The sequence below is a fragment of the Eubalaena glacialis genome, chromosome 2 (genome assembly GCF_028564815.1).
Source record: "Eubalaena glacialis isolate mEubGla1 chromosome 2, mEubGla1.1.hap2.+ XY, whole genome shotgun sequence".
Lineage (NCBI taxonomy): Eukaryota > Metazoa > Chordata > Mammalia > Artiodactyla > Balaenidae > Eubalaena > Eubalaena glacialis.
In genome coordinates this window covers 140,448,188-140,592,366 of record NC_083717.1, presented here as the reverse complement: position 1 = coordinate 140,592,366, position 144,179 = coordinate 140,448,188, and positions in this window count along the sequence as shown.

Here is a 144,179-nt window from a genome sequence, read left to right as displayed (position 1 = left end):
AACCCATATGATCATACCTTGTGTAAATGGTGTATCCTCTGATTTCTGATTACTTGAAAATAGTACCCAATTGGATTTAAAACACAAAATAAATAAATGTGAACATCTAAAAATTTTCTATGCTATTACTATCATTTTAATTCTGAGGCCTATTTCTTATTTATGCCTTAGTCTTTGAGAAAGCTAAGGTTGGCTGTTAAATAGTTCTTCTAATTAGTATGAATGATTCTATCATTTAAAATCCTTGTCCTGCCTTTGATAAGATCAAAATTAGAGTGAATAATATGCCTTGGTTAAGCATTAGCATGCAAACCATGTAGCTTGAAAAGATGTGTTTAGGCTCTGAGAATAAAGCAGAAGCCAGCACGTTCTGACAGCTGTGAAAGACACAAAAAATATTAATGGTGGCAGTCAGAGAGTCAGACAGAGAATAGCAATGCACAGGTGCATTTTCCCTAGTGTGCGTGTTTCTTCTTTAGTATTCCTGATAAGTTTCCAATACCTTCATCTTTACACAGGAGTTAGAAAACAGTTCAGACTTATTAGTGTGGCTGAGCAATAGCCTAGGACAGCTAAAAGAACAATGCCTAAATGTGTATGTATATCTGTAATAAAGTAGTCTTCTATGACAATGCTTTAAATATCACTATAATGCCATTTTTCTTTTCCAATAAAGTCATCATCATAAAAGTTTTATGGTTCTTTTAACATCTTATCTGAGTGGAGTGAAAAATTACATTAATTGCAGACTTTTTTATGTGCCACGTTGGCCACTATCTTTAAATACAAGTTTCCAGTATCTATCTCTCAACATTTTGATTTTAAAGGTTAAAGTGTCACTTATTGTTTAGGATAATTATGTGAAAAAACTAAGTCAATATAGAAACTCATCACTTCAAATTAGCAAAAAATACAGAAATGGGAAGCGTGAATTCTCATTTGAATATGTCTGAGCACATGATCACACTGAATCCCTCTGCACACTCCACAAAACCCCCAAACAAACCGAAATAGATATTCTGAGTACTTTGTTCTCACAGTTATCAGGAGATATGATTCAATGTGCACAAGGCAGCTTCCTAGTGATATTGTATATCTCTCAAGTTCACTGTCAATGAGCAATGTGAAACATTTGGGTCTAGTATCTATACAGATCTCCTCCTTATCCTCAAACTTCTAGTCAACTCAACTACTTGAAGAAAAATGATGAAAACAGTGTCATGCTGCCATAGACGCATTACTAGTAGAATTCTACCAAGTCATTGACGGAAATTTTCTTTTTACTACAAAATCCAGAATGAAAACTTGTATGTTAGTTTTTCTTTTAGGGGAAAATGTTCCTTCTCAAATCACCTTTTGTAATTAACAACCAAATGTCTTAGAATATGTACTGAAAGTGCCTATTTAGAATTTGTATTAAAATATATATGAGGCAGTGTATATATGTCCATGCCACTCTCTCACTTTGTCACATCTTACCCTTTCCCCTCCCCATATCCTCAAGTCCATTCTCTAATAGGTCTGTGTCTTTATTCCTGTCTTGCCACTAGGTTCTTCATGACCTTTTTTTTTTTCCCCTTAGATTCCATATATATGTGTTAGCATACTGTATTTGTTTTTCTCTTTCTGACTTACTTCACTCTGTATGACAGACTCTAACTCCATCCACCTCACTACAAATAACTCAATTTCATTTCTTTTTATGGCTGAGTAATATTCCATTGTATATATAGATAGCTAGTGGGAAGCAACCGCATAGCACAGGGAGATCAGCTCTGTGCTTTGGGACCACCTAGAGGGGTGGGATAGGGAGGGCAGGAGGGAGGGAGATGCAAGAGGGAAGAGATATGGGAACATATGTATATGTATAACTGATTTTTTTGTTATAAAGCAGAAACTAACACACCATTGTAAAGCAATTATACTCCAAGAAAGATGTTAAAAAATATATATATATGAGGCAGACTGAGCTTTAATTTTTAATTCTGTCTCTTTAAGACTGTTATATATTATTCAAAAGATCCCAGCGTGGGCCTGGTGGTATTCTAACAACAGCAAGGTGGCTGACATTGGTTGCTGTTATGATGGCATCATATGACACCTTTGGAGTCTATCATCTTGGGATGGGTATATTTTCTAACTTTGGAGAAAAGAACATATCTTCCTTGAAGACATATTCTTCCTTGCTTCTTCTTTGAAACTATCTCCCACCCTTCTACCCTGCCCCACATTTCTCATTCTCCAACCATTACGTTCCTGGAGTTCTTCTGAAATTTTCCCTTGTTTGCTTATGATGTGCTGATACAAGGTGATACAACTTCATCAAATTCCTAATTGCCAGTTGTGATGTGTCAAGTGAGACTTGAGATTGGTTATGTGATCAGTAATGACTGTATATACACATATGCACATACACACACATAATTTTAAAAATAACAAAGTTGTTCCCAATCTGTTTGAACTGATTTTGGGTATCAAGTTTCAAATGAGATGTTGTTGTGTATTATATAACAAACTGTATATTGGAATCCATATTGCCAAATTTTAAGCTCCATTCTTAGAAAAGCAGATATTAGCTCATAGACTGAAGATTTTTCTTCTGGGTAGACATTTTGATTATTATGTTTTTTTGAAATCTATACATCTTTTTAGTTGTTTACAATTTGAAATGGTATATACCATTATCACCTTATCTTCATGACATAGTCTTTTTTTTCTTTTTCATTCTGCTGTAGTGGAGTTCACCATAATAAGATTAATTATTTCTCTGATTTAAAACCACTATTGATGAACTCACATTCCCTACCCTGCTTCCCTGAACAATCAGACTTTGAGGAATTTCAGCACAGATTTATAAAGAATATTTTTACTGTATGGATTTGTCTGGAGTTTTGAGCAGTGTGTTGAACATTATAAATGTATATATGATGTGGAAAATGGATGTCAGCTCTTCTGTATTTTAAATTATTTTTACAATTAAAATTTGCTTCGCAACCTCACTGATTCCATGGTGACACGTTATGAAGACAGTATAAACAAATGGGTAGATTGTAATGAAGCCTTTTCATTTAAGACATATGGTGTGAGCTCAAGTACACACAGTGCAATTGCTGTAGCCAGAAAGGCCCCTCTGATAACACAGCAGGTGATTGATTTCCTGGGCTACTCAGGAGCCATGAGAATGAAATTTTTGTTTCTGCTTTGATTTTACCACAGCTGGATCTCATATCCTCATTAGTCCTTTATCCCGACAAATAAAATCAGTTCCATTCCCCAGTCCCGAACTGTCTCCCAGTACATAATGACCCTCACATTTTTGATAGGCCATAGAATCCACAGCTACTAGCCTGACTAAGGGAAACTGCCCCTGCAAGCATTCTCTTTCTTACCTTTTTTCATTTACAAAATTAGACCCATAACATGAATGCTTTATGGAGTCTTCAGGCACTTAACTTTGTTTCCTCATTCCTAAATGCAAGCCAATTCCACTCCTCCAGTTAGTCTTACAGTATTTTGGACATGTGGTTAAAGATAAGAACAAAATTAAAGGCAGTTTTACAGATAGTGTTTGGTTAAAATTATGTGTCTATAAGGGAGAAAAGGTTGGGTAGGAGAGAGAAGAGAAAACTAAAGGCTTATGGATATGAAGTGCATCTATACTAGTGAACACTGGGAAATATGTAGAAGGCTGTGATTTATCAATGGGAACATAATGCATAGAAATCCATCTGACCACGAGATATCCCTATACACCATGAGAACAGCTAAATAAAAAATGATAGTACCAAATGCTGGCGATAATGTGGAGAAAGTGGATCTCTCATATATTGCTGGTAGAAATGTAAAATGGTACACCCACTCTGGAAAATAATATGACAATTTTCTTATAAAGTAAATGTGCATTTATTATATGATCCAGAAATTGATCTTTTGGGCATTTTCCCCAAGGAAATGAAAACCTATGTTCACACAAAAACATATGGATGGGTGTTCATAGCAGTTTTCTTTGTAATAGCAAAAACTAGAAACCACCCAACTGTCCTTCAATGCTTGAATAATTAAACAAACTCTGGAACATCCGTACAATGGTATACTACTCAGCAGTAAAAGGAACAAACTATTGATACATGCAACAACCTGGGTGGATCTCATGAGTATTCTTCTTTTTTTTTTTTAAACATCTTTATTGGAGTATAATTTCTTTGCAATGGTGTGTTAGTTTCTGCTGTACAACAAGGTGAATCAGCTATACATATACATACATCCCCATATCTCCTCCCTCTTGCGCCTCCCTCCCACCTCCCTCTAGGTGGACACAAAGCACCGAGTTGATCTCCCTGTGCTATGTGGCTGCTTCCCACTAGCTATCTATTTTACATTTGGTAGTGTATATATGTCCATGCCACTCTCTCACTTCGTTCCAGCTTACCCTTCCCCCTCCCCGTGTCCTCAAGTCCATTCTCTATGTCTGCGTCTTTATTCCTGTCCTGCCCCTAGGTTCTTCAGAACCATTTTTTTTTTTAGATTCCATATATATGTGTTAGCATACGGTATTTGTTTTTCTCTTTCTGACTTACTTCACTCTGTATGATAGTCTCTAGGTCCAAGCTGAGTATTATTCTTAATGAAAAGATCTCAAAAGGTTATATACTGTATGATTACATTTATATAACCTTTGTTAAACAATAAAACTGTAGATATGGAAAACAGACTAGTGGTTGGCAGGGAACAGGGTCAGGATATGGATGGGGTACATGTGTGGTGTGAACATAAATGGGTAGTACGAAGGAGTTCTTTAGTGGTGATGGAACAGTTGTGTATCTTGATTGTGGTGGTAGTTTTACAAATCTATATGTGGGATAAAATTTCATAGAACTACAAAACACACACACATATAAACATGTGAATGTTAAAACTTGTAAAAATGGAATAAATTCTGTAGTCTATAGTCAGTAGTCTAGTTAACAATATTATTACCAATGCCAGTTTCCTGGTTTTGATATTATACTACAGTTGTATAAGATGTCACTATTGAGGAAAACTAGGTTAAGGGTACAAGAGACCCTATATACTAGTTTTACATCTTCCTGAGAGCTTATAATTATTTCAAAATAAAAAGTAAAAAAAAAAAAAACCTTCAAAACCAGTCCGTTTTTGTTTTAATGATGTACATCAAATGTCTCCTTGCCTCTATAGTGTAAATACTTACTGTGCTGGTCATTTATAATGCATCTTGTACTGTTTTGGAGGATTACATTCAGTAATTATATGAGAAAAAGACACTGGCTTGCAGTGCCGGATTGAGATGTTAAAAGTGTGTTGAACTGAAATACAGGCTAATCATCACACTGAAGCAACTCTCTTCAATGGGCTCTGTAAAACTGGATCTCGCATCTGTACCACATTTGATCAGTGGACAAAGTAGTAGGTACATGTACTCTCTTGTTCTAAGGGAAGACATGGGACATGGAATGTTGCTTTCTTAATGTGTAGAACATTGATAGTCTGTGCATAAAAAACAGAACAAGAGCTTCATTGCCAACCCACAATCGGGTCAAGAAATGTGCAATAAATACTGTAAAATTAAAGCTAGCCCAGAGAAACAAGCAGGTCCTTAATTACCATTGTCAAAGTAGTGTATTTTAGGGAGAAAAAAAGTGGATTATTCTGATGAAGAAGGATGAAATAGCAAGGTAAGCTTAGGCACATTCTGATAGGCATGAACAAATAGAAGCCAAATAACAAAATAAACAAAGATTCAGTGCTTCCCTTCCCTGTTTGTGTAGTAACCACCTTAACAAACTGGAACTCCCATCAGACAAGATATTGGATTCAATCAACAGTGGTTTCGTAATTATTTTGGCTCTGAGTACGTCTTGAGGGTTTTCAAATTGTTAAAAATCCAGTAATCCCCTCTGAAGGCTGCACACCTGAATACCCCCACCCTGCTTCTTTTTGCCTGAGTTCCATCAACTAAGACAGGTATTGGTTATGTATGATGAACTGTGGCTAATTTCTTCTTTTACAAGCAAATAAATAATTTTGCGGCTCATTAGGCTGATAGTTTCTCTGATTTGTTCGACCTTTGCTGTGCTTTTTTATCAGCTGGTTTTCTCAGACCTCATTTTCCCCTGTAAAGCTCCAGTAATCAAATGAATTGCTGAACCCGTCAATCTGATGCCATGACCTGTTAAAATGGGATTCATCAGAAGAATTTCATTATGTTTTTGTTAGAACAGTTGTCAGAAATCTTTCATTCCTGCTCTCTAGTCCCAAGGAGTGACTGATACACACATGAAAGAAGTGAAGCATTTATTAAGCGTTTTAAGTTGAGATGCCAGCTGAGTCAAAAGCTTCCTACGTATAGTATCCTCTGCAGAAAAGATTTTCCCAGAGCCATTTGTGGATGATTAAACTTAGGATCTCCTCTTCTTGAAAGATTAACCTAGGTGGGAGAGTACTCTCAGTTTAAATACCAAATGGAATGTGTTTTGGGTTGTAGCAAGTCCCCAAGGAGGATTTAAGTTGAAAGCGGAAGACAGCATTTGCAAAGAGGATTTTAGTGTGATTGCTGTTTGCCTTAAGAATAATCATTCTTTGAAGCAATTAACCTGCAAAATAGAATCATGGGGCTAAACCAGAGAAAAGGGGAATCTTTATTGAACCAGATGCAAATAGTTTTCAGGATGTTCTTTCCAAGGCTGAAAATAGTGACCAAGGTGGCCTTAACATTCCTCTCAGCTTGACTAAACTTTAGAAATCTTTTTCTTGACAATAGACCCTTGACCTCCCTTTTCTTAGAGCATTTACTTTAGAAAACTTGCTGTTGTAAATTCTTGCTTTGCCCCTTTGAAATGTAAATCTTCTACAACTCTAGAATGTTTTTCTCAACAACTTGGGAGCCAGTCTTTTGAAATATGATCAGCAAGAAAGATAGGGCCCCTGTGTCCCATTCTCTCTGAGAGGGTAGAAACCTAACTTCAATAAACATCAATTAGCAAATATCAATACAAATGCCTAATCACATTGACCAATCTCCACACTGATGTCCTCCAGGAGTTTTCCTTTAGCTCACTCCCACACTTAAAAATCCTCCTGTATTTTATTCAGTGAGTTGAGTTCATTCTCTCTCCCTATTGCGACAGTCTTGAATAAAAGTCTTCCTTGACTGTTTAATTGGTCTGGTGCAATTTTTCTTTTACGATATATCCCAGATAATTTTTTTGACTTTATTTGCAACCTCTACAAATCTGTTTGGGTATATTTTAAGAATGAAAAATTTGTGCATTCAGTTTACCTAGTTTTGACTCTGTCATTATTAGATCACTTTAAAAAGCCATAAATGTCATTTAGGAGTTAAGTCCCTATATCTATCTATCATCTATCTATCTATCTATCTTATCATCTATCTATCTATCTATCTATCTATCTATCTATCATCTATCTATCTACATATGCATATATATATATATATATATATAAAATGCTGCCAAGGGCAACTCTAGGCATAATTGTATAGTATACTCCTCTCCTTTCAGCATGTTTCTCTCTGGTTGCCAGATAACAGTGAACTCCCGTGGGGATGAGAGGTCCTTCTTCCAGAGCTGGGTCAACAAAACCAGTTGTTCCAGCAGCTTTTTCTGTCTTTGGCTTGATCTCCTGCTCCTACCTTCAATATTTGGTTGTATGTCTCATTTCTAATTTGGTTTTACCCTAAGAATGGCCTTGTGCATTTTGCAGAGAGCATCTGCTAGTAATAAGTGGAATCAGGAGCTATTGGCTCCTGGTTCAGAGACACAGCTTAATGCCCACAAAACTAAGGTAGTGTTATGGTCTGTTCTCTACTGTCAGTAAGTGTTAAGTTTTGTCTCAGAGAGCAGCAGTGGCTGCTCATCTTGGGGACCCAGCATCTTGGCTGATGATAACTAACTAGTTACATTTCTTTGGTGGGGATGACATTTTGGGTCAGTGAGCCAGGTTCAACAAGCCTTTAAATTATATTATGTAGTAAACCACATCTTCATTAAACTGGGCATGAGTATACACAGCCCTCAGTCACAAGGGTCAGGAGACACAAAGTCTCAGGTAAAAGATGATGGCTTTAAGCCACCTCAAGAGTTGATTGATAAAATGTGTTCTCAACAACCATCTTGGTTATAAGGTACTGTACCTTGGAGTTAGATTGGACTGGCTAGAGTCTTCTCAAATCCTGTTTCCTCTGCTCTTTTGTCTCTGCCAGTTACTGCCCCTGGCTATTTATTCCTGACTCTTTACCAGGCATCTGAAGGCTTCTGTTCTGATTCCTAGAAAATGATTGTGGTTTTACTCCTCACATCCACTCTTGCCTCCTAAATTAAGTTTGATATCTGCTGAAAATTTTGCAGAAATGACCTTACCATGCCTATTATTTTGGCCTCACCATCACTTGCCTTAGAAAACCCTGGAATTCAGCCACCTTCAAAGACAGAAATTTTAATTAAATTGTGAAGATTTTAAAGATGAAGCCCAGAATGAAGTCAGGAAAAAATAGCTTTTGATATTACACAATGACATCAAGATGTCAAATGATGCTTTGGTTGTGTTAATTGGGAAATGAATTGACATGTAGTAGGTATAACATGATATCTCAGACTTCACTGGGCTGTGACCACAAAATATGGTTACAGATTTACTCTTAATAACCACATTATGGTAGTTAGAACTCTTACTGATGAGTTGACCAATATTAGGCCCTCCTAATGCCCATTGTGAGACCCTCAGAGGCCTACAATCCAATTTGCCATTTGGGGAGGTCTTCCCATTGACAGTGCCTGTTATTTGAATGCCAACATCTATGTCCAGGATGGTATCTCTAAGAGCTTCCTGTCCTTGGCAAGCCAGAGAATCTCTGGATTTTCTGCTGAGGTGTCACACTTTGTTATCAGGGCTAGCAGTTCTCTCTTGAACAGTTCCCAATGTGAGTCCCTTGGCTATGATCTTAAGTCTCAGATGAAAAAAAAAGCTCCACCTGTTCCTGGTCTTTATTCTTTCCTCTTCCCCAACTGCCCTTTCTTGCCACACCTCCCCCTGACTCAACACCCCTGGTAAAGCAAATTCTTCTTTCTGCACCAACTGTAAAATAAAGCTCTTGGGGAAATACAATCAAAGAAAATATATGCCAGGAGGGACATGGAGCATGGGAGAAGAAAAGTTGGATATTGATGGCTTCAACAGCATCTGTGCACCACCTTGAGGCAAAAAGAGACTCAGTAAAATGTAAACCCTTACTCACTTTGAAGGCCTTTTCTTTCCCTTATTTTCAACTCACCTTTGTTGCCCTGTTTTCCCAGAGTAGACCTCTGCCAGGAGATAGATAGGCCAAAAACCACTGTGCAGCAGCTCTCAAACAGGTGAGTGTCAGGGAAAGGGACTGACCTGGTCTCAGGGTCTCTGCAGTGGGGAGCACAGTGTACCTGGAAGATCAGGCTGTTAGTGGACATCACTGACAGCACTTCTTCTGCTACCTCTGCCCCTGCAGAGAGAGGAGCTGATCAGTTGGGAAAAAGGCAAAACAAAGAAATTAAGGGGAGATAGCCTCATCCACAAGAGGGCAGACAGCAGAAGCAAGAAGAACTACAATCCTTCAGCCTGTGGAACAAAAACCACATTCACAGAAAGACAGACAAAATGAAAAGGCAGAGGACTATGTGCCAGATGAAGGAACAAGATAAAACCTCAGAAAAACAATTAAATGAAGTGGAGATAGGCAACCTTGCAGAAAAAGAATTCAGAATAATGATAGTGAAGATGATCCAGGACCTCAGAAAAAGAATGGAGGCAAAGATCAAGAAGACGCAAGAAATGTTTAACAAAGACATAGAAGAATTAAAGAACAAACACCTAGAAGAATTAAAGGACAAACAAACAAAGATGAGCAATAAAATAACTGAAATGAAAAATACTCTAGAAGGAATCAATAGCAGAATAACTGAGGCAGAAGAACGGATAAGTGACCTGGAAGACAGAATGGTGGAATTCACTGCCGTGGAACAGAATAAAGAAAAAAGAATGAAAAGAAATGAAGACAGCCTAAGGGACCTCTGGGACAACATTAAACGCATCAGCATTTGCATTATAGAGGTCCCAGAAGGAGAAGAGAGAGAGAAAGGACCTGAGAAGATATTTGAAGATATTATAGTCGAAAACTTCCCTAACATGGGAAAGGAAATAGCCACCCAAGTCCAGGAAACACAGAGAGTCCCAGGCAGGAGAAACACGCCAAGACACACAGTAATCAAACTGACAAAAATTAAAGACAAAGAAAAATTATAAAAAGCAACAAGGGAAAAACAATAAATAACATACAAGGGAACTCCCATAAGGTTAACAGCTGATTTCTCAGCAGAAACTCTACAAGCCAGAAGGGAGTGGCATGATATATTTAAAGTGATGAAAGGGAAGAAACTACAACCAAGATTACTCTTCCCAGCAAGGATCTCATTCATATTCAACAGAGAAATCAAAAGCTTTGCAGACAAGCAAAAGCTAAGAGAATTCAGCACCACCAAACCAGCTCTACAACAAATGCTAAAGGAACTTCTCTAAGTGGGAAACACGAGAAGAAAAGGACTTACAAAAACAAACCCAAAACAATTAAGAAAATGATAATAGGAACATACATATAGATAATTACCATTAAATGTTCCAACCAAAAGACACAGGCTTGCTGAATGGATACAAAAACAAGACCCATATATGTGCTGTCTACAAGAGACCCACTTCAGACCTAGGGACACATACAGACTGAAAGTGAGGGGATGGAAAAAGATATTCCATGGAAATGGGAATCAAAAGAAAGCGGGAGTAGCAATACTCATTCAGATAAAATAGACTTTATTTTATTATTATTTTTTTAAATAAGTTTATTTATTTTTGGCTGAGTTGGGTTTTCGTTGTTGCGTGCAGGCTTTCTCTTGCTATGGTGAGTGGGGGCTACTTCAGTTGTGGTGCACAGGCTTCTCACTGCAGTGGCTTCTCTCATTGTGGAGCATGGGTTCTAGGTATGCAGGCTTCAGTAGTTGTGGCTCACAGACTCTAGAGTGCAGGCTCAGTAGCTGTGGCACATGGGCTTACTTGCTCCATGGCATGTGGGATCTTCCTGGACCAGGTCTCGAACCCGTGTCCCCTGCATTGGCAGGTGGATTCTTAAGCACTGTGCCACGAGGGAAGACCCTAAAGTAGACTTTAAAATAAAGAATGTTACAAGAGACAAGGAAGGACACTACATAATGATCAAGGGATCAATCGAAGAAGAAAATATAACAATTATAAATATATATGCACCCAACTTAGGAGCACCTCAATACATAAGGCAAATGCTAACAGCTATAAAAGAGGAAATCGACAGTAGCACAATAATAGTGGGGGACTTTAACACCTCAGTTACACCAATAGACAGAAAATCCAGACAGAAAATTAATAAGGAAACACAGCTGTAAATGACACAATAGACCAGATAGATTTAATTGATATTTGTAGGACATTTCATCTGAAAACAGCAGATTACACTTTCTTCTCAAGTGCACATGGAACATTCTCCAGGATAAATCACATCTTGGGTCACAAATCAAGCCTCGGTAAATTTAAGAAAATTGTAGTCATATCAAGCATCTTTTCTGACAACAACGCTATGAGATTAGAAATAAATTACAGGGGGAAAAAAATAAAAAACACAAACACATGGAGGCTAAACAGTACATTGCTAAATAACCAAGAGATCACTGAAGAAATCAAAGAGGAAATCAAAAAATACCTAGAGACAAATGACAGTGAAAACACAATGATCCAAAACCTATGGGACACAGCAAAAGCAGTTCTAAGTGGGAAGTTTATAGCAATAAAATCCTACCTCAAGAGACAAGAAAAATCTCAAATAAACAATCTAAACCTACACCTAAAGGAAGTAAAGAAAGAAGAACAAACAAAACCCAAAGTTAGTAGAAGGAAAGAAATCATAAAGATCAGAGCAGAAATAAATGAAATAGAAACAAAGAAAATAATAGCAAAGATCAATAAAACTAAAAGCTGGTTCTTTGAGAAGATAAACAAAATTGATAAACCTTTAGCCAGACTCATCAAGAAAAAGAGGGAGTGGACTCAGATCAATAAAATTAGAAATGAAAATGCAGAAGCTACAATGGACACCATAGAAATACAAAGCATCATAAGAGACTACCACAAACAACTCTATGCCAATAAAATGGACAACCTGGAAGAAATGGACAAATTCTTAGAAAGGTATAACCTTCCAAGACTGAACCAGGAAGAAATAAAAAATATGAACACACCAATCACAAGTAATGAAATTGAAACTGTGATTAAAAATATTCCAACAAACAAAAGTCCAGACCAGATGGCTTCACAAGTGAATTCTATCAAACATTTAGAGAAGAGCTAACACCCATCCTTCTCAAACTCTTCCAAAAAATTGCAGAGGAAGGAACACTCCCAAACTCATTCTACGAGGCCACCATCCCTCAGATACCAAAACCAGACAAAGATACTACAAAAAAAAGAAAACTACAGACCAATATCACTGATGAATATAGATGCAAAAATCCTCAACAAAATACTAGCAAACAGAATCCAACAACACATTAAAAGGCTCATACACTATGATCAATGGGATTTATCCCAGGGATGCAAGGATTCTTCAATATACGCAAATCAATCAATGTGATACACCATATTAACAAATTGAAGAATAAAGACCATATGATCATCTCAATAGATGCAGAAAAAGCTTTCGACAAAATTCAACATCCATTTATGATAAAAACTCTCCAGAAAATGGGCATAGAGGCAACCTACCTCAACATACTAAAGGCCATATAAGACAAGCTCACAGCAAACATCATTCTCAATCATGAAAACCTGAAAGCATTTCCTGTAAGATCAGGAACAAGACAAGGATGTCCACTCTTGCCACTATTATTCAACATAGTTTTGGAAGTTTTAGCCATGGCAATCAGAAAAGAAAAAGAAATAAAAGGACTCCAAATTGGAAAAGAAGAAGTAAAACTGTCACTTTTTGCAGATGACATGATAATATACATAGATAATCTTAAAGATGTCACCAGAAAACTACTAGAGTTTATCAATGAATTTGGTAAAGTTGCAGGATACAAAATTAATGCACAGAAATCTCTTGCATTCCTATACACTAACAATGAAAGATCAGAAAGACAAATTAAAGAAACAATCCCATTCACCGTTGCAACAGAACGAATAAAATACCTAGGAATAAACCTACCTAAGGAGGTAAAAGACCTGTACTCAGAAAACTATAAGACACTGATGAGAGAAATCAAAGATGACACAAACAGATGGAGAGATATACCATGTTCTTGGATTGGAAGAATCAATATTGTGAAAATGACTATACTACCCAAAGCAATCTACAGATTCAATGCAATTCCTATCAAATTACCAGTGACATTTTTTACAGAACTAGAACAAAAAATCTTATAGTTTGTATGGAGACTCAAAAGACCCCGAATAGCCAAAGGAATCTTGAGGGAAAAAAATGGAGCTGGAGGAATCAGACTCCCTGACCTCAGACTATACTCCAAAGCTACAGTAATCAAGACAATATGGTACTGGCACAAAAACAGAAATATAGATTGATGGAACTGGACAGAAAGCCCAGAGATAAACTCATGCACCTATGGTCAACTAATCTATGACCAAGGAGGCAAGGATATACAATGGAGAAAAGACAGTCTCTTCAATAAGTGGTGTTGGGGAAACTGGACAGCTACATGTGAAAGAATGAAATTAGAACACTCCCTAACACCATATACAAAAATAAACTCCAAATGGATTAAAGACCTAAATGTAAGACTGGACACTATAAAACTCTTAGAGGAAAACATAGGAAGAACACTCTTTGACATAAATCACAGCAAGATCTTTTTTGACGCACCTCCTAGAGTAATGGAAATAAAAACAATAATAAATGGGACCTAATGAAACTTAAAAGCTTTTGCACAGCAAAGGAAACTATGAACAAGACAAAAAAAAACAACCCTCAGAATGGGAGAAAATATTTGCAAACGAATCAGCGGACAAAGGATTGATTTCCAAAATATATAAACAGCTCATGCAGCTCAATAATAATAAAAAAAAACCCAATCAAAAAATGGGCAGAAGACCTAAATAGACATTCCTCCAGAGAAGACATACAGATGGCCAAGAGGCACATGAAAAGCTGCTCAGCATCACTAATTATTAGAGAAATGCAAATCAAAACTACAGTGGGGTATCACCTCACACTGGTTAGAATGGGCATCATCAGAAAATCTACAAACAACAAATGCTGGAGAGGGTGTGGAGAAAAGGGAACCCTCTTGCACTGTTGGTGGGAATGTAAATTGATACAGCCACTATGGAGAACAGTATGGAGGTTCCTTAAAAAACTAAAAATAGAATTACCATATGACCTAGCAGTCCCACCACTGGGCATATACCCAGAGAAAACCATAATTCAAAAAGGCACATGCACCCCAATGTTCGTTGCAGCACTATTTACAATAGCCAGGTCATGGAAGCAACCTAAATGCCCATCAACAGATGAATGGATAAAGAAGATGTGGTATGTACATACAGTGGAATATTACTCAGCCATAAAAAAGGAATGGAATTGGCTCCTTTGTAGAGATGTGGATGGACCTAGAGACTGTCATACAGAGTGAAGTAAGTCAGAAAGAGAAAAACAAACATATATTAATGCATATATGTGGAATCTCTAAAAATGGTAGAGGTGAACCAGTTTGCAAGGCAGAAATAGAAACACAGATGTAGAGAACAAACATATGGACACCAAGGGGGGAAAGCAGGAGGGGGGATGGTGGTGGAGGTGATGGGATTAACTGGGAGATTAGGATTGACATATGTACACTAATGTGTATAAAACAGATAACTAATATGAACCTGCTGTATAAAAGAAAATACAATTCAAAAAAGAAAAAAAAAAATTAAGGGGAAGAAAACTAATACGGCCAGAGGACTTTGAATTATCTCTTTGAAGCAGGGGCCTCTCAAACCAAAATGAAGCTTTTTTTGTGTGTGTGTGTGTGTAGGGGATCTTAATTGATTTGAATTAGGGTTTTTTATTTGTTTGTTTGTTTTTCTTTTCTCCTGCTTATGAAGGGTGATTGCCTTGGAAGCTGTTTGTGGATCCCATTCTCACAGGGGCTGGTTGTTCATATAGCCAATCTGGTAACTCCAACCTGGATGAACTTTTTCCTTGGGGTTGAAATCTCAGGATTTTGACACCCAGTAATAATTGAGGTTGGGATGATTTGGAAAACCATCATCTTTCCCTATATTTTACAAGGTTGTCATAAATCATTCATAAGGTATGCAATTAAGAAAAATTCATACTGCATTTCAGAGAAGTTTAATTTGAAAACATTCTTTTTCTTTCATTGAAATTTCCCATTTTATACATTATAGTTGCAATTGTATTTTCATTTCTGAACTATATCCATGCCACCTACCAAATGTAATACATAAATGACTTCCAACATCACACAAAATTTAGAAAGCTCATAAAATGTTATTCTTATATTTTTAAACAAAAAATTAAGTTGTTATGCTAGAAATATTCTGTAAAAGGTATTTTAAAGAAAATTTATTAATATTGGTAGCAATGAATTACCCAATTATATGCTCAGTATTGTTTGTATTTTAGACTTGTGACAAATGAAAATGACTTTCTTAGATGAGAAAGTAAACTATGTTCTTTGGCTAACAAGATTGAAACTCATCTTGACTTTGAAGAACAAGCAAATCAGTTTGGTTTAATTGTAATTATGGATTATCTTTTTCCTTGTACTAATACCTAAATTATTTCACTATAAAATTTTCATAGAAGAGTTTCAGGAAAGGCGTGTATTTACAAATTATATGGGAGGCAATAGACCATAGTGATTTATAACACAGATTTTTACAGACCTCAGACCTGGCTTTGAAACCTGGCTCCACCACTTACTAACTGTGTGACACAGGTAGATTTTTTCATATTTATGAATCTCAGTTTTCTTATTTGTAAATAACATTGACTTCAATGGAGTTTTGTAAGGGGTGAGATTCTCTGTAAAGCACATACTAAGTACTTGTTAAATGGTAGTTATTGTTTTTATTATGACTATGCATCTCAAAATTAGGTCATCAAAGTGGGACTGAAAATTATCTTGTTAAAAGTAATGTAATATGCAAAATAAAATAGAGTAAAATATTAACAATTTGGAAATTTGAATAATTGAGAGGAAAGTAATTTTGATTCCATGAACAAACATTTATTGAGTCCTTACTGTGTTCCAGATGCTAAGCATCACAAACCTCCCTCTTGTCTTACTTAATTTTTTAAACCATTTACCTCCACTGGCTCCTTCCTTTTCACTTACAAAGTAGTGTTCAAATCTCTCCCATTGTTAGAAAAGAAGGAAAAGTAAAGAAAACCAAACACCTCTTTCTTGATCCTGCACCCTTCAACTCAACATCAAGTTCTCTATGCAAGAATCCTGAGAGTTATCCTAAATCCCAAATTCTTTATCATCTCCCACATCCAACTAATCAGGTCTAGAAATATCCTTTCAGTCCATCCCCTCTTCTCATCAGGAAGACACTGCCGTTGGGCATGCCATCATTATATAATTACCTAGCTATGGCAATAGTCTCCATTACAGGACTGCTAGAATGATCATTATAAATGCATATCTGATTCTCACTTTTCTTCTTAAAAATCTTTCAATTCTCTTATTGTAGGATAAGGCCCAAACTGTTGAATATTGTGTATAGGACTCTTTACAATTTGAGTCTAACCTACGAAGAGCTTCTTGATCTCTTTCCACTCCTTCCCCCTCATTGTCTTTGAGTTCTACCCTGCAGTCTATTGAACCTCTTACCATATCCAGAAAAGCCTGTTAAGGAGATTTGATCCGTCAAAAGTAACCTCCTCCTTGCTGGTTCTGTTTTGCATAAGAAATTCAGCTCTGCTTCAGTTTTACACACATATTTGCATTACTAATTTAATCAGTTAGCTGGCCACACATTCTTTATAATTGACATTTTAAAAAAAACTAGGAACACAGCCTGAAGGGGGCTAGTGTGCCACGGCTAGCCGGGAGGGCGTCTGGGAAAAGGTCTGGAACTGCTGAAGAGACAAGAGACTTTTTCTTGCCTCTTTGGTTCCTGGTGCGTGAGGAGAGGGGATTAAGAGCGCCGCTTAAATGAGCTCCAGAGATGGGTGTGAGCCGCGGCTATCAGCCCAGACCCCAGAGACGGGCAAGAGACGCTAAGGCTGCTGCTGCAGCCACCAAGAAGCCTGTGAGCAAGCACAGGTCACTCTCCACACCTCCCCTCCTGGGAGCCTGTGCAGCCCGCCTCTGCCAGGGTCCCGTGATCCAGGAACAACATCCCCGGGAGAACACACGGCGCGCCTCAGGCTGGTGCAACGTCATGATGGCCTCTGCTGCCGCAGGCTCGTCCCGCATCCGTACCCCTCCCTCCCCCTGGCCTGAGTGAGCCAGACCCCGGAATCAGCTGCTCCGTTAACCCTGTCCTGTCTGAGTGAAGAACAGACGCCCTCAGGCGACCTACATGAGGAGGCGGGTCCAAATCCAAAGCTGAACCCGGAAGCTGTGTGAACAAAGAAGAGAAAGGGAAATTTCTCCCAGCAGCCTCAGGAGCAGCTGATTAAATCTCCACAATCAACTTGATGTACCCTGCATCTGTGGAATACCTGAATAGAAAATGAATCATCCCAAATTGAGGAGGTGGACTTTGGGAGCAACGATATATATATATATTTTCCCCTTTTTCTCTTTTTCCATGTGGAGGACAGGCTCTTGGTGCTCCAGCCAGGCGGCAGGGCTGTGACACTGAGGTGGGAGAGCCAAGTTCAGGACACTGGTCCACAAGAGACCTCCCAGCTCCACATAATATCAAATGGTGAAAATGTCCCAGAGATCTCCATCTCAACGTGAAGACCCAGCTCCACTCAACGACCAGCAAGCTACAGTGCAGGACACCCTATACCAAACAACAAGCAAGACAGGAACACAGCCCCATCCATTAGCGGAGATGCTGCCTAAAATCATAATAAGGCCACAGACACCCCAAAACACACCACCAGACGTGGACCTGCCCACCAGAAAGACAAGATCCAACCTCATCCACCAGAACACAGGCACTAGTTCCCTCCACCAGGAAGCCTACACAACCCACTGAACCAACCTTAGCCACTGGGGACAGACACCAAAAACAACGGAAACTATGAACCGGCAGCCTGCAAAAAGGAGACCCCAAACACAGTAAGTTAAGCAAAATGAGAAGACAGAGAAACACACAGTAGATGAAGGAGCAAAGCAAAAACCCACCAGACCTAACAAATGAGGAGGAAATAGGCAGTCTACCTGAAAAAGAATTCAGAATAATGATAGTAAAGATGATCCAAAATCTTGTAAATAGAATGGAGAAAATAAAAGAAATGTTTAACAAGGACCTAGAAGAACTAAAGAGCCAACAAACAATTATGAACAACACAATAAATGAAATTAAAAATTCTGTAGAAGGGATCAATAGCAGAATAACTGAGGCAGAAGAACGGATAAGTGACCTGGAAGACAGAATGGTGGAAATAAGTACTGCAGAGCAGAATAAAGAAAAAAAGAATGAAAAGAATTGAGGACAGTCTCAGAGACCTCTGGGACAACATTAAACGCACCAACATTCATATTATAGGAGTCCTGGAAGAAGAAGAGAAAAAGAAAGGGACTGAGAAAATATTTGAAGAGATTATAGTTAAAAACTTCCCTAATATGGGAAAGGAAATAGTTAATCAAGTCCAGGAAGCACAGAGAGTCCCATACAGGATGAGTCCAAAGAGAAACACACCAAGACACATATTAATCAAACTATCAGAAATTAAATACAAAGAACAAATATTAAAAGCAGCAAGGGAAAAACAACAAGTAACACATAAGGGAATCCCCATAAGGTTAACAACTGATCTTTCAGCAGAAACTCTGCAAACCAGAAGGGAGTGGTAGGACATATTTAAAGTGATGAAGGCGAAAAACCTACAACCAAGATTACTCTACCCAGCAAGGATCTCATTCAGATATGAAGGAGAAATTAAAAGCTTAACAGACAAGCAAAAGCTAAGAGATTTCAGCACCACCAAACCAGCTTTACAACAAATGCTAAAGGAACTTCTCTAGGCAGGAAACACAAGAGAAGGAAAAGACCTACAATAATAAACCCAAAACAATTAAGAAAATGGTATTAGGAACATACATATCGATAATAACCTTGAATGTAAATGGATTAAATGCTCCAACCAAAAGACACAGACTGGCTGAATGGATACAAAAACAAGACCCGTATATATGCTGTCTACAAGAGACCCACTTCAGACCTAGGGACACATACAGACTGAAAGTGAGTGGATGGAAAAAAGATATTCCATGCAAATGGAAATCAAAAGAAAGCTGGAGTAGCAATTCTCATATCAGACAAAATAGACTTTAAAACAAAGACTATTACAAGAGACAGACAAGGACACTACATAATGATCAAGGGATCCATCCAAGAAGAAGATATAACAATTGTAATTATTTATGCACCCAACATAGGAGCACCTCAATACATAAGGAAAATACTAAGAGCCATAAAAGGGGAAATCGACAGTAACACAATCATACTAGGGGACTTTAGCACCCCACTTTCACCAATGGACAGATCATCCAAAATGAAAATAAATAAGGAAACACAAGCTTTAAATGATACATTAAACAACATGGACTTAATTGATATTTATAGGACATTCCATCCAAAAACAACAGAAAACATTTTCTTCTCAAGTGCTCATGGAACATTCTCCAGGATCATATCTTGGGTCACAAATCAAGCCTTGGTAAATTTAAGAAAATTGAAATCATATCAAGTATCTTTTCCGACCACAAGGCTATGAGACTTGATATCAATTACAGGAAAAGATCTGTAAAAAATACAAACACATGGAGGCTAAACAACAAACTACTTAATAACCAAGAGATCACTGAAGAAATCAAAGAGGAAATCAAAAAATACCTAGAAACAAATGACAATGAAAACACGATGACCCAAAACCTATGGGATGCAGCAAAAGCAGTTCTAAGTGGGAAGTTTATAGCAATACAATCCTACCTTAAGAAACAAGAAACATCTCAAATAAACAACCTAATCTTACACCTAAAGCAATTAGAGAAAGAAGAACAAAAAAAACCCAAAGTTAGCAGAAGGAAAGAAATCATAAAGATCAGATCAGAAATAAATGAAAAAGAAATGAAGGAAGTGATAGCAAAGATCAATAAAACTAAAAGCTGGTTTTTTGAGAAGATAAACAAAATTGATAAAGCATTAGCCAGACTCATCAAGAAAAAAAGGGAAAAGACTCAAATCAATAGAATTAGAAATAAAAAAGGAGAAGTAACAACTGACACTGCAGAAATACTAAAGGATCATGAGAGATTATTACAAGCAACTCTATGCCAATAAAATGGACAACCTGGAAGAAATGGACAAATTCTTAGAAATGCACAACCTGCCGAGACTGAACCAGGAAGAAATAGAAAATATGAACAGACCAGTCACAAGCACTGAAATTGAAACTGTGATTAAAAATCTTCCAACAAACAAAAGCCCAGGACCAGATGGCTTCACAGGCGAATTCTATCAAACATTTAGAGAAGAGCTAACACCTATCCTTCTCAAACTCTTCCAAAATATAGCTGAGGGAGGAACACTCCCAAACTCATTCTACGAGACCACCATCACCCTGATACCAAAACCAGACAAAGATGTCACAAAGAAAGAAAACTACAGGCCAATATCACTGATGAACATAGATGCAAAAATCCTCAACAAAATACTAGCAAACAGAATCCAACAGCACATTAAAAGGATCATACACCATGATCAAGTGGGGTTTATCCCAGGAATGCAAGGATTCTTCAATATATGCAAATCAATCAACGTGATACACCATAGTAACATAAACCATATGATCATCTCAATAGATGCAGAGAAAGCTTTCGACAAAATTCAACACCCATTTATGACAAAAACCCTGCAGAAAGTAGGCATAGAGGGAACTTTCCTCAACATAATAAAGGCGATATATGACAAACCCACAGCCAACATCGTCCTCAATGGTGAAAAACTGAAACCATTTCCACTAAGATCAGGAACAAGACAAGGTTGCCCACTCTCACCACTATTATTCAACATAGTTTTGGAAGTTTTAGCCACGGCAATTAGAGAAGAAAAAGAAATAAAAGGAATCCAAATTGGAAAAGAAGAAGTAAAGCTGTCACTGTTTGCAGATGACATGATACTATACATAGAGAACCCTAAAGATGCTACCAGAAAAATACTAGAGCTAATCAATGAATTTGGTAAAGTAGCAGCATACAAAATTAATGCACAGAAATCTCTTGCAATCCTATACACTAATGATGAAAAATCTGAAAGTGAAATTAAGAAAACACTCCTATTTACCATTGCAACAAAAAGAATAAAATACCTAGGAATAAACCTACCTAAGGAGACAAAAGACCTGTATGCAGAAAATTATGACACTGATGAAAGAAATTAAAGAAGATACAAATAGATGGAGAGATATACCATGTTCTTGGATTGGAAGAATCAATATTGTGAAAGTGACTATACTACCCAAAGCAATCTACAGAGTCAATGCAATCCCTATCAAACTACCACAGGCATTTTTCACAGAACTAGAACAAAAAATTTCACAATTTGTATGGAAACACAGGAGACCCCGAATAGCCAAAGCAATCTTGAGAAAGAAAAACGGAGCTGGAGGAATCAGGCTCCCTGACTTCAGACTATACTACAAAGCTACAGTAATCAAGACAGTATGGTACTGGCTCAAAAACAGAAATATAGATCAATGGAACAGGATAGAAAGCCCAGAGATAAACCCATGCACATATAGTCACCTTATCTTTGATAAAGGAGGCAAGAATATACAATGGAGAAAAGACTGCCTCTTCAATAAGTGGTGCTGGGAACACTGGACAGCTACATGTAAAAGAATGAAATTAGAACACTCCCTAACACCACACACAAAAATAAACTCAAAATGGATTAAAGACCTAAATGTAAGGCCAGACACCATCAAACTCTTAGAACAAAACATAGGCAGAACACTCTATGACATAAATCACAGCAAGATCCTTTTTGACCCACCTCCTAGAGAAATGGAAAGAAAAACAAAAATAAACAAATGGGACCTAATGAAACTTCAAAGCTTTTGCACAGCAAAGGAAACCATAAACAAGGCGAAAAGACAACCCTCAGAATGGGAGAAAATACTTGCAAATGAGGCAACTGACAAAGGATTAATCTCCAAAACATACAAGCAACTCATGCAGCTCAATATCAAAAAAACAAACAACCCAATCCAAAAATGGGCAGAAGACCTAAATAGACATTTCTCCAAAGAAGATATACAGATTGCCAACAAACACATAAAGGAATGCTCAACATCATTAATAACTAGAGAAATGCAAATCAAAACTACAATGAGATATCATCTCACACCAGTCAGAATGGCCATCATCAAAAAATCTACAAACAATAAATGATGGAGAGGGTGTGGAGAAAAGGGAACCCTCTTGCACTGCTGGTGGGAATGTAAATTGATACAGCCACTATGGAGAACAGTATGGAGGTTCCTTACAAAACTAAAAATAGAACTACCATACGACCCAGCAATCCCACTACTGGGCATATACCCTGAGAAAACAATAATTCAAAAAGAGTCATGTACCAAAATATTCATTGCAGCTCTATTTACAATAGCCAGGACATGGAAGCAACCTAAGTGTCCATCAGCAGATGAATGGATAAAGAAGATATGGCACATATACACAATGGAATATTACTCCGCCATAAAAAGGAATGAAACTGAGTTATTTGTAGTGAGGTGGCTGGACCTAGAGTCTGTCATACAGAGTGAAGTAAGTCAGAAAGAGAAAAACAAATACTGTATGCTAACACATATATATAGAATCTAAAAAAAAAAAAAAGAAAAAAAGAAAGAAAAAAATGGTCAGAAGAACCCATGGGCAAGACGGGAATAAAGATGCAGACCTACTAGAGAATGGACTTGAGGCTACGGGGAGGGGGAAGGGTAAGCTGGGACAAAGTGAGAGAGTGGCATGGACATATATACACTACCAAATGTAAAATAGATAGCTAGTGGGAAGCTGCTGCATAGCAGAGGGAGATCAGCTCAGTGCTTTGTGACCACCTAGAACAGTGGGATAGGGAGGGTGGGAGGGAGGGAGATGCAAGAGGGAAGAGATATCGGGACATATGTATATGTATAAGTGATTCACTTTGTTATAAAGCAGAAACTAACACACACACACACACACACACACACAAAGAAGAACTCTTACAAAGCACAATTGCTGTAAATTTTATTTAATAATGATCCCTCAGTACTTATAAGGAACAAATTTCCTGTTTTTTTACTGTAAAATAAATGTAAAATTTTAAACTTGAAAAAGCAAAAAAATAAAATAAAATAAAATAAAATAAAATAAAATAAAATAAAATAAAATAAAAAAATTTAAAGCATGAAACTTGGGGGTAGTACCCGTCACCTAATGCAGCATAGCCATGTATTTCCTCCAAGAAGGCAATGCCTTCCACAAAGAAATTTTGGTGATTGAAATTTTCTTCATCTTCTTACATAATTATTTTCTTTACCTATTTCTCTAAGAGTCTGTTGCATCATTGAGGGAAAAGCTGTATCTTATTCACGCTAAATTTCGTGGACCTAGTACATTGCTCAACAAAGATTTGCTGAATGAAACAATAAATGGATATGTGGATAAATGAATAAAAGAAAAGCCTTAGGAAATATAACAATGTTACATAATAATTCAAATTTAGAGTTTTTTTCTTTTTCTTTTTTTTTTTGTAGAGCTTCTTTTGAAATTTCTTACTTATCTCATCCCAATGACAAATTTACATGAGAAAAATAAATAACAGAAAGCAGTCAATAATTACAAAGTAAGTCTTACCGGTCTAGAGTTAGAAGCTTTGTTCATACCTCACTGACAATGGTGTAGTGAACATTCTTTGAATGATGAAGATTAAAGCAATGATGGCATACACTGTAAGTTCTTGATGTGACTGAAGTAAAATTCTCAGCTGACGTACTGTTGTTTCACCGGTTTTTATGGTTGACAAATATCTTGTATGTTTGTTATACTATTGTATTAGTAATAGAATTTCATTTTTTATTATGGGACATTAAATATAAAGAGAAAAAGCGAAACTGGGAGATCCCAATTTAAGTTTTTTCCTGGAAAAAAAGTCACATCTTGTTTTTATGTAACTACATTTCAACTCTAAAGTTTCAATTTACTAAGCTATTTCTCAGAATGCATGACAATAGAAGCAGGTTAACTGATGAGCAATGAAATGTAATTAGCATATGAGTTAAAAAATTTTTTTTCTAATAAAGCCCTGGACTAGATTTTGTTCTTTAACAGATATGTTTATCAGCCACATGCCAACTTTTAAAGTAATCTCAGATAAGTAATAAGCAGGACAATCCTAAAATAGTTTGTAATATTTTTTATTTTAATACTAGTTGGCTACTTTAAGAGAGATCAAAATAAAAATGGATTAAGAAAGATAGGAAATTTTTTCTATCTCTATCTCTATAAAAAGACTGAGTTGAAAAGTGGTCCAAGGTGTCAAGTTTGGCCTCTCAGGGACGTAGGCACCTTCTAACTCACTGCTCTATGATACAGGGTGTTAACTTTGTGTTACCAAACAGAACTTGGGTTTGTTTGCCAGATGCCCAGAAAAACCAATCCACTGACACCAGGGTGTGATGAAGGAAAGTACAACATTTATTTGCAGGGTGCCAAGCAAGGAGAATGGACAGCTAATGCTCAAAAGACTTGAACTCCCCAATGGGCAAAGGTTTTTTAAGGCAACATTAGGGGTGAGGGTCACAGGATGTGTGATCAGTGTGTAGACATTCTTCTGATTTGTTGGTGGTAAGATAACAGGGTGATGTTTTGGGAATCTTAATCATTAATCTTCTGGCTCCAACCAGTCTGGGGTCTATGTGTTCGTGGTCAGCAGTTTCTATCTGGTGGGGTCCTGGTTTCTGTAAAACACCTCAAGGATATGCATCCAATTTTTATTTATATGCTTTGAGAAGGAACTAGGAGTACTGACTCTGTTTTATCACTCAACTATTATTCAAGCTACTATTACTTTTCTTTCTTGACTACTTTTCCTTTGTTTCTGCATTTTCTCACTTCTCTAATCATTAACAACTTGAGTCAGCTTTTTGGAACTTGGGAAGGCCTAGGAGACTAAAGCTTTTTTTTGTTTGTTTGTTTTTTTGTTTTTTTTCTACAAAGAAGTGGGAGACACACAGGGGTCTGTCACCTGCAGGATCCTGCTCAATTTCACTCGGCTGCATGTTTTAAGTTGGCTTACTACCAACACATCTGAGTTCCAGTGCTCAGAAAGGGAAAAAGAAGTGGCCTAAGTGGCTCTCACATCACTTTAGGGCATCCTATTGGCTGCAACGGGTGCTGAGGAATATAGAACCCACATTTAGCTGCCAGATAGCTAGGGAATATAGGCTCTAGCTTGGAAGCAAAATGTCCACTTAATAATAAGAGAAAGAAAGGGGTAATTGATAGTGAAAGGCAATGAACAGTCTTTATCACAAACATGCAACCCCAAAGACGAAAAGATCTTCTGTAGATAAATAAATGCCTAGTTTGTACTTCCTTGGGGATAAATCAATGTTTAGAATTGAAGAAGTCAAGGAAGAATGCCAAAAAACCTGGAATTCCTTGCTGGCAGCAGTCAGTCAGATGAGGAGGATATATGCCTTTTATCCACTGTTGCATGTCTCAGTCTATTGTTCATATATAGTTCAATGATGCACAACATGGAAAAAAAATGAGAAGCAACAATAGCAATGTTTGGATTGTTAAATCTTGATTCTACACAGTACAAATCCTTTTCTTCAGAATGCTCAAATGGCAACATCAATGCCAAGATGAATTCTTCAGCAACTACAAACAATGCTTAAAAAACAGGAAATCAAACCTCTCTGGAAGTGTGCCTTGAAGATAAATTGTTACTGGTGAATTTAAGGTTCTTGCTTTGTCGCGAAAGAATTCAGAGACGAAGTGATAGGTAAGAAGTGGATTTATTTAGAGAGAAACGCACTCCACAGACAGAGTGTGGGCCATCTCAGAAAGCAAGAGGCAAGAGGCCTCAAAATGTGGCATGGTTAGTTTTTATGGACTGGGTAATTTCATAGGCTAATGAGTGGGAGGATTATTCCAATTTTGGGGAAGGAGTAGAGATTTCCAGGCATTGGGTCACTGCCCACTTTTTGGCCTTTTATGGTTGGCCTCAAAACTGTCATGGCGCTGGTGGGTATGTCATTTAGCATGCTGATGTATTACAATGAATATATAATGAGGCTCAAGGTCCACTGGAAGTCGAATCTTCCACCATCTTGGACCCAGTTGGTTCCAACCAGTCTTTGTCTTACACTATGGCTATATCATTCTTTTGAAGGCTGTGCCCTGCCCCCTTCCCACCTGTTTCAAAATGACCAGAGTTGTTTTGCATTACTCATTGTCCATTATAGTTACTTCCTAATAAAGTTTCATGTCTGTCCTGATTTCATTGTAATTGCTCCTTAGGAAGAGAAAACACTCCTGGGAAAATAAAATTCTTTCAAGTTCTCTAACAGGTTTCTGTTGATCTAGCTACCACTGACTTCAGATCAACCAGATTTCTTTGCTTGTTTGTCCAAATTCTCTATCACACATGATTAAAGCATAGCTTCTGACATTTCACATAGATCATTAGAAACACCTTTAGGCAATGGATGACATCAGAACAATTTGCATTAGAAATCCTATTATTCACTGAGATTAATTAACAGTGTGGTATTTAGGGAATTAGCATTACAATTCCTCTTGGTGCTAGTTGTAGTTTGTGTCCCCTGAAGGGATGACATTGAATGAAATCTAGCAAATCATTTCAAAATAAATAACTCTGTGAGAAGTAAATGTGCACTGAGCCAGTACCAGAAAATACTTAAAAAAATTGCTTGCAAAACTCCCTTGTTTGCATGTGTTAGATTTTGGGTAGCTTTGCTCTAATTATAAGTTTATAACCAACCTGAAAGTGAGAAAAGCTTAACAACTAGAGCTGAATATAAAAACATTTTTTTCCCAAACCCTGGACGGTTTGGAAAAAGGATTGGTTCTTTGAACTCCTGGGAATGTAGTTGATATCTTCAGCCTGGTTATGTCTCAATCTTGGTTTATGTCTGTGAAAATTAATAAACAGAAGCCTCATTTAAAATGGACTCAGGAGGCCAGAAGGGAGAGCGCTCATGCCCTATCACTCCACACCAATTGCAGACCCAACAGGAAGAGTGTATAGTTGCATCTCCAACAGAAAGAAAGTTACTACAGGCATACCTCATTTTATTGTGCTTCGCAGATATTGCTTTTTATTTTTTTTCTTTTTAAGATTGAAGATTTCTGGAAACCTTGCATTGAGCAAGTCTTCTGGAGCCATTTTTCCAATAGCATTATTTTAACATTAAGTTATATACATTGTTTTTTAGACATAGTGCTATTACACACTTAATAGACTATAGTGTAAACATAACTTTTATATGCACTGGGAAACCAAAAACTTCATGTGACTTGCTTTATTGTAGTATTCACTTTATTGTGGTGGTCTGGATCCGAATGCACAATAGCTCTGAGATATGCCAATACTTTACCACCCAGTAGGAGGAAGGAAGAATTTCTCCTTGCTCAGCAACAGCCCAGTCAATGAGAGACTGGCACAAGGCAGCCAATGAAAAGCCACTACACTTCAAACTCCCAGTTTTCTCTAGTGGACTCTGCTTATGGCAGCCCCTGTCAACTCCCTTTTCTTCTCTATAATAGAACCGTCCTCTCCTTTGTTCTTCAGTCTTGCCTGTGGTTCACCATAGCTTGCATGTCTTGAATTGCGATTCTTTGCTGTTCTCAAACTCATTTTGCTAGTAAAATAGGTCAAAATGTCTTTTGTCTCAGTATAATAATTAATAGTGCCATCTTTCACTCCCCCAAACTGTCCCTGGTTGAATGATAAATAATATAGTCCCTCTATAGTGAATTTGAAGTTAAAGACATTTCTCTTTTTTAAAAAGTATATGTTTTTAAACTGGTTCATCTGTACCATTTTTCTAGATTCCACATATATGCGTGAATATACGATATTTGTTTTTCTCTTTCTGAGTAACTTCACTCTGTATGACAGTCTCTAGGTCCATTCGCGTCTCTACAAATGACCCAATTTTGTTCCTTTTTATGGCTGAGTAATATTCCATTGTATATATGTAACACATCTTCTTTATCCATTCGTCCGTTGATGGACATTTAGGTTGCTTCCATGACCTGGCTATTGTAAATAGTGCTGCAATGAACATTGGGGTGCATGTGTCTTTTTGAATTATGGTTTTCTCTGGGTAACTCCCATATTAATATGAATAGTTTGGAACTTGGAATTGAGTCACTGTGTTTTGTACATGCAGATTCTCATTAAATATTTATTTAGTTGAAAGGCACCATTCTTCTGAAGTGAGCTTGTGGTTGACAAAGTATTTAACTTTTAAGCTATGCCTTCTCAAGAACTGTGAACGATCTGAGACTTAATCTTATTTGCAAGTGAACAAGTCAGCCTGCCACAGTTTCATGGATGCTGACTGTTGGGTTGTACCCCGCAGGCCTACAAGGCCTCTGCTTGCCCAGCTTCAAGACTGAAGAAAGAGCCTGGAGTCAGTGACAGAGACATCAATGGTTTAATGGATGGGGAGCTTACACATGTGAAGCAAAGTCCTGGAGCGACACCCCACAGTGTTCGGCAGACAGCAGGCAGGATGTGGCAGCAGGCTTTGCTCCCCAGGGGAAGGGGAGATTGCCAGTTATAGGGGGAATTATGCAGGTTGGCTCATTAGTTACCAGGGAAACCAGCAGAGGGGCACACCACTCACCACCCCTTTGATAAGAACAATCACTAGCTGAGGCAGGGGCAAGTAGGTAGGAAGATCAGTCATGTGAGTAGGGTATAGGTGAAGCAGGCACTGGTCAAGCAGGGGATGTACAGAGAGCAAGAGAACAGCCATCTTGAGTGGCCCGACCATGCAGTGAGCAAAGGCATGAGACTCCTGGATCAGAGAAAAGAACTAATGCTTACGATACAGCAGGCAGCATAATCTTCATCTTTATGTTGGTTCCTCTTACTCCTTAAATCCTGCGTGTACAATGTGGAGTCATCCAGGTGGATGATGATCATATTGTGGGTGTGCAACACAACTGAGGAACTTACAGAACTCCAATGTCTTTTTTTTTTTTAAGTTGAACTATAGTTGATTTACAATATTGTGTTAGTTTCAGATGTACAGCATAGTGAGAACTCCAGTCTTTCATAATGGGCTGCAAACCAAATTGCCTAGTCTTTACTTTGTAGAGAGACATTCTCTTTATTATACGGACAGCAAATAAATCTGCCCTCAGTTCCCAAGGAAGACACTATATCCGTTTTTCAAGGTTGTTTGCTATACAAACGTCCCTGAAAAGACAGTCTGGAACAAAAGCTGTCAGTGTCTCTGCTTGCAAGACATGCAGAAACATGAGAGACCCATGGAGAATTTTGTCCCAACATATCTTAACAATACAGATTTGGGTTTCTAAGCACAGATGTTATTTTATGTATAACATTAGCCATCTAATTGCTAAATCTTTGCTTTCTAATCAGCTGCAGTGACAAACTAAGGAGAAATTATTCTTATCTCTTGACTGTATTCCAGTCTTATTTTACAAAAAAAAAAAAAAAGAGGACATATTAAAAGCTTGTTAGATGAGATTATATCTGCTCTCATTTCTTATTATTTTATTATGTATCTACTGTTTAAAGTATTGCATAGATATCTAGAAAACATGGGTGCTATTTTTGAGTAATTTATGTAACCAAGAGGTAAAATAATAACCACCCCAGGCACTTATTAGCTATGGAGAAGTTTGCCTTGCTTGTAGATTGGAGAAGGAATGTTAAAGATGAATGTGATATTTTATGCCTGCAGAAGCCTCCAGCAGTAACCATTGCCCCATGAATATTTTGATTCAATGACTGAGGTTGCCAGATGTCTTTGAATCCTTCATTGCCTTATGCATTTTCCACTTTATCATGTTTCTTGGGAGCTTTGCATGCTTCATCTCCTTTCATTTCCTTAAAACCTATAAACTCCTGTTGATTCTGAATTCAAATAATCAAAGAGCCCAGATGCTGAATTTGTGTGTGTGTGTGTGTGTGGGGGGGTAAAGCTTATAGTATATTTTTATAAGAAAAAGAAAATAGAAATAGAAAGATAATACATAACAAAGTCCTAACAGGGCTTATTTCAAAAACATAACTTCCACAGCATGTTTCATGGTCAGTGCAGGTACAGTTTATCTTCTAATTCTAATGATAACACATACAACAACTATAACTGTAACAACTACTATTTACTGAAGGCAAATTATTTGCAAGTTACATGCCATGTGCTTTGTTATTCCTAATCCTCAGAACAGTCCTTCAGGGTAAGTGTTATTTCCAGTTCACAGATCAGAAATTGAGGTTCAGAGGTTAAATGTTACTTACCTTAGGTAACAACTCAAGGCCTTTTAGTATCCTGAAATTCTTTTGAATTATCAAAGACAGAGGTTATCATGATTAAGGTGGCTTTTGAAAATTGATAAACCCAAATTTGCTATGCCTTACTATTTCTGTTCCAAAATATTCAATTCATTTTCACATCCATTTTAGATAAAGGCATAAATTATGCATTCAAATTAGCTAAAATCTGAATATATGTATATGTATGTATGTGTTTTTCTCTAACTTTTTCTCACTATATATATATGTGTATGTATATATATATATATATATATATATATATATATATATATATATATACACACATATAAAAGATTTCATCAACAATTAATGACATGGATTTTTTTTTCTCCCTGGAAGCTTTCTTTGACATATTTTGTTCCTTATTTTCTTCCCTCTCTGTGATCACTTAAAGCTATATTTATCCCTCAACTATAGCACTTAACACATTGTCCTATAATCAGTTTTTTTAGGTGACTGCTGGGCTTTTATAAGACCCTGGAAGACAGGGACCATTTCCTATTTATCTTTGTATCTGTAGGGTCTAACCTAAGTGCCCGGAACTTCATTAGTAATAAACATTTGTTTTTGAATGAAAGAAAATGATCGGTTTACACTGCACACATTATAGGCACTGCTGGGGCCTTAATTTTTTCAATTAATTTATACAAAGGGCTGTTACAATTCACCAGTTTTACTTTAATAGCATTGAAGAGTCACTGTGAATCTTAAAATAACTAACATATTGTATAGAATTTGCTGACTAACCTAGAATATGAACCGTATTGTTTCTTCTCTGTAACCTATTTCTTTCCAGCCATGGCATAATACTAAAGAGTGTAAAACATAAGGCTGGAGGAAATTCGAGTGGTTATATAATATACTGCCTTATTAGGCAGCTCGAAACCTAAACCAGATTAGACACTATTCTCTTTTCAAACGCTGCCTGAAAAGACAGTTCGACAGCTTCACTTGGCACCATATTCTGAGATTTTGTGTCACTGAGAAAATGTTACTGAATACGTAATCTAGATCTTCCGATTTGGAATTTAAGCACTACAGTTTAGGCCAAATGTTCTATAGAAGTGTAGAAGCTCTTTAGAGCTTTTGTATTAATTAAGAAAGGCTAGTTCATGCTCATTCAGCAGAAACAACCCCTAGTTTCAGTGGCTTAAAACCACAAATGTTTATTTCTCACTCATAGTATATGTCCAACATGGGGCAGCTTTGGGGGGCTTTGCACTGCTTTGTCTGGAACCCAGCCTGAGGAGCAGCCACTATCAGGAACATTGCCATGGCAGAAGGTAAAGAAAGGTAGTGGCAAAGCAGGCACTAGCTCTTAAAACTCCCATATACAAGTAACACATGTCACTTTTCATCTTTTCTTGGCCAAAGCAAGTCATATGGAAGCATCTAACTTCACGTAGGCAGGAAAGTGCGATCAAAGCACATTCCTGGAATGAGAGAAAGTCAGAATATTTGTGAACAGTTCCCATGACTACTACAGCTTCTCATAATATTTTCTCCAGGACAGCATGAAATGAATTTTAGAACAAAATATTTTTGGCTGCTCAGGTACAATGACTAGTTTTAAGAACAAATATTTGTATAGCATATTTGATTTTTTTGGTCTTATTTGAGTATTCTAAGTCATTAAACAATATAGAGTAATATAATCACAGTGTTTCTACCTTCTCAACTTTACTGTTAAATTCTACTCCATTTCAGACATCCATGAGCGTAGAGCCTTAGTAAACTCATTGCTATCCAGAAATATGCCACCACCATGATTTCAAACACATGACCTTCCCATTAACTATAACCTTCTGTTATTCATTCATCAAGTACATATTGAGTGCCCAACACTAGGGGACGCAATGGTGAACAAAGTAGACTGCCCTCATGGAGATGTTTTGGTGTTCTAGTTTCCGTATAATGGATCTAAGTGCAGATCTCCTTTTATTTGTTCTATTGGGATTCACTGGACTTCTTGAATTTGTGGATTCATGCATTTTTATCATTTCTTTGCCATTATCTCTTCAAAAATGGACTGTTCCCTATTCTCTCTCTCTCCTTTTAGAACTTATAAAGACTTCTGTTAAACTTTTTCACTGTATCTTCCAGGTCTCTAAATCTTTTTCATATATTTGTTCTGTGTCTCTCCTGGCATCCTAGTAACTTTTTTCAGGTGTATTTTAAAGTTCACTAGTTATCTTTTCATCTTGTGTCTAATCTGTTGTTAAACCTATCCTCTGAGTTTTAAATTTCAGTTGTTATTGTTTTCACATCTAGACATTTTATTTGGTTCTGTAAAGTAGGCTTGCTTATTCTTTATAGTATCTTGTTCCTTGCTCATATTTTCAAGCTTATATATTAATTCTTTAAATCTAATGTATTAATAATCACTATTTTATATTCTGTATCTGTTAGTTCCAATATCTGAAATAATTGAAAGTCTGTTGATTCTCAGTATTGGTGACTGGTTTTCTTTACTGTTCAGTGATATTTGAATGTAAGTCACTCATTTTTCTTGGAATACTGGGAATTCTTTGGCTTGCATATCTGTTTGCACTAACAGTCCAAAACTACTTTATTTTTTATTTATTTATTTTTTTAAACATCTTTATTGAAGTATAATTTCTTTACAATGGTGTGTTAGTTTCTGCTTTATAACAAAGTGAATCAGTTATACATATACATATGTTCCCATATCTCTTCCCTCTTGCATCTCCCTCCCTCCCACCCTCCCTATCCCACCCCTCTAGGTGGTCACAAAGCACCGAGCTGATCTCCCTGTGCTATGCGGCTGCTTCCTACTAGCTATCTATTTTACATTTAGTAGTGTATATATGTCCATGACACTCTCTCACCCTGTCACATCTCACCCCTCCCCCTCCCCATATCCTCAAGTCCATTCTCTAGTAGGTCTGTGTCTTTATTCCCGTCTTGCCACTAGGTTCTTCATGACCTTTTTTTTTTTTCCCTTAGATTCCATATATATGTGTTAGCATACTGTATTTCTTTTTCTCTTTCTGACTTACTTCACTCTGTATGACAGACTCTAACTCCATCCACCTCATTACAAATACCTCCATTTCATTTCTTTTTATGGCTGAGTAATATTCCATTGTATATCTGTGCCACATCTTCTTTATCCATTCATCCGATGATGGACACCTAGGTTGCTTCCATGTCCTGGCTATTGTAAACAGAGCTGCAATGAATATTTTGGTAGATGACTCTTTCTGAATTATGGTTTTCTCAGGGTATATGCCCAGGAGTGGGATTGCTGGGTCGTATGGTAGTTTTATTTTTAGTTTTTTAAGGAACCTCCATACTGTTCTCCATAGTGGCTGTATCAGTTTACATTCCCACCAACAGTGCAAGAGTGTTCCCTTTTCTCCACACCCTCTTCAGCATTTATTGTTTCTAGATTTTTTGATGATGGCCATTCTTACCGGTGTGAGATGATACCTCATTGTAGTTTTGATTTGCATTTCTCTAATGATTAATGATGTTGAGCATTCTTTCATGTGTCTCTTGGCAATCTGTATCTCTTCTTTGGAGAAATGTCTATTTAGGTCTTCTGCCCATTTTTGGATTGGGTTGTTTGTTTTTTTGTTATTGAGCTGCATGAGCTGCTTGTAAATCTTGGAGATTAATCCTTTGTCAGTTGCTTCATTTGCAAATATTTTCTCCCATTCTGAGGGTTGTCTTTTGGTCTTGTTTATGGTTTCCTTTGCTGTGCAAAAGCTTTTAAGTTTCATTACGTCCCATTTGTTTATTTGTGTTTTTATTTCCATTTCTCTAGGAGGTGGGTCAAAAAGGATCTTGCTGTGATTTATGTCATAGAGTGTTCTGCCTATGTTTTCCTCTAAGAGTTTGATAGTGTCTGGCCTTACACTTAGGTCTTTAATCCATTTTGAGTTTATTTTTGTGTATGGTGTCAGGGAGTGTTCTAATTTCATACTTTTACATGTACCTGTCCAATTTTCCCAGCACCACTTATTGAAGAGGCTGTCTTTTCTCCACTGTATATGCTTGCCTCCTTTATCAAAGATAAGGTGACCATATGTGCGTGGGCTTATCTCTGGGCTTTCTATCCTGTTCCATTGATCTATATTTCTGTTTTTGTGCCAGTACCAAAGTGTCTTGATTACTGTAGCTTTGTAATATAGTCTGAAGTCAGGGAGCCTGATTCCTCCAGCTCCATTTTTCGTTCTCAAGATTGCTTTGGCTATTCGGGGTCTTTTGTGTTTCCATACAAATTGTGAAATTTTTTGTTCTAGTTCTGTGAAAAATGCCAGTGGTAGTTTGATAGGGATTGCATTGAATCTGTAGATTGCTTTGGGTAGCAGAGTCATTTTCACAATGTTGATTCTTCCAATCCAAGAACATGGTATATCTCTCCATCTATTTGTATCATCTTTAATTTCTTTCATCAGTGTCCTATAATTTTCTGCATACAGGTCTTTTGTCTCCTTAGGTAGGTTTATTCCTAGATATTTTATTCTTTTTGTTGCAATGGTAAACGGGAGTGTTTTCTTAATTTCACTTTCAGATTTTTCATCAATAGTATATAGGAATGCAAGAGATTTCTGTGCATTAATTTTGTATCCTGCTACTTTACCAAATTCATTGATTAGCTCTAGTAGTTTTCTGGTAGCATCTTTAGGATTCTTTATGTATAGTATCATGTCATCTGCAAACAGTGACAGCTTTACTTCTTCTTTTCCGATTTGGATTCCTTTTATTTCTTTTTCTTCTCTGATTGCTGTGGCTAACACTTCCAAAACTATGTTGAATAATAGTGGTGAGAGTGGGCAACCTTGTCTTGTTCCTGATCTTAGTGGAAATGGTTTCAGTTTTTCACCATTGAGGACAATGTTGGCTGTGGGTTTGTCATATATGGCCTTTATTATGTTGAGGAAAGTTCCCTCTATGCCTACTTTCTGCAGAGCTTTTATCATAAATGGGTGTTGAATTTTGTCGAAAGCTTTCTCTGCATCTATTGAGATGATCATATGGTTTTTCTCCTTCAATTTGTTAATATGATGTATCACGTTGATTGATTTGCGTATATTGAAGAATCCTTGCATTCCTGGAATAAACCCCACTTGATCATGGTGTATAATCCTTTTAATGTGCTGTTGGATTCTGTTTGCTAGTATTTTGTTGAGGATTTTTGCATCTATGTTCATCAGTGATACTGGCCTGTAGTTTTCTTTCTTTGTGACATCTTTGTCTGGTTTTGGTATCAGGGTGATGGTGGCCTCGTAAAATGAGTTGGGGAGTGTTCCTCCCTCTGCAATATTTTGGAAGAGTTTGAGAAGGATAGGTGTTAGCTCTTCTCTAAATGTTTGATAGAATTCGCCTGTGAAGCCATCTGGTCCTGGGCTTTTTGTGTTGGAAGATTTTTAATCACAGTTTCAATTTCAGTGCTTGTGATTGGTCTGTTCATATTTTCTATTTCTTCCTGGTTCAGTCTCGGCAGGTTGTGCATTTCTAAGAATCTGTCCATTTCTTCCAGGTTGTCCATTTTATTGGCATAGAGTTGCTTGTAGTAATCTCTCATGATCGTTTGTATTTCTGCAGTGTCAGTGGTTACTTCTCCTTTTTCATTTCTAATTCTATTGATTTGAGTCTTCTCCCTTTTTCTCTTGATGAGTCTGGCTAATGGTTTATCAATTTTGTTTATCTTCTCAAAGAACCAGCTTTTAGTTTCATTGATTTTTGCTATTGTTTCCTTCATTTCTTTTTCATTTATTTCTGATCTGATCTTTATGATTTCTTTCCTTCTGCTAGCTTTGGGGTTTTTTTGTTCTTCTTTCTCTAATTGCTTCAGGTGCAAGGTTAGGTTGTTTATTCGAGATGTTTCCTGTTTCTTGATGTAGGCTTGTATTGCTATAAACTTCCCTCTTAGAACTGCTTTTGCTGCATCCCATAGGTTTTGGGTCGTCGTGTCTCCATTGTCATTTGTTTCTAGGTATTTTTTGATTTCCCCTTTGATTTCTTCAGTGATCACTTCGTTATTTAGTAGTGTATTGTGTAGCCTCCATGTGTTTGTATTTTTTACAGATCTTTTCCTGTAATTGATATCTAGTCTCATAGCGTTGTGGTCGGAAAAGATACTTGATACGATTTCAATTTTTTTAAATTTACCAAGGCTTGATTTGTGACCCAAGATATGATCTATCCTGGAGAATGTTCCATGAGCACTTGAGAAAAATGTGTATTCTGTTGTTTTTGGGTGGAATGTCCTATAAATATCAATTAAGTCCATGTTGTTTAATGTATCATTTAAAGCTTGTGTTTCCTTATTTATTTTCATTTTGGATGATCTGTCCATTGGTGAAAGTGGGGTGTTAAAGTCCCCTACTATGATTGTGTTACTGTCGATTTCCCCTTTTATGGCTGTTAGTATTTGCCTTATGTATTGAGGTGCTCCTATGTTGGGTGCATAAATATTTACAATTGTTATACCTTCCTCTTGGATCGATCCCTTGATCATTATATAGTGTCCTTCTTTGTCTCTTGTAATAGTCTTTATTTTAAAGTCTATTTTGTCTGATATGAGAATTGCTACTGCAGCTTTCTTTTGATTTCCATTTGCATGGAATATCTTTTTCCATCCCCTCACTTTCAGTCTGTATGTGTCTCTAGGTCTGAAGTGGGTCTCTTGTAGACAGCATATATACAGGTCTTGTTTTTGTATCCATTCAGCCAGTCTGTGTCTTTTGGTGGGAGCATTTAATCCATTTACATTTAAGGTAATTATCGATATGTATTTTCCTATTCCCATTTTCTTAAATGTTTTGGGTTTGTTATTGTAGGTGTTTTCCTTCTCTTGTGTTTTTTGCCTAGAGAGGTTCCTTTAGCATTTGTTGTAAAGCTGGTTTGGTGGTGCTGAACTCTCTCAGCTTTTGCTTGTCTGTAAAGGTTTTAATTTCTCCATCAAATCTGAATGAGATCCTTGCTGGGTAGAGTAACCTTGGTTGTAGGTTTTTCTCCTTCATCACTTTAAGTATATCCTGCCACTCCCTTCTGGCTTGCAGAGTTTCTGCTGAAAGATCAGCTGTTAACCTTATGGGGATTCCCTTGTGTGTTATTTGTTGTTTTTCCCTTGCTGCTTTTGATATGTTTTCTTTATATTTAATTTTTGATAGTTTGATTAATATGTGTCTTGGTGTGTTTCTCCTTGGATTTATCCTGTATGGGACTCTCTGTGCTTCCAGGACTTGATTAACTATTTCCTTTCCCATATTAGGGAAGTTTTCAACTATAATCTCTTCAAATATTTTCTCAGTCCCTTTCTTTTTCTCTTCTTCTTCTGGGACCCCTATGATTTGAATGTTGGTGCGTTTAATGTTGTCCCAGAGGTCTCTGAGACTGTCCTCAGTTCTTTTCATTCTTTTTTCTTTATTCTGCTCTGCAGTAGTTATTTCCACTATTTTATCTTCCAGGTCACTTATCCGTTCTTCTGCCTCGGTTATTCTGCTATTGATCCCGTCTAGAGTATTTTTAATTTCATTTATTGTGTTTTTCATCATTGCTTGGTTCCTCTTTAGTTTTTCTACGTCCTTGTTAAATGTTTCTTGCATTTTGTCTATTCTATTTCCAAGATTTTGGATCATCTTTACTATCATTATTCTGAATTCTTTTTCAGGTAGACTGCCTATTTCCTCTTCATTTGTTAGGTCTGGTGTGTTTTGACCCTGCTCCTTCACCTGCTGTGTGTTTTTTTGTCTTCTCATTTTGCTTATCTTACTGTGTTTGGGGTCTCCTTTTCACAGGCTGCAGGTTCGTAGTTCCTGTTGTTTTTGGTATCTGTCCCCAGTGGCTAAGGTTGGTTCAGTGGGTTGTGTAGGCTTCCTGGTGGAGGGGCCTAGTGCCTGTGTTCTGGTGGATGAGGTTGGATCTTGTCCTTCTGGTGGGCACGTCCACGTCTGGTGGTGTGTTTTGGGGTGTCTGTGGCCTTATTATGATTTTAGGCAGCCTCTCTGTTAATGGATGGGGCTGTGTTCCTGTCTTGCTAGTTGTTTGGCATAGGGTGTCCAGCACTGTAGCTTGCTGGTCGTTGAGTGAAGCTGGGTCTTGATGTTGAGATGGAGATCTCTGAGAGATTTTTGCCGTTTGGTATTACGTGGAGCTGGGAGGTCTCTTGTGGACCAGTGTCCTGACGTTGGCTCTCCCACCTCAGAGGCACAGCCCTGATGCCTGGCTGGAGCACCAAGAGCCTTTCATCCACACGGCTCAGAATAAAAGGGAGAAAAAATAGAAAGAAAGAAAGAAAGAGGATAAAATAAAATAAAATAAAGCTATTATAATAAAAAATAAGAAAAAAATTATTAAGAAAAAATTTATTAAGAAAAAATTTTTTTAATTTTTTAAAATAAAAAATATGAAAAAACTTATTAAAAAAATTTTTTTAAATTTTTTAAAAATAGAAAATAAGGAAAAAATTATTAAGAAAACATTTATTTGGGAAAAAAAATTTTTTTTAAGTAAAAAAAAAAAAAAAACCGGACGGACCTAACCCTAGGACTAACGGTGAGAGCAAAGCTATACAGACAAAATCTCACCCAGAAGCATACACATATACACTCACAAAAAAAGGAAAAGGGGAAAAATTAATACATCCTGCTCCCAAAGTCCACCTCCTAAATTTGGGATGATTTGTTGTCTATTCAGGTATTCAACAGATGCAGGCACATCAAGTTGTTTGTGGAGCTTTAATCCGCTGCTTCTGAGGCTGCTGGGAGAGATTTCCCTTTCTCTTCTTTGTTCGTACAGCTCCCGGGGTTCAGCTTTGGATTTGGACCCGCCTCTGCATGTAGGTCGCCTGAGGGCGTCTGTTCCCCGCCCAGACAGAACGGGGTTAAAGGAGCAGCTGATTTGGGGGCTCTGGCTCAGTCAGGCTGGGGGGAGGGAGCGGTACAGAGGAGGCGGGGCGAGCCTGCGGCGGCAGAAGCTGGCGTGACGTTGCAGCAGCCTGAGGCGCGCCATGCGTTCTCCCGGGGAAGTTGTCCCCGGATCACGGGAGCCTGGCTGTGGCGGGCTGCACTGGCTCCCGGGAGGGGCGGTGTGGAGAGTGACCTGTGCTCGCACACAGGCTTTTTGGTGGCGGCAGCAGCAGCCTTAGCGTCTCATGCCCGTCTCTGGGGTCCGCGCTGATAACCGCGGCTCGCACCCACCTCTGGGGTCCGCGCTGATAGCCGCGGCTCGCGCCTGTCTCTGGAGTTCATTTAAGCGGCGCTCTGAATCCCCTCTCCTTGCGCGCCGCGAAACAAAGAGGTAAGAAAAAGTCTCTTGCCTCTTCGGCAGCTGCAGACTTTTTCTCGGGCTCCCTCCCGGCTAGCTGTGGTGCACCAGCCCCTTCAGGCTGTGTTCACGCCGCCAACCCCAGTCCTCTCCCTGCGATCCGACCGAAGCCTGAGCCTCAGCTCCCAGCCCCCGCCCACCCCGGCAGCTGAGCAGACAAGCCTCTCGGGCTGGTGAGTGCTGTTCGGCGCCGAGCCTCTGTGCGGGAATCTCTCCGCTTTGCCCTCCGCACCCCTGTGGCTGCGCTCTCCTCCGTGGCTCTGAAGCTTCCCCCCTCTGCCACCCGCAGTCTCTGCCCGCGAAGGGGCTTCCTAGTGTGTGGAAACCTTTCCTCCTTCACAGCTCCCTCCCACTGGTGCAGGTCCCGTCCCTATTCTTTTGTCTCTGTTATTTCTTTTTTCTCTTGCCCTACCCAAGTACGTGGGGATTTTCTTGCCTTTTGGGAGGTCTGACGTCTTCTGCCAGCGTTCAGTGGGTGTTCTGTAGGAGCAGTTCCACGTGTAGATGTATTTCTACTGTATCTGTGGGAAGGAAGGTGATCTCCGCGTCTTACTCTTCCGCCATCTTGCCTGTTGTCCCCAAAACTACTTTAAATTAAGCTTTTTGCTTAAGTTTTTTTCCCCTACAAATTGGCAAAAGTGATGAAAATAAGTTATTCTTAGTTTTATGTAGTAGTTTTGCTCTTTATACAGAATTGTGATAAACATGTCTTTTAATTTTGTATATAATGTTAACAAAATAATCTTAATTTTTGAAATCTCACAGAAACATGTATTTAAAAATTGACTCCAAATATTAAAACTGCAAAAATGACAATGTGTTCTATATATAGATTGTTTACAGCTTTATCTAAAGAAGAAAAAGAAAACCACATATACTTTGTTAAGGTATAAAGTTATCCAGAATAAAGTTTATCCAAAAATAAAATAAACTTTTATTTTATTTGAGAGAGAGAGGGAGAGAGCGAAAGAGAGCAAGAGAGAAAAGAGAGAGAGATCTTTTAAGGAAATGACTCAATTGATTGTGGGTGCTGGCAGATCTGAAATCAGCAGGCTGGAGATTCAGGTAAGAGTTGATGTTGCAATCTGGAGCCTGAATTCTACAGGGCAATTGACTGAAAACTCATGTAGGGTTTCTATGTTGTAGTCTTGTGGAAAATTCCTTCTTATTCAGGAAATCTCAGTCTTTGCTGTTAGACCTTCAACTGATTGGATGAGGCCCACTCATATTATGAAAAGTAATCTGTTTTACTCAGAGTCTACTGATTTAAATGTTAATGACATCTAAAAAGTACCTTCACAGCACCTGGTGTTAGACCAAACAACTGAGCACCATAGCCTAGTCAAGTTGACACATAAAATTAACCACCACAGGTGACCAGCATCTTGGAAGGTTGTTTGGCACTAGGTGGGTTTTCCCATACTCTGGAAGGTGTACCAATAGCTCTGCTTTACTGATTCTGTTTACTAGCTGGTTCTTTAAACTGAAACTTTCTCACTTTTCCTTCTAATACCTGCATGCAGTTTTTCCTAAAATGCAGAATCCTTCTGGGAGAGGTAGGTGTATCCAGTGATGAAGAGTACCTATGCTACCCCTACCATGCTGGATTGTGGAACCATGAGCCTGGGAGGGGTCATGCCAACCAGATTGCCTCCCTTTTAGTCTAACATGCAATCCCTTAGAGACATTGGAGTCCGCAGAATCATGGCAGAGAAAGAAGTGCTGGCCAGGAACTCCTACTCATAAAGAAGCCATCACTTTGAATCTACCTTCTGCTTAGGATGAACTCTCCATATTTTTCTATAGAGGCTGCAGATGACAATGTGGACTTAGGTATTAAGAAATAAGTCAAGCAGGAACAAAATCGTGCTAAATAATTTAGGCTCTTTTTGGCATGGTGAGGCATCCAACCTCATGCTCATTATCCCAGAATGCAACCTCTATGCTCCTGATTCTCAAGCTTCTTGAGTTGGCCAGGTGAACCTTACATGAGGAATTTTTCAGATGAATCTTCCATGTGGAAGTCTGTATCCTTGAGACCATTCTGTCAGTTCCCTCAACTGTTTTTCTTAAGTTATTGTTTCTGACACTTTCCTAAATAGGGGGAAGAGAAACAGAAATGGTATTTAATTTACATTTTAAAAAGAAGAGAAGCTATAACTATGTTTATCTCATTCAACTTCCTTGTTGGATGGCTCTATGATGGTACTTAGACAATATGTGGCTATTTGCCATGAGTGAAAACTTGACATAATAAAGCCATGTGTAGAAAGAGAGCTGTGCTCATGTTTGGGAAAGTGATGTCATCAAATAAAAAGATAAACCAAAAAAGGTAATTTTAAATCCATAAAAAATGTCAACTTCAATTGCAAAACTTTCATATAACCAAGTCCTTAAAATATATCATTATTCCTAATCCCATAGCTGCAAATATAATGTGCATATATGTACATAGAGTTGTTGAAAATTTAAGAATATAGGCATGAGGCTTTCTGCTCCATTCAGATAGTATGAATTTAGGCTGTAAACCTGCATGAAGGCCAGCTGTGTTCACAAATAAATTTGAGATAAGTAGTTTTCTTTGCAAGTCTCAGTGGAGATTAGGGATTATTACTAATTTATCCTTAGATTGGAAGTGTTGTTCTTTAGGGTCCCAGCTTTATTGGCATAGGGTCTCCTATTAGATGCCTCATCTTAGGTTTTATTTCTCAGGCCCTTGATGTTGTGAAAAATGAAAAACTCAGGTTCACCTGGATTGGCAAATGGACTCGAGGCTAAAACCAGCTTCAGTGTTCTATTTTCCCCTCCGGGTTTCAGCTTTACTAAGTTTTTTGCTTGAGTATTCCTTATTTTCTTGCCATATTATAGATGCCATTAATAAGGTTTTAAAATAGTTTATCCAGCATTTTATATTTTCAGTGCAGTGTTGGTCAAGGTACTAAGTCCACCATATTGCAGCTGTATATATAGATTTTCAAAAATTGTAAAGAAATGTGTGAGTAAATCATCTCAGATTTGAACTTTACAGATAAAGCTATAAATATCAATATTGATCTCAATATATAAAATCCATGAAAAATTCTTGAAAATAATAAGAGCCAATGTTTATTATATTCCTCACCAATTGTGTCAGGCACTGATCTAAGCGTTTAAAATTTACTAAAACATTTAATCTTCATAATAACCTTGTGATGTATATGCTATTATTATCTCAGTTTTATAGATGAGACACTGAGGCACAGAGAGGTTATCTCTGTTTTCTTAAAATGTAATTCAAGTTATGTTATTAAGTGGTGGAATGAGGATGGAAATCTAGGCAGTCTGAATCCAGAGTCTGTAAACACTATACTATACTGCTTCACCCTTAGTTAAATATATACAAAAGTCCAATAAAAATGGCATGGCATGGGGTTAATAGTGATTTAGTGATTTTGAAGGAAGTGGGTGGGAGCTTGGGAGGGATCAGGAGCAGGAACATTAACTGGAGCTTTAAATTCCTTCATCTTATCTATAGGGCTGCTCACTTGCACTGAAAAGATTTAAATCATTGAGATGGAGTCCCCCAACCTCCTTCTTCTTCATCTAAATCTATTGGCATCTTTACTCTTCCTCTTGTTCTCTGCTCCTGACCCAAGAAGGAGTCTCCATCTTTCCTTTACAAGAGTGACTCTCTATCTGGGCTCTCTAGGACCAACTTTGTCAATATTTTCTTCCTTAATGTTTTCCCTCCTTCTTAACTAGCTTCTTTTTCTGCCTACCAAAAACCCTTCCATTAAACTTTTTGTCACTCAAATACCAAAGACTGTCTCTTTCCCTTCTTTGTTAAGTGTTTTGAATAATAATCATGGTATGCAGAATAATGACCTCCCCAAAGGTGTCCACGCCCTATTCCCTGTAACTTGTGAATATGTTACCTTACATGGCAAAAGGTATTTTATATATGTGATCGAATTAAGGCTCTTGAGATGGGGAAATCCTGGATTATCTGGATAGGCTCAGTGTAATCACAAGGATTCTTAAAAGATGGAAGAGAGAGGCAGAAGATAAGAGAGATCTGAAGATGGCAACTGCTGGTTTTGAAAATGGGTAAAGGGGCCATGGACTAAGGATACAGAATGCCTCTAGTAGCCAAGAAAGGCAAGGAAATCGATTCTTCCCTAGAGTCTCCAGAAAGAAAGCGTCCCTCCTGACTCCTTGATTTTAGCCCAGGAAGATTCCTTTTGGATTTCTGACCTCCAGAGCTGTAAGAGAATACATTTGTGTTGTTTACAGCCACTCAGTTGTACGAAGTTTTTACAGCAGCAATAGGAAAATAATACAAGAGTCTATGACTCTGTGCCCATATCTTCACCACCAGAAATCCTGCACTCAGCTTCCACCACTCTACCCAACGGGCTCTCTCAAAGGTTTCCATAATCTACCCATCAATCACTGCTGACTTCTTTGAGATTGGGTAGGCTTTTATCTGCCGAAAAAATTATCCAGTGTAACTTTGAACTTTGATATTTAAAATTATTATTCAATTTATTGAAGTTACAAGTGAAAAAAAACTCAACAAAAACAACAACAAATAAAACAAAAGTTCATCCTTTAGCTCTCAGGTTCAACTTACAAATCTTATTCTGTTTATAAGTTTAGCAATTTTTAGCTATCACTTTTCAAGGGGCCTTGGATTACTATTTAGGAACATTTACAAACATACTTAATTAAACTCACTTAAACATTTCAACCTTTATTTATGAATTTAATACATTTGATTTGTCTCATAAACACTATAATGATCTATTTTTATAACCAAAACCTTTCCAAGGCTCTTAATTCTTATACATCTGAAAAAAATCAGTAAACTTGTTAATATAGTGAAATTTAATTTCTCTTAATAGTAAGATGCCAACTAAAATCACCAGTCTAAACCAATTATTCAAGCACTACTTAAAAAAATCATATTGTACAATCTATAGGTACACAATTTTTATTTATCAATCATACCTTAATAAAGATGAAAAAGTAAAATAAATCAATTACTCAGTTGTACATTTTAAATTGGAATTATAAGTCTGAACTGTGATTTGAATAGACCAAATGTTCTTTAATGATACATGTATATAAAATACCAATGTGCAAAAAAAAATCTTACAATTAAGGTTTAAATCTTTTAAACACTTCTATACTTAATTTTAAACCTTTTTGGTATTAAAAAATGTTTACCCATTTAGGAAACAACTATGTTTTCCCAAACACTTTGAGAGATGCCTTTCTTTTCAACTGGTTGAAATGGCATAACAACAAAAGATTTTGGCTAGGACACCAAGTGCATTCTTGTTATTGATACTGATGGGATATATGACTGATTTATAGTCAATAATTGAGGTATTGAAACAAACCAACTTTTTCTACACTTAGACTTGTGAATCTGGAGTCAATTTTGGCTTTTTTTTTCATATTTTTTTCCATATTGGTACAATCACTTGCAAAATCCTTCATATTTGTCATATCTTTGACTTAGTGTTTCACAGTTGGTTTTCTACGAAAACTTACTTTAATAGCTGTTTCATTAAAAAAAATTCTCTGTTTAAAACACTTTGAGCAATGCCATTTTCTCTACCTCCCTCTGGGAGATTCTTATTCCACATTAAGCTGGTAAAATCTCTTAGAAATCCTATAGTGAAGATGCTTATCTTGGTTTAAGCTAGCATTTCCAAAATTAAGTGAACGAGAACCATTTTTTCCTCCTCACATCACTTACCACCCCACACAACTAGCAGTTTGGGAAATGCTACTCAAATCTGTCTGCTCCTTCCATTCTCATTATTCTCACTTTAGCTCAGGTCCTCATTATCTCCCACCTAGACTAGTCTACTTAGTCTTCTAAATAGAATCTCTGCTTCTTTTCATTCTCAATTTCAATCTATTGTTTAGATGCCGCCAGAGTGATCTTTGCACAACACATTTCTGAATGTGTCTCTCCTCTGCTCAGAAGCAGAGGAGTGGAAGGATTGGGGATCTGGAGACTTTGATTCGTATCCTGGCCTTGAAACTAACTAGCAATGTAATCTTGGAAAATTCATGTTATTTGTCTGGGCCTCTAGTTTTTTTTCAACTGAAAAATCAGCAAGCTGTTCTAGATGGCTCTTCAGTTCAACTATAAAATTGTATACTTCTAGAATAAAGCACAAATTCCTTCTTTTGCCTCAAATGAAATTACCTTGGCCTACTTTTTTCCAACTTAATTTTCCATTCTTTTCCTCTTGAAACTCCACAGTTCAACCCAACTAAACTGCTACTTATTGTCCTCTCTGTACATTATGCCACGTCGACACTTTTCCTTTTCCTTCATCTCCCTTATATCTTGGATTCCTTACATCTGCCTCTACGATTTATAGTCAACTTTTAAGATGCATCTCAATTACTCTTTCCTTCCGGAGAGTCATAACACTCTCACATCAGTTGGGATTTCTCTCAACTTTGATTTGCAACACCTTATACCTCCATTTTAGCTCCTATTTCTCTGCCTTGACTTATATTGATGTATATGTCCTGTTCACCCATTAAGCTGTAAACTAAATTAGTGATTATTATCTTATTCATAGGCACTAAACAGAAGTCTGCGACTACTATCTTATACATAACCTTTTGCATGCTCAATTTATAATGTTTAATTGAAAAGTAAATTTTGGACCATTAGAGATATGCTTGAGTAAAAGCTGAACCTCTAATGGAAATACTGATTTTCTATTTGGAAATAAGATATAATGTGAAGAAGATTTTAAAAACTTTTTGGGCATATATATATGTGTGTATATATATATATATATATATATACATATATATATTCATAAAACGAGATTTTATTGTCAACTATACATGAAAATATGTTTGAAAAATTACTTATCCAAACTTTTGGGACTTAGGTGTTTCTATTTCCTCTTGTCTGAGTGAATAGCCCTTCTGTAGAGGTTTATAGCTCTTTAATTTTGTCATAATGTTTTCTTTGAAAATAGTATTTTAAGTAAATAAATGTCCCTCTATTGATAGGAAAAAGAAAAGCTGGGATAATCTTGTCAATTTAGCTATTTTATTACTTCTCAATTTGTATTTGTCTGAGATCTGAGTCCTTCATTTGAACTTCATTTTGTTGGTGTTCCTTAAACATTGCATTCCAAGTCCCATAGTAGTCAAATTAAGCCAAAATAATTGTAATTCAGTACAATAGATCCTACATATTGCTTTTGTATTAACAAAACAAAGCAAAAAGCTTTAAGCAGCACTTTCTTATGTTTCTTGTATCTTATACATATGTATATACATTAGAAAAATGAAATCCTGCCATCTTAAATTTCTCCTCATAGATTAAACATGAATTTTTTTCCCAAGAGTCTTGGAATAGCTTCTTTAGGGGATGCTGCTGTGATTAGAGAAGGGAACAGTGTCATGCCCACCATTTGAATAAGGATGTAGTGAGGTCTATAACACTGAGCTAGTCAAAAGGGAAGCTTGAAATATACATCAAAGGGAATTTAATCTAGACAAAGCTAAAAATAAAAAGGTCCATTTCATGGAGAAGTGCTAATAAAAAAATTGCAGAGTGTGAAAAAGAGACATCATCTGGGAGAAACAGTCTGAAAAGGGAGGATATAATGTTAGCTGGTGACAAACACCATCATCCAAGATTTCGTATGTATCAAAGGACTAGTGTTCACACTGAAGTATGTGCTAATTTAATGGATTTTTTAGTTTAGCTCTTTTGGAAGCTGTCAGTATTCAGCAATGAATAGAGCTATGGAATCTAATTTTTAAGTGAGAACAACCATGCTCATGATATTGATATCTCTGGAAGCATCCATCCAGTTTTATTTCTGAATGCATAATTTGCTTTATAGAGTTATGGTTAGTGTTTCTTTAAGGTTAGCTATCTTGGTTGGTTGAAATCTACTACTCATGTGGCCGAAGTCAAGGTCATCAGTTCCATCCTCTCAAATGCCTGTTATATTATACAGAATAAATCTCTATTATGGGGCTACAGACAATGCTAGAATTCCAGGTGGCCATCTCATACATACTTGCCACTGATCAAAAGTGAGTGGCTAAGAGAAAACCTATGATTCCTGTTTGAAAAAACAGCTCAAAATGCAAGTCACACTGGTGGCTGCTCAGTATCTTCATTTTCATATACAAAATAATAACACATGTCTTAATGTGAAAGGCATTTCAAATCATAATACAGAGAGTCAGCTAATGGTGCATGGGGCATACATGATTTATTCAAGTAAAAAGTTTTTCTATAATTATAATATTTATTACTAGATGCTGTGTTTCTAGCACAATGTTCAGGAAGAGCCCTTTTATGTTTATTTGGGAAAATATGTATCCAGTATTTCTGAAAATAGAAGATACTTAGCAAGATAGAGAAAGGACTATTTTTGTCTTTTGGACTTGCATATTAATTTTGTTTAAACAGTTGCTCACCAGTGAGTTGAGCAAATGATCTTTGACAAGTGAATATGTTGTGCACCTTTAGAGGGTTTTTCTCTGCAGGACATTTAATGAATTTTCTATGTGTTTTGTACTATAGGGATCTCTGACTTTGGATATATTTAGCTAAATTACAATTTGACAAAAGAAAGGTGACTTTCATTGCAATTCCAACTGAGTTTGGGTTGGATCTGGGATCTCTCCATACCTTCTATTTCAAAATTCTTGGAAGGGTTGTTTGGAAGTACAACTATAGCTAAGAACATCCCTTGTAAAATGCATGCCATACAACTTAGAATTAAGTCTGGCAAAATAATAATAAATGTTAATATACCAAATGTCCCAGTATCAAGGCTAAAAATCTTTATCATTATGTAAGCTTCTTTTATTTATAATACAAAGGAAATTGATGTTCATGATTACACCTATGAGGCATTCCAAGATATGAAGAAGGTACTGAATTAATAAAAGTTAAATTATATTTGATGAAGTTTTGGAGTTAGTATATTTGACTGTATTCTCTTTGACAATTGATTATTCATGTGTGGTATATGAAGTGACTTTCAATTTCCCAGAACAGAGTCTATAAAACTTCTGAACAGACTGAGCTCACAAAATATATTTGTATACCAATTTGTTTGGAACTAGGAAAATATGTTTCTATGGAAACAATGTTATATTGTTTATACAGAAAATTTATTGTGTATCTATTATGTGCCAGGCCATACAGGGATAAAGAAAGATGACTAATACTTCTTCAAAGACCTTAAAACAGTGGGTGAGTGTGATAGAGGTAAATGTAGAGTGCTTTGGGGACACAGACAATGGATATATAAATCATTCCAGGGGCCAGGAAAGGCTTTCCTTGGAGGGCAATGCGTGAGTAGTTTTAAAGAACAAATAAATATTAGTATATTGGCCGTTTGAGGAAGAAGGAGGGTAACCCAAGAAGAGGGGACAGTATATGTGAAATCATGGTGGCATGAAACAATAGGATATATTCAGGTAACTACTAGTGGTTTGAAGGAGCCAGAGCTTGGGACTGATGGGGAGAACAGGGCAGCAAATTGGATGTATCACTTTGAAGCTATGGGAAGCTTTTGATGTCTCATTAACAGGGAAATGAAATCATTAAGTTAATGGTTTTTAAAGACTGCTCTGGTAGCTCTGTGGAGGGTCACTGGAAAGAGTGTCACAAGATACAGGAAAGCCAGGCAATAGTAAAATGCAGGTGTCCAGAGGTGAAGTGAAGGGGCCAGAACTACGCAGTCTTATAATTACCCTCATCAAAAAAGCCTTTGGCTTCTGCCTGCATCCCATTCACTATAGAGGGTCAGATTAATCTCTTTGAACTGGTTGGGAAATAGTTACCATACTGCTCTCCATTTCCATACTATTTCACTATCTCACCTGAGTCCTGCAGAGTGATCTCCTTTCTCTTTCCTTCAGCCCGCCAAACCACTGAAGCTTAAGAAAGCAGATTCCCATGTGAATAAGGGGTGAGAAGGTGGGCATGGAATTGAGGAGGTCGTTAGCAACTTGTGCCATATTTCTGCTGGGCTTTGCTGGGACCATTCTGATATAACAGATCCATAGGATTTATTGGATTGATTGGATGCTTGGGGAATTAGAGAAAGGGAAAATTTTAGGATAATTCTCATGTCCAGTTCAGGTAACAAGAGGTGTTATTTATTAAGATAAGCTTCACAGGAGGCTTTATAAAATGTGAGGGAAAGAAGATAAGTATAGTTCTGAGTATTTGGGACATCCAGGGGTGAAGACAGTTTTCCTGTAGTAGGGCTCAGGAGAAATGTGGCTGGAAGTGTAGACAGGGGAGTCATCTTCATATTGGATCTCACTGAAAATGTACTTCATATCAACTCAGAAGACTGCTTAAGGTAACTTGGGAGATGGAGTAAGGAGATACAAGAAACTCTGAAATTTAAGAGGGCAAGTTGAGGGAGAGGCTTTTTGGAAGTGGATTCCTTTATTTAAACCAGAAAGATCCTTTATCAACCCTATTCCAAATATCTAAAACATGTTGCCTTCAAGGGAAGGAATGAAGTTTCCTTCAAAAACATAAGACAGTCTTGCCTTCCTGGTAGAAGTGAGTATACAACCACAATGATGAGCTTACTCAGAGCTTACATATGGTTTATAAATCGCAAAGTAGAGTTAAAACACAAGAAAAAGGTCATGAATATGATATAATAAATATGTATAGTCTCTTCAAGTATCATGTTTGTTCCATGAGCAATAGTCAGAGCAATTTCAGCTAAATTGTAGATAAATATGGAAAAAGAAACAGCCAGGGACTTCCCTGGTGGTCCAGTGGTTAAGGCTTCGTGCTCCCAATGCAGGGGGCACGGGTTCGATCCCTGGTTGGGGAATTAAAATCCCGCATGCCTCATGGCGGGGGAGAGAAAAAAAAAAAAAAGCAAAAAACAAACAAAAAACCCCCCCAAAAAACAAAAACGAAAAAACAGAAAACAGCCAAAGTTTAGAGAATTCAACAGAAAAAATTCACTTTCTTAAATATTTTATTCTAACAGTCACAGGATGGCATGAAATATTCTGAAGTCAGCAATTCTGAAGAAGATTTTCTTCCTGTCAATTACAGCAGAACAAAGTAATGTATAATGAAAAGAAACCAAGGGTAACAAAGTTTTTCTTTCCGAGAGTGCTGTTTGTGAAAATTGTCCTTAGTCCTTTTCCATTTGTTAAACATATTTTTTGTAAGTAAACAAAATTGAATGGCTATACTTAGCAGGGAAATTTGACCCTTACATGAACCAAGAAGTACAATACTTAGTAAGGTGAGAGTCAACTCATAGCTCTGTTGCTACACCTGGCCTTTCAAAAATTCCTCAGTTTTAGGCATCTGCAACACAAGGCGAATTTTAATTGGGAAAAATATCTTCTACGAATTTTTGGTGAAATGCAGTATTATAGAGTATTTGCCCATTTTCACACATTTTAATATTCATGCTTAAAGTTTAGGGTTCTGTTGGATGGACAAACACTATTTACTAAATCACTTTCACAGAAGGCTAATCATTCATAATTAATAGATAAACTTCATTGAATGGCCAATAAAATTGATAACGTCTTTTTATCACTGCCTCCCATGATTGTAGGTGTGTATGACTGAATCTTGTCCCATACAGTCGAACAATAGGATTCAGTACCTTATACTGCAATTGCTTGGCATATAATATTCTCTTTGGGAAGCTGACATCTTCCCTTCAAGACATATGACCAGCTCAGGAAAACACTGCTGACATTAGGCTCTATTCTGCTTATGTTACACAAAACTGCAGGATTTCAAACATGGCATTGCTCCAGAAATATATGCTATTTTTCTTAGACAGCACAAAGTAATACAATAAAAAAAGTCACATCTGGTGTTAGTTTTCATCTTATTTTTCAGTTCACACCTTCATCGTCATGACGTCAACTTTTCAGGTTGTAGCCATAGATCCATGGGTCAGATGAATTAAGGCATCAGAGTATAATAGTCCTTCCAGGATGGGTTTATGTTTCCAAGTTATTATTGTTTGACACTCAGAGCATATTCTCCTATTGAAAAACTATACTGTAAATGATAGTTTACATTCCAAGCCTATTTAACCTAAGATGCAACTGAAATTCTTAAAAATATTAATGAAATACAAGAAAACATTGTGACATTTTTTTCAGGATCTTAAAATATACGTAAACATAGAATATGTTAAAAGAATTTAGAGAATGCTTTTCTGACATTTTCAACATTAATAATTAAGGAGATGCGTAAAAAAAATATAAGGTGGTTTAAACTTTTTTCCAAATGGCAGTGCCTGTGGAAAAGCAGATTTGACTGAAAGGTAACAGAGTGAACAGAGATGTTTGGGGAAATTCTGAAAGAGACTTTTGGCATTTTAAAGGAATTTGGAGCTAAAAGGCACCGCATTTTTTCTGTGTATAGTTTAACTTCAATTTTCACTTTTCCTTCATAAAGTTATATCATTATCACTTCTTCCATGCATATGAACCATGACTAGATTAAAAACTGTTACTTTTTTTGTTTTTGGTGGGAGGAAGGGGGTTCATAAATGGAATAAATCCACAAGCCTTTAATTTAGAGACTAACATTTACTGTACTCTTAAAGCAAAATTTCTCTATTTAATTTGTTATATATTAAATTCATGGTCTCCCTTTTCCCAGGAGGTTGACTCTCACTGTCTCTCTTTATCTTCCAGCCCACTTTCCCATGCCTTCTCTTTCCTCCCTAGATCTGTTTCCCAGAAAGAACATAAAAGATTTATGATTCAAATTTCTTACACTAATTACCCACCTGCATTCTTTTTCTCTTCCCAATAGCTATGTCATACAGTATTTTAAATTTCTTACTTGTACTTTTAATTTTTCTGTAAACATAAATAACATTTCTTAACTCCTTATTTTGTAACTATTTATACTCTTCTCTTCAGCTCCCTTCCCTACTTTCATCTTCTAATTTCTATTGTCTCTTCTTTTACATTGTCAAGGACGATAACTGTGGCAAAAGCTGATAATTCTCACCCAATATCCATTCCTCCCCTCTGCATTAGTAATAAAATTTCTATTTTAGCTGGACACATAGCTGCCCAGAATAGAAACTACCTTTCCCAGTCTCCCTGTGATCAGGTGTGGCCATGTGGTTGGCCAATAGGATATAAGTAGAAGTGTCCAATGTGACTTCCAGGAAATGTCCCTAGAGGGAGAGGCCACATTTTCCTCCATGTTTTCCTCCTTCCTGCTGTTTGGAATGTGGATGTTATGTCTGATGCTTGAGTAGCCATTGTGTGTCCTGAGGTAGAAGCCCCATGTTGGTGGAAGAAGCATGGGTCTCTCCTGATGGCGCCATACCAGCCCTAGACTGCTTATTTATAGACTCTCTTCATATGAAAGGACAATAAACTTCTGTCATGTTGAAGACACCAATATTTTGAGTTTTTCTCACAGCTGAACCCATAACACTATAATAGTTATACTCTGTTTTGTAACCAAAATTAGGTCTTTTGTGATTAGTCCATAGGTTGATTTGAAAAGTTGAGAGCCATAAATAGTATTCACATAATTATAATTGGGTAAATATTGTTCAATACAAAGTCAAGAAGTTCTTTTTTTGGTGCATATCTGCAAAATTAACCTGTATTTTTTTGCCCCAATCTTACCCCCAACTTTTCCAAAATAGCATCTGTTTTGTTTAGTCTCCCTTTCTTTCATTCCTACTAGAGACCTCCCTCCCAGAGCCCTGTATCTTCCTGTCCCAGCTTTGGACTTGATGATTTCTAGACATACTGAACATCTGTCATACTAACCTTCCATTCAGTGCTTTCAGGAAAATCTATTAATAAGGCCAAGTGTGAAAATGACATCTGCCATTCTTCATTTAACAGGTTAGTTGTGGGGAAGAAGCTGGTATGGGAATCCCTTTTGGGTCTGTAAAATGCTTTTATGGGCAACCACCCCATTAATTTCCTTTGAACCTTATCTACCATTCCTATTTTTCTGATCATTTCTATTTTCTGGCACAGTGCCAGGCTAATACAATTCATAGATTCTCATTTTGACTCTTTCTATTTTAGATTCATGAACGCCTGTTTTTCTTTGTAGGTTTTTCTCTTTTACTCTTTGTATCTCTGAGGGTCAATATAATGAATCGGCCAAGTGCATGATCCCTAGAGTGAGATAGCCTGGGTGTTATCCCAGCTCCATTACTGATTGGGTGTATAATTTTAACAAATTAACAATTACTTTCCCTTTCTCTGAGCCTCAATTTCCTTATCTATAAAATTGGGATAATGATAGCACCTACTGCATAGGTTTGTTGTAGAAATAAGCGAGTTAATCCATGCTTAGTGTTTATTGCAGTGCCTGGAACATAGAAAACACTCAATGTTACTTATAGCTGATACTATTAACAGTAGCATTAGAGATGTGAATTGGCCAAGGTCACACATACAAGAGCCTGAGTTCAAACCCAACTTGGCTCCAGAGCCTGAGGTTTTAACGACCATGCTGTGCTGTTTCGTGTGGAACACATGGTTTGAATGTTTCTGTTGGGGAACCAGCTGCTGTCTAGAATAGTAGTTTGCAGTTATGCGTGTGTATGGTTTGTGAGAGGTGAGGGCATAATGTGAGACAGGGAGCAGAATAGCCTGGTCCCTTGAGGAGGCTTTTCTAAGTACATATATGCCTGGAACCCCTTCTGAGAAAGTCTGATAAACCCATGGGGGTGGGCTGCGGCAGGGATGTGTATTATGAATTAGCTCTCCTTGTGATCTGATGGCCCCTCTGGTTGAGAAAGCTGCTTTAGAAGAAGTTGCCACATTTTGCTGAAGTGGAATGAGTCTGCTAACAGAAATCCTAGGAAAACATCCAAGAAGGAAGTCAAATGAAAAGAAAGAAAAATGTTTGTAGGCTCAGTATGCCCTTTGGAAACATTCAAAACAAACAACATTTTTCTTTTTTTAAAAAAATTTTATTTATTTATTTATTTATGGCTGTGTTGGGTCTTCATTTCTGTGCGAGGGCTTTCTCTAGTTGCGGCAAGTGGGGGCCACTGTTCATCGCGGCGCGCGGGCCTCTCATTATCGCGGCCTCTCTTGTTGCGGAGCGCAGGCTCGGTAATTGTGGCTCACGGGCCCAGTCGCTCCGAGGCATGTGGGATCTTCCCAGACCAGGGCTCGAACCCGTGTCCCCTGCATTGGCAGGCAGATTCTCAACCACTGCGCCACCAGGGAAGCCCTTCTTTTTTTTTTTATACTTTCACTGCTGTGACTTATATTTGTACATGCAAAACATACTTCTGCTGCCACATCACTCTTTTTAAACAAAATTAAGCTAGTTTCTATTCAGCTAGTCTTTCCCTTTAATGAGAGCTTTAGTTATCTCTTAACAGTATCAAACCTATATATAATCCCCCAAATGCTTACTGCTATAAATTACCTTCAAATACATAATTCAACAACAACTAAACTAAAATAAAATAAAGATTGTTAAGGATTTTCCAGTACTTCAACAAGATATTGTCACATTGTTCTTTTATCCTAAACTGAAATCACTAAATCAATGCCATGTACTAAATATATAGATTTTAAGCAAAATCCTTCTTTTATTATAACATAAAGAGTTAAGATGCAAATAACTTAAAACATGATAGAAGTGAAAAAGTGAATGCATATTAAGTAGCTAAAACTTATATAGGACTTACTATATATAGGGGACTAAGTGCTTTACATGTATGAATTTATTTAACCCTTACAGCAACCCTGTGAAAGAGGCTCAATTATTATATGCCCACTTTTGCAGATGAGGAAATGGAAAAAGGTTTACATGCCCAAGTTGCATAGCTAATAAAGTGAGGGAGCTGGGATTTGAAGTCAGAAGTGTCTGGCTCCAGAACCTGTGAGCTTAACCATAGTGCCTTCCCTAAACCAAAGGAGAAAGGAGAATGGAAAAAGAAGTCTGTCACAAGTAACTAAGAGATATCATATGATGAGCATAAAATAAGTTGAACACTCCTTTATTATTTTTAATATATTTCTGTTTTTTAGAGGGTTATAACTATCTAAATTTCAGTTCTTTAAGTTATATAAGACAACTTAGCTCATCATGTCATTCTAGGACATCTCTTTCTCCCTGCCCTCCCTCTCCCCCAAGATCTATAAGGCTATGAGGTGTTCTACGTATGCACACAAATGCTTGTGTTCTCTTGGGCTAACCCACTGGTTCTCAAATTTTAGTTTATATTAGAATCACCTGAAGGGGTTCCAAGATGACAGTGTAGGAAGATCCTGAACTTACCTCCTCCCACGGACACACCAAATCTATAGCTATGTATGCATCATTTCCTTCTGGAGAAGATCTGAAAACTAGATGAACTGCTTCTCCATGACAAAGGATAAAAGGACCGCATCAGGTTGGGTAGGAAAGGCAGAAACACAGTCTCAGCAAAACCCTACCCCTGGCATGGCAACAGACAATAGAGAGGGATTTCACTAGTCCTGTGCTTCTCCCAGAGGACTGAGGGGTTGGTGCCCCACATCAGGCACCCTGGGATCTGCATTGGAGAGGTGAACCCTAAAACATCTGTTAGAAAACCAATGGGGCTAATGTCCAAGGGACTCGAAGTACTATAGGAAACTGAGCTTCCCCTTCTAAAGGGCTTGCATGCAGTCTCACTTGCTCTGGGACCAAGCAAAGAAAGAGAAGTTTGAAAAGTGCCTACTCTATGTAAAGGGTATTCACTTGCTAACCTAAAGTCATCTATGGAGGGTCAGTTGAAACTGTCCTTGGAGGCGGAGGTGCTGGTGGATGCCATTATTGCACTCTCCACCTTCTCTGGTAGCACAGGTGCACGGGCTTGGAGGTGGCACCCTCCTACTGCCTTGCTAAGACAGGCAGGGCTGAGCGGTCAGGGCACTATCCCACTGCCTTGCAGCACTACCCGACTCCCTGGCTGGGGCAGGCAAGTGTGAGTGGTTGCCTAGTTCTCCCACTCCCAGCCTATAGCTAGTGTGTGCACACAGGCAAGGCACTCTCCTGCTGCATTGCTGAAACCCGTGGGGTGCGCAGTCGAGATATTCTCCTGCTGCCAGCTCAGTTTCATTTATCATTTCTGTTGTCTTTCTAGTCTCAATTTCATTTATTTCTGCTCCAATCTTAACATTATTTCCTTCCATCTACTAACTTTGGGCTTAGTTTGTTCTTTTTTTCAGTTCCTTCTATTGTAAATTTATGTTGTTTATTTGCGATTTTTCTTTTTTTTTTAATGTAGGCATTTATTATTATAAACTCCCCTCTTAGAATTGTTTTTGTTGCATCCATATGTTTTGGTGTGTCGTGTTTCCATTTTCATTTGTATCAAGATATTTTTTGATTTCTCTTTTGATTTATTTTTCGACCCATTGATTGTTCAGGAATGTGTTGTTTAATTTCCATATATTTGTGAATTTTCCAGTTTTCTTCCTGCTTCTGCATAATTTCACAGAGTATGTGACAGACACATCTCATAAAGTTCACGTTTGTTTATTCATGAACATTTACTTCATCAGCAAATTCTTTAACACATGCTGAGTCCATAATATATTGTATTCATTATTTGCTCTAAATTTAAGATTTAACTTTGCAACATATATTTTTGGAATTTCTGCTCAAAATAAAATTTCTTGTATACGTCTCTCAAAATATTTTTAAAGCATTTTATGCTCTGATACATGGATTTGGAAGTTCTGCATAAAATTCTATTCTACTGACAAAAAGTCACAGAAAAAAATCTGCTAGTTGGTAGGGGCTAATTTTCATAGATATTTGAAATAATTACAGTTCTACATTTTAAAGAAACGTATTGCAACAGAAACCTTATTGTGTTTATCCTTCATAAATAAATTTCTTGGCTTTTTTTCTTGTGAAGATTTTTTCTTTAATTTGAAGATAAATTAAAATTCACAGCTTATCAGTTTGACAGAAGATTTAAAATAGAGGAATTTTAAAACAAACCTTTATATTTTGAAAAATGTAAGAAGTGCTTCTTTATTAATTTTCCACAGTTTGTTTTTCAATGGGGAAAAAAACCACATTTGATCTGCATCTGACTGACTGCAAGACAAAAGTCAAGTTGGTCTAATTTAAAGTGACTTGCTCTTATCATACGATGTCATCTCTTATTTTCAACAGAGATAGAAGAAATTGAGTGAGAAAATTGAAAAATCATTTTAATGCTCCCCAAAGAAATTGTAACATGGGCTGGAACATATGGGTAATTTGTGAGGAAAAGTCAGCTATGGAGTCTAATCATTTTCAATGTAATTTTTGTGGCTGAAGTGTTCTAAACCAAGAAAAGTTTTCCTTTTTTTGAAGACAAAACTCTGATCAGACCTCTTCAAACTTTGTTTCATTTGTAACTGGGGTATTGAACAAGCATGACTCATGAGATATGATAAAAATGCAACTCTACTTTTGCCCCCTGCTGCTCCTTTAAGATTTATTTAGTGGAATAATCTCTCCTTTTCTCTGGATGGAGGACTGATTCTGTGACTTTTTTGCTCATATCTAGGTAATAGACTATACTAAAGTCACTTTAGGTCAAAACCAATCTCAATTCAAACACTAGAATGTTCACTTCCCAACAATGATCAAAACATTAATGATGAATTTTCTCTTTCCCAACAGGGCCCATCAGATTGGAATGGTGAGGGCATTTTCCTCCTCACCTCATTAATATTTCTTCTCTTTTCCCAGCTTGCTAATTGTGTTTTGACCCTCCAGTGTTAGGCCCAGGAGGAGAGGGAGTTAAGGGGAAAGAGTACAGTTTTAAGTGGTTGGTGCAGTCAGTACCAGCTATAATTTTCAGGGCCTGGTGCAAAATGAAGTATAGGGTCCCTTGTTCAAAAAGCAGGAAAAAAGTGCCTTTAAAAGTTCTAAGAGATAAAGCTTTTTCCTTTCTTCCATAACCTCTCTTTTGACTTGTCATGGTGTTTTTATTTGCTATTTAATGTCATTCTAAGAAAAAAAGTTAAAAATAGCATGATTTTATTGTTCATCTTTATATTTTGCAATGCCAGTTTTCAAAGCAAATATAAGAGCATTTAACTTGTATACAAAATCCCTGAAATTACATACCTTGTATTTTGTAGCTGGAACATACACGTACAGAACAGTAGAAATGCTGCACATGACTAACTCAACTGTTTTTATCCCACATCTTGATCCATGTACATTTTACTAACACCTTCAACTTTGGGCTTACTAATAAGCAAGGGAGAAATGAAAGGAAAAGGAACTGTGAGTTGCACTGGCTTTCCCTTTCCTTCTATGTCATCACTTTAGCATAAGAGGTTAGTTAATTCAGAGAAATAAAATGAGTAAGAAAATTTGATTAGGGTTCTTTGGTCATTTGTATTTCTCAGAATGCCATTGCCTGCTCTTTGTGTTCGAAGCAAGTTCTGATTCACAGGCAAGACATCGCCTCTGGGCCCTGTCAGCAACCTCAGCTTCCTCAGTTGTAGACATCACTGTATACTCACTTTGAGTCTCACTGAACTACCACACATCGTGGGTTCACTGGAATTCAGTGCTCATGGGACATCATAAATGCTCTATGCAAATGAGGCAGCAAGAAATGACATGTTGGCTCCTTGGACTTATAAAACACTAGCTCAAAGACACAGTTATTAAGAATCTGAATATCCAGAGCATTAAATCAAGCATGGAGTCCTTCTGAGTGCAGGGTCCTATGTAACTGCACAGGTCATGCTCCATGAAACTGATCCTGAGTACAGTTGTCCTTCACACATAGTCTCTTGCTGTGGGAGTCCCATTGACCCTTCCAGGTAGTTGACTTAGGCAGGCTATCAGCTGACTCCTGTGAGGCCCACATCTGGTCTACATTCAATACTCACATATGATTTGACTGCAAATGCAGATACCTCTCATATGTAGCAACAACCCACCTTTGCTTTGCTACCAAAGCAGCTCTCCAAGTTTTCCTAGGGAGACAGCCAACCTTTGTGTCCTAAGCTGCTAGAAGTCAGATCTCCATCTCTCTAGGTGGTCTCATTGAAGCACCCTTCCCTCTAGGCTTGAGGTGAAGGGGCAGAAACCTCTTCATCCTTTCTTCTTAGTAATCCCACAGGTTAGCGCTCATAATACAGCATCCTCATCTTTCTCACAAAATCTTCTCCCCAACTCTACTTTTTCAAGTATTTTATATCTCCCTATGGGTACAAACCAGACTTTGATCTCATTTTTTGAATAATGTTTTGAAAATCTGCCTATGGTTTTTTTCTCAAAAATCACTTTGGTATCTGTTGTCTATCCTAACTCAGTGCCTCAGCTGAAACTCCCAAATTAAACGTTCTGTTCCATGTAAATTATCATACTGGGTAAAAAGCATGCCATGGGCACAGGTTTGGGTATGTTAAATGTTTGGTCATTTTGAGTTTCTTTGCGGTCATTTTGAATGCCTGTGAATTTCTTCCTGAGGACAATATGCCACTAAGCTTTCAATCTGTCTTGAAGCTCATAATATAGGGACACTGATGAAAAGCAAGCTCATTATATGCTGGTCTGAGGAATTCAAGCATTTTCTATATACATTGCTAATGCTTCACCTAAGACCAAACTATTTGTGGGGAAATAATACACTATAGGGAAAAAAGTGGAGTTCTAGTGTCAGAGAGATCTGGATCGGATTTCTGTTTTTTCTACTTTATACTTTATTACCTTGTAGAAGTTACTTAACATTCCTAAGCTGTAATTCCTTGTTTGTAAAATGGGAGAATAATACTAACTTTCTTGGGTTATTTGATGATATGATGTGTGTGAAAATTCCAGACATTCAACCAAAGTTACTTGCCCTGATGACCATTAGTAATTTGGTGGGGAGTTTTAAGTTTATTTGATGGAGAGGAAAAATTGTTATTTAAATAGCCACTGACAACAACCTCTTCTTATAGGAGTAATATATATTGCTTTTGGCTTAGCACAAATCTTTTCGATGGGACTATGGGAATATAGGCCTCAGGGTATGCACAAGAATTTGAAGAAATGTGAGGAGGAGAACTAAAGTGCTCTGTGTAATAGAGTAAGAAATTTAGAGTTTAACTCAACCATGACTTTAGTGTCACTTCTATCCCTATGTCCTACTCCACTTCTATCCCTATGTCCTAGGTAATGGTGAGTAATGTAAATTTTAGGAAGATGGAAGTGTGAACAGCATTTCATTCCAAAAGAAAAAAAAAGCCCATCAGATATATCTTTTATATGCAAAGTTGTTCTTCCCAGCCTCCATGCAGCCTCTAGCTCCTGGTTCCAGACTCTTCCCCCCTCCCAATATTCTTTATATCCCTTTTCTTAAGCAAAGCAATTTAGCTTTGCCCAAGTTTTTCTAATTTTGTGTCTTCATACTCTTCACCAAACTCTTTCATCAAGTATGTGAAAGACCATTACATTAAAAATTATGTGCTCAGCAGAAAAAAGGTTCTTTAACTTCTAGGATTCACTCACTCTCCTTAGAATTTGTAAATTGTGAATAGTAGTAGGCTTTTCATCGTTTTTTCTTTCTTGTCATAGGAGTTTCCAGGAATAGCTTAGACATAAGAGAAGGTGGCTTGGAAAGCGGTGTAAAAGTGCAAAGAACTTCAACTAGCCCAGATGGCACTTTGTGTAGCATCAGGCAGATGTGGCCCTGTTGCAAGACATGTGCTTCAGATTGTGGAGCAGAATATGAGCTGAATTGTAGTCCTCTACTCACCCCTTTAGACAAGCACTCTTGGGCAGGGAACAACCTGCACAACTAGATGTGCTGTCTCTGGAGAGGGAAGAACAAAGTAGCAAGTGGAACCTCTATGAAAGGTGACCTGTGAGAAGTTGCCAATGCTTAGGCAGCTGGAATAATTTTAAGGACATTGGCTAATGTTCAATTTTGAAGACATCTGCTGAGAGTCAGTATATAATTTCAGTTACCCTGGAGCCATCAGTAAAGCTGTCTATTAATAAAGTCTTGAGTTGGTGGTACTTTGAAGAGTAAAGGGATAGAGTCTGAGTTCAGCTGATCAAACAGTGACCCAAGGTAGAAATATGATTGGAAAGTAGAAACAGCTGTAATATGGGGGTGACTAAGGAGCAGTCTTCAGCCTAACCACCCTTTCATGAATATCCTGGAGAGGTGTGCTTTGATTACAGGGGATGGCCAATGCTTGGATTCTATTGCTATGAGTGGAATCCACAACTAGATCAAGGGAGGCAGAGTATAATGCTGAAGAGCATCAACTCAGCTCACTGGAGTCGTAACTCACTGTGGTGTGCCCAGTGCGGGGGATGACCCCCAATGAGCCCCACTTCCTGGTATTCACATCCTTGTGCAATCTCCTCTCCTAAAGTGTGGGCTGGATTTGATTACTAACTAATAGGAAATAGAATATGGCAAATTGGATGTGATGTCACTTCTGAGAGTACATTACAAAAAGACTTGGCTTCCATCTTGGGTACTCGCTTTTTATTTTCTCTTACTTGCTCTAAAGGAAGACAGCTAGCTGCCATGGTGTAAGCTGCTTTATGGAGAGGCCCACGTGACAAGAAACTGAGGGAGTTCTCTGGCCAATAAGCAGCAAAGAACTGAATCCTGCCAACAGTCGCATGAATGAGATTAGAAACGTATCCTTTCCCCATCAACCCTTCAGATGAAACCTCGGCCTTGGCAAACATCCTGACTACAGTCCATGAGAGAACTTGAGGCAGGAGCACCCAGCTTCACTTCTATTGGGTGGGCCAAAAAGTGCCTTTGGTTTTTTAAGTAAAAATAAAAGACACATTTTTCATTTTCACCAAGAACTTTATTGAACAACGTATTTACCCTTTTGTTCCACTACCTTCTGCCATTTTTCAGGCAACTTCATAATTCCATCTTCCCAAAATGTTTTAGCTTTTTTAGCAAAGAACTGTTCCAGGTGTCTTTTACAGTCTTCTAGGGAATTGAAATTTTTTCCATTAAGAGAATTCTGTAAAGACTGAAATAAATGGAAATCCAAAGGTGTAATGTCTGGTGAATATGGCAGATGAATCAGAACTTCCCAGCCAAGCTGTAACAGTTTTTGCCTGGTCATCAAAGAAACATGTGGTCTTGCATTATCCTGATGGAAGATTATGTGTTTTTTGTTGACTAATTCTGGATGCTTTTCGTCGAGTGCTGCTTTCAGTTGGTCTCATTGGGAGCAGTACTTGCTGAAATTAATCATTTGGTTTTCCAGAAGGAGCTCATAATAGAGGACTCCCTTCTAATCCCAACATCAATATACACAACATCACCTTCTTTGGATGAAGACCGGCCTTTGGTGTGGTTGGTGGTGGTTCATTTCGCTTGCCCCACGAAGTCTTCTGTTCCACATTATTGTACAGTATCCACTTTTCATTGCCCGTCATAATTTGTTTTAAAAACGGAACGTTTTCATTACGTTTCAGTAGAGAATCGCATGGGGAAAGGCGGTCAAGAAGGTTTTTTTCACTTAACTTATGTGGAACCCAAACATCAAAGCGATTAACATAACCAAGCTGGTGCAAATGATTTTCAATGCTTGATTTTGAGTACGTTGGCTATCACCCACCTGGTATAACGTTGATTGTTCTCAATTATTGTTTTGGTTTGATCGCTGTCAACTTCAAGTGGTCTACCCAACCGTGGAGCATCGTTCAGTGAGAAATCTACAGCACGAAGCTTCATGAACCACTTTTGACACGTTTGACCAGTCACAGCACCTTCTCCATAAACTGCACAAATCTTTTTGTGCATTTCAGTTGCGTTTTTATTTTTCTTGAAATAATAAAGCATAATATGCCAAAAATATTGCTTTTTTCCTTCCATCTTCAATATTAAAATGGCTACACAAAAATTCACCAATTTTGGTGTCTTTTTTAAATGCATGCTGATATGACAGCTGTCACATACAATCTGACAAAATTGTTTCAAACGACGTTAAAGACAACTAAGTGCTACAGAGCCATCTTACAGAAAAACCGAATGAACCTTTTGGCCCACATGATATATCAGTTATCTATTTTGGTCTAGCAAGCAACCTCAAAACTTAGTTTGAAAAAACAACATTTATTATCTTACAGTTTTTGTGGGTCTGGAATTTGGGAGCGGTTCACCTGGGTGGTTCTGGCCTGGGGTTTCTCATGAGGTTACAGAAAGATGCTATTTGGGGTTACTTTCACCTCAGGGATTGACTGGAGCTGGCAAGTTGATCGTGGTTAGGAGGCCTCAGTTCTTTGCCACATGGCCCTCTTCTTATGACTTCTGTGTGTTCTCACGGTATGGCGTCTGGCTTCCCCGAGAAAGAGTGATCCAAGAGAGCAAAGTGGAAGGTGAAATTGTTTTTACAACCCAGCATCAAAAGTCACACACCATTATGTTTTTGCCAAAATGATTGACCCCACAGACCATCCCCGATACAATGTGAGAGGGGACCACCTAGGAGTATGACTATCAGGAAGCAAGCTATTAGACCTTGGACTGGTTGCTCAGTGTTGCTAAACTTTAGTTTCCTTGGCTTTGAAATGAGGATATAATGGTAGCTGAGTTTTAGGGTTGTGAAGATTAAGTGTGATATTTCAGATATAAGCACTTAGTAACCACTACATGCAAATTCTCTTTCTCAGTCTAGTGTAGTTTAGTAAGTTTTCTAAAAAGGGTGTGTGTGTGTGTAAGTAGAAAATGATGGGCATTTCTAGTACAGCCATCTTCAGTTATAAGAGAACCTTATGTGTGTGCTCAATAAATGTTAGCTATTTTCATCATTATTATTACCAGTTATCAGGGTATTATTACTTATATTGCATAGCTGACCCATCTTAGCACAGTTTCAGAGGGATTCCACAGATGATTTGTTATATGATCATGATGCATCTGAAGTTCATTGAGAAGCTATCTAATGGCAGCTCTTGATTAAACCACATTTAACACATTATGACCTAATAAAATATTCTGGCTAGTGAGACTGCTTCATTACATGTCACAGAAATTAAAAGTGCAGCTTCTAATATAAGTGTGCTGTCCTTAATGTGCTGCCAGAGAGCTTTTTGCTGACAGAGTCAGCAGAATGCAGAATGTGCTTGATCTACAATATCTGTAGGTCAGTTTAGACATTGTGAATCTTGTTTAGATTGTAAAGAGGTGTATTATATTTGCTTTCAGTCTCACAAAGCTGGAGTACAGATTCTGCAGGAAAATGGGATTTAGTCTTAGGAATAATTTGGTTGTTAAGAGCAGCAATTCAATCAAGCTTGCTGAAGAGTAGGTGCATTTATTTTAAGTGTTCAGAAAAATCTCACAGAATGCAACTATTGGAAATAGCCATCTCCCATGAGACTGGAAATTCATCAGGTGATTTTTCCTTCTCTCTTGTCACATGGTCTCCGTCTCTCATTTTGGGGTCTGTGTGAAAGGCAACTTCTGGTATTCATGCCCTTATGTAATCTTCTCTCCTTGAGTGTGGGCTAAACTTATTGACCCACTTCTAAAGGTGGAAGTAGGGAGATGTTACTTTTGAGGTTAGATTAAAAAAGATCGTGACTTCAACCTTGGGTGTGTCTTTCTCTCTCTCAGAACTCTTACGCTGGGGAAAGCAAGGCGCCATGGTTTGAGTAGCCATATAGAGAGGCTCAGATGGTATGGAGGAGAACTGAGGTCCTCAGTCCAACAGCCTATGAGAAACTGAAGCCCTCAATCTGAAAGCCCTTGAGTAACTAAAGCCTGTCAATAGCCACAAGAACTTGCAAGTGGATATCTTATCCCCAGATGAATTGTTGAATCTTAAGATAGTTGCAGCCTTAGCTGACAGTTTGACTGTAACCTCATGAGACACTCTGAGTCAAAATTATGTAGCCAAACTGCTTCTGATTCCTGACCTCCTGAAACAGTGAGCTAATAAATATTTGTTGTTTTAAGCTGGTAATTTTTGGTGTAATATGTTATGCAGCAATAATGAATACAGATTTTGGTGTCTAGAAGTAGAGTGCTGCCATGATGAGAGCCTAAAATGTAGAAGTGGTTTTAGAACTAGGATTTGAGCAAAATGTTAGCAAAATTCTAAAGTTCCCAAAGAAACTGTTAATAGAGGCTTCTTGGTCTTTTATAAGACTGAGGGTGAGTGGTGGCAAAAACTGAAGAAAAGGGGAATCCTTGTTATGTAGTGGCAGAAAGCTTAGAAACCTCATTTCTTGTAGTAACATGAAACGTAGAAAATGTACTTTGTGAACTGAGTGATCGAGCTCAGGAGATTTCCAAGCAAAGGTGCTTGGAAGGTGGTATATGGTTTCTTCTTGCTGATTATAGTAAAATAGGAGAGGAATGAATTAAATTGAAGTAGGGATGTTAAGTATAAAAGAGCCAAGACTTCATAGTTTTGAAAATTCTGTTTTTCCAGATGGCAACTGGTACCAAAATTAAGAAATAGCTTTTGGTCAAAGATCAAATCTAGGGCACTGCCAGGAGAACAGAGGTCTAAAGAGGAAGCAAAGGACTGTCAAAACTTCTGTTAAAACCGAAGGTCATGCCCCAGGGTAATATTCAGTCATAAAAAGGACCCTTTAAAGAGATTAATGGTGTGTCTCACAGATCCTCTCAATGAAACAACAGTGCTTCTAGGAAGCTAAGATCATTGTGTTTCAGCTATCTTGAGGCAGGAGTTGGGCCTCAAGAGGAGGAGAGAGAGAGGAGCTGAGCCCTGCCAAGATAAGAGACCACATATTTCTCATTCTCGAGGTCAAGGACCTTCCCGATTATACATCGCAGAAAGGGCTCCTCGGAGGTCAAATGGAGGGGGCGTTACCCCATAGTAAGTGATGTCAGCCTATGCATAGGCCTCTTTGCTAGAATCCCTCTTGGCTAAGAAATGTGTGCACGCACAGGGGGAGGACCCTGAGATAAACCAAATACAGACTCAGAGCCAGGCAAAGAAAGACGATTGGCCAGAGGAAACCCAGAAGAAGTGCCCCATATAAGTGATTCAAACTACCACGAGGGTGTGACTTTCTCTCTGAATCTGCCCTTGTGAGTCTATTCACATGTACCTTTTTTCCTCCTAATAAACACTTTACTTGTTTCACTAACTTCTGTCTCTTTGTGGGAATTCATTTCTACAGAGCTGACAGGCCAGGGCCTTGTCACTGGTCACTGGTCTAATGGCTAGGATTCAGTGCTATCACTGCCACAGACTGACTTCAATCTGGCTGGGGAACCAAAATCCTGCTTCAAACCGCTGCAGGCCGAGGTCACCGGATATCAATCTCAGCCAAGGCTCAAGGGAGAGAAGAGCTTATTTCAAGATTTCTGAGTGTGGCTTTTGTCTAATGGAGTGAATCCCAAGATGATTCACGGGAGACCCACAAAGTTTTTAAGAGAGTTATATATGCAGAGTTATATATTGCCAGCTTGAACTCAGGGGGATAGAGACAGTATGGAAAAAGGGGAGGCTTTTGGACCCCAGGACTATACTGGAAGGAAGGAAACTGTGATAGCTGCTTGGCTGTAAAAACATGGTACATGTCACAACAAAAGGAAGGAAGACTCAGAGGGCAGAATAAACAACTGAGAATCAAGGAATATCCAACCTTTGCCCAGCTGGATTTCAGAACTACCATGGACCAGTGAATCCTTTGTATATTCCTTTTCTTCCCTTTTTGACAGGAATGTGTATAGCAGTTTTTCAATACCTGTCCTCATTGTATGTTGTGTGTGTATGGGGGGGGGGTGGCAGATAACTTGTCTCTTTAATTTTACAAGTCTGTTTATCAAGAGGTATTCAATTTGAGAAGTTGTATTTAAGGAACTACACCTGACAAGCTTCATCAGCACCTGGATCTAATTTAGATGACAGGATTCTAGACTTTGAACTCATACTATAATAGGATGAAACTTTCAATGCTTTGGGAGGGGATGCGGGAATTTTGCGTGTAAGAGAGATGTGAATCATTGGGAGCCATAGGTGTAGACTGCGGTAGGCACCTTCTAAGATGGCTCCCAATGATGTTTCCTCTTGGTATTCATGCTCTTGGGTAATGTCCTGCCAGTAGGGGCTGGACCTAGTGACTCACTTCCAATGATTATAATGTAGCCAAAGGGATGGGCTGTCACTTCTGAGATTAGATTTCAAAAAGACTTTGGCTTCCATCTTGGATATGTGTTCTCTCTCTTTTTCTTGGATCACTGGTATCAGGGGAAGCAAGCTGTCATGTAGTGAGCAGACCTATGAAGAGGTTCATGTGATGTTGCAAGGAACCAACCCCCTTAAGGGCTCACCCCAGGAGGAACTGAAGTCTGCCAACAACCATGTGAGTATGTTTAGAAGCAGATCCTTTGGCCCCAGTCTGGTCTTAAGATCCCTGCAGTCCCAGCTGGCAGCTTGACTATAGTACTATGAGAGACCCTGAACCAGAACCACCCAGCTAAACTGGTCCCAGATTCCTGACCCTCAGAAACTGTAAGGTGATAAATGTTTGTTGTTTGAAGGCACTGAGCTTTGGAGTAATTTGTTATGCAGCAATAGATAACTAAGACAGTCTGCTTTCTCTTTTTGGCTTCTCTGATGACTCATTGGTTTCACACAGGGTTGCTCTGCTTCCTGACCATAATTGACTGGATCAATCTCTGGGTTCCAATTTTAAATTTTTGGAGAGAGAATCTCATTCTTCCAGCTTGGGTCAGAGGTCCCGTCCTGGTTCTACTTCCTTTAGCCAGAAGTGGTGAAGCATTAAGTATGTAGAGCTGCCTTTTCCCGGTTGTTGGTGAGTTATGTTCTTATAAAGACAGTAGAGAGGGAATGATGGGCCTTTTTAGAATTGCTGCTTTGGAAAATGTTCCCCCAAGCTGTTTTGTATCTGGCAAACTGAGCTGGGTTATTCACAACGGTGAATCCAGGGGCTGTAACATATTCAGAAGATTCAGTCAAAGTGCCATAGGATGGTATTAACAGTGATACGTTTATTTTTTATTTATTTTTTTAATAGATCTTTATTGGAGTATAATTGCTTTACAATGGTGTGTTAGTTTCTGCTGTATAACAAAGTGAATCAGCCATATGCATACATATATCCCCATATGCCCCTCCCTCTTGAGCCTCCCTCCCACCCTCCCTAAAAAAAAAAAAAAAAGAAACAGTGATACTTTTAAATAGTTATACATACTAAATGGAAGTTAATGCTAGTTGCAACTCAGCAGTAATTAGTAAAGCCATTTCCTCAATATTTTCACTAAGGTAGTTGAGCAGACCATATTTTTCTCAAAGTATAAAATCACAGGTGATAACTGGAGCTGTCTAGTGAGCACATTGAGGGACTCCTTCAGGGAGATGTCCTCATTCATCAGGAATGATTCAGAAGTCTGTTAGGAAGGAATTGGCTCATACCAGTGTGATGGGGAAGGAAGACTATTATGTATGCCTAGGGGCACCAGGAGTTACAGTTAACATTTTATATTTCATTGGTGCCTTCTAGTTGCAAACTGCAGTGATTTTTTTTATAGAGTAGGTTGAACTCAGAATTGTATTACAGTAATAAAGGACTGTCTTGTTGAAAGCCTTTTTCCCTTTTCTATTTGATTAGTGTTACTCTACATAGCACAGTGATTTGAATGTTCTTGAGGAGATTGTAAATTGCACCCTAAAAAAGAAGAAACCCACCCATGTATATGTTTTAGCATCAGAAGAGTTAAGGTGAGAGAAGATTTGAATAAAATGTTTACAACAAATGTATCATGGTATCAAAATGGTTTTGAGTATGAATATGTGTTAGATAATATTCACCTATAATTGACTAGCTAGTTGTTTCTGTGATTTTGACACTGAAGCTTATACAGTGAGATTCAGGTACAGGTGAATTTGCATATCTGCCTCATGATCTCTGGGACATTGGGTCAGGCACCAGCAGTCCTAGTTCCTTAAGGGCTCCTAGGAATCTTTTGAGGTGACTGTGGGGACCTTGGACCTGAGAATTTGGCTCCCAGACACTAGATTTATGACTGTTTAATGCTGAAGGAGAAAAAAGAGGCTGCTTTAAATATTGGGAGTGTCCTGGGGGACAAAGGAGTCACTCTGAGGTTGGAGGCACCACCTGAATCAACTGTTGGCCCAGCTTCCTGGGGAACTTGGTTAAAGTTTTGGCACAGAGGGTTTTATAAAACTTAAAGAGTAAGACTATATTTTAGGCCCAAAGGAGCTGTAATCATGTAGATCAAAGATCATCAATGACTAGTTGAAAGAAAGCCATCTTTTCTGCTATTCACCTGAGGCAGAAGGTACAGTAAATTCCTGACAAGGCAGTTGCCATTAGCGGCTTCAAAAAAGAGTTGGTCAAGATAGCAGCGACCTGAGCATAGGATCACATGAAGGGGATGAGAGAAGGGACAAATTAGCTACACACATCCTTCTTACTGATTATGGTGGTGTGATCCAATTCTTTTCCAAAAAGCTGGGGGCCAGAGGGAAGGATGAATGGGTGAGTTAAATTAAAAAACAAAACAAAACAACAAAACACACACACACACACACAAACACACACACCAAAAAACTGGAACCACACACTCTAATCCAACAGTCATCCAATCCCTTGAACTTGTCCCCCTGGGGACTGACATAGTCTGGAGAAAGAAGAGTTAAACTTGCCCTGTGGAAAACTGTTCTTTTCCTTATCAGAAATAATAGATTCTCATTCAAACCACTAAGATACCCTGTTTTAAGATGTGTCAGCAAATGGAATTTTAATGCCATGTTGATGTCCAAGTTTGCAATATTGGTATGAAGCAATAACAGGGGCAGCCAAAACACGGCCTGTGCAGAGCAAGCAGCGTTGGATGTGCTAAGTCACCCACTTTTACATGACTGGGGCAGGCTGGCACTCACCACCCAATCAGTTAGCCTCTTTTAAGTTTCCTCTTGATGCATGACACATGGGCTCTGTCAATTTGTATCCAGTGAAAACAAAATTCTCATTCTTTCTCTTGACATTATTACAAAAAAATTCTAGAGAAAGAGTAGAGAGAAGGTAGAGTGCACAGTCCACATTTCTGTTCTCCAGATACCAACACACTGAAATGTGCTTATAAGTTAAGACTCAGTACTTAAGTCAGAAAGAGAAAGACAAATACCATACGATATAATTTATATGTGGAATCTAAAATATGACACAAATGAACTTATTTACAAAACAGAAACAGACTCACAGACATAGAAAAGAAACTTATGGTTACCAAAGGGGAAAGAGGGTGGGGGAGGGGTAAATTAGGAGTTTGGGATTAGCAGATACACACTACTATATATAAAATAGATAAACAATAAAGTCCTACTATATAGCACAGGGAACTATATTCAATATCCTATAATAAACCATAATGGAAAAGAATATGAAATACATAAATAACTGAATCACTTTGCTGTACACCAGAAGCTAACACAACATTGTAAATCGACTATACTTCAATATAAAAAAATACTCTGTACTTCCCATTGCATTATACAATAAAATGTGAAGGCAAGGCACCTTTGTTGAGACTAGAAAGGAAAAAAAAACACTCCAGCATAGTTCAGTTATAGCAGTGGAGCTTTAAAAAAAATTCTGATTATCCATAACAATTAATCCAGAATCCAAGCTTCAGTATTTATTAAAGCCCTCCAGGTGATTTCAATGTGAAGTCAAAGTTAAGATTACTGAATTACAGTCTCTTATTTGCAGCTCCTCCGAACTGCAAATATGGAGCTCAGAAATATGTATGTAAAGCCACCCCTACTAAGTCACATTTCTAACCCCTGAGATAAAATCATCCTGTATTTGTGACTAATAGTTTAGCCTGAGTCTGTCTATTTACAATCTCCCTATCTATCTATCTATCTATCTATCTATCTATCTATCTATCTATCTATCTATCTATCTATCTATCATCTATCTATCTACCGGGTGGGCCAAAAAGTGCCTTCAGTTTCTTAAGTAAAAATAAAAGACACATTTTTCATTTTCACCAAGAACTTTATTGAACAACATATTCACCTTTTTGTTCCACTACCATCTGCCATTTTTAATGCAACTTCATAATTCCATCTTCCCAAAATGTTTTAGCTTTTTGAGCAAAGAACTTTTCCATGTGCCTTTTACAGCCTTCCAGTGAATTGAAATTTTTTCCATTAAGAGAATTTTGTAAAGACTGAAATAAATGGAAATCCAAAGGTGTAATGTCTGGTGAATATGGCGGATGAATCAGAACTTCCCAGCCAAGCTGTAACAGTTTTTGCCTGGTCATCAAAGAAACATGTGGTCTTGCATTATCCTGATGGAAGATTATGTGTTTTCTGTTGACTAATTCTGGATGCTTTTCGTCGAGTGCTGCTTTCAGTTGGTCTCATTGGGAGCAGTACTTGCTGAAATTAATCATTTGGTTTTCCAGAAGGAGCTCATAATAGAGGACTGCCTTCTAATCCCAACATCAATACACACAACATCACTTTCTTTGGATGAAGACTGGCCTTTGGTGTGGTTGGTGGTGGTTCATTTCGCTTGCCCCACGATCTCTTCCATTCCACATTGTTGTACAGTATCCACTTTTCATCGCCTGTCACAATTTGTTTTAAAAACTGAACGTTTTCATTATGTTTCAGTAGAGAATTGCATGGGGAAATACGGTCAAGAAGGTTTTTTTCACTTAACTTATGTGGAACCCAAACATCAAAGCGATTAACATAACCAAGCTGGTGCAAATGATTTTCAGTGCTTGATTTTGAGTATGTCGGCTATCACCCGCCTGGTATAACGTTGACTGTTCTCAATTATTGTTTTGATTTGATCGCTGTCAACTTCAAGTGGTCTACCCGACTGTGGAGCACCGTCCAGCAAGAAATCTCCAGCACAAAACTTCATGAACCACTTTTGACACGTTTGACCAGTCACAGCACCTTCTCCATAAACTGCACAAATCTTTTTGTGCGTTTCAGTTGCATTTTTACTTTTCTTGAAATGATAAAGCATAATATGCCAAAAATGTTGCTTTTTTTCTTCCATCTTCAATATTAAAATGGCTACACAAAAATTCACCAATTTTGATGTCTTTTTAAAATGCATGCTGATATGACAGCTGTCACATACAATCTAACAAAATTGTTTCGAATGAAGTTAAAGACAACTAAGTGCTACTAGAGCCATCTTATGGAAAAAACTGAACGAACATTTTGGCCTACCCAATATCTATCTACCTGTCTATCATCTATCTATCTATCTATCTATCTATCTATCTATCTATCTATTATCTACCTGTGTATCTATCTACTTATCTATCCATCCATCTATCCTGGAATGGAAGGTTGTGGCTATTCCTTGGAGAATCTTAAATGAAAGGGTGATCCAAGTGTAAGTAACTTAATAGGCAATTAGTCATTAAAGATTTTTAGATAGCAAAGAAACATGATTGAACTTGCTTTAAAAATTATCTGGTAGCAGTATTAATAGTGGATTTCATGATGGGAGAGTAGACTGGGTCAGGCTAGAAAAATGGTTATTTTGCAATAGTAAGGTGAGAAGAAAGGAAGTCTTTAAGATTTTGATGATGAAAATGAATAGGAGACTAATAAGAGAGAAAGAACATTTAAAAAATAATGGTATTTGCTTGACTAAGAAATTAGAATGATCCAAGGAAAATCTGTCAGTATAAATATTGGGGAACCATTTGGGGCTCTCTTCTGTTGAACCCAAAGGTCCTTTTCAGGGCCAGGCTTATTTCCTCCATTCTCCTTTTCCTGCTTGTTGCACATTCAGGCCTTCTGCTTGGTTTTCCTTCTGTTTTCAAGCTGCCACTGCTCAACTCATTCCTTGGATTTTCCAAGACTGATTTTGGAGTGAGACACAGTCCTTTGTTCCTTACTGCATTGGAAAGCAAGCACCCAACTGGATACTTTTAATATTTTATTGCATATCACTTTGTGTAGTCTTTTTTACCAACAAGGACCTAGGACATCATTCTTTTCACTGTTTTCCACTCAGCCCAGTATCAACTTCCATATCAGTTATCTAGTGCCGCTGTAATGCTGTGGGACAACCATCCAGAACTCAGTGAGTAAAACAGTACATTTATTTAACTCATGCATTTTCAGGTGAACTGGGTGGTTCTTTTGGTAATTCATGTATTGACTGGTCATGATTGGGATCTCTCACGTATTTGAGTGTTGGACAGCTCATTATCTAGTCTAGAAAACCCTTTGCTGGGACAATTGAGGCTCTGTTTCATGTCTCATAGTTTAGCAGGCTAGCTTGGGCATGTTCTTGTGGCAAAGGCAGAGGAGTAAAAATCAAGTGGATATGTGTAAGTGCTTTTTCAAGCTTCTGCTTGCTGACATCCCAATGGCTATAGCAAGTCACTTGGTCAAGCCCAGAAACCAAAGGTGAGACAGAGTACCCTGCCCAGAGTGGAAGAGCACTACAAAGTTACAGGGCAAGGCAGGTGTGCAAGAATGGGTAGGAGGAGGAGAGTAACTAATGCAGTCAACCCTCCACATTCTTTTTTCTCATTCCCTCCATTACTTAATTGAGGGGTTTGCCTTCTCCCCCTGCTAATACTCAAGAGTCCTCATGGAAACAGCACAAGGGGAGATTCTGTTAAATCTTTTGCCTTTATTCTTAGGTTGATGTTTTAACTCAACTTTCTGATTCCTTAATAATAACAACAATAAATCTAATAATAGAAATAATATGATCAAATCTTTCTATGTAACAGACATCATTCAGATATCTTTACTGGCATTATGGCATTATTTAGTCCTCATAACGACTCTTTTAGGAATTGCTATCCCTATGTAACCTTTTGACATTTTGATGAATGAACTCTTTTATTGTATATTTTGAGAGCAGATATACCAAGGAATGAATATTTTAATAACTGAGATGTGGGAAATTAGCTTTATTGATAATACTGACTTTGTATGAACAACATGAGACTGTATTAATAGACTGCATTTATATAAAGCTGAAATAAGTAAGATACTCTTAGCTCTGCCCCAAACTACAACCCACCTCCTTCTCTCAACTACATGATTTACCTATTGAATTTACTTTTATTTTCTCATGTTGATAAAAATTTTTCTAACTTTATGATGATATACAGAACTTAACAGGTTGTATAAACAACATAGCAGAAAGAGAGAATTACAGTTAGAAAATTATGAAAAAATTTTCCTCCGTCATCTTGCAGGAAGCATACAAAGTGTAAAGGGTAAAGGTAAGTTTTATTCATTTGCAGAAGCATGTAATAAGTAAGCACAAGAAAATGATCAGTAGTATTCTAACACATTTCAGCTCAGAGCATCTATCAAAATAAGAAGTAAGATTAGATTAATGTAAAAAGGTTTTGTAACTGCAGTTTCCCAGATTTTCTTCTAGTATGGGATTGTATTGGGTCTTGATGAAATTTAGTTCAAATGCACAGTGAATACCAATAGAAGTTCTCTGAGAGTTACCCCAATGATGATGATATCATTAAGAGAGGCATAAGTGTGCCACTGAAATGAATATTCCAGATTATTAAATTTTATCACTTTAAAAACCAAATTAATTATTTTTATTTTAACCATTTTTTGAAGGAAACCTAACACAAATATGCCATTTATTTTTCTGCTTCTTGAACTGAGCATACTAAATATTTTATTCATTTTGAGATGACTAGGTCTCAGGTTACCATTATGAATAATTTTTGTTTTATATGTTAATACAGTGTTTCCCTCAGGGGCTAGTGAGTTATGTAGGTCTGTTTGATTAATTACCTTAGATTTTCTAATAAGTTCTGGTGATTCTCTTGCCTGTATTGTCTCTTTTTACTCTAGGCCATTTCAATTTGACAATTCCCTTTCCTTGATACTTTTAACCTATTTTTTTCTGTAAACCTTATTTCAGTACAAATCAGATAAGCATTCAGAATCAGTAGATTAAGTTGTATATTAAGTTATAATTCAGTAGCTTTTTGCTCAAGAGCCTGAGCCCCACACTTCTTCTGAAAATATGATAAATGTAATTTACTTGTTTATTTGAAATATGTTTTGAATGCAAATACAATATTGCATTGAATGTAAGATGTCAATTATAATACAGACCACTATTATATGGACTACTAAGAAAGAAAAAAATGTTGCATATTATAAGATGAATATCCAGCTTAGAGATGTTAAAATGTGTAAAACTATAAGTCTTGGAGGGGATGAAATGTGATACATGAGTGAAATAATGTTCTGGGTGATGGGGGTATATCTGTGATCAAAGCAGTTAATATCCCTACTCTAATGGAGTTTACATTCTAATGTGGAGGGAGCAAATAATTATGTCAGGTGATCATTAGTGCTCTGAAGGAGAAACAAAGGTAGGCAAGGGGAAGGAGAGTGGAAGTGTGGGTGTTCTTTTCATATAGATAGTCAGAGAATCAGAGAAAACAAAGAGTCAGAAAGTCAGAGAAAGTCTGATCAGGGATATTTGAGAAGAGATCAGAAGGAAGGGAAAGAGTGAGCCAGGAAGTGGGAGAAGATAACTACAGGGAGTGGGAAAAGTGAGTGCAAAGACTCTGAGATGGAAACATGTTTGGTGTGCTGGAGGAGCAGCAAGTAGGCCAGCATGGCTGCAGTGGAAGAAAGGAGGGAGAGAGTAGTGGGAGATGACATTAAAGAGATGGTGAGCTCCAGATTAGGTCAGGCCTTGTAGACATGGTAAGAAGAACTCTGGACTTTACTCTGTGATAGATAGCAAGCTGTGCAAGGATTTTGAGTGCAGAAGTGACATGATCTGATTGTGTTTTAACAGAAACATTGTGACTTCTATGTGGAGAAAGACTGTTGAGGAATAAGGGAGTGGAAACAGGAAGATCATTTAGGAGACTATTGCAACCTATCCATATAAGTGATGACGGAAGCTTAGACCAGTGGAGCAGTGATGGAGGTGGTGAGAAGTGGTCAGATTCTAGATATATATTTGAAGGTCAGGCTTATAGAATTTTCTGATGGATTTGATAATGAGGTATGAGAAGAAGAGGGGAGTCAAAGATGACTTCAAGGTTTTTGGCCCACAAAGGAATAGAATTGACATTTATTGAGATTGGGGAAAAATCTCAAATTGAGGGAGGAGGAACAGGGTTAAGGAAGAAGAAGTAAAGACCTTGGTTTTGTACATGTTCAGTTTGAAATGCCTTAGCTGTCAAGTGGAGAAGTGAGATAGGCAGTTGGATACATGAATCTGGACTTCAGGGGAGAGGCCCAGACCAGAGAAATAAATTTGGGAGTCAAGAAAAAGAGAGAACAAAGGTGCCAATTGCTGCTCATAGAGTGAGTAGAATAAGGATTAGGAATTGACATTGGATTTGTCAACATAGAGTTTGTGAGACAGAAAAGATTGGAGTGAATTCAGGAAAGAATGAGAGGAAAAGAAGTGGAGGCAATTCTTTCAAAGGGGTTTTGTTGTAAAGTGGGCCAGAAAATGGTGTAATTACTACTTTTTCACGTAAGTTTGAAACCTTCTCCAATTACTTGTGATATCATTCTTTTAGAAGGCATAGCAACAGAATGTTTGGGCTGCAGGGTACATTATTTCTTTGATGTCATATCTCAAAGGACTTGGTCAGGAAATGAAATAAGCTCAAATATAATTTCCATTCAAAGCAAAACCCTGTGTTGTTTATAATTTACATTGCTTTTTGCAAATTCAGGATAGCATAGAAGATAAAAGGACAAGATTTGCAAATACAGGGTCCAAAAGAGTCAATCATCTTATATTCTAGAAATTCCCACATTAGTCTATATGCAGATATTTGTGTTAATAGGTGCCTAGGCAGATACTAGCTTGGGCTTCAGATACTACTGGATGTATTGATACTTCAGACACTGCCTGTCTAGAAGAATGACTGGGGATTCAATAAGAACTCAGAACAGCTAAAAAACATAGGGAGGCTCCCCTATGAAATTCATGCTGGGACTTCAAGTAGCTGTTGTACTTTTAGAGTGGATAGCTATAACATTTTAGAAATAAGTATTTGAGGATTGATTAATTGTTCTTCAGTAACTTGCAATATCCAGAAGGTATAAATATGGTCCTGTTAATATGCAGTTCCAGATTTTTTTCTGGCTGGATAACCCCCAGCACTGACCTCAAGGCAGGATGACAACCCCAATCCCTTGAGTTTCTTCAGACTCTTGTCTTCTCAGTGGGTCTCTAGGTGTTTCACAAGTGATCAGGGGTCAGTCACTGCTCTCACTGCTCCACTGGGTACCATACCATCTACTCTGGCCTGGCTGGCTACAATACTCTGCTGTAACTCCAGTTTGCTTTTATTTCACTTTTCTTCTGGGTGTGGGCAGGTTCAAATGCTTATTTCAAGATAGCGATAATGACACTTTCCTCTAAACTTTAGGCTCTGAGTCATCATGCCAGATACCACCATCTTCACTTGGTATGATTTCTTTTCTAGGGACTCTGTAGGGCTCTGAGGCAATTTACCTTCTCCTCCTCCTCACCTTTGTTGGCCAGACATGCCATCTATGTCTGAACTCTAATCTTGGACAATATTTGAGTTGTTTGCCTTGGAAGTTCCTCACCTCTCATGTAAATCAGTGGATGTAAAGAGATACCAGGAGCTGTGTGTGACCCAACACTACATGCCAGATGGATCCAAGTCTCATGTGTTTCCAGGCAACTGGAAACCATTTAGAGTAACATATGGGTTTCAGAGAAGGGGAGAAATGCTGTGAGCATGAGGTCTCTGCGTTTTTGCCCCCTTACTATGCTAACTAATAGTAACTTAGATCTTTGGAGAGGCAGAAGGAGAAATGGAGTTCAGATTCTCTGAACTACCACAGAAACATTTTTGGGAGCTTAAATTGATGGTAAGTATTGCTGATATCTAGAAAAAAACTGCAATATTTGTGTGTGTGAGTGTGTGTGTGTGTGTGTGCATCTGCTAGTGTGGAAAAGTGTTTTATTTGCTTTTTCCTTTATTGAGTATAGGACATAGCTCAAAAATAAATCCCCTGAATGATTTTGCTCTTGGAACTTCGAGAGTTCAGATGTGTGGGGAATGTGTTGGAGTTTCATTTAGAATTGCTATTAAAAAGCCTTTGTGTATAGATGATGATGCTACTGACATGTACTGTTGGCAAAATAAGTGTTTAGTGGCAACTTTTGTTATTCCCAGCAACAGGGATGAGTCTGAGCTGAGGCATCCTTGCTACTCTCAAGGTCCCCATTTGCGAAATGGTTGGCCGCTTCTGGGGAGGAAGTTGATGGCTGGGAACCATTTTCTCCATGCAATGTTAAGTGCTCCTTGTGGACACTGCTGCCAGAGAGATGACGAAACCCTGGCAAATTACTGTTCATCTCAAGCAGCTCCTAATGTGCTTTCCTACTGAGGGAAAATTGAAAAAGAAAAGGAGGCTGCAGCAGGCAGGTGCTGATGCCTTCCTCTCTTTGGCTGGTCCCCAGCTGCTGGGTCTTGCTTTTGTGGATGCGATGACCATGCGGGCAGCACAATCCATGAGCTTAGGACAGCTGCTTATAATCCAGCAGAGGCAGCTGGCAGGTGAAACACTAACATGTTACGCTATAAAATATTTAAAGAAAGCTGTGCGTTTAGTTTTCTTTTGATTAGTTCTCCAGGTTTATACTTCAGTAGCTTTGCCGAAGGGCCAGAAGCAAACCAGAAATAACCCCAGAGCCCATTTAAGTACTTTGCAGTGTTTAGTTAATATTTTAAAGTTAAAAAACACTTTGGAACATTGAGCACTCCAAAAGAACACAACCTATTTATGGACCCTGAGGGCATTTCACATTTAAGACAGCAAAGTGGCCAAGAAACTGAAGAAGTCTCTCACTTTTATAGCAGTAGATAAATTATAGGATGAGTCAGCTTCAGTGGGGTCTTTTAACTCTTTTTGCTCTGCCTTCTGGTGTGTAAAGCATAACCTCTAGAGAAAATACTTCCTTTTATTATGATGCCTTTCAATGCTTTTTATTTCAAATGTTTAATCTAGCAACCAAATGTGTTTTGCCATGACACAGGGCTTGAAGGGGAAACAAAAGAACTGTAATAGATTTGTAATAGATTTCTGATTCAGAATCAAAAGACAGGGGTTTTAGTCTGACTCTGGTGTTAGTGGTATGCAACCTCAGGAAAACCTAGACTATGCCAATTACTAGTTGTGTGATGGTGGGCAAGTAACTTGTTTCCTCTTCTGTAACAGAAAGAGAATTAATAATGTCTACCTCACTGGGCTGATGTGAGAATTAAGAATGCAGGTACAGAGCCTAGCACAAACCCTTGCTGATGATTTCAAATATCCAATAATGTCAAATGTTACCAGATCTGAAAAGAAAGCATTTGGTTTTAACTCTATTGCCTTTATTTGTAAAATGGTGACAATAATATATATCACATAAGGTTATTTAAATGCATGTGACATGTGTGGGCACTTTGTGTACTAAATACCGTATAAATGGGATGTATATTGATAATCATAATAGATTTTGAGAGCTGGCAGAGAAGATGGGTAAGTAAAAGAAAAAAATAGAGAAGACAGCAGGAAAGTTGGGAACAAACCCATGGAGAGGTTTGCACATTATTAGAAGGGAAAGAACAGAATTAAAACTGCTACCCAAAGCAAATCAAACCAAATCTAAATCCCCAATTAAAACCAAAGCAAAACATATAAACAAAACAAGGTAAAAAAAAATAAACAACACTCAGCTTGCTGCTGCACAGAGCACGCTAGCTGCTTCTCTCCATCTTAAGAATACATTCATTATAGCTTCTCAGGAGAACCTGCTGGGCAGTGCTTCTGGTTCTGGGATAATTATGAAAAGAGTGTTGTGAATATAGAGTGAACACAGCTACTGGAGAACATCACACAGAACATCCTATTTTAGTCCCAGAGCCCCTTCTGTGGCCCAGCGTGGCTCCTCTTGACCCGGGCAGTCCAGGAGCCCCTCTTTTCTCTTTCTCTTCTTCGGAGATATCACACCCAACCCAGCACTTTGAATCCTGGGAGTAGGGAGTTGTGTCTCAGTCCCTAACTCCTTACTTTCTTCCTATACCAGAACACAGACAACAAGCCTTTTTCGTTTAAGAAATTTTCTGCTGATAAATATGTGGTAATAAACAGGAGATATTAAAAATGAGAAACAGCAAATATGGTAATGTTACAAAGTTTATAACAGTATTAGTAGTTCCACTACTAATAGTAATGCCACCATTTCCATTATATTTTATATTAGGAATGGAACTAAAGGGTTAAATTTGAGACAGGTTCACTAAAGTCTTTCTTTTAAGAAAGAGAGAGAAAGTGAATACTCTCTCGTATGCCGCATACCTTAGTATGAGAAACTTCACATGTATGCATGCAAATGTGGGAATCTTTTCCCCCACCCAGTCATGGCTGGGCAGATGTTACTTTGGTATCTCTTTTTTTTTTTAATTTTAATTTTTTATTTATTTATGGCTGTGTTGGGTCTTCGTTTCTGTGCAAGGGCTTTCTCTAGTTGTGGCAAGTGGGGGCCACTCTTCATCGCGGTGCGCGGGCCTCTCACTATCGCAGCCTCTCTTCTTGCGGAGCACAGGCTCCAGACGCACAGGCTCAGTAATTGTGGCTCACGGGCCCAGTTGCTCCGCGGCATGTGGGATCTTCCCAGACCAGGGCTCGAACCCGTGTCCCCTGCATTGGCAGGCAGATTCTCAACCACTGTGCCACCAGGGAAGCCCACTTTAGTATCTCTTGAAATCATTTTTCTTTCCTCTGGTAAGGCACACAAATCTGTAAAGAGGCCAAAAGAATGTTTGTGCAAATAGAGAAGTTCATGCGAGTTGGAGTGGAGTAAACTATCAAGGAGGTGGGGATAGCTTTTCAGAGTCAATGGGGACATGAATGATGAATTAATCACTATGAATTAGCCTAGGATCACAGATCAGGAGTCAAATCAAGCTGATATAAGTCAGAAATTTAATAACATGTAAAATATGGCTCAAAATGGTAGTTCATACAGTATTTATTCAGGGTCCTGATATTTACTGCTCTAAGATATAAAGCTTTGAAAGAGCTGGGTAAAAGGGTTTTAGGCCTGTATGAATTTTTACAGAGTAGAAGTTTCTGGACCAATTCATATGGTTTTCATTATGACATTCTATCTGGAATACAATGATGTTTGCAGATAGATCCTGTTTCTCCTTATATTTGTGGATGCTGGTGAGCTTGACAAGTAAGTCTCTTATCTAGGTGCTCATAATAGTATATAAATTGTCATTTCACAAATCCTGGGAGCTCTGTAAAAGCCTTCTGTCCTTCAAAATGGCAGGAGACTCCATGGGGGCTTAACTGAACCAAGTATGAAGGTCAAAGGCAGCTGTTTGATCCTGGAATTAAATGATAAATATTAGGGACTATGTTTTCCTTTATTAATCCTCAGCATCGTGTTCCCTGCATTCCCAGGGAAGCCAAACACATGACTCACAAGATCGGGCAGTCTTCTATAAGATAAGAGTGGAGGGAAAGTATCTACAGATGGAAGAATGAAGCCATGAGAGTAGAATTGGAATGAGGGGCAGAAGCATTACCCCTTAATTTTCCTCTGTGTTTTGGTAGCAACAAATTGTCAATGGGAGCTTTCAAGACACATTAGTTTGAGAAAGAACAAGATAGACAAAAGATCTAGTGTTAGATATAAATTAAAAGCTGTTTCTGTGCATTGCAAGTCTCTCTCTCCTAAAAGGAGAATCGCGGATTATTTTTTTAAACCAAAATTTGAAGTTCGTCATTTGTGTCTCCTAATTCTCAGATCATTTATTACAACTATTCTTTTTCGAGGTGTTAGAATAATTCTCTGAAGGATAGTGATAAAGCAGATGTTTTCTAAGCCTCTGGGGACCAGGTAGAGTTTGGAGTGATTTAGGGGCAACCAGACAATGCTTCATTACTTAGGAAACTGACCCTTCTCCCGTCTGCTGTAAATGAGATCTGAAAACTTTCTCCATCCTATTATCTTGTCAATTCCTAGCATCAGTTTCTAACAAGAGAGTTGAAAGGCAATATAGCTTTGGCTGGAAAAAAAAGTGCTTAGGATTTAGTGGACTGTAATGTGACTACAAATCCAAACAGGTAACATTTAGCTCGTCATATGATTTCCTTCATGCAGATTGCAATGTTTACATCTTGTAATGAAGCCTATGTTTGTTTGTATCAGTGGTTCTCATATGGAAAACGCTGGAGAATAGCAACATGGACCTAAAACAGGTGTCTCCTGCACACGTCTGTACGAACATTGACCCTTTACAGAGTGAAAGTTGAATATGAATACAAGAAAATTCATGGAATTTTCATTCATGAAAATTAACTGTTTTTTTTCACTTGCGTCTCTGTGGTATACTGTACTGTTTCAAAGCTTGTGTTATCAAATTCTTGCTTCTCCCAATCACAAAATTTATTCATGCATCCAAAGGAGCATTTTTTTTTCTTTTTTAAAAGGGTAGGTGAGTCAGTGGCATAATTCTATTTGGAAAGAAAGAAAAAGAAAAAGGATTGCACATACATTTCTCATAAACTGATCTGGTCAGACTTTTGGTTGCAAAGAACTCAGCCTGAATAAAACTGGGGCTTATTGTAGGTCTATGTATGAATTAGAACTGGAAGTGAAAGGCTGGAACTAAAACAGTGTTAGTGTTTTAGTGGAACTAAAACAGCTCTAGTTTTCAGCTTCTTTCTCGATCTTTTCTCAGGGTCCCTTCCATGGCATCACTGTATCACTCTGGTGTCTGAGCCATTCTTTCTCTACCAACTTCCTCTGCTTTAGTTCCTTTATAATTTTGGCTGGTATGAGGCCTGTTGTAGTTGCTCTTTCATCCCCACCTGAAAGACTCCTTTCAGCTTCAGCTTTTGCTCTACATAGCTCAGTCTTGTGTTTCTGCATTCCGATTCCTGAGAGTCAGGCTCTTATTTTTCCTAGCTCATCTTTGTATTCCATATCACATAAGTCATTGGCTAGCCAATAGATGGTATGGTGGCTTGCAAAAAGAGCCACAGTTCCCTGTAACCACACACTTGCAATGTGATTCTGTAGCTTCTTTCATCAAGAGATGGAATCTATTTCTCTTTCCTTGAATCTGGGCTGGCTTTGTGACCTGCCTTAACTAGTAGGAGGAAACAGAAGTGAGGTTGTACACTTGGTCCTTTGGAAGCTTTAAGCCCTTCCTCTATTTCCCTTGGAACTCTGCCATATGCCTCGGCTAGGCTGATGAAAGTTGAGAGACCAAGTGAACAGAGATAAGCCATCTTAGACTAGCCCGCCTCCAGCCACTTGGCAGCTTACTGCAAATTCATGAGTGAGCCTAACCAAGCCTGGCTGAGATCAGCCAGATCGACCAGTCTATTCCAGCACAAATTGCTGCACTATTTAATTGTGAGCTAAATAAATAGCTGTTGTTTTAAGCCACTAAGTTTTAGCATAGTTTGCTATGCAGCAAAAAGTAACGAATAAAGAGGTACAGTTCCTTCTCCATATGTGCTGGTTCCACATCTATGGATTCAACCAACCATGGATAGAAAATATTTTGGGGAAAAAATTCCAGAAAGTTTCAAAAAGCAAAACTTGAATTTGCCATTTGTGGGCACTATTTATATAACATTTACATTGTAGTTACAACTATTTATATAGAATTTACTTTGTATTAGGTACTATAAGTAATCTTGAGATGATTTAAAGTATATGGGAGGACGTACATCAGCTATATGCAAACATTATGCCATTTTATATAAGGGACTTGAGCATCTTGGATTTTGGCATCTGATGGGGTCCTGGAACCAATCCCCCGTGGACACTGAGGGAGGACTGTACTCCTTTTGGTCTAACCAGCCATGGTAAGTAGTGTACTGGCATTATGGCAAAAAAAGTGACTGCTTGCCTCTTTCTCAGTGGCTATGGGCAAGGCAGTTTTATTTAGAAAGAATGTAGCCTTTCAGTAATTCAACAAATATTTATTAACTGCCTATAATGTGCCATGTACTATGCTAGGCAATAGAAATCAAGGATGATAAAAAAATATGCCTAGTTATTAATAGTGATGAATAAATGGAACTTTCAGTTAGTAAGGGAGACTGGCATTAATCACATAATCACCCTGAAGAATATTTAATTACAAACTGAGATAAGGCTCTTAAGTGAAGACACACATTTTTATGAGGGGAACAGCAAAGACTTACACTGGGTCTTAAAGGCTTACTGAGTAAGTGGTGCTTGAGCTAAGATCCAAAAATGGGTAGAGTTTATTAGGGAAAAGGGTAGGGAGAGTGGCTTGTGGATGAAAGGAAGACATTTTCAGCATGTGCAAAGATCCCGTGACAGAAGCTAATACGGTACATTCAAAAAGCTGAAAGAAGGTCAGTGCTGAATGTGACTGGAATATATATATAGAGAGGGGTGGGGACTGTGAAGAGGTGTGGGTAGAGAGATGTGTAGGGACTCGAACGCATGGGGACTTGTAGGCTATGTTATGGATTTTGGGAATGTGGAAAGCTATTGAGATGGCTGGAGGGAGAAGGGAAGCATGGGTGCATGATCAGTTTTGTGTTTTGGAAAGATCACACTGCATGCAGTTGAGAAATGATTGAATTGAATTCAAACTGAGTGAATTTGAAAGATCAGCTAATAAGGTATTCCACTGTGATGGTGACTAGATGATGGTTTCTGGGAATAAAATAGTAGCTAGGAGAGGGCAGATTTGCGAGATGCTTAGGAGATAAGACCAATAAGGTAAGACCAAGAGGTGTAAGAGATAAGATAACGGGGTTTGGATATGAAGGTTGAGGGACAGGCAGTTGTTGAGAGAGACTTCTAGATTTCTGGCTTTCACAAGCAGAAGAACGAGGGTGCTACTCGCTGAGGTTAGGAACACTGGAAGAGGAAGGAGTAGGTCTGAAGAGTGAAATGATGAAAACTATAGGATATGTTGAGTTTTAGGTGTACTGAGGTCTCCAAATAGAAATATTGATTATGGTATTGGCTATATGAGTTAGAGGAGAAGAAAATTTGTCAAACATTTGTGTTGAGTTAGCAACTGAAATTGTGGACATGTAGAGAATCTGGGGCAGACACTGTAGATGACAGTCCATAGGCCAAAACTGAACCACATAGTTTGTGAGTTTAGCATGGCATTAAACATAAAAATTGAGCAAACATGTAAAAATCACAATATTTCACAGCAGCTAGATAGGAGTAGGATTAGGAATTCTGGTGTCTATTCTACTTCTTACAAGGACACCAGTCCTATTGGATTAGGTCCCCACCCTTATGAGCTCATTTAACCTTAATTATCTCCTTAAAGGCCCTATTTCCAAATACAGACACATTGGGGCTTAGAGCCCCAACATATGAATTTTAGGAGGATAGAATTCAGTCCATAACATGGGCTTAATGGGAATTTCTGATTCTTTGACCCCTTTACTTTCTCCCAGTCCATCAGTTGCATTTTTTCTTTATTTCCCTCCTCAGCCAGTTTGGAGTCCATAGTTCTTCATTTCAGTAACACTGCTATGAATCTATAAATTCCTTCATCCCTTTGTCTTTCCATCATAACCATCTGAAGAAATTCCAATCTTAAGTGGACCCTACTATTCATTTCTCTATGCCTGCACTGCAGCAGCCAAGAAGTTCTGGAAAAAATCACACAATGTCCAAATACTATGATCAATTTTTGATTCTCGCTTTCTTGGTAGCACCCAATCTTTTTCTTCCACATGTAGCCAAACTTCTTTTAATAACTCTATACTCATGGTTTCAATTTCCTCACTCCCTATATTAGCTTCCTAGCACTGTTGTAACAAAACACCATAAACTTGGTAGCTGAAAACAAGACATTATTCTCTCACAGTTCTGGAGGCTAGGTGTCCAAAATCAAGATGTCAGCATAGCTGTGCTCCTTCTGAAGGCTGTAAGGAAGAATCCTTCCTTGTCTCTACTTAGCCCTTGGTGTTGCCAGCAATCCTTGGCATTTCTTGGCTTGTAGATGCAATTTCTGTCTCTGTGTTCACATGGTGTTCTCCTCTCTGATGTCTCTTTGTGGCCGAATTTTCTTCTGTAGGGACAAGAGTCATTGGATTAGGGTTTACCTAATCTTGTATGACCTCATCTTAACTCGATTGCATCTGCAAATGTTTGACTTCCAAACAAGGTCACATTCACAAGTTCCAGGTGGACATGAATTGGGGTGTGGGGGTTAGGGAGTGTTATCAATTCAGTAATTTCTGAAACTCCTAAACCCACTTCTATGTAGCTTCAGGGTCCAACTTAGACAAACAAACAAATAAGAACAAAAAAAAACCACCCCAAAACAACAACAAAAAAGAAAACAAACAAACAAAAAAAACCCCACCAAAAACAAAACAAAAAACCCCACAAAAAAAGGTAAAATTGCCAACTTCTAAGCCCTAAATCCAATGGGTTTATCTCAGTTCTTGTCTCTTGTGCTCTCCTGGCCACATTTGAAACAGTTGGTCACTCTCCTCTTCTGAAAACACTCTCTTCACATCACTTCCAAGTTGTCTTCCTATCTCTGTGACTCCTTCTTCTCAACTTCCTTGGCAAATTTGTCTTTTTCTTTCAGACCCTTACCTGTTGGGGGTTTCTTAAGGCTCAGTCCTGTAGAGAAACACTACAGTGATCAAGCAGGGAACATAAATGAAGGAAATGGGTCAGGTGGAAATGTGTCACGCTAGAGAGCTCATGATCCATTTAGAGGGTGTCTGCAGCCCAGCTCCAGCCAGTTCTTGCCATGCTGGAGTGGGAACCCAATGTTGTCAGAGGTTCTAATTCTTTTGTTTGAATCCTAAAGCCCAGCCAGACTCTTGTAGAACTGGTGCTCTGGGAACATGAGTAGTGAGTGATAAGGATAATAAGAATGAAAATTTATGAGAGAAAGTAAGAGCTGGAGTCTCCGGCCAGTTATTTATTTTCATCTTCTCCTATTTTTTGACTCCCCCACTCCCCATGTTTTGGTGTGTATGAAGAACAACATAGATTCTGTAGAATCAATAACAATGGCATTAAGATCTTAATTATTAGAATATTTAGCAAAATGTTAAAAAATATTTTTTTAGTTGACACATCCTTCACATTACCTTCCAGTCTTTAAGATTATGCTTAGAATGTAAACAATGAAACTGGAAAAGTCCCATGTTAGTTCAGTAAATATAGCACAGATGTAGTGTCGATTATATTTCACAGGAAATGAGTTAAAAGTCACTGTGTATTAAGGATAAGTGGTTTATATCTTTTATTTTGTTTGCAACATGTCACTAAATTTGTGATGTCTTTCATTTTTGTCTCCTATGTACACCTGTCATGAAAATCTCTTAAAGTTTTCTTAGCCAACTGCAGTTTCCCTTCCAAGGTTGTATTGATTTCATAGCATTTTGTAGTTGGCACATCTTGACATGAACCATAGGTGTTATTTTGAATTCTCAATGCCTTTTATTGGATCTTTAAATCAATTACTACTAATATAATGAGAAATTCAGAGTTTTCGACCACAGGCACTGTTCTCAGTACTTCAACTTGACAGCATACGAGATTGGAAAATAGATGAATTGAACTGAACACAAGTTTTCTGACTCCTAAATCAAGTTTCTTTCCAGCTAAGTATTTTGCTTAATAGATGGTAATTTACTTTGATCCCCACAAGTGAAGTGAGTTGGAGATCATAACATGAGCACTTTACTTCAGATTCACATGCTTATGTGAGAGGGAAATCTGAGATGAGAAAGAGGGCTGAGGGAGTTATGGCAGGGTGGTGTAGTGGGGAAATAAGAATCAGGTCTGAGAGGATTTCGGATGCTTACACTTTAACCCAAATTTATGTGTGGGCTTCTGTCCATTTTTATTTTTCTTTCTTTTATTGAAAATTTTTTCATGTTCTTTCTCTCTCGGTTCTTCCTTCTCCATTTCCCCCCTTCCCTCTTTAGTCTAGTATTTATAAGACTAAAGCACTTTTTGTTTGTTGAATTTAGTGGATAAACTGCCTCACTTGAATTATAATTAAACAGCAAATGCATGAGCATCTGTATTTCTTTCCTTCAAAAGATAAATATAATCTCCTTTTTAAAATAGTGTACAGTTCAGTGGTTTTTATATATTCAAAGAGTTGTGTAGCCATTACCACTATAATTCAAGAACATTTTCATCACCATTAAAAAACCCCACCTAATATGATCCAACAATTTCACTTATGGGTGCAAATGCAAAAGGATTGAAATCAGAGTCTTGAAGAGATATTTGTGCATTCATGTTCATAACAGCATTATTCACAACTGTCAAACGGTGGAAGCAAGCTGAGTGTCCATCAGTGGACGAATGGATAAACAAAATGTGGTACATACATACTATGAAATAGTATTCAGCTTTAAAAGCGAAAGAAATTCTGACACATGCTGCAACATGGATGAACTTTGAGGATGTTATGCTAAATGAAATGTTACTCACAAAAAGACAAATACAGATTCCACTTATATGAGGTACCTAGAATAGTTAAATTCATAAAGATGAAAAGTAGAAGGGTGATTGCCAGGGAAAATTGAGTTAGTGTTTAATGGGTGCAGAGTTTTAGTTTTGCAAGATGATAAGAGCTCTGGAGATGGTTGGTGGTGATGGTTGCACAACAGTATGAATGCATTTAATGCCATTGAACTGTACATTTAAAAATGGTGAAGGGAATACATTAAAATTTTTTTAAATTAATTAATTAATTAATTATGGTTGAGCCTGGTCTTAGTTGCAGCATGCAGGATCTTCATCGCTGCATCCGGGATCTTTTAGTTGCAGCATGAGAACTCTTAGTTACGGCATGCATGCGGGATCTAGTTGCCCAGTCAGGGATCGAACCTGGACCCCCTGCATTGGGAGCGCAGAGTCTTACCCACTGCACCACCAGGGAAGTTCTGAAGGTGATACATTTTTAATGTGTATTTTACCACAATTAAAGAAAAGAAAGAAACTCTGTCTGTACCCATTAACTGTCACTCTCTACTCTTCTTTCTTCCAGGCCCTGGCAGCCACTAATCTACCTTCTGTCTCTATAGGTTGCCTGTTCAGGACATTTAATATAAATGGAATCATACAATATGTGGTCTTTTGTGTTTTGCTTCTTTCACTGAGAATTATCCTTTTAATATTCATGTTGTCGTGTGAATCAGTCTTTCATTTTTCCTGAACTGTACTTTTTTTTCTTTCTTTTTTTTAGCCATGCCACGCAGCTTGTAGGAGTTCCCCAACCAGGGATTGAACCCAGGCCACAGCAGTGACAGTGCCGAATCCTAACCATTAGACCACCAGGGAACTCCCATCAGTCTTTCATTTTTTATGACTGAATGATATTCTAGTATATGAATGTACTATATTTTGTTTATCCATTCATCAGTTGCTGGATATTTGGGTTGTTTCCACTTTTTTGCTATTGTGAATAATACTGCTGCGAACATCTGTGTACAAGTCTTTGTGTGGACATGTGTTTTCATCTCTTCTGGGTTAACACCATGGAATTGAATTGTTGGGTCATATGGTAATTCTATATTTAACATTTCAAGGAATCATCAAACTGTTTTCCAAAGTGGCTGCACCATTTAACATTCCCACCAGCAGTATATGAGTGTTTCAGTTTCTCCACACCTTCACTGACACTTGTTATAGCCTGTCATTTCCATTATGGCCATCCTAGTGTGTGTGAAATGGTAACTCATTGTGGGTTTGATTTGCATTTCCCCAATAACTAATGACATTGTATAACTTTCATGTGCTTATTGACCACTTGTGTATCCTTTTTTGGAGAAATGTTTTTCAAATCCTTTGCCCATTTTAGGATTATTTGTCTTTTTCTTACTGAGTTGTAAGGGTTCTTCATATATCTGTAATAAGACTGTTATTGATATGTGACTTGCAAATATTTTATCCCATTCTGTGGGTTGTCTTTTCACTTTTTAGATGGTATCTTTTGATGTAAAAAAGTTTTTAATTTGATGAAGTTCAATTTGTCTATTTTTCTTTTGTCACTTGTCATATTTAAGAAAACCAAGGTCACAAAGTTCTGTTCCAATGTTTTCTTCTAACAGTTTTATAGTTTTAGTTCTGACATTTAGGTCTGTAATCCATTTTGAGTTAAGGGTTTTTTTTTGTTTGTTTATTTATTTATTCATTCATTTGCATGTGCATTCATCCAATTGTTCCAACAACATGTATTGTAAAGACCATCCTTTTCCCATGGAATTTTCTTGGCACCTTTGTTAAAAATCAATTGACCATAAAAGTATGGGTTTATTTCTGAACTCTCAATTCTACTTCATTGACCTATATGTCTGCCCTTATGCCAGTACTATACTTTCTTGGCTACTCTAGCTTTGTAGTAACTTTTGAAATAAGAAAGCATGAGTGCTCAAACTTTGTTCTTCTTTTTCAAGATTGTTTACATTGGGTCCTATGTATTTCCACATAAATTTTTGGATCAGCTTGTCAATTTGTGCATATAAGCCAGCATGGGTTTCAAGACGGATTGTATTGAATCTGTAGATCAATTTGAGGAGTACTGCAATTTTAACAATATGCTTCTCTTGAGCCCTGAACATGGGCTGTCTTTCAATTTGTCTAGACTTTCTTTTATTTCTTTCAGTGATATTTTATGGTTTTCAGTGTACAAGTCTTGTACTTCTTTGGTTACATTTACTATTAAGCATTTTGTTCTTTTCGATGCTATTTAGAATAGACTTGTTCTCTTAATTTCATTTTCAGATTATTCATTGACAATGCATAGAAATACATACAATTGATTTTTGTATGTTTCTCTTGTATCCTGTGACCTTGCTGAACTCATTTATTAGTTCTAATAGTATTTTTTTTGTTTTAGTGGATTCATTAGGATTTTCTGTATGCAAGACCATGTTGTCTTTGAATGAAGAGAGTTTTACGTCTTTCCTTCCAAAATAGATGCCTTTTGTTTCTTTTACTTACCTAATTGCTCTGACTTGAAGTTCCAGTATGATGTTGAATAGAAGTAGTGATAGTAGACTTAGCTTCTTTTGCTCAGTGAGGAGAACTGAACCTAACAATCTGGAAGTATTTAATATGGACAGCACCAGGAAGCATAGGGCAGTGGTTAAGAGAAAGTACCTTGGAGTTAGAGTCCTGTATTCAAATCTCAATTATTTCACTTATATTCTTTGTGACTTTGGGTAAGATACTTAATCTCTATAAACCTCAGTTGTCATATGTATAATATGGGAATTATAATAATATCTAACTCATATTTTTGTTATGAGGGTTAAGTAAACTATGCATGTGAAGAGTTTAGCAAAATGCTTAATGTTACTCTAGCAACATTAGACAAATGTAAGCCATTATGATCATTATTATATAACAATATAACTTCTTAAAACAATCAGGATATTATTAAGAATATATCTTTCTATATTTTCCTTGATTACCATTTTTTTACCCCTACCCTGGGGACTTCTGGTTACTTATTTAGATCATTATTAATATTCTTCATTTTTTGATCACCTATTCCCCACTCCCTGTTGAAGCAATAAATGAATTAAATAGTAAAGTGGCTGGTGCTGGCAGCATTGTATATATTTCTATGCAATTTTGCTATTGCTTTAGAAGGGTGAGGACATTAAATATTAAACATTTTCCTGTTTGAACCTTTCGTATTGCAGAGATTTTAGTTTAAGAGGTGCTAAAGAAGACTATTTAATATTTTATTTATACTTTACATGTTCTTGCTAGGCAATTTGCTTTAGCAACATGATTTTAAGTGCCACCTATTTTCTAAGGGCTCTACAGTTTTCATTCCTAACCTATACCAGCCATCCACTTTCTCCTGAGCCTATTCCCTCACGAATACCCTGACATTTCCTCAACTAATGCCACTACATTCCTTCTCCACTCAAAATGTACTTCTTTTCCAATCTTGGTTATGGCATCCTCACCTCAGAGGTAATTAATTCACTTAGCCTCTTAAATCAGGGGCAAGATGGGAATAAAGACACAGACCTACTAGAGAATGGACTTGAGGATACGGGGAGGGGGAAGGGTAAGCTGGGACAAAGTGAGAGAGTGGCATGGACATATATACACTACCAAACGTAAAATAGATAGCTAGTGGGAAGCAGCCGCATAGCACAGGGAGATCAGCTCCGTGCTTTGTGACCACCTAGAGGGGTGGGATAGGGAGGGTGGGAGGGAGGGAGATGCAAGAGGGAAGAGATATGGGGACATATGTATATGTATAACTGATTCACTTTGTTATAAAGCAGAAACTAACACACCATTGTAAAGCAATTATACTTCAATAAAGATGTTAAAATAAATAAATAGGCTTAAAAAATAAATAAATAAATAAATAAATAAATGAATAAAGCTTTCAGCCTGCAAAAAAAAAAAAATTAAATCAGAAAACTTGGTATCATTCTCCCCTTCACCATCTATCCCAGTTACTCACTAACTCACTGTTACTTAACTTTGAACTCTATGCCATATATATATATATAAAATTATTTTTTTCCTTTTAGAATTATTTTTAATTGGAATATTTTGAATTTGTCCCTACCTCTCCTTCCCCACTGCCTTAGCAACAGCTGCTATTTTCATTCAAGTCTTTGCTGGGGTTAATTCAGTGGTCTTCTAATCAGTCTCTCTATCTCTGTTTTCTTCTCATACAATCCATTCTCTACATCAGTAACACTACATATTTTTCTAAAGCATGTCTCTTATCATGTGGCTTCTCTGCTAGAAACTTCAAGTGGCTTCCCATCACCTGGATAAAGCCTAAATCCTCTCCAAACTTCTTAGCAGAGTGTACAAGGCCATACAAGATCTGTGTCAGATCTATATTTCTAACTTTGTTTTCTGCCACTCTCTTCCACTCTCTTGTACAGTCTTACCTTTGCCATTACTTTAGAAGAAAGAGGGATAAAGTTTTGGATAATGTGTCATATGTTTCACCTGAATTGCTTGCTATTCTCAGAATATACCATAATTTTCATGCCTCTGTGTGTAGCACTTTGTTTCTTCTACTTGGAGTATTTCCTGTTATTTGTGTAGAGATATTCCTGACTCTATGCTTCCAAGACCTCTGACTCTATTCATATCTCTTATAGCTCATTGGAGTAACATTTTTGTTTTAAACAAGCCTGTATTACTCTCTAAATTGTGAATGCTTTCAGAATCAGGGCTTAGCCTTATTTCTCTGTTTCCCTAGGCTCCAGCAGTGTGATGCTTAGAACGTTGACATATTAATAAGTATTTGTTGAATGAATGAATAAATGAATGAACATAAAACACAGGGGTTACCTAGCAGTTTGTATTCTGCTGATTACACTGTGATAATACTTAGTATGGTTTTAAGTGAAATATGACCAGGGGGTTTGAAGCTTCAGAGGGCTGTTACATGTATTCTTGTGATAGTCGACATGTTAATCTTATGGAAATGGATTAATTACAAATGCTATTTCAAAGGGCTTAATTTCTTATCGTAAGGTCATTGCTAAAGGATAAAGTTGATGAGATTGTGCTGAATAATAATGTGCAAGCGACATTTCTCTTGTTGATCAAGCTGTGAATTACAATAAAAAGGAGAAAGATTTGATGTCGTGGGTTTGAGACTCTGCTTGTTGGTAGTGCCAGCTATGGCAGCACATGGATGCTGCAGATTAACATTTTCAAGTATTTTATAGTTTAAGGTTGTTCATGTTGATCAATAGTTTTTTTTTTTTTTTTTTTAAACACAGGGAATGTCAAGTGTACCTCAAACACTTGATATACGCCAAAATGAAGATACGTTTGTACACATAAACCATGTTTCTCTTTGGTATTGTTGAATGACGTGGCTTAGGTGAAGCATGCTTTACAGATGTGGTTGTTGCTTTAGGAGGAACATGGAAGACAACTTTATATCCAGGTTTAGTTCATGGTTCATGTTCGCAATCATGAAATAAATCATAAGATAAACAATACTTCAGTGGTGGTGTGTTAGAAACGACCAGTTTTGGGTGAAGAACAGAAACATAACTACTAAAATATCATGGACTCCAGTATTTTAAATAATATCTGAACAGAAGAAAAAAGAATTTGGCAAAAATTTAAATAAAAACAATGAAAGTAGATTTATTTCTCTTGCATCCTAACATAGCTGATTTTTGAAACTTAAGGAAGGAATGCGCCCTCAAATTATGTGAAATATTTCAGATTATGCATACTTTGATTAAAATCAGATTTTCCCTTTCCTTTGTGATGAGAAGAGGGATGTGAAACTTAGTAATGGGCGTTAACCATCTTGGAAATGTATAGAGAAGACTCATAGTGAAGTGGGAAGACTGCTAAACTAGAACTCAGAGGATAGGGACTCTAGCCCTGGCTCTGACTGCAACTTTCTAGCTCTGGGCAAGTCTCTTGATCTCTGGATTTTCCTCTCCATGTGAAATGGGCATGATCATAATGCTGCCCCTTTCTCCTTCCCTTCTTCAGAGTTCTTTTGTTGCGATCCAATGAGATAGTGTAAATTTATTTTCTCTTTTCCTGTACCTTTTCTCTACAATGTTCAGTAGGCACAGTAAAGAGGTCAGGGTGACAACCAATGCCTTCAGGGCTTGTGGAGAAAAAGAGTATTTAAATAATTAGATGGTACATGATAACGAAAACAAGGAAGAAAGCAGGAAGATGAATGGGGTCCCCCTGAAAAGTTCAATGCTATGAGATTAAAAATTATTCTTTCCCCAGTCTTTATGAGCTATTGAGTATTTTATGTATAAATACTGTTTGTGAAATAGTCTGTTTTCTTTAGTTATACCCTTAAGAATACTTAATTTTTTTTTAAATAATAGGAGGATATTTTTACAGACCAACCACAGAATTGCAAATGGAAATCAGTTCCATTATAATTTCATTGATTTGGAAACTGTGAGTGAACAGCTAGAGCAGGAGATGAGAAATGGAGAATAAAAATTGACAGTACACTTAAGAGTAATATGTTGAAATCTTTCTTCTTTCCTGACTTCAAAATTTTTGCCTTTTAAAGCATTATGTGACCAATTTAAATATTTTTTGTATCTTCTAAGTCATTAGTGAGGGGACAAGTTAGATTTCAACAGGATAAATATTATAGGGAATTGTCAAAAGGAAAGTTACTACTTAAATGGGTAAGAAGCAAAACTCACTCTGTTTTTCCTTTTTTTCAAAATGTGTTAGTGACACTCCAAGTTTCATTTTAGAATGAATACTCTTAGCTGGTTTAGTCTCTTCACATCTCTTCATTAGAAATAACAAGGCATGCTTTTTGTGGAAAGTACAAGAATAAAGTACCTTTAGTCTTAAGAAATTGTGAAACTGGGTGACTCCAGATTGGACAGACGCTATTATCTATTCACTATTAAAGAAAGGGATAATTTAATTTATTTTCACTAAGTGCTTCTGTTTATCAGTGTCTAGTTGAGTATTACTATTAAGGAAAAGAGTTTTATATTTGAAAAGAGAGTCATGGATCTCTGATTGCTTTTCGAAATGTCAAGGATCATAGACACTTAGATTTGGCTCTGCACCTTGACACTTTAAATAGTTTCCAGTTTTCTCCATGGTAGCATTCAAATTAATTTCTCTTTTGGATTCTCTTATAATACTCTTATTTCATATTCCAGAGTGAACTAAATAAGGATATAAGCCTCACTGACTCACCAAGAGACAAGGTAAAGGGAGGGAGAGTGTGAGCACCAAATGATGCCCTTTTATCCTGTGATCCCTAGGTTATGTGCTCAAAGCCTGAAGGGTGGACACCCAGAGCTATTTGAGAGTCCCACTGTCCTGCTTTGCGCAGCACAAAAGCCAGAGACTGGAGGGTGAATGAGGCTCCCTATGTACACTTTGAAATATTTTGATGGTCCATTCTCTTTATTTTTTCTTGTACACAATATGTTATTAGGAAATATGATTGAAAAAATGGAAGTAAATTTAATTTCTTGGATTTGTTGTGGTGGTGGTATATATAGCTAAAAATCATGTTTTTTGGTAAGTAAAATGTAAGAGTGGTTGAATTAATGTTTTTCTCTTCAAATGAGAAAAACTCATTTTGGATTCAAAGAATACTCTTCCTAGGTAGGAACAGATACATGTTAAAAAATAGAGTTCAACACTAGTTTAGTTATTCCTCATCCACTCAAAAGTTGATCCTAATTTAGAAAAGCCTTTAAATAAATGCTTTTCCCTTTTCTTTTAAAAACATTTAGTACTAAATTACTCCTACTAACCTTTTCAGAAAATATAGAAAAAAATAGATCTTTTAATAATTCACTTTAAAAGTAATTCAAATTGACTGTTGCTTATATAAATAAGGATATTTGGGCATTTTATGTTTTATTTACTAAAAATATCCTCTTATAAATGAAGACCCAAGAATTTAATTTTTCAGGAATCTGATATTTAAAAGCTATTTTATAAAATGTGCATTGGCTCTCTCTCTTATTTGCCAATATCATCTTGTCTTCTTTCGAAAACAATTTTCTTTCATTGTATTAGCCGACTTAGAGAAGATGAGCATCTGCACATAATAAATTTTCTTAGTTTCTTTATAAACAGGAGATCTGAGACTATATAGCTCAGAGAGGCAGGGTACCATGCTAGCTGTCTACAAACATTCAGCACGCTATCTATCACATGGCAAGCAGTGAGGCTTACTTATGCAACTCCAGAAACCAGGTATAGGACCAGTGGGTAGGAGCATATATTGATTCAATATTAGGGATAAGTGTTTAATAAATAGAATTGTCAAAAAGTGGAACGAATTGCCTTGGTAAATAATACATTTCTCAATACTAGAAGGGTTGATTAAAAGCTGATTAATCACTTGTTCAAATATGCAACAAATAGAGAATAGGATTAGAGGGCCTCTAAAATACACAGATTCCAATATTATATAATTCTTTATAGTGAAAACACAAGATGGTGATAAGTAGAAGACAGTATTATAGTTTCTTTAGAACTACCATTTCACTTCCAATAAGGCAACCTTTATTACTCTCCCAAGCACATGGTTAACTGCTTCTTTTCATGGTTATTCTAACCCTCTGAGTCTTTTCTCTATGAAAATTGTTATATTTATTGTTGAAGATATTCACTATATTGCTTGTAATAAAAATTTATTATATATATTTCTTTTCTTAGCTGGTCTATTGTTATCTTGTGAAAATAGTGATATACGTAACAGTTTTTGTTTTCTTTGTATTGGTTACCAGAAAATTTTTTGTTAAATTTAGTTTCCACCTTATAGAGTGCGTTTTGTTATAAACAGATTTCTGACTTCATTTTGACTTTTCTATTTTTCTTCTGTCTGCTTATCAGTGGTCCCCACCCTATACCAATTTTCTTACTTTCTTCTCTTTAAAATTTTATTTTATCTTGTAGTAAATAACAAACATCTTTGGAACATAGCGAATAACAAAAGTATAAATGATTAAGTTCCTGATGTAAGCACTTCTTAAATTTATTCCCTCTTGAAAATCTTTTCTGAGGTATGATTTACTTCCTCAAAAAAAAGGAAGGAAGGAAGGAGGGAAGGAAGGAAGGAAGGAAGGAAGGAAGGAAGGAAGGAAAAAAAGAAAGAAAAGGGATAAATTGAAAAATAAATGCAGAGAATGAGGTGTAGTATGAGAATGGAGTGGGGCTGGGACCAGTGGATACAGACTTGAATTTCTGGTGGATTGGAACTAGAAGGGATGGATAAAACACAAAGGGGAAAGGAGCTGTCCAGAACTACCTTTCTATGCCCAGGAAAAAGCTAAAGCTGAGATGGTAGATTTTTCTTCTCAGGAGTCCTGGACAGGCTTCAAGTCAGTAAATACAAGAACAAGACTGCTGTGGGGCACTTTGCAAGGCAGTTAATTAAAAGGGCTATATGTGGAAAGGTGGGCCAGATCCCTTTTTTACCACCCTGCTCCCTCTTTCTCCCACAGAGTACTTCCTGCTGGAGCATATAATCCCCCTGCCTCCACCCAAACTGACAACCATAGCATGGGTCTGCTTTCTACTACAACAATTAAACTATCTGTCCAGGGAGGCCTACATTTCCTAGTTTGAGTATTTGTGCTGCAGAATAGAGTTCTCCTTATAGAATGTATCCAGTTAGTGTGCTGGATTCCCATTTATTCATTCTATAGTGAGCTCACCAGTGGACATAACCCTGACTACAATTACAGAACTTGCAGTCAGCTCTTCCATGCAGGGAAAGACTTGTGGCAGGAAACTGACCTATATAATGGCAGAGGAATTTCCTTTCAGTAACTGGTAGTAATTAATCTAGTCATCATTCATAAATATTTATATGTGATCAAGAATCTTTCCAACGTGTTCAGCAAGCCAATGACACAATGAAGAGGGATCAAAAAATGTAGCTAACAGGATAATAATTCAGGAAACAGGATAATTTAAAAAGTTGTAATTCACTTTTCAGAGGGATCTGAATTGATATGATATTCTAAATACTGAGGATGTTGGTATGAAAAAGGAGTAATTAGAAAACAAAGAGGAAATAAAAATTTAAAAACATGATTGTTGAAGTAAAAACAATTGTTCAACAGAAAGGCTGGAGGAAAAAAATCTAATGAACATTCTAAAATATGAGCTAAAAGCCAAAAAGAAGTAAAATAGGAGACAAAAAAAAAAATTACAAGACATGGAGGATCACATGAATGGTCCATTATATCCATCTAATAGGATTTTCAGAGAAAGAGAACAGGAGAAATTAAATGAAAATAAAAGGTCTTGGGGCTTCTGAAAGACTACACAAACTTTCAGATTGAAGAAGTAGGGTTTACTGAGATCTGATGAGCTGTATCTTGGTAAAATTGTAAGACATCAAAGAAAATAAGAAGGCTCTAAGAGAGAACAAGTTACTTACAAAGGAATGGCAATCAGAATGGCTTCAGACTGCTCCTCCAGCTTCTGGATAATGGATGACAACAAAGCAGTCATATGTGGTTCTGAGAGGAAATGATTGGAAGCTTTAAAGCCAAATTATCAAGTATGAGGCATTCTAGAGATAGTTCTAGGAATAGATGGTCTTAGAATGTTTGACTTTTATGTACTTGTTATTCAAAAAATTATGTGAGAATGAGTTTTATCTGAAGAAAAACAAGAGTACAAGAAAGAGAACATTATGATGTCTACGAAACAGTGTACCTATTCCAGGAGGTCAATGGAAAGAAATCTTAGGGAGTCAGTTGTCTGGTAGGCTTGGAAAGCAATTGCTCCAATTGGAGCTGGAGGTTAGGAAGCTGTGTGTATTAAAAAAAGAGGTAAATATTTTAAAATAAAGAGTATGATGGTAAAAGCTGAGTAGTATTCAGCTGCTTCACCTGAAACAAGTTCCTGGTGATATTCAAAACCTCTTCTCCGGCCCAGAGGTCATTATCTCTTGGTGGTTGTTTACCTCACCTCTAGTTCTGGCTTATTCCTATTTTTGTGTCATTTCCTGCTCTTCTTCTGCCTGTGAACTAAGTGGTGAGTTTAACCACCACTGTTACATCTATTATTTAGTAGTGTGTGCTTATATTATAGTTACAGAGCAATTGTATTAATTCAAAGAAATTTATTCTTCCCTTAAGACATGAAGATATTTACTTCTTTTGGGGATTGTTTGTTGTAAAAAGTAAAATGTAACCTAACTAGTTTGGCTGTTAGGAGTCATGTCTTTACATCTCCTTTAAAACCACAGAGGTAAGAAAAGTCACTTCTCTTACTATCATACTTATTTCTGCTCAAATTGGTTTTGTGACTGCTCCATTAAATCAGGAGATCTCTCATTAACGAGCATGACTAACTCAACCTGATGTGGCCCATAATATAAAAGTGAGACAAAAAAAGCCCTTTTCAGGTTCGAGAAAGCATTAGCACTAATTTTGAAAACCTAAGGAAGTAAGTTTATGAGTCACAGCCTCAAAAACCTTATTTTCTAGAGTATCTATATTCCAAAATATAATGTATTTTAAGAGAGAGCAATTAAGTTATGTTTAAATAAATTTATTATGGGTGTGCTCAGACATGTAGAGTACTAAGCTATAGTCCAGAATTTGACACATCCCTAAATGTAACCCTTTTGTAAGCTTTTATGAGTAATATAGAAGAGACTAAGAGCTGATGGTTTCAGAGTCTCATGGTTTCGGCTGAGATTTTTGTCTTCATTTGAATAGGGAAAATTTCAAGGAAAATGAGAAAAATACTGCTCTATTGGACTCTCCATACTCATTAGAAATGACAGGAGAGAATTCTTCTTGTTGGAGAACTATTTTTATTTTACATTAGCAAAGGGTAAAGGGACTCTTTCAGAATTTAAATTGATATTTGATAGGACTATAGTTAAAAACAATTTTAGTAATAGCTTTATTGAGGCATAATTTACCTACCACAAAATTCCCTCCTTTTAAGTGTACAACTCAATGAAATTTAGTAAATTTACAGAGTTGGGAAACCATCATCACAATCTAATTTTAGAACATTTCCATCATCGCCAGAAGAAACCTTCTGTCCATTTTCAGTGACCCTCTATTTCCACCCCCGGCCCAAGGCAACCATGAATCTACTTCCTGTCACTATAGATTTGCTTATCCTGGACATTATGTATAAATTAAGTCATATAAAATATAATCTTTTGAGTCTGGCTTCTTTCTTTAGAACAATGTTTTTGAGGTTCATCAATCTTATACCATACACTCCATGTTCAACATCCATGTTATACCAGTACTTCATTTTTGTTCTCAAAGCGGGGTAGACAGTTGGGCTGATTTCCATTTTCATTTTTTATATGTATCAGTTAGAGTTTAGATGCTGAAAAGGGACAATTGTGTAGATAATATAAGGTTTTATAAATTATAACTTTTTTTAACATCTTTATTGGAGTATAATTGCTTTACAATGTTGTGTTAGTTTCTGCTGTATAACAAAGTGAATCAGCTATACATATACATATATCCCCATATTTCCTCCCTCTTGCATCTCCCTCCCACCCTCCCTACCCCACCTCTCTAGGTGGTCACAAAGCACTGAGCTGATCTCCCTGTGCTTTGCGGCTGCTTTCCACTAGCTATCTATTTTATATTTGGTAGTATATATATGTCAATGCTACTCTCTCACTTCGTCCCAGCTTACCCTTCCCCATCCCCATGTCTTCAGGTCCATTCTTTATGTCTGCGTCTTTATTCCGCTCCTGCCCCTAGGTTCTTCAGAAGCATTTTTAAAAAATAGATTGTATATATATGTGTTAGCATATGGTATTTGTTTTTCTCCTTCTGACTTACTTCACTCTGTATGACAGTCTCTAGGTCCATCCACCTCACTACAAATAACTCAGTTTCGTTTCTTTTCATGGCTGAGTAATATTCCATTGTATATATGTGCCACATCTTCTCTATCCATTCATCTATTGATAGATACTTAGGTCACTTCCATGCCCTGGCTATTATAAATAGAGCTGCAATGAACATTGTGGTACATGACTCTTTTTGAATTATGGTTTTCTCAGGGTATATGCCCAGTAGTGGGATTGCTGGGTTGTATGGTAGTTCTATTTTTAGTTTTTTAAAGAACCTCCATACTGTTCTCCATAGTAGCTGTATCAATTTACATTCCCACCAACAGTGCAAGAGGGTTCCCTTTTCTCCACACCCTCTCCAGCATTTATTGTTTATAGATTTTTTGATGATGGCCATTCTGACTGGTGTGAGGTGATACCTCATTGTAGTTTTGATTTGCATTTCTCTAATGATTAATGATGTTGAGCACCCTTTAATGTGTTTGTTGATAATCTGTGTATCTTCTTTGGAGAAATATCTATTGAGGTCTTCTGCCCAGGTTTGGATTGGTTTGTTTGTTTTTTTGTTATTGAGCTGCATGTGCTGCTTGTATATTTTGGAGATTAATCCTTTGTCAGTTGCTTCATTTGCAAATATTTTCTCCCAATCTGAAGGCTGTCTCTTTGTCTTGTTTATGGTTTCCTGTGTGTGAAAAAGCTTTTAAGTTTCATTAGGTCCCACTTGTTTATTTTTGTTTTTATTTCCATTTCTCTAGGAGGTGGGTCAAAAACGATCTTGCAGTGATTTACCTCATGGAGTGTTCTGCCTATGTTTTCCTGTAAGAGTTTTATAGTGTCTGGCCTTACATTTAGGTCTTTAATCCATTTGGAGTTTATTTTTGTGTATGGTGTTAGAGAGTGTTCTAATTTCATTCTTTTACATTTTGCTGTCTAGTTTTCCCAGCAACACTTATTGAAGAGGCTGTCTTTTCTCCATTGTATATTCTTGCCTCCTTTATCAAAGACAAGGTGACCATATGTGCACGGGTTTATCTCTGGGCTTTCTATCCTGTTCCATTGATCTATATTTCTGTTTTTGTGCCAGTACCATACTGTCTTGATTACTGTAGTTTTGTAGTATAGTCTGAAGTCAGGGAACCTGATTCCTCCAGCTCTGTTTTTCTTTCTCAAGATTGCTTTGGCTACTTGGGGTCTTTTGTGTTTCCATACAAATTGTGAAATTTTTTGTTCTAGTTCTGTGAAAAATGACATTGGCAGTTTGATAGGGATTGCATTGAATTTGTAGATTGCTTTGGGTAGTATAGTCATTTTCACTATGTTGATTCTTCCAATCCAAGAACATGGTATATGTCTCCATCTGTTTGTACCATCTTTAATTTCTTTCATCAGTGTCTTGTAGTTTTCTGTATACAGGTCTTTTGTCTCCTTAGGTAGGTTTATTCCTAGGTATTTTATTTTTTTTGTTGTAATGGTAAACGGGAGTGTTTCCTTAATTTCTCTTTCAGATATTTCATCATTAGTGTATATGAAGGCAAGAGATTTCTGTGCATTAATTTTGTATCCTGCTACTGTACCAAATTCATTGTTTAGCTCTATAGTTTTCTGGTTGCATCTTTAGGATTCTCTATGTATAGTATCATGTCATCTGCAAACAGGGACAGTTTTACTTCTTCTTTTCTGATTTCGATTCCTTTTATTTCTTTTTCTTCTCTGATTGCCGTGGCTAAAACTTCCAAAACTATGTTGAATAATAGTGGTGAGAGTGGGCAGCCTTGTCTTGTTCCTGATCTTAGAGGAAATGGTTTCAGTTTTTCACCATTGAGAATGATGTTGGCTGTGGGTTTGTCATATATGGCCTTTATTATGTTGAGGAAAGTTCCCTCTATGCCTACTTTCTGGAGAGTTTTTATCATAAGTGGGTGTTGAATTTTTTTGAAAGCTTTTTCTGCATCTATTGAGATGATCATATGGTTTTTCTCCTTCAATTTGTTAATACGGTGTATCACATTGATTAATTTGCATATATTGAAGAATCCTTGCATTCCTGGGATAAACCCTACTTGAATATGGTGTATGATCCTTTTAATGTGCTGTTGGATTCTGTTTGCTACTATTTTGTTGAGATTTTTTGCATATATGTTCATCTGTGATATTGGCCTGTAGTTTTCTTTTTTTGTGACATCTTTGTCTGGTTTTCATATCAGGTGATGGTGGCCTTGTAGAATGAGTTTGGGAGTGTTCCTTCCTCTGCTATATTTTGGAAGAGTTTGAGAAAGATAGGTATTAGCTCTTCTCTAAATCTTTGATAGAATTCGCCTGTGACGCCATCTGGTCCTGGGCTTGTGTTTGTTGGAAGATTTTTAATCACAGTTTCAATTTCTGTGCTTGTGATTGGTCTGTTTATATTTTCTATTTCTTCCTGGTTCAGCCTTGGAGGGTTGTGCTTTTCTAAGAATTTGTCCATTTCTTCTAGGTTGTCCATTTTGTTGGCATAGAGTTGCTTGTAGTAATGTCTCATGATCCTTTGTATTTCTGCAGGGTCAGTTGTTGCTTCTTCTTTTTCATTTCTAATTCTGTTGATTTGAGTTTTCTGCCTTTTTTTCTTGATGAGTCTGGCTAATGGTTTATCAATTTTGTTTATCTTCTCAAAGAACGAGCTTTTAGTTTTATTGATCTTTGCTATCATTTCCTTCATTTCTTTTTCATTTATTTCTGATCTGATCTTTATGATTTCGTTCCTGCTAATTTTGTTTTTTTTTTTTTGTTCTTCTTTCTCTAATTGCTTTAGGTGTAAGGTTAGGCTGTTTATTTAAGATGCTTCTTGTTTCTTGAGTTAGGTTTGTATTGCTATAAACTTCCCTCTTAGAACTGCTTTTGCTGTATCCCATAAGTTTTTGGCTGTTGTGTTTTCATTGTCATTTTTTTCTAGGTACTTTTTGATTTCCTCTTTGATTTCTTCAGTGATCTCTTGGCAGTTTAGTAGTATATTGTTTAACCTCCATGTGTTTTTATTTTTTACAGTTTTATTTTTTTTCTGTAATTGATATCTAGTCTCATAGCATTGTGGTCAGAAAAGATACTTGAAATGATTTCAATTTTCTTAAATTTACCAAGCCTTGTGACCCAAGATATGATCTATCCTGGAGAATTTTCCATAAGCACTTGAGAAGAAAGTGTATTCTGTTGTTTTTGGATGGAATGTCCTATAAATATCAATTAAGCCCATCTTGTTTAATGTATCCTTTAAAGTTTGTGTTTCCTTATTTATTTCCTTTTGGATGGTCTGTCCATTGGTGAGAGTGGGGTGTTAAAGTCCCCTACTATTAATTTGTTACTGTTGATTTCCCCTCTTATGGTCGTTAGCATTTGCCTTATGTATTGAGGTGCTCCTATGTTGGGCGCATGAATATTTACAATTGTTATATCTTCTTCTTAGATTGATCCCTTGGTCATTATGTAGTGTCCTTCTTTGTCTCTTGTAATAGTCTTTAATTTAAAGTCTATTTTGTCTGATATAAGCATTGGTACTCCAACTTTCTTTTGATTTCCATTTGCATGGAATATCTTTTTCCATCCCCACACTTTCTGTCTGTATGTGTCCTTACGTCTGAAGTGGGTCTGTTGTAGACAGCATATATACGGGTCTTGTTTTTGTATCCATTCAGCCAGTCTATGTCTTTTGGTTGGAGCATTTAATCCATTTACATTTAAGGTAATTATCGATACGTATGTTCCTATTACCATTTTCCTAATTGTTTTGGGTTTGTTATTGTAGGTCTTTTCCTTCGCTTGTGTTTCTTGCCTAGAGACATTCCTTTAGCATTTGTTGTAAAGCTGGTTTGGTGGTGCTGAATTCTCTTAGCTTTTGCTTGTCTGCAAAGCTTTTGATTTCTCTGTGGAATCTGAATGAGATCCTTGCTGGGTAGAGTAACCTTGGTTGTAGGTTTTTCCCTTTCATCACTTTAAATATGTCCTGCCACTCCCTTCTGGCTTGCAGAGCTTCTGCTGAAAGATCAGCTGTTAAACTTATGGGGATTCCCTTGTATGTTATTTGTTGCTTTTCCCTTGTTGCTTTTAATATTTTTTCTTTGTATTTAATTTTTGATAGTTTGACTAATATGTGTCTTGGCATATTTCCCCTTGGATTAATCCTGTATGCGACTCTCTGGGCTTCCTGGACTTGATTGACTACTTCCTTTCCCATATTAAGGAAGTTTTCAACTGTAATCTCCTCAAATATTTTCTCAGTCCCTTTCTTTTTCTCTCCTTCTTCTGGAATCCATATAATTTGAACGTTGGTGTGTTTAATGTTGTCCCAGAGGTCTCTGAGACTGTCCTCAATTCTTTTCATTCTTTTTCATTTATTGTGCTCTGCGATAGTTATTTCCACTATTTTATCTTCCCGGTCACTTATCAGTTCTTCTGCCTCAGTTATTCTGCTATTGATTCCTTCTAGAGAATTTTTAATTTCATTTATTGTGTTGTTCATCATTGTTAGTTTGCTGTTAATTCTTCTAGGTCCTTGTTAAAAGTTTCTTGTATTTTCTCCATTCTATTTCCAATATTTTGGATCAGCTTTACTATCATTACTCTGAATTCCTTTTCAGGTAGACTGTCTATTTCCTCTTCATTTGTTTGGTCTGGTGGGTTTTTACTTTGCTCCTTCAACTGTTGCATATTTCTCTCTCTTCTCAATTTGCCTAACTTACTGTGTTTGGGGTCTACTTTTCACAGGCTGCAGGTTCGTAGTTCGTAATTTGTAGTTTTTGGTGTCTGCCTCCAGTGGGTAAGGTTGGTTCAGTGGCTTGTGTAGGCTTCCTGGTGGAGGGGACTGGCGCCTTGTTCTGGTTCATGCGGCTAGATCTTGTCTTTCTAGTGGGCAGGACCACGTCTGTTTGTGTGTTTTGGAGTGTCTGTGAACTTAGTATGATTTTAGGCAGACTCTCTGCTAATGGGTTGTGTTGTGTTCCTGTCTTACTAGTTGTTTGGCATGGGGTTTCCAGCACTGGAGCTTGCTGGTCATTGAGTGGAGCTGGGCGTTAGCATTGAGGCAGAGATCTCTGGGAGAGCTCTTGCTGATTGATATTACATGGGCCGGGAGATATCTGGTGGTCCAATGTCCTGAACTTGGCTCTCCCACCTCAGAGGCTCTGGCCTGACACCCGTCTGGAGCTTCAAGACCCTTTTGGGAAGTGTGAGGTCTTCTGCCAGCGTTCAGTAGGTGTTCTGTAGGAGTTGTTCCACATGTAAATGTATTTCTGATGTATTTGTGGGGAGGAAGGTGATCTCCACATCTTACTCCTCCTCCATCTCAAAGGTCCTCTTGTACAAATTATATCTTATGTACAAGTTATCTGAATGTTCAAAATAGAGAGTTTTTTTTTGGTTTTTGGTTTGTCTTTTTCAGTGTACCTCATTTCTCCAGTATTTTCCATGTATGGATATAACATGATTAATCTCTGAGGAAAATGATAATTACTTTGCTATTAAAAAATTTGAGGCATTTTCCTGCCTTATAATTTGAACATGTTTATCAATTTCTCTTTAATTTTAACTCTGCTAGCACTTGTTTTGTAATGGAAAATTTTCAGCATTTTAAAAACTAGTTTAAATTCATTTTTCTAACTTCTTCATTATTTGCCAGAGTGATATACTGAGGTAAGGTGGAAAGAAAATGATACCAAAGCAAGACACTAAAAAACGAGAACAAAAAAATAGAATACTAACTCTTTTCTGTTGTAGTCCTCCAGCGTCTTTTGAGTACTGCCTCATTGTCCTTAAAATGTCCAAATTGTTTTCAAATATGAAAAGATTATGGTTGAAATCTTAGAATATGAGAAATGTTTAAATAAGGTTACTGTCTTCTGTAGTGAAAATGTATCTCTCTTTATTCAATTATTTATTTGTACTTCTTTATATTGACCTAGGGTACTTTGTCCTTATGTTGCCTGGTAATTTTATAATTACCTGTTTATAATCTGTTTTATTTTTCCATTTGTTTGAGACATTAACAGATCTTGGTGATTTATCTTTTCTCACTTCATGGAATGTATTCATTAAAGCTATTAACTAATCCCCACTTTAGTATTTTATTCATCTATTTGCTGGAAAGATAATTTAGCATTTGCAACAAATACTTTCTTTCTTCTGTGGCTGTGGGCACCCTGTTTCATAATTGTTGAACCTGTTATTCCTACAACCAATGGAATAAGAAACCTATTACTTTATTAGTAAGTTACTATACTGAAAGACCTTGGGATTTAGAGTCAGTTTGAATGCCTCCTACCTAACTTTCCAGCTGTGTAGCCATGGGAAATTGTCTCTAAGCTTCAATTTCTTCATCTCCAAGGTAGGCCTAATATCATCTCTCTTACAGTGTTAGAGGAATATCCAAAATAATACACTTAATTCAAAATGTAACTGTTGTATATAGTAAGTGTTCAATAACTATTATTTGATTAATTTTTGAATGAATAAATTATTCTTTTTCCTGATGTATTTTGCTTTGCCTTCCTTTTTCTCAATGCCATATATTATATTGCTTTTAAATACATGCTATCTTATATTAACTTGGAGCCATATTTCAGTCTCACTGTTATTATTGACTAAAGCAATGGTGATTACCAGGAGGTATGCCCATTATTAGTCAGATAGATGTGATAGAATAGTTTTTTCCTTGACTTCCAATTAATCTACATTTGAAAGTAAATAAAAATAATTTAGAAGCTATGACCAGTATTTACTTCTAGATTTTGTACCACAGAACAAATTTATTGACTCTCTTGGCTACCTAAAATTATGGCCAATGTTAGAGAAAGTGGTGTGGATTCAAAAAGTTTTTGGTCTACCCTATTTTTTAATATCATTTCATTTTACTTCATTATACCAGCTACTTCCCAGAGTAAGTTTCTCAGTGTCTTTGCACATTGATAGTGCTGTTGTCTGTCTTCACTAGTCTATTCAGTGTATGGTGTCACTGTGTTAAATGAATGGTTAACAGCTGCTCTGCTGTGAAGGTTATTTTACAAATGCAACTTCTAGTAACTTCCATGTCAACCATTCTTTTTCTATGAATTCTTTCTCTCTGCATTCATTTCCTTCAGACAGACTTTTGGCACTCACAGCTTCTGCAGATGCAGTTAAAGATGTGTTGAAAGAAGAGACCAAAAAAAATGAAAAAAAAAAAGAAAGAAACCTCTATAGTGGCAGCTGCAGAGAAGCTAAGAAATCAGAAACAGTCAGCATTCTTTTTTCCCATTTTTCTTCATACCACCCCCAAAGGGAAGAAGAGAAAGAAATGGAGGTGGTAGGGGAGGTTCTATGGATTTATTCAAGGCAATATTTGGGTTATAAAGACTCATCAGGGGCTTGCATTTTGACAATCAAGCAGGAATTCAGAAAAAGTCTCCTTATTTGTTGTTAAGTGTAGAAAAAATCTGATATGTGCAATATATTTTACCTTTATATAATACTTATGATATTTGAAATGTTTTCACTTACATTTTCTTATTTGATACTCACTAGGATCAAGGTAGGCAATGGTTGGTATATTTCCCATGTGTTATACCTCAGGAAACTGAGTCTCAGAGATGTAATGTGACTTGCCCCCTTTCTACTAGTTTTCTGTCTTCCACAGTGGAAACTTCTTGTGAAACAGTATCTGACATGGCCAAGTTTTCTCATGGTTCCATCTCATCTCCTGTGCCATTTTTTCTTTTTTCTGCCACTATTGTAATAGAGAGAATATATTGGTCTGCAAGCGTTTCTCTGTGGGCTGAGCAGCTAGCCCACTTGGGAAGTAGGCAAGTTCTTCTCAGGGCTCCACTTGTTTGTTTGGTTGTTCTGTCTTTTATAACTGTCTCTCCTCTTTTAGGCCATGGTGTCTTATATCCCAACTGAAGAATTCAGTTCTGTTAAATGATTATCTTTTTAGCATAGGATAATAAAATATGTAAACTTTCGGGAAATACTTTCCACTTAAAAATGGAATTTAGGATGAGTTCCCAGATGTGAAATTTCAGAGGTTAAAGTTTTTTAAATGAGGGAGGGAGGAGTTTTGTGTACTGAGGATTTCCTGGAGCACTCAAAGTTCTCTACTGAGGTGAGTGTCACTTTGTTTACATGAAAGTTTAGCTCATCACTCAGCAATAACAAACCGAGATACAATATGTTTATAAGGATCTAAATGATTCAACTAAATGTTTGAGGCCACAAGTTTTGCACTGAGGTACATCTCTGGCAATAGGATTGTTGAAACTATAGGATATAGCTTACAATAATAGGAATGCATCAAAGAAAGTATGACAGGGACACCCCCTCCTCTGCAGCCATGTTTCTTAAGTACTTGGTGCATGCCCCATGTAACTTAATGTAGACTTTATGTTACAGTAAATTATTGATAATCAGTGAAATGGGGAGTTTGGGTTTCATAGCCTTTATCTCTGTAGTATTCCTATACCACCAGTTCTATGTGGCAGTATTAGATTATAGTGAAATCCTGTTAGAAGTTTCCACAATATTCTTGAATCTTTGATAATTAATTGGTTAATTAAAATATTTTAGATAACAAAACTGACATATTATTTTGAAAATTTTGGTACTTATACTTTTCTTCTTCTGTGGGCTTTCCCACTTTACTTAAGGGTGGGTCATAGGGACCATAAGAATTAGTCACAGGGACATATAATGGAAGTCCAGAAGATGCACTTCTAATAAACTTCTAATAAACTTTCTCCAGAGCAAATGTGCATGAGAATTTTTATAACATCAGAGAAGTGTTCTGGTACAATGATACAGTAGTTTGTGGCTGAGAGACTTTCCCACATAATACCAAACAGCAGCTGGCTAGGAGAGCTAACAGTGACAGGCCCCACAGACCTGACAAAACCCACTTGAACCAGCCTGCTATTGGCCAAGTACATCTCCATGAGACTTGAGGGACTCTGAGAAGTCAGGGCAGATGTTACATATGGTCATTTACTGTCTAGATGAGCACAAGTAAGTATTTATTTCTCTGTGCTTTTTTTTTTTTTTTTTGGTAGAATGTAATTCTAACCCTTGCAGTGTCAGCTCAAAGGCCCTAGTGGGAAGAACCACATTTTGTTTTTGTTTTCTATAAAAAAAGGAGGAGTTTTACAACTTTAAGAACTTAGACAAGTTTTTGGTTGTGAACTCTGAATTTTTATACCTTAAAACATCAAAGATATTACTTCAGCCTGAAAATATTCAAGGCCAAGTATTACCTCGCTATAATAGAACTTTAGTATGATCTTTGTAGAAGACTGAGTTTTTATAAAAATCTATATTATTGGCTCTACTAGAATGAGTTAGCTGCAAAACATACTCTTGTAAGAGTGGGCTTATTGGATGGGATTATTTTGGTGGTGTTTAATTAGAGGACAATATCTGAAATATGTAATAGATTTAGGTTCAACGTTATTTATTCTTTATGACAATAATTAGCCAAGATATTGGGTCTCCTTCCTGCCTCACAATTAGCCACTTCTTGTGGGAACTTTTAGTTTGTGATAATAAGAGCATATCAGGACCAAGGAGAAGGCATATCATTATATTTCCAAACGATATAATATGTTCGCAGGTGGGAGGTGGAAGTGAAACATCTTGTGGGTGGAACACACTCATTTCTATCACTAGTGCCTGAAACCCAGTTGATGCCCCAATGCCGTTCCATCTTCTTTTTTTTTATTCCATCTTCTTTTTCAGCTCCTTCATCCTCCTGTAAAATGGCTTCTAAGTTACTAATGGGAATCTTCTAGAAATACTTTGTGTGTACTCTTGAGCTAGTCCTTCCAATGACTGCATGCCCCTGTTTTTCTCTTCCTTTTTCTGGTTTGGCCTTTCTTTTGATCTGTCCTATGGCACTTGGGTAAACCACATCTTTTGGGTTTCTCTGTCTTCCACCGATATTCTGAAGTCCTTCAGGAGCCAAAATCATATTAGTATTCTCAGGTGTCCTCAGAATTCCAGAATCAATTCTGTATTCTCTTAAGATGCAGAAAGAAAATATGCTTTCACTTTTAGCTTTACAATTTTCCATGTGGGGACCAAAGCAGGGTTGCTTGTATCCCTATTCCCCTTCAACAGCTGAGGCTTTGTTAACCGAAAGCAATTTGTCTGCCTGGCCACTTCATTCCTTTGGGTTAGTTTTCCCCAGGAGATACCCCATTCCTTCCTCCTATCAGATTTTTGATGAGGAGTCTTGCCTTCTATAGATTTATAGCTCTCACTCATAGTGGAGTCAAGCCACTTCTACCACCAGCCTCATTCTTGTTTTCTTCTCCCTCCCTCTCTCCCCACCTCCATAAATTAGTACAAATTGTATTTGCAAAAATAGGAAGCTCTGTTGTGTGAAATCTACTTCTTATTTTTGAGAAATAGATCCATCTAATCAGGTGGGGGCAGTAGTGCCCCATTTAATTTCAAGGATTCTTGGGTGCTTGCTAGGAGAGCAGGTTAAGGTCACCTCTAGGCAGGAGGGTGGATGAACCAGGGTTAGACTTGGAGCAAGGTTACTTGAGGTAGGGCTAGGGTTGGATGGGGACAGGTCTGGTAGAGTTGCGGGGGGGCTCTAAGAAGTAGGAGAAATAAAACATTAACTCTCTTTCATTAGTGGTGGCAGGTGAATGAATCTTTTTCATAAGACACTAAAAGAAGCCTAAAATAAAACTTCCCAGGAGGGAGGTTAAAAAAAATTACAAAATTGTAGGAACAAATATCATCATACTGTGTTTTAAATTGTTTCCTTTTATATACTATAAATACTAAGCCAAATATGTGAAAAGCTTCAAATATATATTACTTTTACTTAAAACATTTTATGCAAAACATTTATTTAAAACACAGACATGGCTGTCTATTCAGGGAAAAATATTAGTGTCACAGGAATTAGCAAAGTAGGTCGTATTTGACACACAGTAAAGATAATATATTTTCAGGTCTCATAAGGTTCAAGGCAAAAATTTCAGACTAAATGGGGCAGGTATGAAATAAAAATAAACTGGAGTTATTTTCCTTATTCTCTGTCTTCAAAGGACTGTTTTCTTGACCCAAACAGCATTTTCATTTTGCTTATGCTGAATTGTTCAAGAGGACAAAGCAGTATGGCAAAGGTCATCAACATGCTGGAGGTGTTTCCACACAGATTAGCCTCTCCATTGATCTGGGTACCACACTCCCATCGCTCCAGACCTTCTCAGGGTTTTCCTTGAGGACCTGTGCTCACAGTTTGGTGGATTGATTTTACTTTTCTGAGCCTGCTCCCTCTTTAAAAAAAAGTGAAGGAATAGGATTTACTCAGCTGGTGATCCTCAACTCTGGCTGTGAATTGGGATCTTCTGTTGCCCAAAGCCTTTTCTGGGAGGTTCTGATTGGTAATTCTGGGGTCTTTCAGTTTGTATTTTACCAGGTGATCCTGATGTGCTGCTAAGAGGTCTGGGGCTGCTCAACTGATATCTTATCCCTAAGACATAGCTGTCGGTTTGGCCCAGAGAGAAGAAATTAGTCACCTGTGAAGACTTTGGTGCCTTTTTGGTAAGAATTTGCTAGTGAGAATGTGATGAGTTTGCCTTTCTGACCTGGTAACCCCCTTAGTCCAGTTCACTGATCAGTTCAAAATCACTGTTTCATGACATGACATTCCTGGCACAAGCCTTTGATTTATGCTCATTTGTATGAATAAAACAAGTGCCCTTTGTTTGCAAATTAAGGAGGAGTTTTATATTAATATAAATTGGTTTAGGGTTGTGAAGGGAGTGCTGCCATTGCTCTGGTGGTATTCCTGATTAGAAATGGATTAGAAATGGAGTTCTGGTTAGAGCTTGGTATCTGGGCCAAGGAAATATGTGATCTTCCCTTTATCTTCCCTTCCAGCACTACTTTGTAAAAAACATCCCCTTGCATTGGGTGAATGTGTTCAGTTGGTGGCAGCAAAGTTCTGTTACAGAAAATTCTGAGAGGCTATTGTCTTAGATATTTTGAAGAAAGCCTGAGGGAACAAAGCAGCATGTATAATAACATCCATGTTTTCTGTTAATCCTCAGAGCTATAAATATATTGTATGTGCTCAGAAAAAGGAAAAATATGTAAAAGGAAGACTTTTTGCCATCTCTGTCTCAATATAATCCCCCAAATATGTTCTTTGTTTCCAAATCCAGAGGTACTATAGCATCAGCTTCAGATGAAAGATTTAGTCAGGTCATGATCCAAAAAGGTGGGCATCTTAAGATTTACTGTTGATTGTCATGTAAATATATTAAAATGGAAGCTTTGATCTTGAAATACATCCAAACAAGATTAATGATTTAGCATGTAGAGAAATCGAGTTTTTGATGCAATGAATGGATAAGGAAGGTTTTACAATTTTACACTGACAAAGATAAAAATTCAGCATTTGAAAAGCTATTTTAGAATTTTAGTTTAATGGGAACTGTAATAAGTGCCAAAGAAAATTAGGTGGTATCAGACTAATGTATTGACTAGAAGGGTTTGTAAGCAATAAACAGATGGATATAAATGAACAAAAATGAAATGATAATTGGAAAGTTAGTACTGTGGATAGACAGTGACATTTTATAGTGTGTGCCCACAGTTTTCTGCGTATGCTCTGGTGCTGGAATTAATCATCGTGTCTGTAAAGTTGGGTGTTAATTCAGGGGCAAATGGATAACTGAACCCAAACTGACCAACAGATTGCCTTGTAGTTGTGCTACTAACTTTAAGTGATTATCATCCCAAATGATTCACGTTCTTGGAGACAGTGTCATCAATACTGACACCATCACTGTTAGATGTGGGAGTGGGAGGAAAAGCCATACGTAAATGGAGAAAATGGGGGCCCTGGGAGGGGCTCCAGCAAAACTGCTAATAAATTATCAGGAGAACCGTGATGAAGAGTAGCCCCTGCTTGCCACAATTAGAGAAAGCCCTCGCACAGAAAAGAAGACCCAACACAGCCAAAAATAAAAAAAATATATAAAAATAAATAAATAAAAGATTACTATAAAAAAAAAATTATCAGGAGAATACTGACCTCCTAATGAGAGACTACCAACCTGAAAAATGGTTAAAATGTAAAAACATTCAAGGTTAGCAACTTAAGTTATGAATACAAATGTTCTGATGCGATGCTTTTACTATAATGCTAAGCATGAAAACATCATATGATTACTAATATCTCCAAGTTCAGATTGTAATCCTTTTAAATCTCTTTTTTACACTGTTTTGATTATGTAAAGATTTTTCAGAAATAGTTTTGGTTTTTACTATAAAATGATTTTTACTTAACTTGATAGTTATGTTAAAGTTGATTAAAAGCTTAAAAATGTTAGATGGTTATTTCTTAACTTCAAAGTACTTGAGTGTTGAAATAGTGACTTGTAAAAAAAAAGTTATTGAATGTGAGCTTAAGTCAAATAGACACCATCAAAGTTGAATGTTCTAGGTTAAAATTTCAAAGGAATTTGGAATATAACCATGTAAATGACATTTAAAATAATGGGATTTTCCAAACTGGAAATACCTTTCCATATGCATAATTTTGAAAATATGTTTTAAAAAATACTCTTTCTGTCCCTGTCATCATATTGCCAGTCAGATCAAAGTTTGCTTCTTCTTCATCTTTCAATTTTGAAAGTATAGAAAAGCAACAGAATATTAACTTTTCACTCATGAGGAGTTTATGATAAATAGCAGAAAAAAATTGCAAGGAATTTTGTAAATGAGATGCTTCTTTTGATTAAAGTTGATTCTAAAAAGAATTTGCTGCATACAATTTCCTATTTAAACACAGAAATTGATTATTTCATATATTTATTGAAATCAATATGGTAGTTACCTGATTTCAAGATGAGATTTCAGTAAGGGATTCTCCAATGTGAATCAATAGACACAATTAAATGTTGAATCTTCCAGGTTAAAATTTCAGAGTAATTTGGAATGTAGAATCACCTTAGGAAATTCTGGCTTGGGTGGCCCTGATACACACACACACACACACACACACACACACACACATATAAAATCACGACTGATTCTAATAGGCCACAGGGTTGAAAATCACTGGCCCATTGCTTTTAGAGAAGGTGCCATGGCCAGTGATCATGGCCCGCCATCAGTTGGTTGATTTCTTCCTGTTCTGCTGGCGAATTGCTGCCAATATAATTAAGAAATGGTGATATCTGAGAGTGTAGGTTGCAGATAGATAAGGAAGATTTTCTACATTTTTCCACATCGTCTCTCTCCTCTATCTTCCCCTCCTCCATTAGCATGGGTTGTCTAACCTATTTTGCCTTGCCTCTTCTCACCTGTACATTGTAATCACACATATAACAGTGATTCTAACTGGTTCGTGATAGTCAATTGTTAAGTTTTCAGGAATTTTGTGAACCGGTTGTTACACACTATCATTATCAAATATTAAATTATATAAACTTATTTATAGTCACGTAAATTATATAAACGTACTTAATTCATATTAAAACAGAAGTACTCAGTACTCAAAAGTCATTACTTTCTAATTCTTTTATTACCTTTAATCATTATCTCTGTTTCTGAGGTTATATACATCAATTGTCTGGCGGAAGAGACTACTGTACACCTCTTCAAAACTCGGCCCTCAGTGATGTCATGTTGGTAGCTTGAAATTGGTCAGGTGGGTGTCTTTACACTACAAAAATCAGCAAATGGTGCAAATTAGGACTTGATTTAGTGTCTTGTTGATTGTTTAATCAAGACTAATTAGAGAAAATGTTAATGCTGATTAAACAAAGTTAGTCATGCCTGTAGTTATTAAATTCTGAATAGAATTAAAAAATGAGGAAATTTTCTTCCAGTATTCACAAACTATTTCCAGTTCAGCCAAGAAGTTACTCTCATCCTTGATGAGTGAGTCAAGTTCCTTCATTGGCCTTCCCTATTTCACTTTAGTCTTATTCCTTCACGTAAAGAAAATTATAAATCAACTTTTGTGCCACAACAACACTCATTTGTTAACGATGTGAGGAACTTCTTGGCTGAATTGGATAATAATCAAGCACATATTAATAGTCTCATTAGCGACACTTTGGCAATAGAATTATAAAAACTGGTAGTGGATTTTCAAAAAATGACATCACACTGAAGTTTTAGGTGTGTGGAATTTACAATAAAGAATATTGTGTATTGGGCTTCCCTGGTGGCGCAGTGGTTGAGAATCTGCCTGCCAATGCAGGGGACACGGGTTCGAGCCCTGGTCTGGGAGGATCCCACATGCAGCGGAGCAACTAGGCCCGTGAGCCACAACTACTGAGCCTGCGCGTCTGGAGCCTGTGCTCCGCAACAAGAGAGGCCGCGATAGTGAGAGGCCCGCGCATCGCGATGAAGAGTGGCCCCCGCTTGCCACAGCTAGAGAAAGCCCTTGCACAGAAACGAAGACCTAAAACACAGCCATAAAATAAATTAAAAAAAAAAAAGAATATTGTATATTTCATTATTATTTGTAAATTGTAAATTGTATGTTACATATCTCTTATACTAGCATAATTTATAATAAGCATGTAAAGATCCACACACACACACACAAGTTCTCCCTCAATAAGTTCTCTCTCAATAATCTGGTTATTAAACATTCACCAGCTCATCACTGCATATAATCCTTGAAGCAGGGATGGGAAGGTCATTTAGTCCAAACTTTCTACATTCAGATATTGGCTAGATGGAAATTTAAAACAGGTCAACCTGGTTAGGTTTCATGTAAAGGTAGACAGGTAGCTGCTAATGTGTGATTGCTCTTCCAAAATATTTATTTCCATTGTCCATGTATTAAATTGTACTATTAGAGATTTATTACTTTGGGTTCTATTGTTTTTTGATCTTCTAAGTACTGATTCATAAATGGTAGTATTTTTACTGGGAATACCAGTTAAAATATAGTTTCATGGCATGTCTGACACTCCATCCACCCAACCCACTAAATCATAACTGTAGTGTGGTCCAAAGAAACTGTACTTTTAATGTTTCCTAGACCAGGATTTGGGAACCGTTGCTTGAGTCTTGTGTTAAATATAAATAGCCCCAGAAGAGCAAGAATGTAACTCAGCTGCTGCCATAGTTAGACAGGATTAACAGATAGCAGAGATCAAGACCACACAGACAGAGCCTTTCTCCCCACCTCCCTGAGGCACCTGAAACTAAGTGGGATAATGAATCTTGGTAGGAGGCAGGCCAAGCACAGTCACGCTAACTGTAAGTAGAAATTCTCTAGACACTTACATTTAACTCTCTGGAAGAATATTAGAAAGGAGTCTTTTCTATTTCCTTTCCTTACTGCTCAGGCAGGAAATATGTTGTGTCTTCAAGTGCAGTGTTATGAAAATCAGGGATTGTTCATCCGTTTTGAGTTGGCCAGCTATATGGCTTCCCAGCATGCATGCGCATCTGTCAGCAATAAAACGTTTAATTTTCTATGCCTATAGTTTTTACAAAACTATTGGCAGAAAATAAAATGATCATGATTCTGTATATCTGGTTGGTCATTGTGAGTCCATATTACACTTTTCTGAGACTGGTACAGGGTCAGCTAAAGGACTTACCAGGTGTCCAAGCTAAATTGATGAGAACAATCATTCTCTTCCTAACCCGACACATCCAGTTTGCCTGGAAATCAGCAGGTTTTCCTTCTAACCATCCAATTTACCCCTAGTTGCTTTCCTTCCAAGGAGAAGGTGAAGTTTGCTAAAACTACCAGGTAAGAAACTTATATAACTTTTATTTCTTAATACATAGGTTTGGAGTTGTAAAAAAAAGTTTGTACCTGAATATTTACTAAGTAATGGACAAAGGTATAAATATATATTTCTCATTTCTTGAGTGGCTGGGCAAGAGTAATTAAGCAATTTTTCAGGATAGAAACTAAGCCAAAATTCTATACCATGTGAATATCTCCTTTCTTGCTACCCAAAGGAAAACTGGATACATACATTTTACCTTTAAAATTTTAGTTATGTGTTTGATGTAACAGTTATTTTGGTTACACTGTCTTACCACTTTAATGCTTTTATCTGCAGTAATTATTAATTTATTTTAGTTCATGGACTCTCAAAGAGTAGAGACTAATTGTTCAAGCTTTTTTGTGTATAGGATGACCATAGCACTTGGAAATACAGCTAATATTATTTTAACGTGCATTGTAGTATGGTATCATTAAGCTATTCATTCCGTATTTGTGTTTCCACACTTGGTACTCACTCCTCATAACCTGGAGTAAGTTACACATAGATGATACTCATTATGGCTAAAAGCAAGGAGGGGTGTTTCCTCCCGTTTCAAGGCAGCTGTCATTTGGTTGGGACAGATAATGGCCTTACATGTATGTTCTGTGGTCATATCACCGATGGATTTAAGGCAAACTTAGCAAGAGGAAGCAGGGAGAGAGAGGGAAGGGAGAGAGAAATTTAAATAATAGGGGCAATCCACCCTTCTAATCAGGGTGTCTATAACCCAAAGTGTGAGGGGAGGTGTTAAGCTGCTGTTCTTCCTCAGGTGTTCTCAGTTCTTTCATGCCTCTCATTGCACAAGATCTTACAGAGAGATTGTGATTCTAATGTTTAAGGATAATTATTTATTAATACAATTTAGACTCCAAACACAAGCTAAGTCTTTCATTTGGTGTTAAACCAAAAAGAGTAATGGCGTCCACCCCTGGAAGGAATACTGTGATTGATTTATTGCGAGATGGTATATTAGTCTCCAATGTGGGGCTTCTAAGAGATTTTCAAGCATAATTTTGACTTTTTGTCTTATGAGGTATAAAAATCTAAAATCTAACTAGGAGGAGGCAAGTCTACTATTTATTTTCCCTTTACCACATAGCGATAGCTAAGGACACTTAACAATGAAGACAATTCATAATCACTAGTGTCAAGAATCCTATATTCATAGGATTTCTTGGGGGTAATTGTGCTTTTGGTCTACTCTTATGAAAACATAGGATTTCTGAGAGAAATAGTTTTTCCATGTTGAGCAAAAGTAGGGAAGGAGAAGTTGTACAGAGAATAGAGAGCATTAGGGTCAAATGGGGTATTAGGAGTACATGATTTATAGGATTGAAAAAGTAACTTCAAAAAAAAAATAAAGAAAGAAAGAGAAGCAGAAAAAGGAAGAGGCAGACAAAGGAGAGCATGAAGTCTCAGCAAGCACAAAAAGAGGTAGTTACCAGCAGAGGCAGAATCATGGTTAATACAACTGCAGTGTTCTGAGCATTGAGCTTGGTGCAGTGGGAGTGTTGTCCCTTTTTATATACAACTCTCTAAAGTCAGTACCAATTCAGTAGGAGAGAGAATTTGAGACATTGTGTGACAGAGAGTAAAGGCAGGCCAGAGAGATGAATTTGCCTAGATATCTGTGGTTAATGTAATCTGGCTAGAGAAATTAGGGGTGTAAGTAAACTCAAGATTTGCTTAGATTGTTTACAGATATAGTGAGGATGTTTTATTAAAGTTGTTCAATAAGCTTTAATTATATTCTTGCCTATATTCTAAAATCTTCAGTGTCCCATCTTTATTTCTTAGTGCTTGTACTCTTCAGCTATTCCATAACTTTTTTAACCTATGAGTTTGTCTTTTATTCCCTTGAGATCATATTCTTCCTTGGCTTGTAAATTGTGAAGATTCTGAGACCAGATTGAGGATGATTCGTGGGTTCATGGGATAGAAAAAGACCAGCGTGGGGAAGTGAAAAAAATGAAGATGATACTGTAGTTGCAATGTGTTGCCACCATCTAAGTGACCATATGATTAGTACCATTCACTCTGCTTTAGATATATTAAGTGTAACCAGCAAGAGGAGTCACACAAAGTTGTGGAGGGCTTTTATGTAGGAGAGTACCATGGTTTGATTTACATTTTAAAAAGGTCATTCTTCCTGCTACATGGAAAACAGATGGGGCAAGAAAACCCCAAGGAAGTAAGGAACCAGTTAGGCCACTGAGGTTTTCCAGGCCAGAGATAATGGCGGCAAAGATTAGGGTAGTCATGGTGGAGATGGAGACAAGCAGGCAGATTGGAGTGTTCTTTAGAGGCAGAGCTTTATAATATCAGAATCATATCTTTTATTTGGTTTAAAAATTATTCGTAATTACAAAAATATACTTTTGTATATTGTTATTATAAAACCAATCTCTCAAAGTTGTTATTAGGATTAACTGAGGTAATATATGTAGAGTCTCACAAGATACGAATGAGCTTTTAAATAAATATTGGAGAGGCAGTGTGAGTACAAGGAGTACAAGGAGTAGAAAGAGAACTTACTTCAGCAATCAGCAATCATTTTCTAATCCCTGCTTTACCAAACTTAATGAGACCTACATATATTAGCTATCTATAGCAGTTACAAGTTACCCCCAAATTTAGCAGCTTTAACAACAAGTATTTATGTTCTCATACATTTTCTCACAGTAAGGAATTTAGGGTAGGCTTAGCTAGGTGGCTCTGGCTCAGGGCCTCTCATGAGGTGCATTTAAGGTATTGACCTGGGCTGCAGTCATCTGAAGGCTTGACTGTAGCTGTAAGAACTGCTTCCAAGCTGGCTCATTCACACAGATGTCCTCAATTCCTAGCCATGTGAACTTTTCCATAAGGGTGTGTAATGGACTGAATGTTTGTGTCTCCCCAAAATTCATACATTGAAGCTTTTACCACTAATGTCACTATATTTAGAGACAGAGCCTTTGAGGAGGTGATAAAGGTTAAATGAAATCATAAGGGTGGAGCCCTAATCTGGTAGAGCTTGTGCCCTTATAAGAAGAAGAGACACCAGAGCTGGATCTCTCTACCATGTGAGGACACAGTGTGAAGGCAGCTGTCTGCAAGCCAGAAAGAGAGCCCTCACTGGGAACTGAATCAGATGGCACCTTGATCTTGTACTTCCCATCCTCCAGAACTGTGAGAGATAAATTTCTGTTGTTTAAGCCACCTGGTCTGTAGTATTTTGTTACGGCAGCCTGAACTGACTAGTGCAGGCTGCTTTGAATAGTCTCACAACATGGCAGCTAGTGTGCCCAGAATGAACCATCCAAGAGGAAATCTCAATGTTTTTTATGATCTAGTCTCAGAAATCACTAAGCAACACTTCTGCCATATTCTAAGTCACTAAGTCCAGCCCAAACTCAAGAGAAAGAGAATTAGTTTTCACCTCTGCAAATAATTTGTGAACATATTTTAAAATCACCTCAAGGCCTTTATGCAAGCTTTTTTTTCTTTTATGAAGAGAGGCTAATAATAAAGTACATTCAAAGGATTAAATTAGGTAGTGAGTATTATCATTTGACTAGCTAGGTGGCTGCTCAATAAAAGTTTCCTTCCTTGATAATTTAGAGATAATCTGGAAGCTAAGAGAAGAAAAGTAGGACAGTGTAGTTCTTTTGGGTGGCCTCTAAGTGTGTCTTTTATCCTTCCTCTGTTCATGATAACAATTTTTGCATCAAGTAACACATCTTAAACTCTACTTATCTAATTTAATTAGGCACATGAACTTGTGACTATTCTTTTTTCTCTTTGAGATGAAAATATAAGCCTCTCAGGAATTTTCTGAATGTAGAAACTCTTACATATGTCAGTGATGTATTTTCTTAATTTTCTATATATAGGAATTTAAGGAATGAAATTTTAAATTAAAATAATGTATCTCTGATACAAGTAAATGAAGATCAGTATTATCTAAAAACAGAACAGAAATTCATAATTAAAAAAGCATTTCCAACTGTAGCCTTATTATTTCAGCATGTTTCCAGCTGTGGGTGACTTTACATATCTTCAGACGTAATCACATATCAGTATGTGTTGAGTGACTTTCTTAATGTCCATTAATTCTTGCATAAACTCTTTGCATAAATCTGTACCAATCAGGATGTGATTAGAACCTTATTGTCTTGCAAAATCTAACTGTATTGAAGTAAGATTCAGGAAGAAGCTTTGACTTTTTTTTGTCTTTACTTTTTAAAGAAATCCATTCTCTGAACTATAGGATTTGAATGAGATAATGGTGAAGTACCTCATGAAGTGGGACACTCAGCACATCAGGAGGCCATTGTACTGATTGTTTTGAAGGTCAGAATTTGTGGTTTGAAGGAAATATTTAAGATATTTTAAAAGTTGGATTGACTATAATATTTGAATATAATTCTTTCAATGCATGACATAATTTTTCATTTTTAGTAAACAATTAAAAAATCTAGAGCAGAACAATGCACCTTAAATTGAGAAGAAGTACCTCAGATATGGGCAAGGTCTCTCTTGCCCAGGATCTCAGCAGTAAGATCAGGGATAAATAGATAAGGCTATTGATATTTGGGCTACATTAATTAGCAAATATATAAGTTTAATGCATAAATGAATAGAACCTAAGAGAAGAGAGAGAATCTGGATTTGATAAACTTCAAGGTTAAGGAAGATAACATGGTTTCACTTAGAGGGATTATATTGATTCATCTTATCAGAAGACAGAACCCACTGCCTAGTGACTCTGTATGGTTCTTATTGTTAGTCTCCATTTGGGCGGAATTTCTAACCACATCTAATTTCTAAGTGTGATACTTTTGTGTATGGTTTCCATTTCAAATGGTGATTTGGGGGAAGTTTCACTTAAACTACTACCTATATGCCTTATCTGTCGAGGTCTGACATTTCTCCTGAGATCCTAACTTATACATAGCAACCTCCTGTTTATCTGCAGTAGGGTATCCCACAAGGCTATTGAAATTTGACAGTTCCATAGACAAACTCTTCATCTTGACCTCCAAACCTTTTCCTGTCCCTTAATCTTTTAACCCAGTGAAGCCACTGGCATCATCCACTTACTATGCTGGAAACCCGAATATCATGCTTGACTCTTTCTTCTCTGTTACTTTCCCCTTCCCCCTCTCTCTTTCTCCTCCACAAACAAATTAATCATCTGATCCTATTTATTTTATCTCCTAAATGTCTCTCTTGTCTGTCTCCTCTGCTTCCACCCTCTGGCCACTGACAGAGTTAGGCTTTTATTATTTCTCTTAGCTGGTCATCTGGTTTCTTATCTTTCTCCAGTTTTTCCTTTATTATGGTCAGAGTGATTTTTGTAAAAGGCATGTCTGATCATGCTACTCTCAGGTGTAAAATCCTTCAATGGCTCTCCATTTAGCATCTCAGGTTAAAGGCCAGTCTTTAACATGGTATATTAGGTGATTCTAGATTGTGCTCTTGTATTTCTTCTGAGCCTATTTCTTCACTTAATTATAAACACCTAGTTCTCTAGATATATTGTTAGGTTGCACTTCCATGGCCTAGCACATGTGGTTTCTTTACTATCAAATTCATAAGTCTTTGGTCTGGCAAATTTCTATCGATCCTTCAAGATATAGCTCAGGTGTCACACTTTATGTGAGGACTTTCCAGATTCCACCAAGCAGAGTTAAATCTTCCCTTCTCTGAGTTCCCATTGTACCTTTGTTTCTGCTGTGGTATCTATCAAATCATATAAAAATTAGTTGTGTACTTGATTGTTTCCTCCACAGACTCTGGATTACTTGAGAAGATGGACTATATCTTACTTATCTTTATATTGCTAATGCCTAGCAAGGAGCTTCAAAGGTAGTAGAAACTTGGCCAATGCTCATTAAATAATGAGTAAATCAAAGTGTCTTATTAGCAATACAAGTAATAACAATGCTTAGAAAAAAGATTCTGCAGAAGTGAGAAGACCATTTCTTATACCTATTCTTAATAAAAGTATAGACTTGCAAATTCAGCAGTGTTGGAACTATGGTAAGCAAACTTAGAATCATTATATTCATTTACAGTAAACTTTGGTTATCTGGTACACTCAAGCATCTGAGGGACATTGAGCCCAGAAGTAAGGAAAATAAAAAATGAAAGCATCTTTATCTGGAAAAATATTCCAGATCCATTTGTACAATGAGCAAGGACAACTGAAATGATGACACACTACTGGTTAGTCCATTCTCTGTCTAAGCACAAGGTGAGGAGAGCTCCATAGGATAGTGATGTTATGAAAAGATAGACTTTCCTATGTGAAATCTGAGAGTCACAGGAGAAGTGACAGGTGATAGAAGAAAAAAGAAGAGGACAGAAAAGAGAGGGAGAGATCAGAAGTAAAGGTGATGATAACTACAATGATAGTGTCAGGGATTTTATATCATGTACTCCAACGGTCTTAGAAAAAATCCAGAAATGATGTCAGAAGTTAAAATAGATTTTCTGTGTGTGGATATGTGTGCATGTGTGTGTGAATGTGTTTACACCTACCTACATTTTATAGTTCTGGAAGTTCCAGTCCTTAAAACAGAATCCAGAAAACTATCGTTTCCAGAATAATAGACAATGCTGGATAATGGAGGACAATGGAGACTTTAATGTGGGGGTTCTTTATGGACAGGGGCTATGATTTAAAACCCAGTTTTTTACACTTTGCTATGTGTAGGTAAGTCCTAGATAAGTATTTTCTTAACTGAGTGATGAACTGCTGTGATCCCTAAGGAATGTCTGTATTCAGATCTTATTTTGTCTAATGTATCTCTAGTTCAGTGGTTCTCAGCTGAGATAGTTTGGCCTGGCTATAGGAAAAATGATAAAGAGATTGTCTTAGTATGTTCAGGCTGCTATAACAAAAACACCATACACTGGGTGGCTTAAAGAACAAACATTTTATGTCTCACAGTTCTGGAGGCTGAGAATTCTGAGATCAAGTTGCCAGTAGATTCAGTGTCTGGTGAGGGCCCACTTTCTGGTTTATAGCTGGCCAACCTCTCACTGTGTCTTTACGTAGCGGAAGGGGCAAGGAAGCTCTCTGTAGTCTCTTTATAAGGAAACTAATCCCATTCCTGAGGGCTGTACTCTCATGACCTAAGTACTCCCCAAAGGCCCAGCCATCACATTGGTGTTGGGATTTCAACATATGTGTTTTGGGGGAGACACAACCATTCAGTACATAACAGAGGGAAGGTTTATTTTTTGTACCTCTAGGCTTTCTGGTGCTTCCTGTCACCAAACCCAAAGTTTCCCAACATTTTCATTAAAACCCATCCACAGGAGGGATTTCCATTCACCACTGTATTTCAGGATCACTCCTGATTGGAGCTATATTGTGGCATCCATATTTTTAGCAAGTTAATAAGTCTGATTAATTTATGAATCAGGCTCAGGTTCCCTCCCTCCTTCATGAACTGGTCGTAAGAAAGCCCCACAAACTACAGGAATGAGTTGAGAGGTTGGAATCACTGCAACAGGGCTAGGTAACATGAAGGTTGGAGTCACCTGTTTGTGTAACTTACTTGTTCCTTTCGAGCCTGCTCAGGTCTGATTCTGAAAGTAGCCTGTCCATTATGTGATGAGTTGCTGCTCTGTCATGTAGACCTTATCACTTGGTGGCTGACAATACCCAGCTCATTATGAGCATCTCCAATTGTATAGTGGCTTGAGGTACCCTAGTCAGGAACTCAGTCTCTATTAGGGCTCAGTACATGTTGGTAATTGCCATTCTAATAGAGTACAGTTTTCTGTTGCAGACAGCATAGCCTTGCTTTAGAACCATAGGAGTCTGCACTGTGTTTATTCTATTGGGGCTGGCCAGAGAATCCACAGGGCTTCCTAATGGATCATGGGTACCTCTCATACCTTTGGATTTGCTGGGTCACGTAGTCAGAGTGTCAGGGCTGCTTATATCATAATTTGAACCTACTGCAGAGCCATCTGTTGCTTTGTGTAAACTCAGAGCTGGCAGTCTCCCTAGTTACTCAATAAATGATTTGGAATAATTTTGCTAAATGTATGTAGTCTCTAAAATCTTAAGGGATACATAAGTGGTGTGCCTCTTTCTTAGTGATAGGAAGGCAAGATGCAGTAATTTATCATTTACTTTTCAAAAAATTTATCCTTTAACTTTTTTTGGTTATTTATCATTTACTATTTTATATACCTTTTATACATTTGTTCAAGGTTTTTCCTCAAAAGGACCTGGTCTCCGCTTTTACCTGTATAAATGTATACCACAAGTCAGAGTCTTAGTAAATGTGATGTTACAGCGTGCCTAAGATTATTGCCACCCTACTTAGCCCTAAAAATGAGGTTATTGTTACCTCTGGCACGTACGTTATCCAATTCTAGAATCCCTTTCTGAGAATTTGCTTCTTGGGACCACTTATGATACCCCCTTTCTTTATTTTTTCTTTTTTTAAAATTTATTTAATTAATTTATTTATTTATGGTTGTGTTGGGTCTTCGTTGCACGTGGGCCTTCTCTAGTTGAGGTGAGCGGGGGCTACTCTTCGTTGCGGTGTGCGGGCTTCTCATTTCGGTGGCATCTCTTGTTGCGGAGCATGGGCTCTAGGCACACAGGCTTCAGTAGTTGTGGCACGCAGGATCAGTAGTTGTGGCTTGCGGGCTCTAGAGCACAGGCTCAGTAGTTGTGGTGCACGGGCTTAGTTGCTCCGCACCTTGTGAGATTTTCCCAGACCAGGGCTCGAACCCGTGTCCCCTGCATTGGCAGGTGGATTCTTAACCACTGCACCACCAGGGAAGCCCCATACCCCTTTTCTTGGTTGGGTTCTATTAGAAGAGATGCCAAAACAAGGATTCATGTGCAAGTGATTGTTTGGAAGATGTAGAAAATACTGGTAAAGGATGGGGGGAACTGAGACAGGGAAGGGAATGCAGCCAACAAAGTGTACATAATCAAGCCATTACCACTGTGGGTAATTGGACTTCACCCACTGTAGAAACTCTGGAGCAGCATAGGTACATGCTTCAGGGTCATCTCACTGGAGGAGGTACACCAATTTCCTTCAGTCATTGGTTGAGAGTTTCTTGGACCAGAGGATCATTAATTTCCCAACACTTCTAGCCTGTCTCATGGGTGGGCAAAGTGGACTTCAAAATCCAGAGAAGATTGTCAGGTCTTCAGTTGGAAATCAAGTTAATTGTGCTTAAGTAGGAAGGGGAAGAGGATATAGGCAGGGCACTAATAATGTCTGTTACAATGTCCAATTATAACTATAGCAGAAAGCTTTAGGACCTATACATTAAAGTTTGGAATGTGAAATATGGTATCATATTCCCCAAAGCACAACATTCAAATAGGTAAGATTAAATCAGTAGAGCATTATCTATTTCTTAGCTGATGTAAAAAATATCAAAAATACTACTAAATCTGTCATGAGCTCAGGCAACTGTGGTTCCCTTTGGTTTTAAAATAGACAAGGAACATTCAGCACTTGCTATAGTGAGTGATCTGATCAAAGAAGTATGTAATACAGATGGTTAACAGAAGGGATATTATTGTAATACCATGCTGAATAAATGAATAGCCAAGATGGATTAAATTGATATGATCATAGAGAAATTTGAGTTTTGCACTATTTCCACTCAAAAGTTCTAAGAAAAGTTTATGTCAAGTCTGTAAAACTTTGCATATATTAGGCCATTTTGTCATATAGTATTTCATTTCATTTAAAAGTCCTAAATTTCATCAGTTGATCTCCCACAATTGTCCCTTTATATTTAGTTTTATAATGTATAAACTGATGTAATTACCTAAATATTTCTAAATATTATAGTGTTGTTCTGATAAATATTATTGTTATATTCTAGTTCCTGAGTTTCCAGGAACTTTTTGAGGATCAGAATTTATATTTTCCTCCAAGAAGGCATTCTAAAAACTTAGAAATATTTAGAGATAAGTTTTGGTATAAATCCTCCATTCTTTCTCAAATGGTTTTATAAAGACATCATTTCTCTCAATAATAAATATAAAAGTATTACATCACTTCTATTTTAGGGAACAAAGAAAATGGTCAATAGTTTCAGTCTGAAACTCTTTAGAAACATTTTGTTTAACAATTAGTATGTGATAAAGAGCTTTTAAATTCAATTCTGAAACAATTAGTATGTAATTGAGACATTTTAAACAAAAGATAAATTCAAATTTGCAGAACAAGGTGAGCAAGCCTCTTGATTCACCAACTACCTGAATATTCAAGTATCATGTGCTAAAACATGTAGTTTCCTAATCTTCAGAAGTTCCTTAAAAACAGCAAATAATGAATACAATGTAGTTCAAAATCTATAAATTCAAACTATGTAGCTTCATGAACAGAGTGACTTTGCTCCTGCTTAGAAGAGTTAAAAAATTTGTCTGTGTTTCCATCACTTTGGGAGTAAAGAAAAGAGAGTGTCAGAATATTGTTGTGATTGTCTTTCTTTTAATTTGAGAGTCACATTCAAAATGTGAAGATTTAGAAACTGAATATTCCTGGTTATATTATACCATAAATTAGAAGTAATTTGGTACAGGTTACCATGACCTAGTCTTAATTCTGTCATTATTAAACTTTGTCTTCCTAAGCAGGACAAAGTACTGAGTTAATCATGATTCTTTAGATTGGTCTGAAGAGACAAACCCTCTCTTAGAATGCAGTGGCCTTGGGGGAGCCTGAAAGAGGCAGAATGGAGAGCACTGTAAGAGGACACAGTCCTGGTCAGGAGATGGGACCGAATGAGTTCCTTTTTAACTTTTTCAAATAATGGTTTGAGACTGATTGGGACACCACTCTTAGGACTTTCTTCTTATTATTTAAAAAATTTTTTTGGTTGCTCTGAAATTTCATAAGCACATGTCTTTCTAAGTCCTTACAACTCAAAATGTGGCCTGTGGACCAGCAGCCGTGGTGTCACTTAGCAGCTTGTTAGAAATGCAGAATCTCACATCTGTAGGGTTAGAATTTGCATTTTAACATGATCTCCAGGTGATTTGTATGCACATTAATATTTGAGAAGCACTGGTCTGGCTCTCCCCTTTCCTCTCATATTTTCCTTTTCCATTGTTTTAGTTTTACATTCTAGCTCTTTTACTGGATGTTTAAAAAATTTCAGCAAACACATTTTAAGATCTATTGTCTCAGCAACTTTCAAATATACAATACAATATTATTAACTATAGTCACCATGCTGTACATTACATTCCCCTGACTTATTTATAACTGAAACTCTGTACTTTTGACCCCCTTTGCCTATTTTACCCTCACCTCCATAACTCTCTCCTACTACCTCTGGCAACCACAATCTGTTTTCTACATCATGAGTTTTGTTTTTTGTTTGTTCAGATTCCACATATGAGCAAGATCATATGATAGTTTTCTTTCTCTGTCTGCCAAGACATGGAAGCAACCTATTCTAATATTATGGATATAGTATGTTTTCCATCCTTAGAATCTTTTTTTTTTTTTTGGCTGCGTAGTACGACATGCGGGATCTTAGTTCCCTAATCAGGGATGAACCTGTGCCCCCTGCAGTGGAAGCACAAGTCTTAACCACTGGATTGCCAGGGAAGTCCAATCCTTAGAACCTTAATTAGGATAAAAATTAATTTGTTCTCTATTTTTCTTAATTATCAATATCTTTGGGTCAGTTGTTCTATTTGTTTGCCTTAGTTTTTGCTTTTGTGCATCTCCAAAATATTTGGAAGATTCTTGATTGTGTATTCATATTCATGGAGAAGGTGTAGGATAAGTCTGGAAGTGCTAACTATACGTCCTTTGTATTAGACAGAGAGGACCAGCCTTCAGGGTACCTGCAAGAACCATTTCCAAAAGGATAAGGGATTTATTCTGATGGTCTGTGTATCAGTTTCTTTAGAGCAGATGTCATGGCTTGTGAATGGAAGTAAACACAGCATCTCTCAGTGGAGGGCCAGAGAGTTTGGGGAAGAGAGAGGGAAATCAGGAGAGGAGTAATTCTATAGGCAGACTTAATAGATCTTGTATATTTCTGCTCCTCTTTCCATTGTCATCCTCTTTACCCCCTGGCTTGGCTCTTAGCTCTCTTCTGGGCTCACTTAGATAGACTTTGTTGTGAAATTTCCGGGTTGCTGCTTTCTCTTTCCACCTTCCAGAAAAATCACTAAGATCTCTGCTCAGTGAAAATTCTCTTTCTTAATAGTGCTCTTAGGATTTTTTGTCTTGTATTTTTTTTAACATAATTTCATTGGGAATTTCAATCTCTACCATAGAGATTGAAAGGTAGTAAGTACATTTAGTTCTTAATCTTTACCAGAAGATTAAGTTTTTTGATGTTGACAGAATATTTTTCATGCAGATTTTATCCTTTGTAATTTGCTGGATAGTCTTGTAGGAATTTTTCTAAAAACAGTAAGTTCTGTATTGACATAATTTTCGGATAATCACACATACAAGAAAGAAACTACTGCTGATTCTGACCAGAATATCAAACAACTGAAACAGTAAAATGATTCTGTTCACGCACCAGCATGTGTGTGCACACACACACGTGTTTCTATGGGCAGGTGAGCATTCATAATGCAAGCTGGATAGTGATTGGCACTTGAGTGATAACAAAACAATCATATTTTGAATTTTTATTAAAAGAAGTGTAATTTTTTATCATGTCTCAGAATAGACATATGACTTCTATTTTACAACTTATAGAGTTGGTTTTACATACTTTTGACAGTCAATTCATATTTCTGACATTATAATTTCTTTTTCCATTGAGAAGTTGTACATAGGTGGGTTGTTTACTCTTTCCAAGATAAGTCATTGTAATCCTACCTTTATATGAGACAATTTTTTCTTCTTTCTTGTGGTCAGTTCACTGAGGGTTTTCATTCTTTTCTCCACCATTCATGCCATTAGTGCTATTCTTATGGACTTTTTGCAAAAGCATCCTAGGATATGTCAGAATGCTTTGACATGTCAGAACTCTCAATTTCTCTCTTTACCTAAGTTTCCTTTAAGTTTCCCATAACAAAAACATCTATACCTATTTTGTTATCTACTTCATTTCTTCCTTTCTCTCTCTAGGTATCAATTGTTTTGTTGTCAGTGACTAATGTAATGCTTGATTTTTATGCTTCAGATAGGAAAAAAATGGCAATTCTGTTTCCTTTCATTAAAGCTGATGTTAAAGCCAATTCTGAGTGTAGGCACAACGAGTGGTCCTTAAATTGCTACAGAAATATCTTATAGGATATATGTTAATTTTGTATTATGTCCTGACTGTATACTATGTCAAGAACACTAGGTTAGGTGTAGGGATTCAAAGTTGAATAAAACCTAATTACTGTTTTCCTAAGAGTTTGTAATTAAGTCTGTGTGGGGTATGAAAATTAGTACATAATATATATACTTTTGTTAGGAATTTAACTATGGAAAGCCCATCTAAAATAGTGCAGTTACTTCTATTATTATTGTATCCTTTAAATTTTTTAGTAATTTTTTTCCCTGTGTAAATGTTGGTTCACAACCATGGGAGCTTCCCAGGTAAAATCTGAAACAGGCCTCATACATGGAGGGCAGAAAGGACTGAAGAAAAGGGCAGGCCACTCCAGATTGGTAGATGGCAGCCTTAATAAGCAAGGGAACTTACATATGAGGCTTGTCTTGGGTGATTGCAAGACAAGTAGATCTCTGCACCTACCTGCCAGAATCTTAAAGGTTTATACAGAGACTCTAATGGGGTTCAGTCATATATCCTGTCCAGATGTTCTTAACAACATCTCAGTCTCTCAAGGGTGTGTCCTTGAAGCCAGCTCCTACTGTGGTAATGGTGGGAAGAAGGTACATTCCAAGGATAGGGGAGGGAGTGAGGAGCCTCCAGTTGCCTGGGTCCAGCTTGTGGGTCAGCTGGCACTTAGTCCTCTCAACTATCTCCTCCAAATATAATAGGTGTAGTCAGTTGAATGGTGGCCTCCATTCTGAACCAGTGAATGTGATCTTATTTGGAAAAAGCCTCTTTGCAGATGTAAATAATTAAGTATCTTGAGATGAAATCATCCTAGATTACCTTGGTGGGCCCTAATTCCAGTGATAAATGTCCTTACAAGAGACAGAAGAGGAGAATACACAGACATACAAAGGAGAAGGTGACATGAAGATGGAGACAGATATCGGAGTGATGGTGGTCACAAGCCAAGGAAGCCAAGGAATGCCGATGGCCATCAGAACCTGGAAGAAGCAAGGAAGGATTTTCCTTTGGAGCTTCTGAAGGGACATCTGGTCTCCAGATCTGAGAGAGAATGCATTTATGTTGTTTTTGGCCACTAAGTTTGTGGTGCTATTTTATCACAGCCTCAGGAAACTAATACAATAGGTGAGAGCATGACTAAGGTTTGTGGTTGAGAGTAATTCCTGTGTGATATATTTTACCAATGAGAAAAATCAGCTAAATACCAAAAATTTTTATGAGGTGATTTGGAGAGTTTAAAAGACAGTTTCCTAGGGTTACGTAAAAATGATATGGATAGGAGGCTGAGGTTTACACCTATTACCTGAGCAAGGGGAATCAGGTAAGTTTAGGAGTGTAATGGTTAATTTTTTAACTTATTTTTTACGGCATTACCAAAGTGGCATCTTAATTATATTCCTTCAGTGAGCAGTAAAGCCCAATCTGAATGCAAACAAATATTGGTTGTATATGCAAAGACTAAAAATGAATTGATAACATCGTGGTGATGTTCAGACATTTAAATATTAAATACTGTTGGACTGGATTACCGAGAATCATTTAGATGGGTGTAGTGATAGAAAATTTTACATCTCTCGGAAGCTTGTCCTAGAGTAAGATAGGCAAGAAGTCATAGCTGAAATAACCATATAAAAGATGTAACAGGGTGGCAAACATAACACTATTATCCAAATATGCAAGGAAAATGGTAGTTCTTCTTTCTAGTCTTTTAAATTGTAAACTATAACATGAATATGGAGGAATGCATAAAATGTAGATACAGATTAATGAATCATTTAAATATAAAACTCTATGTAACCACCACTTAGGTCAAGAATAGAATGTTACCACACCCTAGAAACCCCATTGGACTTCCCAGTATAGTCTCCTAAGTATTCAACCTAAATATTTGAGTGTTGCTTTGCTTGCTTTTGAATTTTGTGTAAATCAAATTATATAGTAGGTTGTACTTTGGTATGGCTTATGGTCAATATTATGTTTATTTTGTTCTTCCTTATTTCTTGATATTGTAACTCACTCATTTTCATTGCAGTAGAGTATGCCATTGCAGGGATATACACAGTTTACCTATTGATGGGAATTTGGGTTATTTCCAGTTTGGAGCTTTTACAAATAATGCTGCTAGAGACATTCCTGTACATGTGTTGTGGTGCACAAATGTACACGTTTATATTGGGTGTATACCTAGGAGGGGAAATTACTAGGTGTGTATATCTTCACCTTTGGTTGGTAATGGCACACTGATTTTCAAATTGGTTACATCAATCTGAAATCTGTAGGAGACTTCCTGTGATTTCATATCCTAGTGAAACTTGGTATTGTCAACCTTTTCCATTTTAGTCATTTCTGGCAGATGTGTAATCATATCTCATTATGCTTTTAATTTCCATTTTTACTATTTTAATGAGATTGAACACCTTTTCATATGCTTATTGGCCATTCAGATTTCCTCTTTGTGAATTCCCTATTAAAGACTCTTTTTCAGTAAAAAATTTAGGTTGTCTTTCTTTTTTTATAGGTTTGTAGTAGATGTCTTATACATTTTGTTTGCCAGTCCTCTGTTAATTTTTTATGTTGCCAAAATATTCTCTCATTCCATGGCTTACCTTTAATTTTCTTAATGGTGTAGTTTGGTGAACAGAAGTTTTAATTTTAGTGTAGTCCAATTATTCTTTTCCTTTATGATCAGTGATTTTATGTCCAATTTACATAATCTTTTCCTAACATGAATTAAGAAGATATTCTCCAGTATTTTCTTCAAGCCTAGAGCTGCCCAAGAGAAATATGAGACCCACATGTACAACTTAAAGTTTTTCCCATTTAAAAAAGTAGAAGGGATCAAGTGAATTTAATTTTAATGTTACATTTTATTTTACCCAGTGTATTCCAAATATCATAATTTCAATATGTAACCATGATTAATGAAATATTTTACATTTTAAAACTCATACTAAGTATTCAAAAGCTAGTATGTATTTTGTAATTATAGCACATGTTAATTCATAGGAGTCAACTTCAAAATTTCAAGTGTTTAATAGCCACAAGTGGCTAGTGCTTATCACATTGGGCAGCACAGTTCTAGAAGACATTTTATTTTGCCACTTGGAATTCATATTTGTGTGTGGAGCAATGTTGGGATCATTTCCTTTTTTTCCTACATGGTAGTCTATTGTTCCAGCTACATAAATTGAAAAGAATATCTTTTCCTCCTGCTTTTCAGTGCCATCTTTGTCATAAATCAAATGTTCATATATGAGTAGGTCTATTTCTGGTCTTAATAATAAATGCTTATCTTCTATGGTGGATCTAATTTTTCTCACAAACTCCACCATGCTGGCTGGTGGGGATAAAAAGGAACAAACTATGTTTTTCCAATCAATTGAATCTGAGTCTCTGCCAGTTTGAAGAGTAACTTTTAGGTAACTCAATCTCTTTTAGTAAGTGCTCAATGTCTCAGATATGTTCCCATTCCTCTTACTTTTTCCTGAAATGATGCCTGGATATGTAGGGGCATTAACATGACCTGGTGGTGCTGGGAAGAAGGATCTCTATCTGCCATGGGGTCCTTTGGTAGCCTTGTGCCTTTTTGGTCCCTACTGCAGTATATATAGCTGACCCTTGAACAACATCGGTTTGAACTGCGCAGGTCTATTTTGCATGGATTTTTTTCAATAAGTATATTGAAAAAATTTGGAGATTTGTGAAAACATGAAAAAACTTCCAGATGAACCACGTAGCTTAAAAATATAGTAAGTCCCCTACATATGAACCTTCAAGTTGCGAACTTTCAAAGATGCAAACGCTCATTCGCATGTGCAATCACGTAAGTTAGTTCACATGTCTGGTGTACATTGTCATGTGTGTGCATCCTCTACAAGTGGTTGTGCTTTTGTGTACTTTACAGTATTGTATAGAGTACAGTAGTACAGTGTCTTTATTTCAAGTCCAGGATGTCCAGAAGCAAGCGTAAAAGCAGCAGTGATGTAGCTGGTACTGCTAAGAAGCACCAAGCGATAACGATGGAAACAAATGTGAAAATAATTGACAGAGTGGAGCAAGGCGAAAAGATGGTAGACATCCCTTGTTCTTATAACATGAATCGTTCAACCATTGGCAAGATTCTAAAGAACAAGATCATGGAACATGTGAAGTCGGCTGTGCCAAGGATGTCGACAATAATATTGAAGAAGTGTGAAAAAGTGATGGAGGAGATGGAGAAACTTCTCAGTGTGTGGATGCAGGATCAGTATCAGCGTCCATTCCTGCTCAGCTTAATGCTGATTCAAGAGAAAGCTAAAATTCTTTATGAAGACTTGAAGAAGAAATACGGCAAAGAATCAGAGAGCGCATCTTTTAATGCCAGCTATGGTTGGTTTCATCGGTTCAAGGCTAGAGCCAACCTTCACAACGTAAAAGTAAGTGGGGAGTAAGTGAGTGCAGATACGGTAGCTGCCCGGGAATTTCCTGAACCACTTTGAGAAGTTGTTGATGGAGGCCGTATTTACCCAAGCAGGTTTTTAATGTGGATGAGACAGAACTGTGTTGGAAGAGGATGCCAGACCAAAGTTACATCAGTGAGGAGGAAAAGTTGATGCCAGGCTATAAAGTAGCAAATGATACGCTAACTCTGTTGTTTGGTGGCAATTCTTCCAGCGACACGAAGCTGAAGCCTCTCTTAGTTTATCAGAGAACCCAAGAGCCCTTAAAAACATAGCCAAGGGCTCTCTTCCTATTGTGTGGAAGAGTAACCCCAAAGCCTGGGTTACACAGGCATTTTCCAGGACTGGTTTTTCCACCACTTTATCCCAGAGGTAGAGAAATATGGCTTGGAGAAGGACGTCCCATTCAACATTATTTTGCTGCTTGACAATGCTCTGGGCCACACTCCATTCATGGACAACATTCATCCCAACATCAAAGTAGTACATCTGCCACCGAATACTACGTCACTCATCCAACCTATGGACCTGGGTGTTATAGCGATTTTCAAGAAATATTATTTACATCACACTATTTGTCAGGCAGTAAAGGCGAGTGATGAATCAGGAACAACCTTGTGACAATTTTGGAAGGACTATAACATCTACAAGGCCGTAAAAACATTGACTTTGCTTGGCGTGAAGTTATGGCTGTCACCATGAATTGGGTTTGGAAGAACTTTTGCCTGCAGTTTGTTCATGATTTTCGTGGATTTGAGAAGGTGGATGAGGAGTCCAAAGAGGTCTTCAGCAACTTAATGACCCTCAGCAAGAAGCTGGATCTAGATCTGCAAGAGGACGACTTCATTGAACTCCTTGCTATGCAACATGAGGAGCTTACTAATGAAGACCTGATGGAATTGGAGGCTCAGAGAAAAGACAAAGAAAAACAAGAGGAAGAAGAAGTAACTGAAGAAACAAAGAGATTCACGGTGCAGGAAATGGCAAGGGGATTTTCTATATTTGAGGAAGCACTGTTAGTTTTTGAGGCACAGGACCCGAATGTAGAAGGGTACACAAATGTTGCAGCAGCCATTCAGAATGCAATCCAGTGCTACCGTGTCATCTATGATGAGAAAAAAAGAGCTACTACCCAGATATCACTGGATTATTTTTTTCAAGAGGGTAGCTAGAATTGAATCCAGAAAGGAACCAGAACCTGTGCCATCTATGTCAGGTGTGAGTGAAATTGCAGCTTGCCCTCTATCTCCTATTGCTGAGATGTCTCCTAATACTTCAGCTCTACCATATCCCACCTCCTCTCCCTCCTCCAGTCAGTAACTCTTCTTGCCTGTTCACTTGATGCCAGCCCCTGTATGCCAGCTGTTGTACTGTACTACTGTACTTTTCAAGGTACTGTACTGTAAGATTAAAAATGTTTTATTTTTTGTGTTTGTTTTTAATGTATTATTTGTGTGAAAAGTATTCTAAATCTAATACAGTTCAGTACTATACAGCTGATTGTATTAGTTGGGTAACTAGGCTAACTTTGTTGGATTTATGAACAAATTGGACTTACAAACACACTCTTGGAATGGAGCTTGTTTGTACGTAGGGCACTTACTGTATCAAAAAATTTAGGAAAAGCGTATGGCATGAATACATAAAATATGTGTAGATATACATATAATATACAAAATATGTGTTAATTGACTGTTATGTTATCAGTAAGGCTTCCAGTCAACAGTAGGCTATTAGCAGCTAAGTTTTAGGGGCATCAGAAGTTATACTCAGATTTTCTATTGCGAGGAGGTTGACACTCCTAACTTTTGCATTGCTCAAGGGTCAACTGTACATCCTGGTATGGTTCTTGGCATCTTGGGCTGGGGTCTGCTGATGTGTGGCAGGCAAAATGACATTTTGTTTTCTTGCATCAGGCAGAGCCTGGTCACCCGTGCAGATTTGGAGCCACTGTGGTTCACCTGAGCTGGGGTCTTCTCTGAGTCTGAGCCATGCTCTTCTTCCTCCCCTGAAGCCCTTGGCTATCCAGTTCACATCCTCTGGAGGGGTCATATTGCCCATCACCAGTGTAGTTCTATGAAAGCACCACAGGCCATCAACTCAGCTCCTTTCCCTGAGTTTGCAGTATTTATTTATTTATTTATTTATTTGTTTGTTTGTTTATTTATTATTTTTTGAATTTATGGCTGCGTTGGGTGTTCGTTGCTGTGCACAGGCTTTCTCTAGTTGCCGTGAGCAGGGGCTACTCTTCGTTGCGGTGCACGGGCTTCTCATTGCATGGCTTCTCTTGTTGCGGAGCATGGGCTCTAGGCATGTGGGCTTCAGTAGTTGAGGCACGTGGGCTAACTAGTTGTGGCTCGTGGGCCCTAGAGCACAGGCTCAGTAGTTGTGGTGCATGGGCTTAGTTGTTCCACGTCATGTGGGATCTTCCTGGACAAGGAATCAAACCCGTGTCCCCTGCATTGGCAGGCAGATTCTTAACCATTGTGACACCAGGGAGGTCCCATGGGCTTGCAGTAATTTTGAGGTTGCTTTTGCATCACCTAGCAGCCAAGAAAGTCTAAGGAGTGCTCACTCCATTCTTCTCTCTGCCTTTGAATGTGTATCACTAATGTCTTTTTGATATAGCATCTTGCACTGGTGTGCGGTCATCCTTGTTCAGTCTCCTCCCAGAGTTCCAAATGGAGTGTATCACACAAAATCCCTCAACTCTTCCAATCTACCTCCTCCCTGGAATTTTGTACCAGCTGTTTGTGTCTGATGCCTTGTTCTATTTCTGTCTCTTCTTTTTGCAGTCCACATGCCTCAATGGGCAGGGTGTCCTGCTTCCTGTGTGGTAGGGACAATTTTTATATCACAGCCTGAGTTATCTCTACTCATGGCTCAGAGACAGAGGTCTGGCTCTTGATATGTTAATTGGAGCTTAAAGAATTTATAAAATCTTTCAACCAAGGTTAGCTTTCAAGACCCTTCTCTTGTTAGAGACTTAAAAAAATCTAATTTGACACTCAGAGCTGAGTAGTGACATTATTGTTCTAGCTGATGTTGGACCTTTCTCAGGCAGTCACAGGATAGTATGATTTATAGGATGTGAAAGTGCATGGTAAAATATTTCAAAAAATATCATTCCTGTTACTTTACTGAAAAAGAGAAAAGAAGAAAAACAAACCCTTTCATTTTCTACATATGAGTGCCAAATAAGTAAAAGTGAAAGCTAAAAGAGAAGTCTGGGAACAGAATTGTGAACCTGTCCTTTAAGCAGGGACACCTGCATGGGAACCCATTTTCTACACGAAAACAGCTGCAGAGTTTTAAAGTCCTAAGGAAGCAGAGAAATCACCTGTGCAAATAGATCATGCTGATTTGATTGTAGCCGAGGTAAACATCAAATTATGCATAGATATCGGATAACAACAGCACATGGTCTGCCATCTATGAAACACTGCAACGTTAAACATGATAACTTAAAAAAAATCATGTTTGTTGTAGAAACCATAATGCCCACCAGGAAGAGAATCTGTTTCCAGTCCTTAAATTTTATGTAGATCAAAGGAATGGTTGGGAGGGAGAACCGAAGGAAATTGAGAGGCTGGCGCATTCAAGAAAGCAGAGAGCTGCTGGTAGGTAAAAATGAGAGACATGAAAGGAGGGAGAATTAACCTGTCTAGAGGAATTTGGAAATGTTTTGCTGGGAAGTTTACAGGGTGGATGGGAAAGAGACTTTGGGGGCAATTGCCTTTTATAGGAAGGAGAGAACAAGGGCCAAAAAAAGGAATTTTAAGTTTTTCTTTTGACTTCTTGTTCCAGTAATGGTGGACCTAGCTCTTTCGAGCAGCCCTCCCATTGAGGAATATTACAGAAGCCGCCCCTGCTTATATATATATTTAAAGATGTTACAAAGCTAATAAGAATTGTGAAGAATTATGGGACTAAGATCTGGGAGAAGATAGAAATCCAGAGAGGCAAATAATGGATCTGGGGCCACTTTTCCCCTAGGGACCTCTGCTTATTCAGGAAGAGGTGGATGTAGCAGTTTTTTTTTTTCTTTGTTTTTTTTGGTCACACTGCACAGCATGTGGGATCTTAGTTCCCCAAGCAGGGATTGAACCTTCACCCCCTGGAGTGGAAGCATGGAGTCTTAACCACTGGACTGCCAGGGAAGCCCTCAGTGTGGCAGTTTTGATAGGATGGCAAAAATTGACATTCAGGGCTAGCCAAGTGGGAGCCCTGATAATTTTTCTATACGTTGAGTTGGGACCTTGAAACATTTTACCCTGGAAGTAAGAGAGAATAGATTCGTCCTTGTAAAGACTGTAGTTCAGCTTTGAATCATCTCATTCCCTGGGATTGGATGAAGATGATCTTGGATTGCTAGTTTCTTCCACAGTCTGCTTCAAGTAGATGTAAATCTTCTTTAGGAAAAAAAAATCATGTTAAATTTTTCATACTATTTTTATTTTAAAATATATAAAACTTTCTGTTGATTTATAACCTTTTCAATATTTAATATTGTTAGGCTTCTTAATTTTTGCTAATTGAGTGGATTTAAAATTATATCTCATAATTATCTTAATTTACATTTCTTTCTGATTAAAGGTAGGCATCTATTTACTGGTTTATATCTGTTTGTACTTCCTGTTTTATAAAATACTTGTTCATGTCTTTTGCACATTTATCTACTGGACTTTCTTTTTCCTATTGATTTATGGAAGTTCTTTATACTGTATATTAATTCTTTGTCAGTTACAAATACTACAAATATCTTTTTACACTTTGCAATTCTCTTTCATTTATGTCTTTGGATGAATAAAAATTTTAAATTGTATTGTAGTTATATTTATTTGTCTGTTATGGTGAATACCTTTTCTGTTCTTTTAAAGAAATTCTTCCTTATCCTGGGGTGACTAAGATATTCTCTATATTTCCTTTCAAGCATTAAAGAAGCAGTAATACAGGGTGTTCTTTTTCCTTAAAAAAAAGATTTTAAAGGGAATATTTCAGAGTTTTGTAACTTCTTTTTACAGGTTAAGAATGTCTCTTTCAAAGTTTCAAAGAGTTTTCTTTGAAATGATGAATGGATATTAAATTACATTAAATGTCTTTTCTGCATCTAGTTGGGATAATTATAAGTTTTTGTTCTTAATCTCTTTTCTGCTGGATCTAGTCAGCCCTTTAACCATTCAGTTGTTAATTTCGAGTATAATAGATTTTATATTTCTAAATATACATTTTATTATTCCTAATATATTTTTATTTTTATTTGGCTTTTTCTATAAATGTACCTGATCATTTTTTTTTATCTATGACTTTTCTTTTTTTAACTCTTTTTTTTTTTTTTTAATTTTATTTATTCATTTTATTTTATGGCTGTGTTGGGTCTTCATTTCTGTGCGAGGGCTTTCCCTAGTTGCGGCAAGTGGGGGCCACTCTTCATCGCGGTGCGCGGGCCCCTCAGCATCGCGGCCTCTCTTGTTGCGGAGCACAGGCTCCAGACGCGCAGGCTCAGCAATTGTGGCTCACGGGCGTAGTCGCTCCGCGGCATGTGGGATCCTCCCAGACCAGGGCTCAAACCCGTGTCCCCCGCATCGGCAGGCAGATTCCCAACCACTGCGCCACCAGGGAAGCCCTTTTTAAACTCTTTATTGGAATATAATTGCTTTACATTGTTGTGTTAGTTGATGCTGTATAACAAAGTATGAATTTAATTACATACAAAAACTGTTTGATCTCCTTCCTGACTGCTCACTTCTGCGGGTATTTCCTGACATCAGAATTCCTCAACAGTATCCGAGTTGATTCAGGAGGTAGCTCAAAGAGAAATCCAGCTCACTCTAAGGGCACAAACGTTTTCTTTGGGTTATCAGTGAGTTTAGGTGAATTATGAACTGATAAGTTTTTCTTAAGGAGTGAATGAGGAAAACTAGTGGGCATTGTCTAAAGTGGTTGAGTTTCTGTCCTAGATAAGGATGTGAAGCCTTGTGGGGCTATACGTATACATATATCGCCATATGCCCTCCCTCGTGTGTCTCACTCCCACCCTCCCTATCCCACCCCTCTAGGTGGTCACAAAGTACGAGCTGATCTCCCTGTGCTATGCAACTGCTTCCCACTAGCTATCTATTTTACATTTGGTAGTGTATATATGTCAATGCCACTCTCTCACTTCGTCTCAGCTTACCCTTCCCCCTCCCCTTGTCCTCAAGTCCACTCTCTATGTCTGTGTCTTTATTCTTGTCCTGCCCCTAGGTTCTTCAGGACCATTTTTTTTTCTTAGATTCCATATATATGTGTTAGCATATGGTATTTGTTTTCTATTTCTGACTTACTTCACTCTGTATGACAGTCTCTATGTCCATCCACCTCACTACAAATAACTCAATTTCATTTCTTTTTGTGTCTGAGTAATATTCCATTGTATATATGTGCCACATCTTCTTTATCCACTCATCTGTTGATGGACACTTAGGTTGCTTCCATGTCCTGGCTATTGTAAATAGAGCTGCAATGAACATTTTGTTACATGACTCTTTTTGAATTATGGTTTTCTCAGAGTATACGCCCAGTAGTGGGATTGCTGGGTCATATGGTAGTTCTATTTTTAGTTTTTTAAAGAACCTCCATACTGTTCTCCATAGTGGCTGTATCAATTTACATTCCCACCAACAGTGCAAGAGGGTTCCCTTTTCTCCACACCCTCTCCAGCATTTATTGTTTGTAGACTTTTTATGATGACCATTCTGACTGGTGTGAGGTGATACATCATTGTAGTTTTGATTTGCATTTCTCTAAGGATTAGTGATGTTGAGCACCCTTTAATGTGTTTGTTGGCAATCTGTATATCTTCTTTGGAGAAATCCTTATTTAGGTCTTCTGCCCATTTTTGGATTGGGTGTTTTTTTGATATTGAGCTGCATGACCTGTTTGTATATTTTGGAGATTAATCCTTTGTCAGTTGCAAATATTTTCTCCCATTCTGAGGGTTGTCTTTTTGTCTTGTTTATGGTTTCCTTTGCTGTGCAAAATCTTTTAAGTTTCATTAGGTCCCATTTGTTTATTTTTGTTTTTATTTCCATTTCCCTAGGAGGTGGGTCAAAAAGGATCTTGCTGTGATTTATGTCATAGAGTGTTCTGCCAATGTTTTCCTCTAAGAGTTTTATAGTGTCTGACCTTACATTGAGGTCTTTAATCCATTTGAGGTT